The sequence below is a fragment of the Lepus europaeus genome, chromosome 20 (assembly GCF_033115175.1).
Source record: "Lepus europaeus isolate LE1 chromosome 20, mLepTim1.pri, whole genome shotgun sequence".
NCBI lineage: Eukaryota > Metazoa > Chordata > Mammalia > Lagomorpha > Leporidae > Lepus > Lepus europaeus.
Genome location: NC_084846.1, coordinates 60,342,836 through 60,487,014, shown reverse-complemented (window position 1 = coordinate 60,487,014; position 144,179 = coordinate 60,342,836). Strand labels below are relative to the sequence as shown.

The 144,179-nt window shown below is 38.8% G+C and overlaps 1 pseudogene; it reads left to right on the top strand.

The window, feature by feature from the left end:
- Positions 1 to 107,195: 107,195 nt before the first annotated feature.
- On the top strand, positions 107,196 to 107,328 carry LOC133750150 (U2 spliceosomal RNA; annotated as a pseudogene).
- The last annotated feature ends 36,851 nt before the right edge of the window (positions 107,329 to 144,179 follow it).

Below are 144,179 nucleotides of genomic sequence, written 5' to 3'. Positions count from 1 at the left end.
ATCATTTTTCTCTGCTGTATATTAGTAGTCATTAAGGAAAACAGTAAGGAGTTTCCTCAAAAAACTAAGAATGGAGCTGCCACATGGCTCCAGCAATCCCACATTTGGGTATATGCATACCCTAGAGAAATGGAATTGGTCTGTTAAAGAGACATCTTCACTCCCATGCTACTAAAGCAGTAGTTACCATGGACAAGAAATGGAAATAGCCTACATGTCCATCCATCAATGAGTACAGAAAATGTGGTACACATACACAATGAAATATTATTCAGGCATAAAAAGAATGAAATCTTGTCATTCATGACAATACAAATGGAACTGGAGGCCCTTACATTAAATAAGACATGCATAGAAGACTAAGTATTGCATGATCTCACTCATATGTAAAATCTAAAAATGAGTGACCTCATCTGTGTTAAAATGTAATAGTGGTTACCAGAGGCCAGGGAGGGAAGAGGGGAGGAGGAGATGGTAAAGGATGAATCATCAGTATTAGGTTATATCCAGACAGGTGTTAGAAGTTCTGGGTTCTACTGTATAATAGGTTGACTATAGATAATATGCAGTGTATTTCTCTGGAAAAAGAAAATCTAGAAGAAAGGATTTGGATGTTTTTATCATAAAGAAATGTTAAATACAGAGGAGATAGTATATTTTACCTGATAGGACATTATACAGTATATAGTTGTATCCGAACCATACATAGTATCCTACAAATATATGTAATTTATGTCTGTTAATTTTGTACAAAAAAATCAATGTTAAAAAAAGCCAACCTATTCACCATCATGGATGCACTTAAGACAACAAAATATAGATATTCTAGAACTTTCAGAGTGAAGAGTTTAGCTGTTTCTTTCATGAAACTATAACAGATGAGTTTGAAAAGTGGTATGAGTAACACTTAGCCCGAGGCATTATCTAACATGCCCCATTGATTACATGTATCATGTATCTCTTACCATTTAAAGATGCCATAAGGGCCAGCACCGTGGTGCAGTTAGTTAAGCAGCCTCTTGCTATACTGGCATCCATTATGGAGTGCTGCTCTGAGTTCTCACTGCTCTGCTTCTGCTCTAGGTTCCTGCTAACGAACCTGGAAAGGCAGTAGATAATGACTGAAGTGCTCAGGTCCCTACCACCTGCATGGGAGAACAGGAAGGAGCTCCGGGCTCCTGGATTTAGGTGGCACTGCCCTGATGTTGCAGGCATTTGGTGAGTGAACTAGCGGAAGTCCTCCCTCTCCCTCCTCTTCTACTTCTCTTCCCTCTCTCCCTCCTCCTCTTCTGCTCTTTTTCCTGTCCCTTCCCTCTCTGTTACTCTTCCACATAAGTAGATAAGTATCTCTTTTAAAAATAAATAAAAATATGTTAGTACTTGCAGCATCTAGTCCTAACAATAATGTTCTAAGACCAAATATTTAGTGTCTATCTTCTACGTTTTTGTAGTCCAGAAAACTGAGAACTGTAAAGTAATTTTCTAGTACCTTGGAAAGATGAAGAGATGGCTTATTTTTTATTATCATTATTTCATTGCTGGTGTTTATTATCTAAACATGTTTAAAGATTTATTAGGCATTTACTATATGATTCCTGGTTCATATTTGTATTAATCATTTAAAAGGTAGTGTAAGAATTTTTGTTTTTTAAAAAAAGAAACTGCAAAGAGCTAGAAGCAATCTAGGTTTGAGAAGACATTAAATCATTTAAGCACCAAACTATCTGTGGTCATAAAAGGTACATATATTTGCTTGATTCTAATAAAATATTGGCTACATCTGACTTCTGATTTGTGTATTAAGTGGCATTTGAGATATAAAGAAAGTACGAAAATCTCCATCTGTCTGCACTGCATATTCTAACACCTGACTTTATTTTCATTTGTTTTCATCTCCAAGATTTACATATCATCTGGTGTCCTTATAAAGATTATAATCTCCTTGAGGAAAGTTTATTATTTCTCTGTTATTACACCCACCATGTACTTAACAAAAGGTGTATGTCTTAAATTTTTTATTTAGTAAATGAGTAAAATAACAATTTATATCTTTAATTTCAAAATTAATTTGATTTACCTTTATTGAATGGAATTAATACAAAAGCTAATTTAAATCTATTTATATTTGTACACTTTTCTTCTGCTGAATACATGAAAATGAATAGCCCTTTCTGTAGTACATACTGACTCTTGGGAGATTTGACTAATTTATTTTACACACATATTCATGTTTATGTATATACACACATGTATGTATACAGATTACATATATAAACAGATTAAATATATAATCTAAGTACCAATTGTCTGAAGAGATAAAAGTAAAAATACAGACTTTAACCTCAAAGTTCTTACATTATAGAATGACATTTGGTAAATATTTGATGTATGGCAGTCATCATTATTAATAAGAATTTATACAGAAATGATAAAATGCATTAATTCCATGGAAAATATTCTTATTTTGCTTTATATTCATGAAAGTTAATTTCATGGTTAATCAAAAAGTTCAACACTGTCAGTGATGAAATATCATCACCTTAATTAACATCAAATTTTACAAAAATGCCATCTATGCTGTGAAAACTTTTATTTCCAGTTTAGAATAAAAAAATCTTAAGACTTGGTGGAACTTAAGAAACCATGGTGTCATCTATTTTACTCATGAAAGGCTTCTCCATAGTTGAAACGTGTGCATACATTTCCAGCTGCCTGTTGCTAGTCAAGTTCATGTACACGTCACTGTTCTCTGTACCCCAGAACTTAATAACTCACCTAAAGACGGCTGGGTCTCCGGACAGTTTACTCAGTGCAGTCCCCGAAGTGGCCATGCTTTTGACAGTATGACTACACATTTTATACATATGCAAGTAAATAGTTATTCTTAATGCTTCTACAGAATGCATAATGAACTGCATGTTTAGAAACAAGTTTTTATCTTAAAAGTAAGCATTATTATTTTAACTGTCAAAAGTATGTTCAACCCTGCTGAAACTTCTCTTCCTCCAGAGTATTTCTAAAATCACATAGTCTCCAAATTCTGTTCTGTGTTGACTTTTCCTATTTGATCCATTAAAAAAGCCTTCCTCTAGAATTTAGGAATGATTCATTTCCCTTTCAACTTAATTTTATTAGATTCAGAACTCATATACTGAGCCAGGAATTGTGCTGAGCTCCGATGATGTGTATGGTAGCTATGCCCTATAATAAATTATCTTGGGTTCAGAGGACAGGGATGGCATAGAAACAAATAATTGTTTATTTGGCAGTGGTACTGATTGTATAAGATAGAAAAATAATTGCTCCACTTTCATAAAAGATGTCACTACTGGCCGGCGCCGCGGCTCACTGGGCTAATCCTCCGCCTTGCGGCGCCGGCACACCGGGTTCTAGTCCCGGTTGGGGCGCCGGTTCTGTCCCGGCTGCCCTTCTTCCAGGCCAGCTCTCTGCTGTGGCCAGGGAGTGCAGTGGAGGATGGCTCAGGTGCTTGGGCCCTGCACCCCATGGGAGACCAGGATAGGCACCTGGCTCCTGCCATCGGATCAGCGTGGTGCGCCGGCCGCAGCACGCCAACCGCGGCGGCCATTGGAGGGTGAACCAATGGCAAGGGAGGACCTTTCTCTCTGTCTCTCTCTCTCACTGTCCACTCTGCCTGTCAAAAAAAAAAAAAAAAAAAAAAAAGATGTCACTACTAATTCTATATAAGGCTTTTATATCCATGTACTACCCATAACCACCTGAATGCCACATACAAAGTTGAGGTCTACAAAACTATCTACATAACAAGTCCAAACTTGCTTCATTACAGGTTAAATTATTTTTGTATTTTCCCCTTCAAACATGAAGCAATTTTTAATTCATTATTTGACTTCTTCAGCTATGTCTAGTAAGAGTACATCACATACTATCTAAAAAGTAAATTAAAAACTATTTTGTTGGTCATCTTCTGTTGAGGCCAAAAAAAGTTGTAACTACCCATGTTCAACTATTTTTGACGTTCAGAAGAATAGTTACAGATGAACTGAGTATCACCCATATGCACCGCAGTTTTCTGTTACTAAAGTAAGCACACTGAAATTTGAGATTAGTAGCACATTTAATTTTGGAAAATATAATATTGCCAAGGATATGGGTTTTGATACATGAGCAGCAAAAAAATAAGAGCTTTAAGTTTCTTTTCTCACATTGTTTGCTAATGCTACTCAGTTATCTTAATATCTTATTTTTTAACTCAGTCTGATTCCTTTTTGAATTTAACTTTAAAAATCTGAATGAGCTGTGTTCTTTGCTGTACAGTTCAATGAACATTGACAATGGATTCACTCAATGCAACTCACATAACTATCAAAACAGAATATTCCCATTATTCATGAAAGTTTCCTCATGACTTTTCCCACTGAATTCATTCTGACTATAAAAAGCATTCTCATCTGACTACAATCGCTGGGAGTGAATGAATTGTAATTAATTTTTTCCCTAAAAGGGAATTATATAGAGTATGTATTATGTGATGTTTAAATTTCCATTTCTTAAACTTATTTTTAAATTCTATTTTAATTTACAAATAATTATATTTTTACATTTACCCATATAGTTGTATATATCATTAGTTTGTTTTTATTGTCAAGGATTTTTAAAAATTAGATGAATAGCACATGTCTTTTCCACTATTCTGTTGTAGGATACCTAGACTGTTTCCAATCTGGGCTGTTACAAATAAATATTCTATGAGTACTACTGCACAAGGCTTCTTTGGACATATGTCTTCTTGCTCCGGAGTAAAATTGATGAATCATAGAAAGTATGTATGAATAGCACTCTAAGACACTACCTAACAATTTTCCAAAGCCTTTGCATATCTTTTGCTGTCAAAAGCTTTGTATGAGACACCAAAATTGCCCACATTCTCGCCCATATTTGGTATTTTTCATATTAGCATAGTGATAGTGACTGAGCAGGGCCATCAACTCTTGTAATTTTGAGTTCCTTAATACCTAAACCCATTGAGCAAACTTTGGGCTTAAAATGTCTTGCTTTGTAAAAAGTCTGCTCAAGGTTTTATCCATGCTTATTATACTGTTTATGTATCTAGATTGCAAATATATATACATATATTTAATCTATACTTACATATTTCATTTATTTTACTTTTGATGCTATAACATCTTAGAATTTAAATTTAGCTTCCAGTCATTCATGTCTAACATGCAGATATACAATTAAACTTTCTATTTTGATTATATACCTGCAATATTGTTAACTTCACTTATTAGAGATAACTGTTCTCCTGTCTTTAAGATTTCTTAAAATTTCTACATTTAAAATGACACCATCTGAAACAAAGGTATTTTTTTAGAGGGAATTTGTGACTTAACTGTGAAGACACTGGTTAAGATGCCTGTGTCCCTCGTCATAGCACCTGTGTCTGATGCCTGGCACCTGCTCCTGACTGTAACTTCCTTCAAATGAGACGCTGGAAACAGCAGTGAGGCTCCATCAGCTGGATCCCTGCCACTCCTGTGGAACACAGGGATTGAGTTCCAGGCTCCCATCTTCAAGCCTGGCCCAGTCCCAGCTCTTGTGGGTATTTGGGGAGTGAACCACTGAATGGGAACTCCATCTGTCTCTCTTTTTCTATCCGACTCAAAAATAGGTAAAAATTGTTAAAAATTATTTTTCTCTTCCTTCTATTCCATGCATCTTCTTTTCTTTTCTTTGCCTTAATCTATCACTTAGACCTTCAGTAAATAATTGTGTTGTCCTGGGAAGACTGGGACATATTATCTTCTTTTTGATCATTGAAGGAATACAGTCTATAATGCACCATTAAGTTTTGTATCAGCCATAGGGTTTTTTATTTAGTTTTGGATTTTTACTTTTAAATTTATTAGGCTGTGAAAATTCATTCCTATTTCTGGTTTATTAAGAGTTTTTTTTTTACCATAAATGGACATCTCAAATAATATTTCTGTATCTTTTGCAGTTACCATATAGTGTTCATCTACTTTTATTAATGGAGTAAATTAACTGCATTGAATGATTTGATTGTTTGGAAAACTTTGACTTACTCTGGATTTAATTTTTTCTAGGTCCTTAATGTGTAAGTTTATATTATTGATTTATATCTTTTTTCAATTTATTATATTTAATATAATAGAGCTAAACACTGATTAGCTCATGATGTAAATGTCAATATCATTTTATAATTATTCAATTTCAAATATTTTCTTAACTATGTTCAGAACCATATACAAAGATCAACTAAGGATGGATCAAAGATCCAAATGTAAGACCTATGTAAGAAACTATGAATTTTCTAGAAGAAAATATTGAAAAACCTCAAGATGTTGTGTAGGCAATAATTTCTTGGAAAAGTTCACAAAAATGCAGGCAAAAAAAGTAAAACTAGGCAAATGGGATTATATAAAACTCAGAAATCTGTGTACAGCCAAGGAAACAATAAAGAGATGTATAGCAGAAAAACTATTTTCAAGATACTTATCTGACAAAGAATTAACATCCAGAATATATCAGGAACTTAAAACATTTAACACCAAAACAACCAATCAAATTAACAATGGGCAAAGGATCTAAGCAGACATTTCTCAAAAGAAGAAACATAAATGGACAAGAAAATATAGGAAAATGCTTAATATTCCTAGCCATCAGAGAAATGCAAATCAAATCCTCCAGAAAATATCAGCTCACCTCTGTTGAAATGACTTTTACCAAAATGACAGAAAGTAATAAATGCTATTGAGGTCATAAAGAAAGGGGAACTCTTACACACTGTTGGTGGGAATGTAAATTAATGCAGTATCTGTGGAAAACAGGATGGAGATTTCTTTAAAAAAAAAAAACAAAGACTAGAAATATCAATGCCATATAAGCAGCAATATCTGGGTATAGATTCAAAAGATGTAAAATCCTTTTATGGTCCACCATGTTTACTATAATTTTGTTCATATTAGTCAAGATTTGGATTCAACCAAGGTGTCAATCACCAAATGAATGGATAAAGAAAATATCACATACACACACACACACACAGTGGAATAAAATTCAGCCACACAAAAAAAATTAATGAAATCCTGTTGTTTTCAACAAAATGTTTGGACCACAAGGGCCAACAGAGTAATACAAATATCACACGTTCTCCCTCATTTTTGGAAGCTAAAATAAATTCAATCTGAACAGATAATGTTGATTACTAGTGGCTGGGAGAGGTAGGTGGTATAGAAAACATTTGGAAAATGAATGCCAAATCATGGTGAGGTTGAAGCACTAAGTTCCCAGCGTTACACAGCAAGGTGAGGAGACAACACTTCAGAATAACTTATTTTATGAGCAAATCAAATCATAAAGTATCATCAAAAAACCAAAAAGTTGAACAACCTGTTTTGATAGGAATTGTCTGTATGCCAGCACTTAAATGTCACTACATAGCCCACAATACAATTACCTTAAAATAAAAAGGTAGAAAACTATTTTTTCTTTGATATGTATGCTATTTGGAGGTGTGTTTCATAATCTTCAAGCATATGGAAGTTTTCTAGATATATCACAGCTATTGATTTATAATGTAGTTGTTCAGTGTCAACCATTTAAAAACTATGACTTGTTCCATGGCTCACATGATTTATGCCACTGGATAGTTCATGTACATTTGAGAAAAATGTATATTCTGCCACTGTTGCATGTTACGTTAAAATAAATATCCATTAGGTCAAATCAGTCACTAGTGTTTTTCAAATCTATATCCTTGTTGACTTTTTTGCCTAATTCTTTTGTTACTTACTGAAAGAGGGCTATTAAAGGTCGTAATATCTATTTATAAATAATTTTTAAATAAAGGAATGTTTTACTCTTCCAGGCATTCTCCATCATTCCCTAAGAATCATTGCTCTCTTCAGTCTAAAGAATAAGCAACATTTTTTATTTGGAAGGTTTGCTTGAAATAAATTACTCAGATTTTGCCTAAAATGTCATTTTTTTAATTCCTCCTCTGCTGTTTCAGAATACATCCTCATGTCTCATGTGGAGTTTTGTTGTGAAAATTTATATCTCTGTGCTGGGAAGCACCAGCTATCACTGTGCTAAGCTCACCTCTGCTCTAACTCTTTAACATATGTGTCATCAGTCGGATCCACTCCCTATCATTTCGACAGCTGTAATTTCTGAGTCTGATGCCAGTATCTCTCTCTCGAGGTAATATGTTCTTATATTTCATAATGCTGCACTGAATGTCAGATACTGTGTGTAGAAGAAAACTGATGTGAATTATAGTATTTACCACAAAAAGGCAATTCTCTTCTTTTTGTCCGGTCGTTAGTTTAGGATTGAGGAGCAGTAGGCTCTGTATGGTGTTCCATGTGAGGCTAAGGTGGCCTGTTGGCTTTTTCATTGTTCTCCACCACATACCTCAGATTTTACGAGACCCACAGATGCCTGCTAGCAGCAAGTTTGTCTCAGTACTCCTGCCCTTCCGCTCATAGACCTTTGTTAAATTTTAGCTATTTTCTTCTTTCTGGAATATACCATACTTCTTTCTCCTCTCATTTCACTGTCAAAGATTAAATTCACCACAAATCTCATCTAGTAGGGGGCTTGTCACATTTTTGAAATTCACATTCCAACTTCAGCTTTTTAATGGCCTAATTTCACTATGATTTTGAGTATTGTTTATTTTATACTCATTACTATCTTTTAAGTGGCATTCTCTAATAATTTTTTTTTACCAGTTTAATAACATTTCAAGTGGCATTTGGGTATTAGAACTTAAATTAGTCTTTCTCATTGATCAAATCAAATATTTATGAAATTATGTGAATAAGAATCCAAAGCTGCACTTGAAACTGTGGTGAAAACCAATTTCTCAGCTCTTTTTGCTGCATTTTTTTTATTCACTTTTAGATGCTACTTATTGCAACCTGACATTTCTATATCCTTGGATAAAATATCAGAAATGGAAGTACAAACAGAAAGAGATTGTGCAGCATGCATATTGGACACTAAAGGCTTACGCTTTCCAGAAAACCACATAAAATGAGTTTCCAGCTGAGACCAGAGGCACCGGTAAGAGTAACGCGAAGAACAACTGGACTTGTGAACATGCAGTCCTGCTTCGGAAATGAAATGGGAAAGAATCAGCGTATCGGAGGTCACGTAATAGAAAATACTCAAATGCTGTCAAATGTGTATTACTCTAGCCTGTTTATTAGATATGTGTGTACAAGCAAGCAAAAACAGAACAGCATTGAGCCAAGCAGCGGGGATGCCTTGTACCCCACAGAAGAGCACCTTGGTTTGATTCTTAGCTACAGCTCTTGACTGCGGCACCTGCTAACGCCAAGCCTGGGAGACAGCAGAGATGGCTCAGGCAACTGCATCTCTGTCACCCACGTTGGAGACCTGTAATGAATTACCAGCTCCTGGCTTTGACCAGGTCCAGCCTTGGCCATTGAGGGGCAGTTACTGGTGAGTCACCAGTGACTAGTGTCCAATCAATCAATCAATCTCTCTCTCTCACTGGTTTTCAAATAAGTAAATAAAATTTACACAAAAATAAGAATGGTACATCACATATAAAACACCAAATTTTTGAGGAGCTAAGAACTATGCCATACATGACAAAAGACATTTGCTAAGAAAATCAGAAGATAACTCTAAACATTGATTCTGTTTGTAACACAATACAAATAAATTAAACGAGACAACTCAAGCAGAAATTCATGAGAAAATTAGACATAGAGAAAAAGAAAATGCCATAAATATGGGAGTTAAAGAATTCAAAAATATTTAGAAACAAATTTGTGTATTAAAATTTTTATTAGAGACAAAGCTGAATTATGGTTTTAGAAGATCAAGTCAAATATCACTGGGACCAGAGAGTGAGAAAAAAATTGTTGACATGGCAGTAATAAAATAAATATTTTAATTTCAGGATAAGAATTTTCTCAAAACTATAAGGTAAAAAAATTAGGATAAAAATGACGTCTATCATAATTTATTAAATAACTTTAGTCAAGTGAAATAATCACAGGTAAATTTATTTTTAAAAATTTATTTTATTTATTTGAAAGAGTTATAGAGAGAGGCAGAGACGGAGAGGGAGAGGTCTTCCATACATAGGTTCACGAGCCAAATGGCCGAAACGGCCAGAGCTGAGCCAATCTGAACCAGGAGTCAGGAGCTTCTTCCAGGTCTCCCACATGGGTACAGGGGCCCAATAACTTGGGCCATCCTCCACTGCTTTCCTAGGCACATTAGCAGGGAGCTGGATCAGAGTGGAGTAGCTGGAACTTGAACTCGCATCCACATCGGATGCCAGTGCTGCAGGCTGGGGCTTTAACACACTGTGCTACTGCAACAGTCCCAGAGGTAAATTTTTAAAGTTACTTTTTTGTATAATAAAGCCATTGCCTATCTTAGAAAATATTTATCATACAGAAAACAGAGAAAATAAGGATTATTACTGTTCCTATCAAGCAGAAATTATTATGGCAATTTTTTTTTTTTTTTGACAGGCAGAGTGGACAGTGAAATAGAGAGACAGAGAGAAAGGTCTTCCTTTTCCATTGGTTCACCCCCCAATGGCCGCTGCAGCCAGCGCACTGTGCTGATCTGAAGCCAGGAGCCAGGTGCTTCTCCTGGTCTCCCATGCGGGTGCAGGGCCCAAGGACCTGAGCCATCCTCCATTGCATTCCCGGGCCACAGCAGAGAGTTGGCCTGGAAGAGGGGCAACCGGGACAGAATCTGGTGCCCCGACTGGGACTAGAACCCGGTATGCCGGCGCCACAGGCAGAGGATTAGCCTAGTGAGCCGCAGCGCCAGCCAATTCTTTTCAAACATACCATTTCCTAAACTTGTGATTATATAAACATGAACTACTTTATTTTCAAATATAAAGTTACTGCTTTTCCAATTCTAAAATTCATAAGCTCCATGATAGTTATTGCTTTATCTACTTGCAGGACCAAACGCGTAATGCATTTTCATTGCTAGAAAACTATCAGAAATACATAAAAACAAAAAGAAAAGAAAAAAAAATTTCTATAGTCACAGTAAAGTGACAATCATTTCTAATTTAAATTTATATTTTTCTATTTATTCATGAGAAAGGCAAAGAGATACAGAGAAAGAGAGATCTTCCATCTTCTGGTTCACTCCCCGAATGCCCACAGCAAAGGCAAGAGCAGGCCAAAGCCAGGAACCAGAAACTCAACCCAGGTCCCCCAGATGGGTGGCAATGACCAATCCACCTGAGCCAGAACTACTGCCTCCCAAGGTGCCCAATACAGGAACCAGAGTCAGAAGCAGAGATGGGACTTGAACTCAGCAACTCTGATACAGGATGCATGGATCCAAGAGGTGATTTAACTGCCTCAATACATGCCTGTCCCTCAATATCTATCTATCTATCTATCTATCTATCTATCTATCTTCTTGGACATTGTTTATTATATATATAGATGTGTCTGTTTATGCATATATATATATATACATATACATGTGTATATACCAGAATGTATTTATAATATGTTCTCAACTTTTCCTCAATCTTTGTTTTATAAGCAGTATTCCCTATAAATTCTCAATGCCAGCCTGAATTTTACAGAAGGGATGTCTGCCGTGGAATTGTAGGACAGGTGGGGCCAAAAGTGTTTAGGAGCTGTGCAGACACCAATGCATCCCTTTACATCTTTCTCTGAGCTTGTACGTGATTGAAAAACATCTCTGATGCTTTATTAAGATTGTCTGTTTTTTTCAAAAAAAGCTATGAATAGGAAGATATCGCAACAACTTTGAGTTATGCATTAGTTTATTTCCTTTAAAAAATGCTTTAATTTCTGTTTAGAACATCTGGCATCATAAATTTTCTTGGATAAAATGTTTACTTTGTATGCCTCAAGTAACTGTATAAAAATATGATGAAATTCTTTACTTAAAATACATGAAAATTTAATCCCATCTTTAATGATTATTTCTGCACAGAGAAGATCTTTTTAAAGATGTTCTATAAGGAACAGCTTCTGCCAGTCAGGCACAGACGATTTAATGTCCTCTTTGTGCAATGATCTGTGCAGTGGCCATAAAATATGCTATTCTGTATACTAAGGAATGATTCTTGAGCCCCAGATCCATATAGCACCTAAGACACCTGGTAACAGTGACGGATTGGATGTGATCTGAATTATGGTGCCACGATCCAGCGCACTGCACATCTCTGACAGGTGCGTTAGCAACTGCATCGCCATCTGAGGCCAGAAGAGAGATTAAATCCTTGATTTACCTATGTAAAATTTACAGTCCCAGGATTCATATCCTAACTATACTTAAATAAAAATAGCCACATAGATGGTAGTAAAAGATGTCTCTTATATAGGTGCAAATCAGAAAAGACGGTAAAATGGACTGGTAACAAGATCTTCTGCTGATCTTCCTTACCTCACCCAGACAGATAACGCGGTAATATGAATCACACAAAGTACCACAGTGCTTTCCTTTGCAGTTTATCTACAACTGGAATTGCTTAACCCAATATGGCTAAATGAACCCTAATTTATATTTGCAACAGAATATTCATCAACAATATTTGCATGGATCAGTCTGTCTACATCTCTAAGCAAACTAATGAAAAGACCAAGTTGGAAAAGAATCAAGTTTCATTAAAATAAATTGTTTAGAATACAATTCCCATCTTTTTATGGATAGACAGGTATTAGAGCAAAAGTATAAAATATTTGCATAAGAATTGTAAACATCAGTTTATTTTTAAACAAAGTTTTTTTTTTGTTTTTTTTTTTTTGTGATGAGTACAGGGGAAAGGGGATATTTTCTCTAATAAATACAATGTTAGTACCAGGGAAAAGACCTCCCTTTTGATTTTCCTAAATTAATATCCAAGAAGTTATTTTATATATTTCTTACCTATCTTTATTTACTTTGATAGGAATATTAGCATTAAAAGGCAAATTTTAGTGAATCTTCTAGTTTAAGTATAATTTACTGTCAATTCTAAGTAATTTCATAAATAAGGTCATAATTGAATATATTCAATCTAGCATTCTGAAAACAGGTAACCTAATTAGCACATGTTAAAGATCCATCATTTTTGCCCACATAGAAGAAATGATCCTGATAGTACTATTTTTAGTAGATAACAGCTTCCGGTTTTAAAAAGAAAGCTGATGGAATCCAATAGCACTTACTCCAGCTTGCAAATCCAGCTCATACTGTGAAGTTCCATCACTCCCAAGGCATGCATGTCAACCTCAGGTCAAGAAAATCTAAATCTTCTTTCATAAGCGTTTATATTCATTATTTCTCATGTGTGTATGAGGACTATTTTTAAAATAAAAATTATGAAGATTTCTGGTGTTAACTAAGCGTATGACTACAATGACTGAGCTCACCAGGATGTGGAAGGTGAGAAGACTTTTCTATGCAAATATTTGTCGATTGACATGTCACAGGTCTGAGATTTCAGCATTAAAAATATTCTTGATTGGAGTTAAAGTTCTGGATCTCCCAAAATGCTTGTTAAAATATCATTGATTTTCTCTGTTTCTCTAAGCATTCCAATAAGATAGTATTACCTAGGGAAAATTAGCATGCGTTACCTCATTTTTTTTTTTTGGTTTAGCAGAAGACTGACCAATGGATGAGGGAATCTATGCAATCATTAGAGACCTGAAATATATTCCAAAAACCACAATTACAGAACAAGTGTTGCTTTATTGGTAAGAAAAAATATTGCACAGTAATAAGTGTCCATCGGGTAACATAATTTCTACCCTTGCTTTGTTTGGAGAAACAAGAATAAATAAATAGTTTTGTGTACAACATATATGTATGCTTTCTTGTATGAGAACATATACACATATGTACATATGTTCATTGACTTTTCTTAAAAATCAATAGTCCCCTACTTAAATTTATAAAATGCATGCCAGTATTACTCAACAGAAAATCCACTTCATATACTTATCAGTTAAAAAGGCTAAACTATATCCTTCTGTCAGAACTTTTTTTGAGTTTAATTCACCATAAAATTTTTCATCAACAATAAAACCTTAAAAAGCAAATACTTAGACATTATTCTATCATTAATTTATGTGTGAACATTTATACTTAAGAGTTCCAATAATGATTTTCAGTTTACACTCTGTTAAGAACTGTTTAAGAAACCTTATATGTATTTCTCTATTTCATGACTGTTCGGCTTCCTTAATTACGGCACTGTGTGTATGCATATCTATAATTTATCACCTCCCTCTACCCATAAAGATGCAAGTTTAATATCTGACAGAAACACCTTACTTTTTGTTTCCGTTGTATCCATAGACCTAAAAATATTCCTTGAAAAGGTATGCTGAACGAGTAAAAAACATATAGAAAATGGCTGATTTTCACCTGCAGTAGATATCTCAAATGTATCCCAACCATCTTGCAAGATAAAATGAATGATTCATACATAATTAAATATGGACCTTTCACAATTTTAGAAATATATATATTTGCAGGAAATCCAGTAAGATCTTGGTAATATGCTAGAAAATAATAATGTAGTAAAGTGTATTAAAATACATGTTTTATCTATCTAAAATACCACATGATAAATTTTTGACATTTTTCTAACATTAATAAAACTACAGCATTGAGCATGTATTTGAGTTCCCATCATCACAGCAAAAAGTGACCAAGTAATCTAGCCAACCTGGAAAGGTTTTGATAGTGCTTAACATCATGAAGGATTAGTCTTGCTATTTATGACACACAGAATTTTTGTAGCAAAATTACCAGAATGATAAATATTTTACATGAAAAATCAATACTCAAAGATCAAGGCCCTCTGGGACGGACGGATAGTGGCGTGAAGGCAGTGGCAATTTAAAACATGATTGCCCGCTCGTGCTGATGTTGAACATGTAGGAAATTTCCATCTCTCCCAGTAGCACAGTCAGCAACTCATTGAAGTATCTTTTAAAAAATAAATTAGGCAGGACTCCATAATCCTCAATCCTATGTCAAAGAACGCGTGAAAGGGTGCTGATAAGGCGCTCAGAACTGTGGGCTGGCTGAACAAAATCAGTAAGCTCCAGGTCAGTCTTCAGGGCCAGTGCTGCTGGCTCAGGGAAAACTCTCACGTCTCAGAGTCGTCCTCATCTCCTAAGTCTTCAGGTTAGTGGATGATCAGCATCACTAACAAAATAATCCCAGGTTTCCTAGTCTGTGCCGCACTACACGGATAGCAGATATGAGATGCCTCCACGAAATTGTGATACCCTATTCATTAGTTGTGTTTGACACCAACTTCCTTCCAAAGTAACAGAAAAGTAATCACCGTGCAAGACCACTAACTGATAACGCAAGAGGGCAAGTGTGTTGGTGAGAGAGAAGAAAGATGCGAAGGGCAGAAAGCGCTCCAGAGAGGAGTAGAGCTGGCAACATTTAAGACTATCTTACATTTGAGAGATCTTAAATGCCATTCAGAAGCAATAGCTATTACAGTGCAAATGCTTTTTGACAAAAGGGATCCTGTAGAATCACAGCTTAATTTATATAGGAGAAATGTAAACTTCTCTGTATTTGCTGTGGCCATCTTTGAGATATGTAGCATCTAAGGGGAAAACATGGAAGTGGAGAAGGAACAGAGGGTAAAAATTGGGGAAAAATAATGGAATATAACCAATATTTAAAAACTTATTCCCTGCTGTCATTCTAAAAATAAATGAAGAGCTGAATCTACAAGTTGAAAAGCAAACGGGATAAAATTAACCCTGAATGATTAGCTCTTAGAAATATCCTAGTGTAAAATTATTATACTTTGAAGATAGAGATTAAGAAAAATTGAAGTCCCTCGGTCAAAGAGATCAAATAAGTTACAAGGCAAAAATAATTAGACTGACATTCAAGTTTTTTAAAATGACATTCAAAGAAAGGCCATAATAGAGTAGTGTTTTCAATAAAATCCATAGACAAAAGTGTGAACCAACGATTTAGTATCTAGTTAAGTGTTACTTAATTATAAGAGTTTTTGAAAAAGTGTAAGCACACATAAATGGAAGGATTCTCTAATAATGAGACTTTCTTCAGGAAAGCACAAGTTTCCTCTAAACAAAATATACCTGATATTTAGCATTTTGATATGCACAATTAATGCTAAAAGAAAAGTGAGGATAAGGTCGTCCCACTGAGTACGATATCTTCCATCAGAGGACATAGAAGTATAGAGAAGAAAGTGAATGGGCTGATTCTTGTACAGGTAACAGCAGGAAAAGGATACCACTCACATCTGATGGGTTGTTTAAATGTTCAAGTATGAAACTTGTTCCTGAAGGTTTTATGAGAGCGTGAATATAAACGTAATAAATACAACAAAAGCTAAATAGCTGTTACTATCATAAATAGCTGTTACTATCATAGAGAAATGGTAATAAAACAAACACAAAATGCGTCTGTAAAATAAAACAGATCAAACCTATCAGGGATATTAATAAATGTAAAAGGATTTAGTTCACCTATTAAGACAAAAATGATTTTCAATTTACTCACAAAAGTACATACTTATATAGAGTATAGCCTTTTTTGTATATGCGCATGGAAGAAAGCAGGGGTAGTAATTATACAATGCGTCATGGTATAACTGAAGCCCATAATATTAATGGCTAAAAGGCAAGTTAAAGGCATCCCATGTGAGTACTGGTTCGAGTCCCAGCTGCTCCATCTCCAATCCAGCTCCCTGCTAATGTGCCTGGGAAAGCAGCAGAAGATGATGCTAGTGCTTGGGTCCCTGCCGTCCACATGGGAGTGCTGGTAGAGGTTCCTGACTCCTGGCTTCTGACTGGCCCAGCCCCGATTGTTGTGGCCGTTTCGAGAGTGAACCAGCTGACGGAAGCGCTATCTCGCGCGCGCGCGCTCTCTCTCTCTCTCTCTCTCTCTCTCTCTCTCTCTCTCTCTCTCTCCAGCTGATGGAAGCGCTATCTCGCTCTCTCTCTCTCTCTTTTCCCTTTTCATCTCGATGTGTAACTCGTTCAAATAAATACATCTAAAATAATACTTATTTTGGTTATGACAATTTACTTTGAAGTGAAAACAACTTAATATCGATATAAAGATCGAAAAAGAGATTAACAGAAAAGGGATCAGAAATATTAATAACGAGGTACCAGCATTGTAGCTTAGCAAGTTAAGCCACTGTCTGAGACGCCAGCACCCCATATAGGAACACAGGTTTGAGTCCCAGCTGCTCTACTTCTAACACAGCTAGGAAGGCAGGAGATGATGGCCCAAGTGCTTGAGCCCCTGTCACTCATGTGAGAGACCAGGCTGGAGTTCCTGGCTCCTGGTTTCACCCTGACCCAGACTTTGCTATTACAGGCATTTGGGGAGTGAACTAATGAATAAAAAAATCTCCCTGTCTCTCCCTCCCTGTCTCTGCAACTCTACCTTTTAACTACTTTTTTTTTGTAAAAAAAAAAAAAAAAAGAGAGAGAGAGAGAGAAATACTAACAAATCTACAATCACCTTCCACTCTTCTCCTATGACTATAGATAATGTCTTGCATATTTCTCTATAAAAAACTAGAAGGCAAGATTTTAAATGCTTTCATCCTAAGGAAATGTTAACTACTTGAGGAGACAGATAGCTTACCCTCACTGGCCACTGCTTGGGAAGCCCAAATCCCATACTGGAGTGTAGGCTTGCATCCAGCTGCCCTATTTCTGATTCTGCTCCTAGCTAATGTGCCTGGAAGCAGCAGACGACAGCTCAAGTATTTAGTTTCCTGCCAGCCATGTTGGAGACAGGGATGGAGTTCTGGCTTGAGGCTAGCTCTGCTCCAGCTGGTGCAGCCATTGGGGAGTGAACCCAAAGATCAAAGATCAATCTCTGTCTTTCAAATAAATCAATCTTAAAAATAAATCACATAGTGCCCCATAAATATATACAATTAAGGCTATGTTAATTTTTTCAAAAACTTTTAAATCAATATTTTCAAAATACATAGACCAAAGTGTTAAATATATTTTAGAGAATAGAAACTATGCCTTCTTGCCAAAATGTACAAAATAGAAAGCACCTAGTACTTATTGTAGTGATCTAAGTAATTTCTCTAACAGTGACTTGCATGGTACACAGTATGTACACAGTATGTGTACGTCATTACAATCCGTTGGGGAAAGTTCTTTAAATGAGAATGTATATAGGAAGTGCTATTAATTTAAATGTATGAAAGTAACTTATACTTCTCCCAATATAGCAGAAACAAAAGACCCCAAACCTTGCCTTTTACATACAAATGTACATACAAATGTACATTTTCTTGAGAACTACCTTTTAATGCCTGAGTCATTATTTTCATTCTGTTGTTTTTTTCTGATCACAAATACGCACAAATTTTAAAAGTTCTTTTTCACATCATGACACTTTTTCTTGGTAAGAATTAAGTTAAGCACAAAATCAGACACTCATGTATTATGACTTCTCCACTTAGAAACTGTTTTATATAACAGATATCGATTACTTATTTTTTCCCAGTCATCAAGATCTCTCAAGATCTCTGAAGCTGCTTGTTGTATTTCCCTGCCTTGGAATGCTTTTCTCATCCCACTTTGCCTGGCATCCTTGACTTATAATTAGAATTCAGTTTAGACATAAAATCCGTTGGAATGTGCTGGCTAAGTTTTGGTTGACTATACTCCCATGGTCCCCATACACAGAGCCTCAATGGGCCATTAAACATAGAATATAGCACACAGCCAGTCCAGCAGCATTCTGTGGCAATGCTCTGCTTTATGAATCTTTGTCATCCTAGCATCATGCTATAAGCATTCAATAAATAACAAGTTTACCAAACAGAAGAGAAGTGAGCCAACTGTGCTTATTATTCTTGATTCTTGAGCAAGACAATAGACAACTATCAATAAGCAAGACGGATAAGTTCACTATCCTTACTGAACATAAAATATACGTAACAAAGATTGAAAGTGCAAAAGAAACAGTGCTGAGATCCTAGAAATGTAGAGAGAATAGTGGTAACAGGAATGTAACAAGGATCTAAAGACTCCAAGATTATCTAATATAAAAGGAGGCTGCTAAACCGATGTGTTTATTGTTTGCACTAAAACTATCAAAAAGATTGTCTACAAGATCAATCTTGTTGAGTCTATTTTGTCTTCAATCCTAGTTTCTCATCTTCCATTTTCAAATTTCAGACTGAGTGGGTTTCTTTGTAGTCATGGTAACCCTGAAGCCATAACACACCAGACTGCACACTGCAAAGCACTATTTAGATACTTAGATGTTGTGTGTGCTGATACCAGCTTCATCCTCTTGTTGATGTTCCCTGATCTCTCCTTATGAGTCTCGCCCTCTTTCTCCATGTTGGTACCCAGTCACCACAGGATTAATATCACCTCCTTCCAAAGGGAAGGAAAGAGGTAACAGCTATATCTCAAGAATGACCTCAATGTAGCCATCACAAATCCAGGTCAAATTTTAAACTAATTAAAGACATGCTTTCCCATAAAGATTCTCTGATAATATTAACACATGATTAGAAATATAAAAATTTGAAATCATACATCAACATAAAATGTAAAAAATTTCAGCCTTAATGCTCCCATGTTGAGAGGTAGATAAAATTATGATAGTATACAAAGTATCTTGGTTACATAGAAGCTTTGTTGTGGAACTGTTATTCCAATGTACTACCAAGCAAAAACATAAGAAGTTATAAGTGCAATAGACGCTAAGATCATCTTGCCCAGTCCCTCAACCTTCATGTATTCTTAGCTTTATCATATAAATTTTTTCATACAAACAGCTGGATTATCTGCTCTCCAGATCTGACTTACCTTAATACACAAAGCACGCTGATTGCTTTACATTACTAGAGTATAATTTATATTGAGAAACTACACAATTGGAGTGATGATTTGGCCTAGAGGTTAATCGCTATTTAGGATGTCCATGTTCCCTATAAAAGAGTGTGGGTTCAATACCTACCCCCAGCTCCAGATGTCAGTTTCCTGCAAAATATGAGCACTGGGGAGTGGTGGTGGCCACCTATGTGGGAGACCTGGACTGAGCTCTGGCTGTGTTCTCCCCAACTGTTACAGGCAATTGTCAGGTGAAGCAGTGGGTTAGAGCCTTGCTCTCCCTTGCCCCCATTTCCCTTCTTAAAGAAATTTTGAAATCATTTTTGGTTATACAATCTGTTATCCTCTTCATTTATAAAATTAGCATGCTCTGTCCAGAAGTGATTTGAGAAAGAGAACAGTGTCTTGGAGAACATGCTCAATGGGAAATTTTTTTGGTCCCTTGTATTTACTATTTCTTGTTGTTCTGTATTCCTTACCCTTAAATGGATGTCTTGTGAATGATTTCAGTAATTTAATTGCACTGATTTTTCAATTAAGTGCTGTTCAGGTAGCTATAGAAAATTAGCTTTTGTGGCCGGCACTGCGGCTCACTAGGCTAATCCTCCACCTTGCGGCGCCGGCACACGGGGTTCTAGTCCCGATCGGGGCACCTATCCTGTCCCGGTTGCCCCTCTTCCAGGCCAGCTCTCTGCTGTGGCCAGGGAGTGCAGTGGAGGATGGCCCAAATCCTTGGGTCCTGCACCCTATGGGAGACCAGGAGAAGCACCTGGCTCCTGCCACCAGATCAGCGCGGTGCGCCGGCCGCAGTGCGCTACCGTGGCACGCCTACCGTGGCGGCCATTGTAGGGTGAACCAATGGCAAAAGGAAGACCTTTCTCTCTGTCTCTCTCTCACTGTCCACTCTGCCTGTCAAAAATAAAAAAAAAAATAAAGAAAACTAAAAAAAAAAAGAAAGAAAAGAAAATTAGCTTTTGCTTTATAAGTCATTTGCTGAAGACATGGCACAAATTTTCCATTATCAGGAAGAAAATATTTAGATACATAATGTACATTATTAACCTCCAACTGAAAATCTGTTAACAAGTTATAATCCCATGGAAGCAAAGTTCTTCCAAAATATAAATATCAAGAAAGAAAATTCTTATCTTTGAGTAACAGAAGCTATTCCACGTGAGTGACAGGCTAACAGAGGTTGAACTTGGCTCCATGTAAGCATTTGAGTAGTTAACTAATCAGAGAGCTCTGATCCTGGGAAAAACTTAGATAATATTGTATATCCTCAAATTCTAGTAATCACATTCATTTAAAGTATGAGTTTCTGTGTTGGTAATTTTTTCAGTGAAGTCCATGATCAAATACTTCATTGCTTTTTCCTGCCATTCTCAAAAAACAGCCATAAATGGGTAATTCTAACTTCTCTACCCTTTGGAGGACACAGAAAACTATCCCGTGCACATCCCCTGGCCTTTGATCCTGAAGCACTGGCAATAAATGAGTTTGGAGAAAGTATGCACCAGACAAACTAAGATTCTTCTTTTCTGAACATCAAAACAAAATACAGCAAATCAATTCTGATACCTTTAAAATCTAAAATTCAGTGGTAGCACATAACAAACCTATGATGAAATTTTTAAATTTCTTTGCAAAATCTAATTAGTACAGCTGGAAAAAATGCTTCAGTTTATAACCTCAAAGAAAAATATTTTTATGTGTATACATTAGACCCCATATCTATATTTATCTAAAGAGAATGCTTAATTCTCATTAAAATAACATAGGACAAACTACAAAATAGTAAAAACAAACTAGGAAAAATTTGAAACCTTTGTGTCATTTCCTTTTCTAAATTTGTTACTTTAGATATAAGATTACAAATGAAAGTCATTTTCCAGATTGTTTTTGCTTTAAGTCTCCTGAATCTAGGCACTAAAGATCACACACATACAAAAACTCACACAAAGCAATTAGAGAAAAGTCAAGTCTTCAGGAAGATAAAACCAATAATCCAAACTTTCTTCCAGAAACCTATGACTGGCCCATCTGCATAATTTTCAGGGTCCAGTACAAAATGAAAATGTGAGATCTAGCACTTTAAAATATTAACAGTTATTAGACAGCAACAACAGAATATTGAACTAAGCACAGGCATGCTGAGTGCCAGCCCTCTGCTACTGCATGTTCAAGAGAATGGCCCTGCTTCTACATTTTCCCCATGGTTGCTTCTCATTCTAACACTAATTTTCATTTCACTTCCAATTCCCATGCAAAATTATAGAGACTTATTAGAAAGTATATGAATATTTATGAAAATATTAAACGTATTCATAATTTTTGAGGCAGAAAACATATTACAATACACTTGGTATGTGAGGTATTGGTTGGAATATGTATTCAATAAAGTTCTCCTTGATTGATTCATTATAAATACTGGCCAAACAAAGCTAACAAAGACCTCTCTAACTGAATATCAACTGCTCTAGTATTTATTTTTAATGTCATTTGTTTTTATTTTACTTGAAAGTCAGAGAGAGAGACAGAGAAAGACAGAAACAGATTTCTTCTATCTACTGGTTTACTCCCCAAATGTTTGTATTAGCCAGAGCTGGGCCAGCCTACAGTCAGAAGCTTGGAATTTCATCCTGTTTCCTACATGTGTGGCAGGAACCTAAGTACTTGAAGATATGAATTAGCAGGAAGCTGAATCAGAGATGGAGTAGCAAGGATTCGAACCAGGCACTCTGATAGGGTATGCAAGCATCCCAATGGTGACCTAACCATTGCACTAAATGTCCATTCAGTGGTTAATTTATATAAAAGAATTTAGCATTTTTAGAAGTATTTATCTGTTATGTTTAAGGAATTGTTTGTATCTAGTATAAATAATATTGACTGTTTTGCTTAGTACTCATTGAGGAATTAGGGCAAATAAAATGGAATAAAGAATTGAACACTATTTTATAAATTTGGAAATGAGCTTGTAAATTTGGTTATACACAGACTATGCCAGCAATTTGCTATCTAATGCTGGTGATTGAACTTTAAATTTTAAAATTGTGAAATTAACATAGGAAAGTTATTACATTATATTAAGAAGAATTTAGTGCCTAGATTTAAATCCTATTTGCATTAAGTCTCATAATTAAAATTTCAAAAATGATGGATGTATAAAATACATTGATATATATTGTTATTTTTCAAATTTAAAAAGTAATGATGTGCATATACATGTTACAAAATAAAGCAGTACTGGAGAAATAACAATGGAAAACCACACTCACATTCCAGTCCCCAGTAACACTTGCCATCAATCTGATTACTATCACATAAATTACCCTGACTCACTACTGTGATTGACAAAACTTTAGATCAAATTCACTCTCCCTCACTCCTATGACGTATTAAACTTCTCTGTCTTCTGCTGTTTTAAGCAGTGTCTATCGCCTTCACTCTGAGCTAATTTCTCTGGAGTCCCTTCTTCCTACCTCCTTTTTTCTGGCAGTTATATCACTGCCTGTTACAGGGTTGAACAGTCGTCTTCAGCAACGGTGAAAAACCAGAAAACAGCTATTGCATTTTGTAGCTTTTACCCTTGTCACTTACATAGCTGATGACACACGTTTCCCCTCTGGGTCCACTGTTACAGCTCTGATATCATCTTGCATCTCATTGAAATGGATTCTATTTTCTTATACTTCAGTGAGCACATAAATATTGTTTGTTATAGATATTTACTATTTCAACCTATTCTGTTTTGTTTCTTCCTAGAATTTTCTTATCACCTGAAGTCTGCCCATATTACATGAGTGATATCAGCTTACGTTAGCATATCCCGACTCAACTGATTCTATGTCTTCTCTTTTAGAAGTCACTCAACTTAGATTCTAATTTTTAGCTTCTGTTTCTTTCTTAAGGGCCCACTTCCATTTTCTTGGAATCCTGGATGAATTTCACTATTGATGACATAGTCTCCCTTTATTTTTACTCTGAAACTATGCTTTCTTGTTTATCTTTTAACAACATCTTGAAAAAGAAGTGTATTAAGAAGTTTGTTGACTACCTCACTTCCTTGCCAGCTTCCTGCTAATGTCCCTAGGAAGGCAGCAGGTGATGTCCCAGCTGCTTACATCTCTGCCACCTATGTGGGAGACCCAGATGGAGGCTCTGGCTCCCGCCTTCTGCCTGGCCTAGCCCTGGCTGCTGCAAGTAGATCTCTGTCTCTTCTTCTCTCTTTGTCCTTCTGCCTTTCAAACAAATAAACACATTTTTTAAGAAAAAGAGAGAGAAGGAGGGAGGGAGGGAAAGAGGGAAGGGAGAAAAAAGGCAGGAAGGGAGATTCAGAAAATATGGAAGGGAAAAGAAGAACAGAACACTCATGTGGGAGAAAATTACTGAGTCTTGTGAGTGACTGCAATTAATGTTAGAATTCTAGACTCAACCCTACTCAATATTTGAAGTATTGAAGATACTACAAAGTTCCATTTGTATATGCTCTTATGATTGATCAAAGTCGATGTAGTTGACCTGTACTTTTCCTGCAAACTTTGCACCCCACATATCCAAAGTCCTGGATCATCAATAAAATCAGGCAAATCAGACAAACAACCTTGATGTAACCACCCTAGTATTCCCTAATAAGCTTTCCCCTTCACAACTCCCTTTCCAACAACAAAAAGTATATGATACATTTTAAGTAGTTTGAAGGTTATATTCTGAGCCCCATTTTTCCCTAATGGGAACACAGACATGAAAGGCAAACAGGAGATGTGAGAGAGGGAACCTGATGAGGCAGGATGCCAACATTTCTCTTGAATAATTCTAAAACCATGCCATGACATTTAAAATGCTTAAGGTCGACATAGGAAACAAAGCGCTTCCTCTCCCACTAATTTCAACTGCTAATTTTAACCTCTCATCAGCAAAACTACATATTTAATGTTGAACTCCTGAAGAATAAACCAAATTCCACCTTCTGGACATAGTCTATTATTGTCATCATTCATTGTCGGCTCCAAAAGTATAAAATTAGTGCAGCCTTACACTTACTTGTTGTATGGTATATAAACTTTTGGGGGTTTGGAGGCTGGATCAACTAGGCTAACACAGACTCGCTAATAAATGCAAGCATTTATTTCTGATTTTTAGCCCAAAGTTGGGTTTAAGGTATTAGAACTGCAATAAACTATTACTCACAGGCATTTCTTTTGGCTTAATCTATTTCTGAAAAGAAGGTAAATTATTAATGGTCCAATAATTTGTTTTGAGCCTTTGAAATGATTTATTTTTCTCTTCTACTTATTCTCAGAGTACTAATCATTAAGAATGCCAAGCAATACTTTGTAATCCTGTCTATTTGTAAATATACCTGGAAGTATTAAGTTATTAACTGAGAACAACGTGATATAAACATTGATAAGGTTTAAAAGTCTGTGTTGGTGGGCCAGCATTGTGGCGCACTGGGTTAAGCCACACTTGGAAAACCGGTATCTGATACTGGAGCACTAGTGAAGTTCAGCTGCTCTGCTTCTGACCTAGGTCCCTGCTAATGCACCTGGGGAAGCACCAGAAGACGCCCACGCACTTGGGCACCGGCCACCCACATGCAATACCCCGATGGATTTCAGGACCTGCTCTAGCCACGGTAGCCATCTAAGGAATTAACCAGTGGGTGGAAGTGCTCTCTCGCTCGCTCGCTCGCTCTCTCTCCCTCCATCTCTTCCTCTGTCACTCTGCCTTTCAAATAAATAAATCTTTTTAAAAATTTTAAAAACCAGATCTACCTTGGTGAATGGCCTATCAAAAACGTGTTCCATCACAATTTGAACATTACCATTTTCAAAAAGCAAAAAAAAAAAAAAAATACTTTAGCCAAGATATTCTAATAGATTTTCAGGATCTAATTCAGAGTGTTCTAAAAGCAAAAGGCAATTATTTTTACATTGAGACCATAAATATTCTGTCCTACAAATTGAAAAAAATAGAACTAAATCTGGAATCCTAGCTCTTCTGATTTCACCCAGTGGTACTTCTACAGTAATTTCAGCCAGATAGTTTGGACATTTAAAAACATTTTCTTCTTTTCATTTAATTATATTTATTGAATGTCACCACTAAGAGAAAAGAATCCATAAGCTATTACTAGCTAGAGATAATGATAGGGCTTTATTTTCAAAGAATAAAGTCAAAATTTAACTCAGTTTTGATTGAATCTTCATTTCATAAATTAGTAAAATGTGTACATAAATCTAAGGCATGAGTGTACAGACATTTATACACAGTAAACTGTTAAATACTGAGACACAGGATACATCTGAAATACACAGGAGGAAATAAAATCTGGCAGCTTTGAATTCCAAATTGCACCGACATCATTTATTTATAACATTTTATCAGAAGACAAACAAGGCCCACTCAGCTGGGGGACTGAGGACGCCATCAGACACAGGACAGCTGGTAACTGAGAGGCAGAGCCTCTTGTTAGGCCTAGACACAGGACAGCTGGTAACTGAGAGGCAGAGCCTCTTGTTAGGCCTGTGTACCACTTCACTGCCTTTGTAAACATGAAAATCAAGAGGGGCATAAATGCTAACTAAATTTTTGGTAGGGAAACAAATGCAAACTTACATATGAAGCATTTGTTTAGACTTCTATTCTGATGGTACACAATGTCCCCCTGATTAAAACTGTTAACCAGAGACCTGCACTGTGCTACCACAGATTAAGCCACCTCCTGTGGTGTCTGCATCCCAAACCAAGATCCATTTGAATCCTGGTTCTTTCATTTCCTATCCAGCTCCGTGCTAATGCTCCTGGGAAGATGGCCCAATTGCTTGGGTTCCACCTGCTACCTGGGAGACCTGGGTAGAATTCTAGGCCCCTGGCTTTGGCAGTCCAGACCGGCTCTGGCCCTTCAGCCATTTGGGGAATGAACCAGAAAATGGAAGGTTTCTTCTTTCTTTCTCTCTCTCTCCCTCCCGCCAACTCCACCATGCAAATTAATATATTCTCTAAAAAATAAAGCTATTCATTTCCTCTGTGTGTTAATGTTATCCAAAGATGATCTGGTGACTGATTATAAATTTCTTAACTCCTAAGAAAATGTATTACATTAGGGACCAGTGCTGTGGCACAGGAGGTCAATGCCCTGGCCTGAAATGCCAGCATCCCATATGGGCACTGGTTCAAGACCTGGCTGCTCCACTTCTGAGCCACTCTCTGCTATGGCCTGGGAGAGCAGTGGAAGATGGTCCAAGTCCTTGGGCCCCTGCACCTACATGGGAGATCTGAAAGAAGCTCAGGGCTCCTGGCTTCAGATTGGCGCAGGTCTGGCTGTTGCGGCCAATTGGAGAGTGAACCAGCAGATGGAAGACCTCTCTCTCTCTCTCTCCCTCTCCCTCTCTCTCTCTCTGCCTCTCCTCTCTCTGTGTAACTCTAACATTCAAATAAATTAAATCTTTAAAAAATGTATTACATTAATGTTTTCCTCTTAATCTGCATGTACTTCGTAGGTTTTGGAATGTGAAAAAGGCAGAGATCCACAGGGTGAGAACAGAAGAGTATTGCTATTTAGATACATTTGAAAAGATGTCAGTCAACCCCTCAGGAATTCATATTAAAACATACCCATTAAGAAGAAGGGAGTCCACCAAAAAGGAAGAAAGGAATTTAATTCAGCCACAAACTTCCATTCTTGTTCATTCATTTATCTACTCTTTAAATGATGTGAGTAATGTTATTTATTGCCTCCATAATGCTAAAATCAATTCCAGGAAGTGAACATTAATAGACAAAAAACTCTACCATCATAGTTCTTATATTCTAGTGGGAGCAATCAAAGAGGTCCTGGGGTAGAATATACAGCAGCCAAATGGTAGGTAGCATGTGCAGGGTGAGCAAGGGTACACAGAGAGGAGCCACACAGGTGTCAGAGAAAAGGTGATCAATAACAGAATGGCAATGCTGTTAATATCTCACCTTTTTCTTCCCTTCAGCTCTACTCCAGTAGAATTTTCATCTCCACTCCTCACCAGCACATTTCCAATCACCCTACTTACTGGGTGTCCTGCTCTCAGTTGTGACATTTTGTGTGTCACAGAGCTGTGCAGACTTTAAAAAGCATGCTATCTTCTAATTGCAAGTTAACAGTTTGTCTGCCACAGTTCTACAGATGCTAGCAGAAGTCACAATAGTCCTGGGTTAGACCCTTTCAAAGCTGTTTATTGTTAAAAAACAAACAAACAAAACCTGGGGCCTGCGCCTGCAGTGCTGGCATCCCATAGGGGTGCTGGTTTGAGTCCTGGCTGCTCCACTTCCGATTCAGCTCTCTGCTGTGGCCTGGGAAAGCAGTAGAAGACGGTCCAAGTCCTTGAGCCCCTGCACCCGCATGGGAGACCCAGAAGAAGCTCCTGGTTCCTGGCTTCTGATCAGCACAGCTCTGGCCATTGCAGCCAATTGGAGAGTGAACCAGCACATTGAAGACCTCTCTCTCTTTCTCTGCCTCTCCTTTCTGTGTGTAATTCTGACCTTCAAATAAATAAATAAATCTTTTTAAAAATCCCTAAGAATGTACCCAAGAACAAATGTTGTCAATGACTCTCTGCAAGACAGAATCACAAGAAATCCATAGAGAACTGGGTTCTCCATAGGGGCAGTTCACAACTGCCCACTAACTCCCCAACCCCAGATGCACACAAGTTACCAAGACTTTCTTTCTCTACATTCTCACTGGCAATCCTAACTCTTCTTCCCTGGTCAAAATGTCTAGATTCCTGAATCAAACTTCCTGCTTCTGAGGATCTTCCAAATCCAATACCCATTGGTTCATATTCCTATAATAAAATTTAATTAAAGTTGAATCAATATAAAAGATGACCTACATCTTACAGAAACTGCAAAGTACCTGAAACCTGATTTCAATATCCTAAAATAATCCGATAATACATTTCACTCCTTAATAATATATTTTCTTAACTCTAGGGAGGATTATGAAACACAATTTACCCTATGGTGTTAATAACTGATAACAGCCTGAATTAGTTACCACTTCAAGGGAATTCCCACTTTAACAAGTACATGGCCATCAGCAAAGAAATTGTCATTATTTAAACAAGCAAGAGGGGTTAACTGAAAATTTATATTGAGAGGGGGAAAGCCTTTTATGTCTCTACTTCAGGACAGGATTCTGTCCTGAGCGAACAATGTATGACCTCAAGTGTACGACACAGGCTCAAGAGACCCAGGTGTGTTTTATCCAAAACAGCTCTGCTTTTATCTATGTTATATATCGAATCATCAGCAAAGGTTTCATTGAATTAAAAGCTTTGCCACTAAGGAAAACAACAACAAAAAATATCTGAAGGTCACTGATGTAATTTATTTATGACTTGGAATGGTCCAAACTTTCAGATCTTTCATTTTCTTTCCTGTTGTCCACTTACACATTAATTAAGGAGGGTATGTTTGGGGCAGGCAGTCTCTGCCTGTGATTCCATTAACCATGGGGCTTTTTCCTAACCAAACTGGCTTCCGTAAACTCTAAAAACAGTGAGTAGTGATTTTATTTTCTAGAAAATCAATTTTTTTAAGTACAGCATTTAAATAGATCTTAAAATATTCAGATTACCTGAGGGAAACATTTCTTTCAATTCACTGTAGGAGCATTTGCTGCTAATTTCTAGTTAATTAGAGAAGAAACATTTTCTCTTCATTACATTTGGTGTAACAGAATATAATTTGATTGAGTACTGGAAACTTGTGACAATATGAGAATGTATCTTATGATTTGTAGGCTAGAGTTGAGTATCATGGGCATAACTGGTGGGAATTTGCATTGCGATTTTGCAGAAAAATTGCTGCTTCTTTATATAACTGTATTCCCAGAATACCCAATTACTTCAACTCAAGAAGAAATACCAAAGACTTCTGTCTTAGTGACTCAATCATTAAAACTGCATGACAGAAATTTTATAGTAATAGCCAACAGGGAATGAATAATTCTCAAAATTTAAAAATATGTCCATGTTGTTCTTAGGGTACTTTTTAATTTTTTTTAAAAAATGCATATAAAAAGAATAGGCATTTTTCTAAGTACTTATTTTTGCTAAAATTTAAAGATAATTTTAATTTGGTTACTATTATTAAAAAGGATAGCACTTTTGACAGGCAGAGTGGACAGTGAGAGAGAGAGACAGAGAGAAAAGTCTTCCTTTGCCATTGGTTCACCCTCCAATGGCCGCCACGGCTGGTGCCCTGCGGCCGGCACACCACGCTCATCCAAAGGCAGGAGCCAGGTGCATCTCCTGGTCTCCCATGCGGGTGCAGGGCCCAAGCACTTGGGCCATCCTCCACTGCACTCCTGGGCCACAGCAGAGAGCTGGCCTGGAAGAGGGGCAACCGGGACAGAATCCGGCGCCCCGACCAGGACTAGAACCTAGTGTGCCAGCGCCACAGGCAGAGGATTAGCCTATTGAGCCATGGCACTGGCCGAGGATAGCACTTTTAACAATTACTTCAAACATGTCAATGCTCTTGGTGTTCATAGACATAGAGACTCAAGTATTTAGCCTACAACAAATCCTTCCAAGTCAGGCTCATTCCACTGCCCCTCACCTTCAGGGCATGTTTGCCTTTCGTGTGCATCATCATCTACTAAACACATTGTGATCATCCATCCACCTTGGTTGGCAGCATTGAGTCCTGTCTAGGGCTAGGCTGCATCCCTCCAGGAATTTCATAAATAAATCACTGTCACTTTTTCCACCGCTTTTTAAATCTAGGAAATCAATATGCTTCTCTCTATGTGTGGTATCCATGAAAATTCCTTATAAAAACTGTCAAATAAGTACTGCTTAATAACTGAACTAGTACCAATCTCAAGTATGCAAGGTTTTCATTCTAGAATTTACCATTACTGCAAAATAGCAAATTTAACTTGGACATTTAAGTAACACCATATATTTTCATAGGAATTCCTGTACACTAAGGTCTATATGCTCTAAAAAGTTAATAGCATTCTGGATTTTGTCTCATGAATTTTCTATTTACTGTGTATATGTCTATGATTTATCTATTTATATATTTCATATCTATGCTTTAAGCTTTACTAGTATATTGATCTATGACCTAATGCCATCGAATTACTAGAGGAAAACATCATGGAAACTCTGCAATAAATTGGCATAGGCAAAGAATTCTTGGAAAAGACCCCAGAAGCACAGGCAATAAAAGTAAAAGTGGATAAATGCGATTATATCAAGCTAGGAAGCTTTTGTACTATAAAGAAAACACTCAACAAAGTAAAGAGGCAACCAACAGAATGGGAGGAAATATTTGTGAACTATGCAAGTGATAAAGGATTAATATCCAGAATCTATAAAGAGCTCAAGAAACTCAACAGTTAAAAAATAATCAGTTGAACCAAGAAATGGGCAAAGGACATGAACAGGTACTTTTCAAAGGATGAAATTCAAATGGCCAATAGATACATGAAAAAATGTTTAGGATCACTAGCCATCAGGGAAATGCAAATCAAAACCACAATGAGATTTCACCTCACCCCGTTTAGACTGACTCTCATCCAAATATAATTAAAAAAATAATAACTGCTGGTAAGGATGTTGGGGGGTGGGCAAGGTATGGTATGGAGATTCCTCAGAAATCTGAAAATAGACTTACTATATGATCCAGCCATCCCATTCCTGGGAATATACCCAAATGAAATATAATCAGTATATGAAAATGCTATCTGCACCCCCATGTTTATTGCAACTCAATTCACAACAGCTAAGATATTGAATCAACCCAGATGTCCATCAACTGAAGACTGCTTAAAGCAAATGTGGGATATATACACTGTGGAATATTACTCAGCCATATAAAAGAATAAAATGAAATCTGTACATATAAATTATATAAAATCCGTTCATCTTATATAAACATTGAAATAAAAACATTTACTGCTATCAAACGTATATGTGAGAATTGTCAATTTGAAAATAAGTCTCCTTAATTTGATTCTCGGGTTTATCACATTTTATCAAATATTTTTCAAATATTTGACCACTTAAGATGGATTGTTCAAAATATAAACTATTTAGTGCATTTTTCTCATTTATTAATTCTTTTAATTTTAAAAATTCTAAGGAATCATGGATTTCAACACATGTTAATGTAGCCAGCCTGAGAAGGAAATTTATAACTGTATACATTAAAAAAAGAAAACACTGGAACCTCTTAGGAAATGAAGCAAATGACATTATATAGTAAAACTTAAAATTTAAAGATATGAATACAAGTAATAATATCAAAACAAGTACACAAATAATGAAAAATATTCTTCAAAATCATTAGTAATTCTCATGAATAAAATAAAATTAGTAAAACAGGGTAGGTTTTTAACACAGTGTTTAAGATACTTCTGTCTTAGAACAGAGTGCGTGGGTTCAATGGCCAGTTCTGCCTCTGGATTCCAGCTTCCTGCCAGTATAGATTGGGAGGCAGCAATTACAGCTCAAATGATTGGGTTCTTGCTACCCATGTGGCAGAACTGGATTGAGTTCGTAGCTCTCAGCTTTGACATGGCCCAGCTCTGGCTGTTGCAGAAGCCTGCTGTCTCTTTCTCTTACTGCTTTTAATATCTTTCCCTATCAAATAAATAAATTTTAAATCTACTAGGACAGACTAAAATTATCAAGACTTTTAAAAAACTTCCTTCTATATGCTCTATATTTATTTCAAAATTTATGACATAATGATATGAATTTTGCCATAACTGTAAAAAAGTATGTTATGGTAGAAATTCCTAGAAAAATGCATCTTACCAGAACTGATTAAAGAAATTTTGAAATAGAGCACATCTACAACTGTGAGGGGCCAGCGCTGTGGCTCACTTGGCTAATCCTTTGCCTGCAGTGCCAACATCCCATATGGACACCGTGTTCTAGTCCTGGTTGCTCCTCTTCCAGTCCAGCTCTCTGCTGTGGCCCGGGAAGGCAGCAGAGGATGGCCCAAGTGCTTGGGCCCTGCACCTGCATGGGAGACCAGGAGAAGCACCTGGCTCCTGGCTTCGCATTGGCATAGCTCCGGCTGTGGCAGCCATTTGGAGGGTGAACCAACGGAACGAAGACCTTTCTCTCTGTCTCTCTCTCTCTCACTGCCTAACTCTATCTGTCAAATATACTTAAAAAAAAAAAAGTACGTTATGGTAGAAGTTCCTAGAAAAATGCATCTTACCAGAGCTGATTAAAGAAATTTTGAAATAGAGCACATCTACAACTGTGAAAGAAATGTAAACTAAAGGGGTTGGTGTTACGGCAGAGCAGATTCGGCTGCTGTGTGGGATGCTAGCATCCCACATGAGCGCCAGTTGGAAACCTGGCTGCTCTGCTTTCAATTCAGCTTACTGCCTATGTGCCTGAGAAAGCAGCAAAAGATAAATCAAGTGCTTAGGCCCCTGCCACCCATGTGAGAGACCAGGAAGAAGCTCCAGACTGTTAACTTTGGCCTGACACAGCCCCGTCGGTTTTGACTATTTGGGGAATGAGCCACTCATCTAGAACATTTTGGAAAATGTTTACTTTTTTTTATAATACTGAATAATGTCTATGCATCAAGTTTATGTTGCTCTTATCACAATTATTCTCTATAATAATCTCTACAATTTTTTTAAAAGATTGATTTATGTTTTTGAAAGTCAAAGTTACAGAGAGGCAGAGGCAGAGAGAGAGAATCTTCCATTCTCACTCCCTAGTTGGCTGCAAGGACTGGAGCTGCACCCATCTGAAGCCAGGAGCCTGGAGCTTCTTCTGGGCCTTCCACTTGGAAGCAGGGTCCAAGGACCTAGGCCATCTTCCACCACTTTCCCAGGCCACAGCAGAGAGCTGGATCAGAAGTAGAGCAGCCAGGACTCAAACTGGTGCCCATATGGGATGCCGGCACTGCAGGCAGTGGTCCTACCCACTATGTAATAGCACTGGCCCCAATTTATATAATAATAACATTATTTTACACCTGTGATATAACTTGTGTATATGTAACTTGGGTGTCTATACTAGGTATGGTGAGGTTTTTACATTTTAGCAATTCTAGGGTGTGTTACTTTTTGCATCTCACAGGTTCCTTTAAGGGAGGGTTTGATAACATGGTTTATACTACTCAGCTGTTAAAAAAATGGACACAATTGGAAACCATTATATTTACTGAAATAAGCCGGTCCCAAAAAGACAGATACCATATATTTTCCTAACTAATTGAATACCTAAAATGTAGTTTATTGGAGTGAAATGGAAATTTTGAGATTCAATGATGTTTATAGCCCTGTTCTACTGTTGAAGAACAGAGGTTTTTTTTTTTTTAAAAAAATACTATTTGTTGAACTCTTTTACTTAGTGTAGGGTTAATTTCATAATCATTAAGTAAATTGAAAGTAGATGTTTGTAAAAATTAAGAATGGGAAGAGGAAGAAGGATTGGAGCATGGGCAGGAGGGAGGTAGGGTGGCAATTATTACTATGTTCCTAAATTGGTGTATGTCATATACATGAAACTTGTATAACAGATAATTTAAAAAAAAAAACTTTTATTTTTATTTTGTTTAAAAGGTAGAGTTAGAGGGAGATCTATCCTCTAGCTCATTCTCCATACCAAGTGAAAACCACACTGTGTTGGCAAAGATATAGGGTATGGGAGCTCTCAAATATAGCTACTCAGCATGTTAAGTAGATTCAACTGTTTTGAAAGAAGTTCTTTTCTTGCTAAAACTGAACTTAACACACAGTAGTTGAACAAACATGAGACAGACAAGTTAAAAGTTATTCATAACTGCATTCTATAATAAAAAATTAGAAATAATCCCCTTAAGAGAATGGATAAGCAAACTGTACTTTATTTATAGAATGGAATAGAATGCACCATTAAAAATTAGGAAACTGCAGTTACAACCAGCATTGCGAATGAATCTCATCAACTCAGTTTGAATGAAAGAAGCCATACCCCAAATTACACATTCTGTTTGATTTCATTTACAAACCTAAAGCACCAACTAAACAATTGTATTTATGGGCTAGGAGTTATTATGGCCACCAAGACAAGAGTAATATTAAATGAGGATAACAATAGAGAGTCTGAGAGGGACTGTGATGTGCTAGAATTGTTTTTTTTTTTTTTTGACCTGAATGTTTCAGTAATCAATGTATTTCTTTTATATTAAGCTGTAAAATTTCCTGTTGACTTTTTTTCATAATCTATTGTGTATAGTATTCAATGGGTCAGTTCAGAAAGGGTTCCATGGGAGAGACAGAGGACAGAAAATGAAGCGAGAAAGACAGTGCCAGCATTGTACCACAGTGGGTTAAGCTACCACTTGCAATGCTGATACCTCGTATCAGAACACAAGTCTGAGTCCTAGCTGCTCTGCTTCTAATTCAGCTCCCTGATAATGCACATGGGAAGGCCTCAGATGATAGTCTCCCAGGATGATAGTCTAACTACTTGTCTCCATCCAGGGAGAACAGGATGGAGTTTATGACTACTGGCTTCAGTCTAGCTCAGTCCCTGCTAATACAACCATTTGGGAAGTGAACCAGCATATGGAAGATCTCGTTCTCGATCTCCTGCTGCCTTTCAAATAAATAAATATACAAATCTTTTGTTAGAAAAGAAGAGATAGGCCGGCGCCGCGGCTCAATAGGCTAATGGTTGCCCCTCGTCCAGGCCAGCTCTCTGCTGTGGCCAGGGAGTGCAGTGGAGGATGGCCCAAGTCCTTGGGCCCTGCACCCCATGGGAGACCAGGAGAAGCACCTGGCTCCTGCCATCAGATCAATGCGGTGTGCCGGCCGCGGCGGCCATTGGAGAGTGAACCAACGGCAAAAGGAAGACCTTTCTCTCTGTCTCTCTCTCTCTCTCACTGTCCACTCTGCATGTCAAAAAAAAAAAAAAAAAAAGAAGAAGAAGAAGAGATAAAAGTTAATATTCTACTATGGTAACCAGATGGTATTTCTGGTGCTTGGGCCCCTGCACCCACATGGGAAATTCAGAAGAAGTTCCTGGCTCCTGGCTTTTGGTTTGGCTCAGCTCTGGCAGTCGTGGCCATCTGGGGACTGAACCAGCAGATGGAAGATCTCTCTTTCTCTTTCAAATAAATAAATCTTTCAAAAAAACTATGCTTTCCAGGTTCTAACATAATCCTAATTCACCTTTAACAATAAAAAAAAGTTCTAAAATCCAACTTTTAGTGTTATAATAACTGATTGCCATCATTTGGGGAGGCATTGACAGCTTTCACTGATTTATATCATTTCTCACTCCATAAACATCCATGTTTCCTTGTTTGTTTACCAAGATAGTTCTGAAAATGAGTTACAATATGTCACACTATGTAATTTTTATTAAGTATAAATTTAAAAAGAGAAAGCATTTATTTGCTTTAATTACTGGGCCTTGTCACAGGACCAAATGAACCAACTGTCCTAATGACAATTTGCTACCATTTCAAGCCCATGTATTTTAATGAGAATTTTACATTTTTGAATCCAAAACCATCTATGTCAACTAAAAATCTGATGGTTCAAAGACTATTTGGAAATTCTAATTCCACAGTTTTTTAAATCTACTTCAGATTAGAAGAAAAAGGAAAAGGAAAACAACTCCATTTGTGCGTTACAAATGTTAATAGAAGTTCCAAAATTTAAGGGAAGCTTCAGCATAACCTTAGAACCAATATAAGTAAGCATTCATTCGGAAACTACAACTTTTAGTTCTGGGTGACACAGTCAGTATTCTGATGTTCTACGCATTCAAATTTTGGAATGACCCTCTGGGCTTTTCAATTGCTTTTAAGAACTAATGCCAAATTAGCAGTTTCACTCAAACTTTAAAAAGTGATTTAAAAAAAGCAGTGGAAAACCTGAGCTAATTAAAAGTTAATGACAAGGGGAAATTTCCTCGTTGGAAGGTGAAGTTTAATAGTCACTTATTTGAGTTAGGTATATCCAAGAGCTTGCAAAACATACTAATTTGTATTCAATTCACTGGAAAACTGGCAGTACAAAGTAAACAAATTCTGGCAGGGCATTTCAAAGATCATAAAAACCTTGCTTTTCATTGAAAATTATTTTTGTTTGGATTTTTTAAAAGCTGGCTTTGCTTTTTATTATTTATGTGTTTTTTCATGTGTTTGAGTGGCACAAGCTGTGCTGTACTGAGGAGTTTGGTCAGCATTCTTGGCAGCGTGCAGATATGAAATTCTTACTATGTTACTATTTCCACCCCCTAATCCTGCTTTCTCATTAGATTTAAAGCAATACTTTAAAGCAGTGATATAAAGGTGATGAACAATTAAACAGTGTGAAACCTAACTATAAACGTGCTTGAAACCAACACTACATACCACTTTTAGAAATGTAAAGATGTACCTCATATTCTTCCTAAATGCTTATCATTCTGCATAATATATCGTAAAATAATGTGACAAAAACAATGGAGATCACTATTTTGTGTCCATACTGATTGAAGTTTAAACAAAAGATCTCACCATCCTCAAGTTTTGCTTCTTTTTCCAATTCTCTAAATTTTTTTCCTCCCACTACAGTAACTACATTTTCCTTTTTTAAACATTTATTTATTTAAAAGGCAGAGTTGCAGGGAAAGAGAGGAAGTGACAGACAGACAGATCTGTTACTCGCTGGTTCACTCCCCAAATGACCTCAGTGGCCAGGGCTGGGCCAGGACAAAGCCAAGAACTTGGAACTCTGAGTCTCCCGCAATGGTAGTGGGGCCCAAACACTTGGACCATTGTCTGTTTCTTTTCCAGGTGCATTGGCAGGGAGCTGGATCAGAAGCAGAGCAGCCAGAACTCAAATAAGCACTCATGGGATGTCAGCATCACACAGTGGCTTAACCAGCTGTGCCACAAGTAACGCTGGCCGAAAACAACTACATTTTCAAGTTTGCAATGACATATTTAATCACAAATACTGAGATAAACAGATTTAATCATGATTATGGGTTTCAATTATTGGCAGCACATGATCATTGCCATATTAATCAACGTCTTGATAGGAAAGTGGTGTCATTTGTACAGCAATCAAGTTTCTATGATGTATACAAGCTCATGTACTCCATTCATGCCATGTTCATATACATCCTAGTACTTCCAGAAGTTTCCAAAGTTGAGAGTTTCAAACTTGAGAGAGACTGTAATCATGCAATTTACTTTTTTTCTACTTTAGTATGTACTAAAAAGAGGTTTTCCACTTTTTATGTCACAGCGAGCACCTAATGTCCTTTTATCTTTCTCAACTATATCTTTCCTGCTCCTTCTCTTCAAATTTAAAATTTATAAAAATAATTCTTTGGGGCCAGCATTGTGGTTGAGCACATAAAGCCAACACCTGTGATGCTGGCATCCCATATGGCTGCTGGTTCATGCCTCGCTGCCCCACCTCAGATCCAGTGCCCTGTTAATGGCCTGGGAAAAGCAGAAGATGGCCCAGGTGTTTGGACCCTACCACCTACATGGGAGACCTGGATGAAGCTCCTGGTTTCAGCGTGGCTCAGTCCTGGTTGTTGCAGCCACTTGGAGAGTAAACCAGTGGATGGAAATCTCTATCATTTCCTCTCTCTGTAACTCTGTCAAATAAATAAACAAATCTCTAAAAAGAAATTCCTTGAAGTATCACAAATAAAAGTAAAGATATCTCATATTCATTACATGGTAACAGTTTTCCTGTTTTCTTACAGTTCCAGGATTACTTCCTGGAAAACTTTCATAATTGAGCTAATATTCCACAGTTACAAAATATATCAAGTTCTGTATCTAAAAGCCAAAATGCCTGCAAGGGGTAACCTTTGAAACAAATTATGAAAACATTAAGCAAACAAAATTCTGTGATTATAATAACTCCCTGGGACTGAGGCCTCCAGCGAAAGTGAGCCACTAAACAATGCCCTGTGCTTAGGGTTACATCTGCCTGCCAGATGATTACAGGAGAAACGTGGATATTGAGGCCTCTGGACGTGAGCTTGAGACATTATTAAAAAACGCAGCTGCATGCACACATCACACATGTTTTTGTAGTGCGAATTATGTGGAACAACAGAAAAAGGAAACGCCTTCCCATCATTTATCATTTATTCATTTCTACTCTGAAAAGCTTGCAGAACATAGAACATCTTTAAAAACTTTCTTCAGTCAACTGAGGCAGCTCTGATCTGCGGAATGAGGTTCAAGCTTCCTGTCACCTACAAAAATCCCTTTTACTTCTATCAGTTTCAGGATGCTTCTCTGAGATTTACGGGCCACCAACAGGCTCCCTGTTGGCTAATTTTAACACCTGCAGATTGGGCTCATTAGAAATATAAAATTTGAGTAGTTTAGATGGATAAAATTTCGTACAGTTGTTCAAAAGATTCTGCCTCACTCCAAAGTGCTTTTCACAGCCAGAAACCTACATAGTACATTTCTGAACTACAAAATAATAAATAAAGTGAGTAATCATTCTAATGTTATCACTGTGAGGGACCACTGTCCCGGATCAAATACTTACTTCCATGTTTCTAGAATCGAGGGTCTCCATTTTTTAGTTTCTCCATTGTTCCGTTTTAAATGACCACATCATCTGAACACTCACTGAATACTGTTAGTGAACACGGCAAAGTCTTCTGTGCTGATGCGAGCTCACAGCATATTAAGAGAAGTAAAATGGAAATAGTATTCCAGATTGTTGGTAATGTGATGGATGTGATAACATGTATATGCACAAACACCATTAACAAGTGTGCAAGTATATCACAGTACTTCACAACCACTTAATTACACCCAGACTATAAAAGTCATTAAAGGTCAAACAAAATTAGTCAAACTAATTGGAATCACTTTGCTAGTGCCCCTGTAGCTCCTAATATTCCACCAAGAACACACAAAAAAGATTCGTTATAATAAATAAACTCTGCAAACTCTAGTAGGAGAACAAAGTATACATCTTTCATACTATTTCTAAATACTTAAATTAAAAACTGTATCAGACAGCCGGTGCCATTGCTCACTAGGCTAATCCTCCACCTGCGGCACTGGCACCCCGGGTTCTAGTCCCGGTCGGGGCACCGGATTCTGTCCCGGTTGCTCCTCTTCCAGTCCAGCTCTCTGTTGTGGCCCGGGAAGGCAGTGGAGGATGGCCCAAGTGCTTGGGCCCTGCACCCACATGGGAGATCAGGAAGAAGCTCCTGGCTTCGGTTCGGCACGGTGCGCCAGCCGCAGTGCACTGGCTGTAGTGGCCATTTGGGAGGTGAACCAACAGAAGGAAGACCTTTCTGTCTCTCTCTCACTGTCTAACTCTGCCTATTCAAAAAAAAAAAAAAACTGTATGAGACAAATGCAGATGCTTACTAAGTCTATTTCAATTAAACATTTTGCTTTTTCAGGATTGTGTGTTACTATACTGGTTAAGAAAATTAATTCTTTATCTGGAACTTGGAATTTTGCATCCAATCTGATATTCTGAGGTGAGACCACAGGTTTTTCTGTGCACACGGATTTCATCAAAAAACGACCACCTGAACTGAGCCATAAGGAGAAGGACTTAGAATCAGGTGTGGCTGAGGTCATCTGGGCCAAGGAGACACCAGGGAAGCATGCACTCTGAGCAAGGTGTTCATCCCCTATGATGTGAAGTACACATGGTTTCTTCAGAGGGCTTTGAAGAGGAATAAACGGGAAGGCAGAGAGTTTAGAACCAATGTTTCCAAACTGAATAAATCTGCCTAAATACCTTCCAAATCAAGCAGTGGAATATTACTCACACCTGAAAATCACGCCCCTGGCTCCTTTCTGTTCACTACCAAGAGAAGTGGTAACCAAAATCCTAACATGTAAAACACTTTGCCTTTCTTTATCATGAATAAGTGAAATCACACATAATGTACATTTTTGTGTTTAGCAGTTTTAATTCAACACTGAATTTGTAGGATTTACCCATACAGTGTCTAAATGTAGGTATTCCTTCTTATTGCCATATAGCTTGTGTGACTATAACACCATTCATTCATACATTCTACTTTTTATGGGAATTTGATTATTTTCTATATTCTTGACTATCTGAACATTTTACCATATACCTTTTGGTGAATTTTTGTGCATATAAATTACAGAAATGGCTCCATATCCTCTCCAACACCCGGTATTTGTCTTTATCATTCTGGTTGATTGTGGGGTATAACATAGTGAGTTTTAAATCTTTTTAAAAATTATTTTTATTTGAAAGAGAGAGGAAAGATAGAGACAGAGAGCTTTTCCATCCACCGGGTTCACTCCTCAAATGGCTGCAACAGCCACAGCGGGGCCAAGCTGCAGCCAAGGGCCAGGAACTCAATCCGGGTTTCTCACATGAGTAGCAGGGACACCACTTGGGTCATCACCTGCTGCCTCTGGAATGCACATGGTCAGAAGCTAGAATTGAGAGTGGAAACACAACTCCAGCCCAGGCACACTGGTATGGGAGCCGGCATGCCAAGCAGCAGCAAGCCAACTGCAGGCCAGAACACACAGCTTTCTAACAGCCTCTTTACTGTTCTTCAAGATGGATATTTTTCTACCAATTCATCTTGGACTCCACTGATTCTATCCAATCTGCTGTTAAACCTGTCCTGTGAAAACTGTCATGAGTACAGTTTGCATACTATCAGTACATGTGAGATGCAAATGTTTCAACAACTGTTCCTTTTGAAAATAAAAGATGCAGCAGTCATGAAATCAACAAGGCAATGGAACCAAAGCACCTTAAATCTACCAAAACCTGTCTTACATAAGTGAGGGGGGAAGCAGTAACTAAATGATGCAACTTGAAATCCATGACCAAAACTGAAGGCCTGAAATGGGAGAAGAAATGCAAAAACAATGTATTAAATAGGCAGAGACCCAAACATATATAGATTAGACAGTAATCCTAATGTCTAACTTTGGAATGATAAAAAGAATATACCTTGAGATGAGAAGCAGGAGTGCTCAGAGTTGTGATGGTAGAATATTGACATAACTTTTAAAATGTCGAGTAAGCACTTAAATATTTTGTAGAATAATAACCACTTAAAGATAGAAATAGTATAAAGAGTGTCTAAATTATAAAGGAAAAAAGCAAATTAGGAGAAATAACAATTATTGAACTAAAAGGATGTCCATAGGGAAAAATAGGAAAGAACAAGACAACAACTAAGACACAAAATGATAGACAATAATCCAACAATAGCTGCGACAAATCAGATACAAATAAACTGGATTATTTATATTGTTAAAGATCATTCAACTATATTAAAAAATAAAATCCACTGATGTGCTTTATAAAAGTAATACATTTCAAAACCATGGAGATGTCTTAAAGCAGAGACATCAATTTCAACAAAGAGGAAGCAAAAGAAGCAATTCCTCTAATCAATTAGAATCAAACTCTGTGCACAGAGGTATAGTAAAAAATCTAAAAACTATCAGAGGACTCTTAATGGCAAACAAGTCTCACCAGAACAGGGAGAGAAGTAAAACATCAAGAATGGCCAGTATTGCAATGAGTTCTCTGTTTTCTGCTTTTTGGTTTGTTTTTCATTTTCTTCCTTTATTTCTCAACATTTACCTAAAAGTAGCTCAAATCATGGAATTGCGTAATGAGTTCAAAAACTAAAAATTCTTAGTGAAACACTTTTATTTTTTCTGGGTAGTTGACTGTAAAATGAAGTCTGTGTAATCTGGAGAAGAGAAAGCTCAAAACTAATTCTTTAAAAAAAAATAAATCAAAAGCATAACCTCTACCCAGTTGGTCAAGGAAAAAAATGAAAGATATAAATTAACAATTCCATATATCAAAGAAAAAGCACCACTACAGACCCTAAAGCTCACGAAGGAATGCTATGAACAGTGTTATGCCCACACATTTAATGATTTAAATGAAATTTACCAATTTATGCAAAGACAGAAAATACAAAGTATCACTTAACAGAGAATGGATTATTATTCAAGTAGTAGTCATATCTACAAAGAAATTGATTGTGTAGTTAAATACCTTCAAGAGCCACCAAAAAATCATGCTGCTCAATGACAAATTACAGCAACTGTCAGGACTCAGCCGATCTGAGAGGGACAGAGCTGAGCCATTGTGGGCTGGAGAAGGCGATGACAGGGTGACGCTGAAAGCAGGTGTCTGACCCAGCCTAAGGGTCAGCTCCTGTGTTGTATTTTCCCCGTGGAGGGGAGCACTAAGTGAGGGTCAGATGGATCAGAGCGTAACACAGGGAGTTATCTCACTATCGATGGAGCTCCTAGCAAAAGGGTCTGGCAGTGCTGTGGCTCTTGGAATGGGAAACGGCGTGGAGCAGAGTGGGGATGAATTTCAGCAGTGGAAAGCACAAGGTACAGAATTAGAATGTAGAAGTCTTAAACCACCCTGCCACCCCCAGCACAAGGCTGAGAAACTGAGCCCGAGGAGGGAAGGAGCTGAGGTTAGGAATGCAGATATGGGAAGAGCATGACCTGCCAACAGAGATGAGTTCCTGACTTCACTCCCTTCAGAGAGAGCAAAGTCCTGGCCATGCAGCAACTCCCACGGCGAGGCGTTCCACTTGAACCTGGGCCCAAGCACTCCCCACCTGAGGCTTAACTCGAGGATAAAAGGTTTTGGGTTAGTTCTTTAAATGTCACTCTTCATTCTTTATGAATTCTACATTTGAAAATTCACCTGCTTGCTAAAATTTATTTGTAAGCTTCAAAAACAATACAGCACTTTCAGACACTCATGGACATTAAATAGATCATCAAGAAATGCAAGTTGCCAAATGTGTACATTTGCACCTGAAGGAAAATGAGGGGATAGTCTCCTGTCATTCCAACACTTATTAACATAGACAAATTTCCTTTTCGTGGTCTATTTAGTGCCACAGTTTTCACCTTTTTGTGCCTTTTGTTGATGTTTTTGCTGTGTGAAATGCATTGCCTTGCAAGCACAGTGCAGAAGCATTTCCCATTGTCTATACATGCAAGAAACTTTGACATGCTTCCAAGAGGAGCCTTGTTCAAGCAAGAGTTAAATATTAACAAATCAACAACATATATCACATAAGACATCTTTACACAGAAACACATAGCTAACTGGTTATGTGTTGATCAGCTGATGAGAATGTAATCACAAGAGCTCATGAACCTGATCCTACATTCTCCAAGGGGCAAGGAAGCAGACTACCCTAATGCAGCACCACTGGCTACTTTATAGACGGAAACTACCATAGTGAGCATCTACTGTGTATATAAACGTTCTGAGACTCGCTGATATCCACTTAGACATCTTCCTGGTTTCTAAACACAGCCGCACCCATGGAAAACAGGATTCATTTTCCAGGTATACCTCACACCAGAGAGTGAGGCTATGCTCGAGGAACAAGAGAGACCCATCAAAAGGATGAAAGAATCTGACTGATGGTTTTGTATTGTGCACATATGGGAAAAATTGAGCATCAAAATGAATGATAACAGAATCATGCCATTCTCCATTTAATAAAACAGAAAGCTAGGAGTCCTTACGGGTATAAATAGAGAAAGAAGAGAACTTCCTAAATAACTAACAATAAAGGGTAAAAATAATTTGGAACATCATAATGGAAGATGATGTTTTGCTAAGGAACAGTTTTTGGTTTATTACTGGATCATATATATCTCTACACAGTGATGGCTTCAACATGGAGAAATCTGGGGGCCAGTGTTGTAGCCCAGTGGTTTTAGGTCATTGCCTGAGACTTTGGCGTCCGATAGGTACCAGTTCAAGTTCTAGCTGCTCCACTTTGGATATGGCTCCCTGCTAATGTACCTCAGAAGGCAGTGGACGATGGCTCCAGTGCTTGGACCCCTGCCACCCTTGTCAGAGACCCAGATGGAGTTCCAGGCTCCTGACTTCAGACTGGCCCAGCCTTGGCCATCATAGCCATCTGAGGAGTGAACCAGCAGACAGGAGATCTTTCTCAGTCTTCCTCTCCCTATCTCTCTGTAACTATTTCAAATAAATAAATAAATCTTAAAAAAAATTAATATAGCAGGAATCTCTTCCAGAACTATGTCATGTGCAGAGTGAAAAACCTGCACTATTTCATGACAACTAAGGACCAAAAACCAACCAACCAAAGGACTATTAAGGACAAAAGAAATGGATAGGTTAAAGAAGTGCCCCCAGGAGAGGGAGGCTGATGAGACATGAACATTAAAAGTCACACTGCTTACTGGACAGCATCACTGAGCCCGATATAGGAAATATACACTGGGATAATGGCTGGTGAAAGTCAAGTCAAGCCTGGCAACTGGATACCAGCTTTGTATCTGTTAATTTCCCAAACAGAAGTGTTGTATAATAGTCGAGGAGGAGGGTGCTGGTTTTTAGATGGAACATACTGGAGTATTGGAGTGATGTACTGCAGTCAGAGGCACCTTATCTGAACAAGATTATTGCCACAGTCTTACTTATCTAGATTTCTAACTGTTTATGTATTTATGTACTCTGTAAGACACAATAATATTGATTAGTCTCTTCTCCCCAGGGAAATTTTGAAATATTTTAGGTTCCTCACACACACACACACACACACATGCACGCACACTATCCAAAGCTCTTAGTAACTTAAAGGGGGTCAGGGAGTTTAAATACAACATTACCATAACAACTTTCAGTGCTATTTTAAGCAGAGGGTATTTTCCATGGGCTGTGCTTGTTTGGCCAGCTCATTATCCTACTCTTTGTGCTGTTCCACCTCTCTGTAAATTACATTCAATTTATTGTATGTTGGTAGGCAAAGAAAAGAATTGATAGTTTTCTTATTTAAAAATCTCCTTGTTTTGCACTGCCCAAGTAAGTCTGATATTCATATCACAGATTGCCTCTGTACAAGATGCTAGCAAAATAGATATATGGTATTCAATTAAGTGTCAATTTTGAGTTGTCCTTCCTTCATAAATATAAATGCAACATTTCCTTAAATAAAGAAAAAGAAAATATCATCAGGCATAGCTTATCTTTCTGAAATTTAATTATGTTTCTTTGTATAAATTTTAAAAATTCTTAAGGACTTAAGTTGTTAAATTACTGATTTCAGATAAAATTTTCAAATCTTTAGAGGTAACTATATATAGCTAAATGAAGGTTATAAGTTGATATTCATCAACATTATTTCTACTACTGAATAGCAAATTTATTTAACCATACTCTGAAGCAGTATTATTTCAAATTAGTCTCAGGAGCCGCCGCTGTGGCGAAGCAGGTTAAGCTGCTGCCTGCAGTGCCAGCATCCTATACAAGTGCCAATTTGAGTCCTGGCTACTCCAGTTCCAATCCAGCTCTCTGCTGTGGCCTGGGAAAGCAGTGGAAGATGACCCAGGTTCTTGGGTCCCTGCACCTATGTGGGAGACCTGGTAGAAGCTCCTGGTTCCTGGCTTAGGTTCGACATAGCTCCGGCCATTGCAGCCAATTGGGGAGTGAACCAGCAAATGGAAGACCTCGCTCTGTCTCTCCTTTTCTCTCTGTGTAACTCTGACCTCCAAATAAATAAATAAATCTTTTTAAAAAATTAGTCTCAGATATGTATTTTTTAACTTTTATTTAGTAAATATAAATTTCCAAAGTACAGTTTATGGCCGGTGCCGTGGCTTAACAGGCTAATCCTCCGCCTCACGGCGCCGGCACACCGGGTTCTAGTCCCGGTTGGGGCGCCGGATTCTATCCCGGTTGCCCCTCTTCCAGGCCAGCTCTCTGCTATGGCCCGGGAAGGCAGTGGAGGATGGCCCAAGTGCTTGGGCCCTGCACCCCATGGGAGACCAGGAGAAGCACCTGGCTCCTGGCTTTGGATCAGCGAGATGCGCTGGCCGCAGCGGCCATTGGAGGGTGAACCAACGGCAAAGGAAGACCTTTCTCTCTGTCTCTCTCTCACTATCCACTCTGCCTGTCAAAAAATAAAAATAATAAAAAAAAACAAAAAAAACAAAGTACAGTTTATGGATTACAATGGCTCCCCCCCCCATAATTTCCCTCCCACTTGCATCCCTCCCATCCCCTGCTCCCTCTCCCATCCCATTCACATCAAGATTCATTTTCAATTATCTTTATATACAGAAGATCAGTTCAGTATATATTAAGTAAAGATTTCATCAGTTGCACCTACACAGTACATAAAGTGTAAAATACTGTTTCAGTACTAGTTATAGCATTACTTCACATTGGACAACACATTAAGGACAGAGATCCTACGTGAGGAGTAAGTACACAGTGACTCCTGTTGTTGACTTAACAATTTGACACTCTTGTTTATGGCATCAGTAATCTCCCTAGGCTCTTGTCGTGAGTTGCCAGGGCTATGGAAGCCTTTTGAGTTCACCGACTTCAATCTTATTCCGACAGGGTCATAGTCAAAGTGGAAGTTCTCTCCTCCCTTCAGAGAAAGGTACCTCCTTCTTTGATGGCCCGTTCTTTCTACTGGGATCTCACTCGCAGAGATCTTTCATTTAGGTCTTTTTTTTTTTCCAGAGTGTCTTGGCTTTCCATGCCTACAAAACTCTCATGGGCTCTTCAGCCGGATCCAAATGCCTCCAGGGCTGATTCTGATATATATTTATAAAAGACTTAGAAAACATTTTTATACTAAGACTGAAACAGGCTATTATAGAGATGTAGTCATTACAAAATTATTATATAAATTTTGGTTCCTTGATCTCTTTTTATATTATAGGCCAATGCACATATAAAACATGTTCTTTTGATACTAATGATAAAGTATGAAATTTCTTTAATATAAACCTATGCTTGGCTTTTGCCACACAAAATACTAAATTCATCAAAATTGAAATAACCACAAAGGAATTTTTTTCCAATTGAAATTCTCAAGATACTTGTTAAAAAAAAAAACACTTGCCCACATATGTAAAGAGGTGAAAGCAGTAGTATAAAAACATCGCTGAAAACTGTTCTCTTATGAATGGCAGGTTATCTCTTCCTTTATAAAAATTGTGAAAGAACAGTAAGCCTCAACTTAAATATAATCCAACTGCAGCTCACAGACATCTTCAGTTCTCAAAGTCAAGTTCTCCAACTGAGCAGGAGGTTCAGAAGAGGGTCAGACGCACACCGTGTCTTCAAGAGGGAGTACATGCTGCTCAATTTTGTTGTAAAGTTCTGCCAGGAAGTTCTAGTAAGCTTTAAAACTTGCTGATTTCTTTCATTATTCTCAAACCCAAGAAGTGATGGATATTCATGATTTTTTCAGCATGGTTTTCCTAAAGATTTAGTTTTCTTTCTTTTTAAAAGATTTATTTATTTGAAAGGCAGAGTTAGGGAGAGAGAATTAAAAAGAATGAGAGAGAGAGAGAGAGAGAGAGAGAGAAAGAAAGAAAGAAATACCCCATATGCTGTTTCACTTCCCAAATGGATCCAATGGTTAGGCTTAAGCCAGGAGCCTTTTATTCCACCCAGGTCTCCCATGTGGATGGCAGGGGTCCAAGCACTTGGTCATGATCCATTGCCTTCCCAGGTGCATTAGCAGGGAACTGGATTGGAAGTGGATCAACTGAGACCCTGCCCAGCACTTACATGGGACACTGGATTCCTAGCCGCAGTTTAACCTGCTGTGCCACAACTCTGGCCCCTTGGTTTTCTTATAAATCCAAGAATCTTCTCACTTAATGTCAAAACATTTTCTCTAGAGCTTTGCAGAGATTTGTTCGGCTGAGTTCTGTGGTGAAACATCTCTCTTAAGTAGAATACTTTTGCACTCATCATCTTTAAAGCAACAACACAATCTGGTCTACTATTCTGAAAGAGTTCCTGCCATGGGAGAACAAGGACAGGGGATTTAATGTACATCATGGTGACTGGCTCATAAAGCTGACTCATTCACACAAAATTGGCTAGGAGTAGATCTCAAGAGTCATCACTCACACACACACACAGACACACAAAATGGCAATCCTGTGTGTGTGTGTGTCATGGGCATGTTAATTCGTTTGTGGTAGTTATTACACAACATACAAGGGGTCATCAAAAAGTCCACGTGAAGTGTGCATTATAAAAGACAATGCATGGATCTCATGTTGACACTGGGTGTCACTGTGAAGGGAGCAGGTCTGCATTGCAACACCAGATATCTCTTTCCATCTTTTCTTTTGAACAGCTGAAAATTATTAAAACCAAATTATTGACAAGTCACCGTAAATACAGATGCCAGTGTTGGCCATATATAATATACCTTCTGTTTTTGGTAAAGAATAATTCAGACCATCATAATATGAAATCTAGTAAGTCCTAAGTTACTCGTTCTGCCTGCACCAAACTTTGCACTATTTCCAAAAGGGTAGGGTTGATCGTTTTGGTTCAAAAAGCAAGCTGATCACATATTTTCTTCTATTTTTTTTCTGAAGATACAATTAAAGTGTAATTAAATGAAGTAAAAGGACATAATTCTACAACACAAAGACCAACACGGACGCCAACAGGAGACAAAACACCGCAGCACATTCCAAGTACCACTTCAGCCTGGTGAGCCCTCTCCAAAGGTTGAAGGCAAAAGAAGGAGCAATTTAAATTCTCACAGTGAAAGGAAGCCAAGAGCAAGATATTTATCTATGAATAACCTCTGAGATCAGGATTCAGGAAAGGCCAGGTGTAAGTCAGGATGAATAGTAGACAGCAAATACACAAATCTGAATGAGAAGGCACTAGAAGTGTGGATCCCACCCTTCCAACCTTAATGCAAAGCATTTCCCATAACAAAAAAATCAAATTCTATCACTCAAGTAAAGAGAAGTAAATGGTGCTGGGGGAAAGAAGAACCCTTCACATATTGCATTTAAACATCCCATCTGTAACAGTCACATCTGCCTTCCAATCAGACATTGAAGTATTTGTTTCTCTGATTGATAAGCCACACCCTAGCTCGTCCTACTCTCAGATCACTCTTTCACTGTCTCATTGTTAATTATGAACATCAAGTCATGTGCACCTCCCATTTCAGGAAAGTCTACAAAGGGGCTACATATGAACAAGGTGTATAAACAAATAAAAGCTTCCTTAGTGTGTCGTGTCTGTAAAGAGATCACTCATCTACAAAGACTCAAGTTGTTTGAAAGAAAAGAAAGGGAGGAGGAGAGGGACAAAGGAGAGGCATTGGAAAGTGAAAATAAATTCACACATGATAGCTGAAGGTGAGTTAGTAAGCAAAAATGGAGAAGAGAAATCAGTAAGCAGAAATGGCTAACAGATGGGAAATATAAGGAGGAAGATAAAGGAAACAGAAAACCATTCGAGGATGTCCAACATATGCCTAATAGGGGTTGTGTACAGAACAAAATGCAAGGGTATACCTGCATACTGAATGAGCATTGCAGAGGCCACAAAAATATGAATCCAACACAGCAATGGATAATTGTGAAACTGTAAAGACCAGCACAACATTTTAAATTTCTTTTCCCTTAGCAGAGAGAGGAAAAAAGTAAAGAAATATAAGGTTTGAGGGAAGTGTTACTTGAAGTAATTAATATTAATATTCTCCTCAGAAACACTAGATAGTGGGTATTTACGATTTATTTAAAAAATTATAAGATATTATTTGTAATCAGATGTTTAATAATCAATATCTCAATTAAGTTTGAGAATAGCTAACAACAGATTTCTTTCATACATCCCTTTCTTAGGAAACTATTTAAGGCTATGCTTCGTGGTATAAAGACATGAACCATGAAAGAGAAAACACAATGGGATGGTATCACAGTTCCAGTCCCTCAGAGTAGTGAACAAAAAAGAAGACAAGAAAGGAAGAAATCAGAGAGATGGCTAGACAGAAAATAAGCAACAGCTATATAACACCATCTAAGTAGCAAAAGAAAATTTTGCACTTCGTATCTTTATAAAGTATATATTATGTCCTGGTTTAGCTAAAAATAGTGACAATTAAATTTGGAAGGTTAGTGAAGGAGTTGGGGATTTGAAAAATAAATTCTTAAATAGTTGAGAAAACTGATGACTCAAAAATTAGTAGCTTGAAAGAGGATGGAGCAGGGAATTTTGCTGTTTGGTGAAAACTCTTGCCTTTTGGATGCATTTGTAAGGTTACCGTGAAATCTCTTCACATGCAATTTTAACATATAGCAATGATTAACATAATAAATTTGTATTTTCTCATTTCATTACAAAATTTTGACATTTCTATTTACAGTGTTGAAAAGTGGCAAACATCATCTGCAGTTATAAAATCAGCAAACACAACTCATAGAGCAGATCCTTAAATCAGGTCTTCTTGTATGCTTCTGAAAACCCAAGATGCGGTGGCGCAGCAGGTTAACACCCTGGCCTGATGCACCAGCATCCCATATGGGCGCCTGTTCGAGACCCAGCTGCTCCATTTCTGATCCAGCTCCCTGCTATGGGAAAGCAGTAGAAGATGTCCCAAGTCCTTGGCCCCCTGCACTCAGGTGGGAGTCCCAGAAGAAGCTCCTGGCTCCTGGCTTCAGATCGGTGCAGCTCCAGCCATTGCAGCCAATTGGAGGGTGAGCCATCAGATGGAGGACCTCTGTCTCTCTGCCTCTCCTCTTTCTGTGTAACTCTGACTTTCAAATAAATTAATAAATCTTAAAAAAACAATACATTATTTTGCTTTATCTAAAATATTCCTGTCGTGTCTGAGTCTTCAGTACACAAATCCCAGCTCTTGGGATATTTCCATTTATTATTATTTAAGTTTCTTATAAAACATTTTATGTTATTCTAACTTAATGGCAACAGGCATGAACAGTCCTCAAAGTACAGAAACACAGAATTTTCTTCTGGAATATTCAGAATTTCCTTGGAAAATAAAGGCAATTGCTTTTTTGAAATTTATTTTTTGGAAGGCAAAACCACGACGGCAATATTTTATGTGCATCAGTCTCACAAAGCTTCTGGCACGAATCTCATCTCATGTGTATTCATCAAATTCAGGCATCCACTGATAGCCCAAGAAGACTACATTTAACAATTAAGTTATCAGAATCCTACACTGCGGTCAGTTTGAATGAGTTCTGAAGTCCTTTATAACCTATGCTACCTGGAGCAGGCACTTGGTCTGTGCGTTTCCAGTTTTCCTGTGCAGTAAACAATATTAATCATCCCTGTTTTCTGTGTCCATTGTAAAGACTGCATGCAAATATTCTGCATGGTGCCTAGCACAGACTGTGTGATTCATGGCAGGCCCGTGGTACTGCGGGTGCTGTTACCGATAAACTTCATCACCATCACAGCAAACCCAAAGCTTCCCAATAGAGCTTGTTGTTTTTCCTGACTGTTAGTTGACAGATGGGATAGCACTAATTCTCCCTTCAAGCTAAAAATATGCACGCTGCAGAAACAAGTAGATAAACAGTTATGTTGAATGAAAGGACACTGGGAGAAGTTCAAGGTATCGCCAAAGCAGGATGGAACTGTGCCCCTTGTGACAGCTACAAAATGCCCTTACAGACAAATCCAAGTAAGTTGCTGCTCTGCAGAGATGTCAGCCCTTGATTATTTAAGTTCTGGCGTGTCTTGGAAAATGTTTATTTTATACTTGCATTTTTATTATGTTCACATAGTCAAAAGGTATTTACATACTGAAGCAAAAAACATAGCAGCAGTCCAAATGGACTCATACTATTACTTTTACATGTATAAAGTTTAATTCTTGTTTTAAGTAATTCTAATTTAATCATAATTTTTCACCTTGCTGGGCTTTAAGGGGCAATGTTAAGCACAGTTTAAATTGCAATATATGATATCATCTTCTCTACAAATATAAAAATCTGTTTGCAAAGATTTAGTCACTTTCAGGTAACCTTCTGACTTTGAAGCACTCTCATCTACCCTAATTCTCATCAAGATGGTGTCACAGCTGAGGCTGGTGCTGTGGCAGAGTGGATAAAACTGCCACCTACAGGCATCCCATATGGGTGCCCGTTCATGATCTGGTACTTCACTTCTGCTCCAGCTCTCTGCTATGGCCTGGGAAAGTAGTGGAAGACGGCCAAGTGCTTGGGCCCCTGCACCCACATGAGAGACCAGGATGAAGCTCCAGGCTCCTGACTTTGGATCAGACCAGCTCTGGCCATTGCAGCCATCTAGGGAGTGAACCAGCGGATCAAAGATTGATTCATTCCCTCTCCCCCCACCCCCCCCCTCTGTAACTCTGCCTTTCAAATAAAATATTTTTTAACAAGAAGATCGTGTCATAGCGAAATCTTCAATGTTCTCACAGCAGCAGGAGATGGGTGGCCCAGGATGCTCTAGATTTTCAGTCCCCTCTCTGATTGTGAGGAAGGCGGTGCTGTCTATATCACACGCTGGTAACTGCGGAAATTTGACTTCCTGGATCGTCTTTGGGGGGCAGTGTTCTGGCATCTACTTGCAGATGCCTTGGTGTAAACCGTGTTTGTTCCCAGACATAATGTCCTTCTCTAAACTTGTTCCAGTCTGTCTGCAGGCCTTCTGGTCTCTCCATTCCCACTCCAACTACTGGATCCCCAGTCTCTCCTCCTATCCATTTTTCAGAAATTCAGGACAGAGGCCTACATAGCACTTGCTCAACTACTACTACTAGTATTGCTGCACTTTTGTCTTGCATCTTCCTGGACATCAAGCCAATGAAACTTTGTTAGAAGATTTTAAATTAAAATTCCCTAAGGGAAGTCACCATGTTTACAGAAACATTTGTTTCTCTCTCTGATTACAATAACCTAGTACAGTACCCATCAGCAACAGTTAATTGACTGAATCAATCAACCAAGCAATCAATCAACTAACATGGCCAAGCTAATTAACTGAGGAATGCAATGAGATTTGATGGGAATAGTAACGAAAATAAATAACAGATTCAATAAGTGCATGATTCTGGCCAGCGCCATGGCTCAACAGGCTAATCTTCCACCTTGCGGCGCCGGCACAGCGGGTTCTAGTCCCAGTTGGGGCACCGGATTCTGTTCCGGTTGCCCCTCTTCCAGGCCAGCTCTCTGCTGTGGCCAGGGAGTGCAGTTGAAGATGGCCCAAGTGCTTGGCCCTGCATCCCATGGGAAACCAGGAGAAGCACCTGGCTCCTGGTTTCGGATTAGCGCGGTGTGCCGGCTGCAGCGGCCATTGGGGGGTGAACCAATGGCAAAGGAAGACCTTTCTCTCTGTCTCTCTCACTGTCCACTCTGCCTGTCAACAACAATAATAATAATAAGCACGTGATTCTGTTATGCTCCAAGTATGATCTCACTGAGATGGTTTGCTTCCAAACATGGTGAAATGCACGGTCCCCCTCCAGAGAAGGGTGAACAAGGTGTACAAGGATAGTTAGAATACGTTGGTATCTCCAGGGTCATTGCTGCTAGTAGTTAAATTGCTGAGAATCTTGACAAAAGATGACATTGAAGGCTTAGAACCTGCTGATGAAGTCAACAGAGGGCCAGGATTTTATCTTGAGTTTGTTGCTGACACTAAATGTAAAGAAACTAAAATTAAGGTACAGTGAGGATTTTCAGAAAGTGACTGCTGGTGGACAGCAGCAGAAGCGTGGTCTTTAATGAGCATGGAAGTCTCCTGAGTGTTCTAATAGATAAGAAACACAAGAGAACACCCTGCCAGAGCTGGAGGAGAAAACTTCAGTGAAAGCTAACAGGCCGAAGTGTTGCCCTTGGAAATATTCAATGAAATAAGACAATATTCATTAATGGTTTACTGTCACCTTGTGGCTCAGTGGAAAAGCCTAGTGTGGGTCATGAAAATAAGAACAACTGGGGTGATCAGCTTAATGGAATAGTAGGATGAATACTGGAATAAGGTATTGGGAAAGCTGAGTTTTCCTATGGCAAAAAAGATGAAGGAAGCAAGAGTATGGGGGGGAAATGATAGCTACGTGAGAAAGAACATAAATGTTATAACAAACTGTTAGAACCCTGGAAGGTGATCACACTTGGACTGGTGGGGGGATTTCCCGGCTTCTTCATGGTAGAAATGCTCATAACTCAAGATAAATTATCTCAAATATGCTATGAAAACTGTCATTGGTTAAAGCTTTGCTTTCAGATAATCACTCAAACACCCGCTGCTGTGATCAATGCTGCCTTTTTCATTCGCTTCTATAAATGGAACTAACGCATTAAATGGAGGCAGCTGTCAACTTTTAACTATACACCTTTTTTCAGACCAATGAAAAATGTTGATTACTGCTCTTTGAATAAACTGTCACAATACACCTTAGAAAATATAAGTAAATTTAAAATATATTTAGATGTAAAACACTGTCACAGGTTGGTCTTACCCACCTACAGTACCCCAACCACTGGTAAAACAGCGATGCACAAACACGTAATACCCAGACAATCATAAAATACCTGATATACACAAAAGACAATCTGGCAAGTTCCATTATTCTGATAATTTTTTTAAGACTCTCAGGTACCAAAATAAAATTGTGCCTTCCAAAACTCTGAACTGAAACCTGATGCAGTTCGGGAGAAGGTAACTTCTAAGATTCTTTTAGACAAATCTTACTTTCCTTCTATGTCTTTTTGGTTCAGATTCAGGGCGATTGCTCTCTGCCCTGTCCTTCATTCAAGTTCTCCTCATCCCTTTAAATGTATTATTTGTATAATACTTTCTGTTAAGAAACGTTCCCAGCATATATCTTTTAGAGCCCCACAATTTCCCTGTGAGTCAAGATTATCATTTCCTTCCTTTAGAGATTAAAATATTGTAAAATAAGTACACATGGTTTGTTCATGTAGATTAATGCAGTCAAGTTAGGAAACTATGTTTTCTCTTCCAAATCATAAGATTATATATAAAACTTTTACCGCTCCTCATTTCCTCCCCCTCATGTCTGAAATCTGACATGGTCAAACTGAAATCTACCTCTGATGTAAAGTACTTTGTTTTTCATACCAACTTCTCAGTGACTTTCTCAGAGTAGCTTTCACTGACAACTCATTCTTTTCTTCACATTTCTAGTTCATAAGATGAAATTATTCTTCAGGCCTGATTTTGCACAACATGCTGTAATTACTTCATCCTAGAATTACAAGATCAAATGCAAATTACAGGTTATGCTCTGAAAAGTCTTTTCCAACTCAAGGACTGACCATGAATTTGCCTTGCATACTATTTTGCACTACAATAAAATACTGTCACTTAACACACTCAAAATGCAATCATTTTCTAAGACCATTACACATGAGTAACTTAACTATATTTTTTTAAGCTCTCATAAATTGCAGTCAGTTTTTGGGGACTTCATTGGCAAATAAAGAATTTAAGTATGTCACGATCAGATATTTATCTTTCTCTGAAAGACAAGTGAGAGAAGACACCACGCACTATAACTTGACCAAGTGTAGAGATAATGATTACAACACTGAGATACCAGCTTCAGTTTCTACAGCAGTAGAAACCTAACCAAACCACTTAATCCAATAGTTGTAAAGGAGGTCAAAGAAGATGACAAAAATAAAATGGCCGCATCTCTGTTCTCTTTTGCTATTTCATCTCTCACCACGCCAAGACAAACAATGAAACAAAACAAAACAAAAATAACCTCTCAAAGTTTGACTCGTTTCAAGTCTTTAAATTCTCCAGTAGGCCCTAGGCTATTTTACATGACATATCTTTCTCCAGCAGACACTGCAAACAAGAATCCTTCTTTATATCACCATCAATAAATCACCACCACTTGGAAGCCTCCCTTTCTTTCCCACTTCACCTATTTCTTTTATTTATTTATTTATTTATTTATTTGACAGGCAGAGTGGACAGTGAGAGAGAGAGACAGTGAGAAAGGTCTTCCTTTGCTGTTGGTTCACCCTCCAATGGCCGCCGTGGCCGGCATGCTGCGGCCAGCGCACTGCGCTGATCCGAAGGCAGGAGCCAGGTGCTTCTCCTGGTCTCCCATGCAGGTGCAGGGCCTAAGCACTTGGGCCATCCTCCACTGCACTCCCGGGCCACAGCAGAGAGCTGGCCTGGAAGAGGGGCAACCAGGACAGAATCCGGTGCCCTGACCGGGACTAGAACCCTGTGTGCCGGCGCCGCTAGGCGGAGGATTAGCCTGTTGAGCCGTGGTGCCAGCTCCACTTCACCTATTTCTAGGTCAGTTCCCACTCCCCTGGGCCCTGCTCTCTCCTCCATGTTTAATTCCCCACACAGAACACTTAAAAACTGCATGATGCAGTTATATATTCAAATTCCTATATTCTGCAATAGATTGAAAGTTCTAGATAAGCTGGAAAGTTCTCTGTTCTATTTAGCGCTCTTTTCCCATAGTCCAAAACATAGGAGTGTTTCTTAAAGATATTCGAACCATGGAGCAGGCATTGGCCTACTGGTTAAGATGCTGATTGGGATGCCCACATTTCACATCTGAGTACCTGGGTTTGAGTCCTGGTTTACACCCAATTCCAGCTTCTGGCCAATGGGCCCTCTAAGAAGCAGAGGTGATGGCTCAAGGAATGGGGTCCCCAACCCACATGTGAGAATTGGATTCTGGCTCCCTGCTTTAGCCTGGCCTCACTCCCAATATTTTGGGACTGGAACAGCGGGAGGGTGCTTCCTCGTCTCCACCCATCTCTGTCTCCTTCTTTCTAAAACAAACAAACAAAAATCACAAAGCAAATCTGTAACTGCAACTAGAACTAAATCCATAGGATTTCCTTATCAGCTTCAAGTGGAAGCTACAGTCATTTAGAAGGTAGAGTTTACATGGCTAAGACTTGTTGAAAACTTACCACAGCCTATATTATGAATGCTGGAGATTTGCTCGGAAATGCAAAACACAAGATCTTGCCCAAGAGAGGTCTCGAGTCTGTCACAAATGTAGGACTCCATATACAATCACCAAAAACAGTTTTCAAAATTCCTACTTAGACTAACGAGCCATATCAAAGGCTCCTTTCTATCCATTTACGGTGGGATATCTGGTTAGGCAGTTCCAATCAGCTTAATACACACCCTTCAGGGATGTCTCCATGGCCTCAGACCACCTTCCCAAATGCACTAGAGTGAGGCTCTATATTCTACGTGAAACTGCTCTGGGGAGTAGAACCTAGGCAGCACTCCAGTGATCAATGCTTCATCACCAGAATTTCATTTTCAAGATCCAGATATTACCAGCTGTGATAACATTTAAGGATAAGAACACAATTTGTTTTCCTCAGTAACGTATCAGCGTCTCTGTAGCCTGAGTTCAACTGGTGGCAGTGGTGCCTTGTATGGAACACACTGATCTTCATGAACTCTTCAGCATCTTTCCCATTTTCCGAGCTCCTTCCCGCTGGGCACATGCATTTTTAATCATGTTTTGGACCTGCTATTTTCTGCTGTGCTCTGAATTATCATGTGGATACAACCCCTTGCTGTTCTATTCCCTCTTGTCTGTTTGAGAAGACAAAGTCTCCTGGTTTGGGCTGTTGTTTTGCTCCTGTTTGTACCTTGTTCTGAGTACTTGCCATCTGGCCTCTCTGATCTACTGTACACCCATCACTCTGCAGTCCAAAACTCAGCATTTCCATTCTAGGGCAAGAATATAAAACCTGTTACAAGAAAGCACCATGCAGGTCACAGTGGTTACATGTATTTTCCTGGTTCATGACCATTCCAATCTGAGCTGCATCTTCCTGATCTACTGTACACCCATCACTCTGCAGTCCAAAACTCAGCATTTCCATTCTAGGGCAAGAATATAAAACCTGTTACAAGAAAGCACCATGCAGGTCACAGCTGTTACATGTATTTTCCTGGTTCATGACCATTCCACTCTGAGCTGCTTCTTCCTTCTTTCTAGAAATAGTGGATATTTCTGTTTACTAATATTTTTGAGATTACTCTAGAGTTAAATAGCATGTGGTGTCAAGGCAGGAGCTTTTTAAAATTTATTTATTTATGAAAGGTAGAGTTACAGGGGATGAGAGGGAGAAAGATAGAGGGAAAATGGGGGAGAGAGAGAGGAGGAGGAGGAGACAGGAAGGGGGGAGAAAGAGAGAAGTAAAGAGAGGGGGGCCAGTGCTGCGGCTCAATAGGCTAATCCTCTGCCTAGTGGCGCTGGCACACCGGGTTCTAGTCCCGGTGGGGGCGCTGGATTCTGTCCTGGTTGCCCCTCTTCCAGTCCAGCTCTCTGCTGTGGCCCAGGATGGCAGTGGAGGATGGCCCAAGTCCATGGGCCCTGCGCTTGCATGGAAGACCAGGAGAAGCACCTGACTCCTGGCTTCAGATCAGCGTGGTGCGCTACCCGCAGTGGCCATTGGGGGGTGAACCAAGAGAAAAGGAAGACCTTTCTCTCTCTCTCTCTCTCTCACTGTCTACTCTGCCTATCAAAAAAAAAAAAAAGAAGAAGAAGAAGAAAAGAAAGAAAGAGAGGGAGAGGAGAAAGAGAGAAGGAAGGGGGGGTAGGGGAAGGGAGAAGAGGGGAAGGGAAGATAGGGGAGGGGAGGGGAGGGGAGGGGAGGAGAGGGGAGAGAGAGAGAGAAAGAGAAAGAGAGAGAGAGAGAGAAATCCTCCATCTGGCCACAACTGCCAGAGCTTGGCCAATCCAAAGCCAGGAGATAGGAACTTCCTCCAGGTCTCCCACATGGGTACAGGGGACCAAGTACTTGGGCAATATTCCACTGCTTTCTTAGGTACATAAGCAGGGAGCTGACTTGGAGGTGGAGAATGGGGATTCAAACTGACGTCCATGTGGGATGCTGGCACTGCAGGAAGCAGCTTTTACATGCGATGCCATAGCACTGGGCCCAGGTTAAAGTTGCACTGCAGATACAGGACTGCAGTATTAGCTTCCCTTCACAGTAGTTACAAATATGATTTTATGATGTACAGAATGAAAGATGACTCATTGTTCACTTCTGTGCATTTCCATTTTTCTCGAAAGTCATCCACTCATTTAGCTTTTGTGCCTTGTTAGAAAATCAGGTATGCTTTTTGACTCGATCTTTTAGTAAAGCCATAGCATAATAATGGTATTTCAAAAGTAAAATGAATTTGAAAACCTGAAAATATGAAGCTGGAGAACATAAAATGTAAGATTTTAAATTTTTACATAATTTATTTTACTAAAAATGATTGAGAGGCGAGATACATTTTCTGATTCCACTTTCTACTTCCCTTTCCTTCAACACACACACACACACATACACACAAATTCTCTTGTTTTTATTCTTCATTGTCCATAGACTGTGTACTCCTGCTGTTAAAATCCTCCTCCATCCTACTTAAATTGAACCACGAAGACACAGAAAACCTAAACAGACCCATAACTGAGACAGAATTGAAACAATAATAAAGGCCCTCCCAACAAAGCAAAGGCCAGGTCCAGATGGATTCACTGCAGAATTCTGCCAGACATTTAAAGAAGAACTAACTACTAACTCCAATTCTCAAACTATTCAGAACAACCAAAAAAGAGGGAATCCTCCCAAATTCTTTCTATGAACCCATCATCACCTTAATTCCTAAACCTGAAAAAGATGCAGCAGAGAAAGAGAATTACAGACCAATATCCTTGATGAACATAGAAACAAAAGTCCATAATGAAATTCTGGCCAATGGAATGCAACAACACATCAGAAAGATCTCCCACCCATACCAAGTGGTACTTATCCCCGGTATGCAGGGATGGTTCAACGTTCGCAAATCAATGTTTTACATCACATTAACAGACTGCAGAAGAAAAACCATATGATTATCTCAATAGACGCAGAGAAAGCATTTGATAAAATACAACACCCTTTCATGACGAAAACTCTAAGCAAATTGGGTTTAGAAGGAACATTCCTCAATACAATCAAAGCAATTTATGAAAAACCCATGGCCAACATCCTATTGAATAGGGAAATGTTGGAAGCATTTCCACTGAGATCTGCTACCAGACAGGGATGCCCACTCTCACCACTTCTATTCAATATATTTATGGAAGTTTTAGCCAGAGCCATTAGGCAAGAAAAAGAAATTAAAAGGATACAAATTGGGAAGGAAGAAGTCAAACTATCCCTCTTTGCACATGATATGATTATTTACTTAGGCGGTCCAAAGAACTCTACTAAGAGACTATGGGAACTCATAGAAGAGTGTGGCAAAGTAGCAGGATATAAAATCAATGCACAGAATTCAACAGCCTTTGTATACACAGGTAATGCCATGGCTTCGAAAGAACTTCTAAGATCAATCCCATTTACAATAGCTACAAAAACAATCAAATACCTTGGATTAAACTTAACCAACAATGTTAAAGATCTCTAAAATGAGAAATACAAAATCTTAAAGAAAGCAATAGAAGAGGATAACAAAAAATGAAAAAATCTTCCACGCTCATGGATTGGAAGAATCAATATCAAAATGCCCATTCTCCAGAAATCAATTTATAGATTCAATCCAATACCAATCCAAATACCAAGACATTCTTCTCAGATCTGGAAAAAATAATGCTGAAATTCATATGGAGACACAGGAGACCTCGAATAGCTAAAGCAATCTTGTACAACAAAAACAAAGCTGGAGGCATCACAATACCAGATTTTAGGACACACTACAGGGCAGTTGTAATCAAAACAGCATGGTAGTGGTACAGAAACAGATGGATACACCAATGGAACAGAATAGAAACACCAGAAATCAACCCAAACATCTACAGCCAACTTATATTTGATCAAGGATCTAAAACCAATTCCTGGAGCAAGGACAGTCTACTCAACAAATGGTGCTGGGAAAACTGGATTTCCACATGCAGAAGCATGAAACAAGACCCCTACCTTACACCTTACACAAAAATCCACTCAATATGGATTAAAGACCTAAATCTATGACCGGACACCATCAAATTATTAGAGGACATTGGAGAAACCCTGCAAGATATAGGCACAGGAAAAGACTTCTTGGAAAAGACCCAAGAGGCACAGGCAGTCAAAGCCAAAATTAACATTTGGGATTACATCAAATTGAGAAGTTTCTGTACTTCAAAAGCAACAGTCAGGAAAGTGAAGAGGCAACTGACAGAACTGGAAAAAATATTTGCAAACTATGCAATGGATAAAGGGTTAATAACCAGAATGTACAAAGAAATCAAGAAACTCCACAACATCAAAACAAACAACCCACTTAAGAGATGGGCCAAGGACCTCAATAGACATTTTTCAAAAGAGAAAATCCAAATGGCCAACAAACACATGAAAAAATGTTCAGGATCACTAGGCATCAGGGAAATGCAAATCAAAACCACATGAGGTTTCACCTCACCCCGGTGAGAATGGCTCACATTCAGAAATCTAACAACAATAAATGCTGGAGAGGATGTGGGGAAAAAGGGACACTGACCCACTGTTGGTGGGAATGCAAACTGGTAAAGCTACTATGGAAGTCAGTTTGGAGACTGCTCAGAAACCTGAATATAGTCCTACCAAACAACCCAGCCATCCCACTCCTTGGAATTTACCCAAAGGGAATTAAATTGCAAATAAAAGAGCCATCTGCACCTTAATGTTTATTACAGCTCAATTCACAATAGCTAAGACCTGGAATCAACCTAAATGTCCATCAACAGAAGACTGGATAAAGTAATTATGGGACATGTACTATATAGAATACTATACAGCAGTAAAAAAAAATGAAATCTGGTCAAAGATAAGTGAAAATGAATCATAATGATGGGAGAGGGAGTGGGAGATGGGATGGTTGTGGGTGGGAGGGAGGTTATGGAGGGAAAAACTGCAATAATTCAAAAGTTGTACTTTGGAAATTTATATTTATTAAATAAAAGTTTAAAAGTTAAAAAATAATATCCTCCTCTATACTCAGCAGATAAAAACATTGAGATTGTTAACCTTGCAAACCCCAAAGTGTTTAGTAGAAGGTCTGTGGGCGTAGCTTTTGGAAGGAGTGGAATTTCCACGAGGCAGCTGGGTGATAATGAGACATTCTCCTCGCAAACAGCACCCGCAGTGCCACACCACCCTGTCTTCACATTTTATATTGACATCTAACAACGTTTCATTAAAGGCAGCCATTGCTATCAGAGCTTGAGTCCTTTAGTGTGGTTTCCTTCCCCTTCCTCACACCCTAAAAAGACACCTCTAAAGTTTCAGAGCGGCATGGTTTCCTATAGTCCATTGCACTCTGCTATGATGAGGTAGAGGTTTTTTTGTTTTCTGTTTCTCCTCATTAACTAAATGTCTATGTTATCACCAGCTGGAGGAGAAGAGATAGTAAATGCTTCTATAATGTCTTCTTGTTACCTAACACATGCACTTTCTCCATGGAATCATAAAACACTGAAGTATTAAGGTGTCTAAAGATTAGGACTTACACTCTATATTATTCTGAATCCAACTGATAATTTTAACTAATTGACAAGTCTATTCATTCATTATTTTGGCAAAACAGAACTCACAATATTCATTCATTGAATATTTATTCAGTGGTATACTCTGAAGACAGAACAGAGAAATACTGTGAAAAACCTCAGCTCACACAAATTTTATATTCTCATGAAGAACAATGACAAAAAAATAAGTAAAATATACGATGTTAAATATCAACAGGTGCCATAGAGGAAACCAAGCCGAAATGGGGGAAAACAGTAATGAAGGGGAACCGTGGAGCTGGAGCCTGAGTAAGGTGCTGAGGAGAGGTTTCCCTGAGAGAGCACCGAGGGCAGAAATGCCTGGGAAGCTGACAGTAGACCAGGGGTACTAGTGAGAGAATTTTCTAGGCAAACAAAGAACAAGGCAAACAAACAAAACCCAGTCGATGTAAAGGCTTTGGGTAGATATTGTCTGGTGTGATTGAAGAGCAAAGGACTGGTGGAGCCGGAGGAAGATAAAAAGACATGAGGTGAGAGGTAAAGCCATGGAAGGAGAGCTGGGCAATAGATTTGAGACTGTACTGTAGGCTGAACCTGTGATTTTTGCTTCCTCTTTGAGTGACATGGAAAGCCATTACTGGTTTTTGTAGCATACGAGTGACATGTTACTATTTAGTAGATATCTACATATTGACAGCAATAGACACTTTTCCCACAGATATCATACACAGAGGGACAATAAAAATGAATTGCAAAAGACAAAATTAGGAGGCGATCACAATTATCCAGACTCTGAGTGATGATGGCTAGGGCCACATTGCTGGGATGGAGGTAGTAAACTATGATTTGAAATCTGAATATTTTTTAAAGTAGAGCTGATAGAATTTACTGCCAAAGAGAAGGTTACTCACAAAAGAAGAAGAGTCAGAAATGGCAAGAAGATGTTTAGACTAAGGAGCTTAGAGGAGAATATAGCTGTAATCAAGATGGAGAAATTTTGCAAACCACAAATGGATAAGAGATTAATATTCAAAATATATAAGAATATCAGCCAACTCAATAACAAAAGTATAAGTTACTTGATTAAAAAATGGCAAAGGACCAGGATAAACATTTTTCAAAAGACGACATAAAAAGGTCAACAGGTCTAAGAAAAGATGCTGATTATTATTAACCATTGGGGAAATGCAAATTAAAAACACAATGACATAGCATTTAACACTTTTCAAAATGGCCATTATCAAAATAATTATAAAAACATAAAAATGTTAAGTTTTGGCAAGGATGTGAAGAAATGGGAACCTTTCCCCGCTGCTGGTAGAATTTTAAATTAATACAGTTTGCATGGAAAACAGTATGAAGATATCTCAAAAAAGTAAACCTATGGAATGAGCATTTGGTCCAGTGGTTAAGATGCCTGAATCCCATACTGCAGTGCCAGAATTCAACTCCTGTTCCAGCTCCTGACTCCATGTCCTGCTAATGCAGACCCGGCAGGCAAAGGAGCAGTAATAGTTCAAGTGATTTGGTTCCTACTGCTCACGTGGGACACTTACAGTGAGTTTCCGCTTCTGATTTAGCCATCCTCATCACTGTAAGCATCTGGGGAGTGAATATGCAGATGGGAGTCCTCTGAGTATATGTCTGTCTCCTTGCTTCTCGCATAGCTAAAGAAGAAAAAATTAAGATTTATTTATTTGAAAGGCAGAGTTACAGAGAGATTTTCTATCCACTGGTGGACTCTACAGATGGCCTCAAATGCCACAGTTGGGCCAGGCCAAAGCCAGGAGCCAGGAGCTTCATCTGGATCTCCCACTCGGGTGGCAGGGACTTGGGTCATCTTTTGCTGCTTTCCCAGGCCATCAGTAGGGAGCTGGATTGGAAGTGGAGGAGACAGGACACAAACTGATGCCCATATGGGATGCCAGCACCATAGCTGGCAGCTTTACCCAATATGACACAAGGCCAGTTCCTAAATAAAAGTTTTTAAAAATTAAAGCTAGAACTACCATATGTTCCAGCTGTCCCACTACTAGGTATATGTCTAAAGGAAATGAAATCATTATGTTAAAGAGATAGCTATACCACCATGTTTATTTCACTTTTATTTACAATATCTAAGATAGTGAACCTACCCAAGTCCTTCTAGCTGATGAACAAAGATGGTACATATGTACAAGAGAATACTTGAGTTGTATGACAAAGGAAATTTTGTCATCTGTGACAGGAGGATAAACCTGAGTGATGCCACATTATGTGAAATAAGACAGGCACAGAAAGACAAACACTGTATGATCTCACTCATGTGTACAACCTAAAAAGTTGATCTTGTCGAGATGAAGTAGAATGGTGGTTATGAGAGTCTGTAGTGGTTACAGGAGATAGGGAGATAAAGGCCAAAGGAGGCAAAATTTCAGCCAGGTGAGATGAATAGGCTGAAGGGAACTACTGTTCAAATGACACCTCTAGGGCAAAAAATGATCACTCCATGAGCTAAGAATATTATGTGCTAACTAGCTTGATTTAGTCAGACTCCAGTGTGCATATACATCTAAATATCATGTAATACATGATACATACATACAATTTTGCATGTCTCTTCTTTTTTTAAGTGAGAAGACCTGAAGAGAAGTTCTTGGGGGACACGGTAAGTCTGTTTAAGGCATGTGAAGTTGAAATGACTTTTGAATACTTAGGGAGAGGTATCGAGTAGGTTATATAGTACTCATATGGACTTCAGAGATCAAGGGGAAAAGTTCATGCTGGAGAAATACTTTAGTTGGCCCTTAATATTTATCTAATATTTAATAAGATTCATAATTATCAAGGAGTTTCAGTTTCTGTACCCACATGGAAGACCTAGATGGAGTTCCAGGCTCCTGGCTTTGGCCTGGCCCAGCCCTGGCTCTTTTGTCCACTTAGAGAGGGAACCAGCAGACAGAAGATCTCTCTCCCTGTCTCTAGCCCCTTAGCTTGATTAATCACATGTCCATCGGAAAATATATCATCTGCTTATTTTTCACTGCATTCATGGTAGTTTGGACTTTATGAATGTGTGTACACATTTCTTACCTGCTGCTTATGGTCAATTGAAAGCTCCCCACAGACATGAACCACATTTACCACTTAATAGGGATTCAATAAGTACAAGTTAAATAGAAAAAGAAAGTTATGAATGAGGATTTCCTGGTGAGAGGAAGAGGAGTGAGAAACAGAAAAGGAGACCTGAAGTCATCATTCTAGTGTGACCATCTCAGAGGAAGACCCCAGAAGAGGTAGTCATCGTATCCTGATCATGCCACAGATGGGATGGTTGTGCTAATACTTTAAGAGGCATGAGATTCAATGCATATAATTTAAACAAGGAATTTACATAAACATATTCCCTCTTTTTAAAAAATGTACCAGAAAGTTCTGGGAAGATGTGGCTTGATTACAAATCCATTCAGGCCCACACCATTCTTCTACCTCCCTTCCTGCATCAAGCAGTTCAGGCAACACGGCAGGTCTCCATAGAGAGCTGATAATTAGCTTTTTTCCCATAGTCCCACAAGGGGCCTGGATAGAGCTGCTGAAGTGAAGTGAACACAGGACGAGGATGGGCATGTCTGTCTGCCTGGCTCTCTGGAGCTGAGAAGTGACCAGGTGCCTGGGCTGGGTGCGTCGTGAGGAATCTGTTGAGCAGAGTTCCATATGATGCCCCAGGACAGCCACCACGCAATGTCCTATCTGCCTGTGGGAAAGGTGGTGTATCCATCTGCTCCAGTACACATTCTGGAACTGAAAACTGCCGTTTTCCTAAACTAATGTGAATGGATACTTGGAAGCAAGACCTCTTGTCAGAGAGAATCATGTAAGAACATATTTCAAAGTCGCAAGCAAAAATATAAAAGTCAGGAGGGAAAACAAGTGGCTTGACAAAGACTCAGAATACCTAGCCTGGTGATATGAGAGCTCTCAGAGTAGCGAAGGACTGGGTGACACATGGGCCAGCATCTCCGGGAGGCAATTTCTTGAGCTGACTCAATGTGAAGACTCAAAGGGCAGGATTGTAAATCTCAAGCAGACGTGTTTGCTGTCTTGCTCACCACAGAATCCCCTGGGCAAGCCCAGTGCCCAGCACAGCATCGGTGTTCCATGGATCCTTATGGTATTTAGTGAACCTAAAATCTTACTTCTGGCCACATTTTATAAAATCCTTATATGGTCTAGTTATAAAATGACAATTGACTTACAGGTAAGAAGATTGGGACATAACTGTAGGCAAATAGGAAACACAGGTGTAATGCTGGTGTTGTATTTAACATTCTTCAACATTTTATTGTTAATATAAAAGGTGACAAAATGTCATGGATAATTCATCCACACTGGAAGCACTAAGTGGCAGTCGTGGTGATTTTATACCAGTGTACTAATGCTCAAAAGTGACCAAAATGAATGTGCAAAGTATCAAAGAGCTTAAACAAAACTTGGTAACATGTTTGTGTTATATGAAAAAACAGAGAAACAGAGTGCCTCTAGTAGCTTATTTCTTTTTTTTTTTTTTATTTAATTTATTTGAAAGGCAGAATTACAGAGAGATGAAGAAATAGAGAGAGAGGTATTGCACCTGCTGGTTCATTCCCCATATGGCCACAATGTTTGGGGCTGGGCCAGGCCAAAGCCAGGAGCCAGGGAGCTTCATCCAGGTCTCCCTCATGGGTACAGGGATCCAGGACTTGGGCCATCTGCTGCTGCTTTCCCAGGCACATTAGCAGGGAGCTGGATCAGAAGTAGAGCAGCTGGGTCTCAAACCAGTACCCATGTGGGATGCCAGCATCTCAGGTGGTGGCCGAACCCATTAAGCCACAACACCGGCCCCATAGAAATCTCTTATTTCCCTTCTATGACTCTCAAATGCTTGATAAGCTATAAGAAAGGTGCTTTACACTGGCATATAACCCTTGGCGACAATGAGGATGGGGAGGGATCCAGGGAAGGTAAGTACACTGCTGTGGGTTTACATTGACTTGAAGACCCTCTATGTCCAGTTGAGCGACTAAGAAAGTTGAAATTAGTGATCTCCAGGTTAAAATAAATCACTCTTTGTAAAGTCTTAGGACTTTCTATTGATTATTAGTATACATAAAAGTGATTGCTGTTCTCAGATTTTTGGAAAATTTTGCAAGGCAGTTTTTTTGTTTTTTTGTTTTTTTGTTTTTTTTTTTTTTTTTTTTTTTTTACAGATAGAGAGAGACAGAAAGGTCTTCTGTTGGTTCACCCCCCAAATGGCTGCCATGGCTGGCACTGTGCCGATCTGAAGCCAGGAGCCAGGTGCTTCCTCCTGGTCTCCCATGCGGGTACAGGCACCCAAGCACTCGGCCATCCTCCACTGCCTTCCCAGGCCACAGCAGAGAGCCAGGCTGGTTGAGGAACAACCGGGACTAGGACCTGGTGCCCATATGGGATGCCGGTGCCGCAGGCGGAGGATTAACCACGTGAGCCACAGCACCGGCCCCGAAAAATTTTGCAAGGCAGTATCTTTCTTAAAAAGTGATTTCAGTGTTGTGGATTTTAAAAATGTTTAGACTGGTTAAAAAATGGAGATTCCTTTTTAAACTCTTTCTAAAAATGAGCTGGTTTTAGGATGAAAATACACCAATTACACATTACAAACTGTACAGAGTATTGTGTTCTCTGCTGAATACTGCAGCCAATCATCCCAAATAAGTGCACGTGCCTCTCGTTCTCCTTGAATATATGGGAGTATATTAAAGAAAATTTCAGCCACTTTTCAAAGGTCTCCTTAGTACTGTAAACATCTCTGTTATGGCTTTTATGAGGCAGAATCACTCATGTCATATTGTTAATGTCATTCTAATATAAAATGTTTATTGATGTGTTCTGCCCGGGCCGATTGTCTCTATATCGCCCGTCATCATGTGCGACATTCATTTCATCACAATGATGGAAAACCCCCTTGGAAGCATAAATGTGCAATCCTGCCAAACCAGGAAGGCAAAGCCATCACGTTTATGGGTACCATGTGTCCACATGGTAAAAGGTTACTAAATTGACATTAAACATTCTTTATGAAAATCAATTGATCATATTGATTGGAACATAGATTTAACATCTTTGATGTCGCTTATGAAAATGCATAATGTAGTATCATGAAACAAAATGATTACAAGAAAATGACTACAAGGGAATGACTGCAGGAAAAATGAATTTTTTTTTTCTGTTTGGAAAAACATTCCACTACAACTAAATAGAAAAGCAAGTGTAATACCTTTATCAAAATGGAAAATTATTGAACTGTGACTGCAGGAACATGTCTGTAGCAGAGGTCACTGCATGTAACTTCTGCAAAGTGCTATCGCAGCTGATTCTGCTGATTACATACCAGGCTTTTGGTAGGAAATGACTATTTTGTGGAGGATCACATTGTTCTTATAATAATCAGAGTGACATGAGTGCTTCTCTCACACTAACACATTTATTTTTAGCATTTCCATCTAGTTTAATTTTCTGGTTAAATGATAAGGAACTCCCTACAAACCTCCATCTTCAGCACCTAAAGCCTTTGTAATCTTACCCCCCACTGAGCTTACTCCAGCAGTGCAGGGTGAATCCCAAAGCCAGAGAGCCACATGGGGGAAGGGCTTGTCATTTCATGTTTTATTTTTTTTTTCTTTTCATAGAAACACTGTGCCAATAGACCAAGAATCCTGAAACATTCAGAGATTTTAATTCAAACAAATGCACCCTTTCCAAAAAGCAAACCTTGGACTACTTTTCTCCATCTACTTTCAGGGAATTCTAGTTATTGCTCTTCTTTTCTTAGATTTTTAAATTTTTCACTTCAAGTCCCTGGGCAAATGCCAGAGCCCCGGGAAAATCCAAAATTAGCATTTCTCATGTTCATGTTCCTCTGTTTTTCCCCTATCAAATGATTTTTTTTTTTTTAAAGATAGGCATTGGACATACATGAAGGCTTTGGTAGCTTCCTTTCCCACTACCACCAGCCTTACCATTCAGTTCCTTTCTGGGCACCAGAATAATTTTGGTTCACTACGCTGGGTATATTCTTGATAAAATTAGACTGTACCTACTCGAATGGGAAGTAAATATTTGTATTTTAGATAATGTGACACATGACAAAAATGCCTCTCTGGACTATCCTAAAATGTATGTTCACTCTAAAATCATTCTTGTCTTAAAAATATAAACTCAGACAGGATTAATTGAAGGCAGATGTTAGGAAGTAGGCAAACTTTTGGCCATAACTTAAATCAGAGTATGGATGGAGCCCCATCTCTACCTCTTCACAATGCAATTTCTGGTTTTTTTGTTTTTGTTTTTGTTTTTTGTTTTTTTTTTTTTTGCTTGCCACTCAAAAGGCTAATGAAAAGATCATTTAGCAAGAGTGAATTTGAGAAGTAGAGAGTGCTGATCTGAGCCCTAATGAAGTGAAATCACAAGTTCCTAAGGTATTAATAAGAGTACATCATGGCTGCATGTACTACTTTAATCACAATGTGTCCTTGTGAATTTCTGCCTAGCATGTTGATCTGTCAGCAAGAAGAGTTCAGAAATACGGGGATTTATTAATGCAAAACTCTACAAAGTTTCAGGGTATTGTGGTTTCAACAGGATTCGGCTCCCCAAATACATTCAGGCATTTAAACTCCAAAGTCTTATGTTAATGATTAATGGATTAATGATTGACCAAGAAGGGTAGAGACTAGATACAATCATGGTATAAGGCGGCTGAGTCTTTGGGAAGTGACCAGAATGCATTAGGTTGCTAGAGCAGAGCCTTGTGATCAAACCATGAGGTTTTCTATGGAGAGACCTCCTCTTGCTTGCTGCATCACTCTGCTTCTTGGCTCACCAGATTCCTGAACAAATAGGGCTATCCAGTCTTGGACTGGGGATCTTCAACTTGTGAGCTGAAATAAGCCTTCTTCCCTCAGCAGCCGCTCCTCTCAGGAATTTTAGTTAAAGTGGATGTATAGTTTCTCACTAGGAAATGAAATCTATTCACTCATTCCACAAATCTTATCAATTTACTGTATTTACTGGTGGATAATAAGTGTTTCACATATATTTATATGCACACACATTTATTTATATTTTAGCATACAGAATTTTTAACGTGAACTTTTTGTGTACTATGAACACATCTTCATAATAAAGATCATATATAATAGTGATAAAATGAAACACTCAATGATTATACAATCAGTATTCTTGATATATGTTCTACACACACACACATCTAGCACACAAACTCAAACAGATCTGGGGGAATAATTTAGAAGACAGAGCTACGCCTCATTCTACCCTGATTGGTTGCTACATCTTCACTATAGTCAGCTTGTATCGCTTTCAGATCCTGCTGACCTGTTGAGTACTGGTTTAGGAAGCACCAAGAGCTTTCACAACATGAATGTCACCTAACCATATTTACACCAAAACTCTTTCTCAAGAAATCGAAAATCAGCCAATTATGAGAACACTGCCAAAAATATACATTCAAGAACAGGATAACTCATATCAAATATTAGAAAAATACAAGTTATATTTAGGTACCGGTAACAGTCCAACATTCTTAAATCAATATAATGACTTATTTCAGATGAAATGTACTAGCATTGGGAGATCTATCGTGAATTAATTTAATAGCTGTATAGTATCATTATGGTGCTCCACCTGATCTCTTGTGCTCCTGTCCTCAAATAATGACCGTCAAGAATAATGCTAGTAGGGTGATGGATTAGACAAAGATTCAGGCTTCTATCTGAAAATGTACTTAAGAATATGTTGGCAAGTATCATGGTAGGTATCCGTGCCACCAAAATTACTAAATGGAAGTTTGATATTCCATATATGACAGTAGAGGAAAGATGGCTGAATGACCCGACTGTGCAGGACTTTGGGATAATTAACTTTCACTTCCCCCATGCCATACAGTATTCCCAGTATTTGGCTTGGGATGTCTTATGCCCAGAACCTTAACAGATAGCCAGATTGTGGGCCCAAGTTTCCAGAGAAGTTAAAACAGAGTCAGACCAGGCTAAAACAGGATGAGGCTCAGAGAACTAGAGTTTAAAGTGGGAAAGGTGAGCTTCTAAAATTTGTCCAAATCCTCAGGATGCATAAATGAAATAACCTGAACTTCCCATGTCTGTGAGGTAATTTGGGGACCTAGAAATCAGCCCATGGACAAATGCAAGCTTCCATAACTTCTTCCATGAAAGAACGTTCTTCCTCTTGCCCTTCAGTGCCTTTCTATCAATGATATCGCCATCCTTGGTGACAGTCCCACAGCGGCTGTGGTATGCAACTGCAGCAGTAGTCGGAAGAAAACCACAGAATGCTTACGATCAACTTTAAGAACAGAAAGTTTTGTTTCTATTAGGTTGTTTTGTTTTTGTTTTTGTTTTTGTTTTTTTACAAAATGATGAATGCTATGTTCTAAATTAATGGGAATGGCTGAGAAAGAGCAATATTCAATTGACTAAGAACTTCAGATAAGCAGTTGCTGGTGAGTGTATCAGAGGGGCAAACATATATAGGTCTGTGTAAATTCAAAGAGTTTTTGAAATTTATGTGAATTCGAGAAACTCTTTGGAAAATTCTACAGAATTCAAAGGGAACCAAAATCAATACTTGCAGAAGAAAATTTGAAATTTATTCTTTGGTATAAGGATATACTACAAATGATTTTTAAAAAATAAAACATTGGCACATACCTACTTAACCTCATTCATTGACTGACCCTTTTGCTGTCAAAGAATAAATTTGAGAGCTTTAAAGTTCATTTTTTAAAATGCAAATGATGACAGTGTTGTTGAGATAATAAAATTAATTAAGAGGCAGATAAATCTAGAATATTTAATTCAAGAATAATAGGTAAAGCATAGTCAATATCTGTGACTAGCCATAGGTCACTCCAAGTAGTTTGATTTCAGCACATCACAAATTAAAGAATTTTCATGAAAAAATTCTCTACTTCATCCTTAGAATTTCAAATTTTATAATTTTTAAGTAAAAGCAAAAAAATAAGCTCAGTCTAGTTCTCAATATGTAATAGTGTAATATCATTCTTCCTTCTCATCTTGTACAGCAAACTCTGTCCAATACCTGTTATTCTAACAGGTTACCTAAGATTCATGAATTTTTAAGAACCCAGAGTAGAATAAAACTCTATACAAGGTGGGTTACATAGGTGAGATCCTTTCTCCTTTAAAAAAAAAATCATTTATATGTCCAAATCTCCTATTACCTAAAGCTAGTAGACACATTAATAGCTGAGTGCAAAGTCATGAGAGACCATTGGCCTGGATTTGAAATGCATTTAAAATGGGTATTCAGTTTTGTTATGATTCTGGTTAAGTTTCTTAAGATTTATGTTATTTACTTGAAAAGAAAACTGAGAGACAGACACAGAAGAAGAACTTCCATGTACTGATTCACTCCCCGAGTGGCTGCAAGAACCAGGGGTGGGCCAGACCAAAGCAGGAGCCAGGAACTCCATGTAAGTCTCTCACATGGGTGGCAGGGGCCCAAGTACATGGGCCATCTTCTGCTTCTTTCTAAGCACATTCACAGACAACTGGATTGGAAGCAGAGCAGCCAGAACTTGAACTGGTGCTCTGCTATGGGATGCCAGCACTGCAACCAACATCTTCACCCTCTCTGCCAACATGCTGCCCCTCATCTAGTTATTTAAAAAGTCTAAGCCTCCACTTTCTTCTCTATCAATCTGTATTCATATCCTCATTGTGAGAAGCAAATCAAATAAGGTTCATTAAAATGATGTAAAGTGTTTTGATAACCGAAGCAGAAGGACCTGGCATGGACCACAGAAGTCATTGCTAAGTCAGTATAAAAAAATCAGGATCTGCCCAACTGAAAGAAACTGGCAAGAGGGAATTACCAGATTTTTCATTTTTAAAAAATCTAACTGATGCATAAAACTTATAGATTTATTGGGATGCCATGGATTGTTGCAATACATATATACATTGTGTAATGTCTGCATCAGGAGAAACAAAACTATTTTCCCAGATACTTATTTCTTTATGGTGAAAACATTCGAGTTTTTCCAGTTTTTTTACAAAAATATACAGTACATTATCATTTTTATAGCAAACCTGCTGTGCAACAGAACACCAGAACTTACTTCTATCTAGCTATAACTTTGTAGCCATGAAATAACCTTTCCCCATCTCTCTCTCACCCCTGTACTCCCTGTCCTCTGGGAACCACTATTCTGCTCTTAGTCTATGAGGAGAACGTTTTCATAGTCCACATTTAAGTGTGATCATGCACTAAATTTAGTATTTAGTCAAATGCTGGAAAAAGAAAAACCTTAAAACCTTAAAGCAGAGAACTCCAAATAACTTGGGTGGCTCCCAGGCATCAAAGGGGGGCAGCTACTAGATTAGAGGTTTGGTTTTTGAGAGAAATGTGGAAAGACGTGGTGTGGCTTTCAGGGATGCAAAGTGAACCGTGACAAAAACCCCACTGAGCCCATTGAGAAAGCTAGGGATCTTGCAGTGATGTCTAATCTTTGGCGAGGAAAGAGCAAAACTGCAGAATCAAACGTTTCCTTGGGCTATGGGTGAGGGCCAGGACACGCTACCCTCAAATACTTCAAGCTAAAGGAATCTGATAAAACTCAAACAGCAGGAAGATCACTCTCAGCTTCTGATGCAGGTTGGAGAACCAAGGGCAGATGTCTCACCCTCGGCTGGAGCAGACCACATGACCCGGGTGTGGAAGCCACACTCCCCAGAGGTGGAGGAAAGCAATGCCCTCGTGTTTGAAGATGTCCGTCCTACACGAGAACCTGAACACACACTCCTTTTCTCCATCATATTTCCCCAGGAATGACCTCTCTTCATCTACCTAACAAATAACAAGGTAGGCATAGCAGTTTGTACCTTTAAGTCTTCATTTCTTTATGAAGCATCCCTTGTCAGGAGAAACTTGCATTAATTGACTTCAATGTTGATTCTTTTGTTACAAGGGCCTCATCCAGGAAACCAGGATGGGTAAGGAAGGATTCTCTCTCTCTCTCTCCCCCTCTCCCCCTCTCCCTCTCTCTCCCTCCCCCTCCCTCCTTCCCTCCCTCCAACTATAGATAGAAAATATGTGAACATTGAAATCTCTGCTGTTTCAAATAGAAGGGCTCATAGGTCCACAAGGAAAGAAAATGCTAAGACTTCACATAAAATCTCATAAGGAAAACCAAGAAATGAAAAATGGAGAAGCTGATGTTTTAACAACTAGTCTAAGAGGAAGATTAAGAACAGCTGCAGGAAATTAGAGTCCTGTTGGAGGTGAGGAATCCATGGGAGTGGGTGGCATGGCATCTCAGGTTAAGCCACTAGTGGGGATGCCCAAGGCCCATATATCGGAGTGCTGGAATCAAGTCCTGCCTCCACCTCCTGTCCAGCTTCCTGCTAATGTGCTGTGGAGGCAGCAGATGATAGTTCAAGTGCTTGGGTTCCTGCTACCCACACAGGAGACACAGGCAGAGTTTCTGGCTCTTGGCTTCAGCCTGGCCCAGCCAATGCTCTTGAGAGTGAACCCGCAGATGGAAGCGCTCTCTCTCTCTTCCCTCTCCGTACTCCCTCTCCACTTATCTCTCCCTTTTTTCTGTGTCATGCTGCCTTTCAAATAAATAAAATTTAAGAAAAGTAAAACTATGAAAACATGGTTTTGTTAGACACTGGATGTCACAAAATAAAGAACAAGATGTCCTTTCGAAATGAGATAAAACATGAACACGGGAATAACAAGGCCAACCCCAGGGACACCCTGAGGCAGAGAGCACAGAGCCCCAGAGAGAACTCCTTGGGGCACGGAGGGAGCCTTGGCAGCTGAGAGCTTCTTCAGGCATGCATAAGAAACCAGCGCTTCCCAGGGGACAAACACCTGAAAAAATACAAGGAACAGGATCCCAGGCTCACATACGGCTGTCAATAGTGTGTCTGCTCATGCCAGTGACACTGGAGACCTCCAGATTCACAGGACACAGGATAAAGTCTATGCAAGGGCCTGACCCCAATAACGGAGAAAAGAATTAGTCACGGACTCCCCAGGGCTCCGTTCTCACCTAACGAATCTTAAAAGCTAGACCTGAAATGACCACAGTGTTTCTTTATCATTTAATGAGCCACGGAAAAATGCTGAGAGGTATAACAGAAATTCAGAAATACCTGGCACCCAACAATGTAAAAAATTCACGTATGTCATTCAATAAAAAATATCCAAGCAAGAAAGGAAGCAGGAAAATACATCCTTTTGTAAAGAAAGCATTACTCAATCTAAATTACCCATAACTGACACAAAAATTGGAAATCAACAGAGAGTACATTACATAAGTCGTTATAACTTCAGTACGTATGTTTAAGAAGCTGGGTAGAAACATAAGACTTAGAACAAAGACCCAACTGCAGGAACGCTTGTATCACACATCATTCTGCAGAGAAGTGTGGTGGCTCCTGTGACCCAGCACCTAATGCATCCTTGTCTTGAGGCTTCCTGTGCTCATAGTGCCTTTGTACAATGTATTTTATTCATTTTTAATTTCTATTTATTGACCTTTTTTAAATTTCAGAGGCAGAGAGAGTGAGGCAGAGACAGATCACTCATCCTCTAGTTCACTCCATAGATGACCATAACAGCCAGGTCTGAGCCAGGCTGAAGCCAGGAGCCAGGAATGCCCTCCATCCAGGTCTCTGTCTAGGGCACCAGGGACTCAAATTCTTACTCCATCATTTGCTACTTCCCAGGCATGTTAGCAAGGAGCTCTATCAGATGTGGGGTATTCAGGACTCAAACTGGCACTATGATATAGGACTTAGACATCCCAAGCTGTGGCTTAACTGCTGTATCACAATGCCCGCACACCAAGTGGTGTTTTATCTGCTAAACCAAATACGTGTCCTGCACAGTGCATTTTCTTATTTAAGCAATAGCTTTTGCATGCCCCTTCTCTGTACCACTCGTGTTTCTATTTCCCATCAAGACATAAGACTTTTGGGGTCCAGCATTGTGGAACAGAGGGTTAAACCACCATTTGCAATGCTGCCATCCCGTATCAGAGCACTGGTTCAAATCTCAGTTGCTCCACCTCTGCTGTAGCTCGCTGCTAATGTACCTACAAGGGAAGCCCAAGATAGTCCAAGAACTTGTGTACCTGCCACCCGTGTGGAAGACGCAGATGGAGTTTCAGGTTCCTGGTTTTGGCATAGACCAGCCCAGCCCTTTGTAGGCATTTTGAATGAACCCACAGATGGAAGCTCGGTCACTCGCTCACTCTCTCTCTCTTTCTCCTCCTCTCCCCCTCATTTTCCCCCTCTCCCTCTCTGGCTCTGTAACCCTACATTTCAAGTAAATAAGATAAATATTTCTTTTTAAGATAGAAGCATTTGTTCTGAACACAGTGTACATTAGGACCCTTTCAATACTGAGGAATGAATTGGTTTCTCGGGCTTCCTTTCATTTGTATCATCAGATTGCCTATCCAGGAAGTTTTATTTGTCCTAGAGAACAAGACCCGACTCCTCCCTTCTAGAACTCAAAACAACAATGTGTGAGATGAAAAACAGCAAAGGAAAATAAACAAAATGAAGCACTACAAAAATAATTTAAACAATATCCAGGGAAAAATTAACTGTGGGACAACTTCAAGTACCCTCTCCATCTCCCAAAAGGGGGAAGAGTCAGGACAGAAACAGACATGAAGAAATAATAATATCCCCAAAGTTAAAATTGGATGAAAAGAATAAACAGCAAAAATACAAATGAAATTGCAAGGCACACCTTGGTCAACCCTTCAAAATTAGACATAAATCTGAGAAAAGCAGTTATGGAAAGAGAAACATCATACAGAGGTAAGGATGACAGCAGGATTTTTGCTTATTAAAAGGGAATTTGAAAAAAACATCATTCGTGTAGAAAGACCTTGCCCATCTTGAATCCTCTAATAACAAATAATCATTTGTGTCACTCATCTTATCTCTGCTTTTACTAAAATAAATGAGAGGGGCTTCTTCAGAAGGCCTTTATCTAGCACAAAAACTAATCAACTGATAACATTCCAAACAGGAAAACAGAAAGCCAGGGTGTGTTCACCAATGAATTGTATCACAAGTTCCACCTGTATTAAAGTGAAACTAAAGGAATATTTTGAGCAGGCACAAATAAATTTGACAATTTAGATGAAATGGAAAAAAAACTCCTTGAAAACACAACCAACCAATGCTCATTCGAGAGGAGATATGCAATCTGGAACTCCCTACACCTATTGAATGAATCCAATTTATAGTTTAAAATCTTGTACAACAACAACAACAACAAAAAATAGCATCACTGAGGTATCCTCCCAAGCACTGAAGGAAAAATCACAACAACTCTACAGAAACACCTTCCAAGAACTGAAGAGAACACTTCTCAAGTCATTCACTAAAGCTGGCATTCCTTTACGTGGCAGACACACATTCACAAATTCAGCATGCAAAGTGCACTATAGCCCCGTTGTGGTACCTTGTGCAATGACACCTTGACTCATCCATCCGTCCTTATCTGGGAGAAACCATTAGGATATGTGCAACATAGCCACATGGTGGCTCTGAATTCTGATAAGCAGAATAAACTAGTCTCTACTCAAGAAAAACTATCCTTGGCCAGTACCGTGGCTTAACAGGCTAATCCTCCACCTTGCAGCGCCGGCACCCCGGGTTCTAGTCCCGGTCTGGGCACCGATCCTGTCCCGGTTGCCCCTCTTCCAGGCCAGCTCTCTGCTGTGGCCAGGGAGTGCAGTGGAGGATGGCCCAAGTCCTTGGGCCCTGCACCCCATGGGAGACCAGGAGAAGCACCTGGCTCCTGCCATCGGAACAGCGCAGTGCGCCGGCAGCAGCGCGCCTACTGCAGCGGCCATTGGAGGGTGGACCAACGGCAAAGGAAGACCTTTCTCTCTGTCTCTCTCTCACTGTCTGCTCTGCCTGTCAAAAATAAAAATAAAAAATAAAAATAAATTAAAAAACTATCCCAAATTCATTCTAATGAGTTTGCTTTGCTCACCGGGCTTTCCTCTTAACAGTGGTCTTCAACCTAGATCTTCATGTCTATGACTTTCAAAGATCTGGGATGCTGACTACATGTGCCCATGCGTTTGTGGTAGGAATGTTCTTCGGCACTTATGTCAAATACATAGAAATACATACATTTATGTTGAATACATAGAAATACATACATTTATGCTAAATACATTTTCTATGTTAAATACATAGCAAAACAAGGCTTCTATCAATTTTACTTGCCCAAAATAAGCACTTAGCTTAAGAAAACATTATTTTTCCCATTGTGGAGTTCTTCAATCATGAATCGGTGTTAAATGACAAGGTAAAAAAATAAAACTCTATTTCAGAGAAAATATTGCTTTTAATATACAGAGAACAGATTAGCATACATATTAGTTTGAAGACATAAATCATTTCCTCATTCTAACAAATCTGAAGGAAGAAAAATTTTATGTGGGTTATATCAATAACTGATCCATATGTTTATGCACTAAGCACAACAAAACCCTAACTAGATGAGCAGAGATGATGGGAAAACCAGCACAGCAATGCCATCATGAATCAAACTGACGCACACACAGCACAGAAATAAGTTTTAAAGTTTCTACCTTTTCTGTTCACTTACCCTTCCCGAGTTTGAAAGTTTTTCCCCTTTTTCTCCCGATTTCTCTAACTTTGAAACAGATGGAATCCTCACATACAAAGAGGTAGAAAAGCATCAGGGACCAGGGAAACATCAAGGCCTCTCAGGAAATGATGGAGCCAGGAGGACCAGTGGCCTTTTCCCTTGGTAACGTCAGAATCCATTCCCTTGTCTAAATCAAAGCATCACATCAAATCATGGCTTCCAAACCAACAAAGACTCTTTGGGCTTTCTGAGAAACATCTCCAACCATGTTCTTCTGGGGAGACCCAGGGGAAAACAAGAGTAAATGGAACCCTATTTCATTAGACCAGTTTTGTTTTTAAATTTTCATATGACTTAATCAGTAGTGGCGGAGTGGGGAGCATATGATCAATAATCCAAGTGATCCCAAAGGTCTTTTCTATCCCCATAATGTCTGAGATTTTATTTTAGTACAGCCTAAGTCAAGAGAAAAGCAAGGGGGAATAAATGGCTTTTTCTTACAACATATCATCTTCACTATCTGACATTCCTTTTAATACTCTTGTTACTTCTTGCACCCACATAAAATAATTGCAGACTTCTAAAGAAAATACAAATTCTGTACTAGCCCTGAAAACCCTTTCAATTATGGTCTACTGCAATATAATATTTCAAGCTACCTTCATAATCCTCTGTGTTCTTAGAAGTAATTGGATCAATACTGTTTCTCTAATGGAAATATGGACCTTTACAGATTGACCTTTTCAAACCTTGCTGGAGCACTACAATGACTCAGACTAGGCTACACCAATATAATTTACTGTCATTTATTCTGTACTCAAGGAAATAAAATACAAGTAGGACTTCTTTTGCTGTTCTCCTCCTTAGTGTTTTGTGATGCACCTTCAAGCACATATCAACATACTGGTAATAATCTGGAACAAGAATTTCATCTTCATGCCACTGTGCTGTGTACGCTTCTGATCTATGTCAGTAAGACGGCTAAACAATTGTGCCTACACTTAGGGCTGCCACCGATGTTCCCATTTTGTCTTGGGGAAGAAGACACTCTTCTCCCTAAATTCCCCATGTAGCAACAGGTCTAGGAGTTGATGTTTCACAGGTTTTGCTGACGCCCCGAGAGATGAGGAGAGCCCTGGTTTCTGGCCATGAAGCCTATCTTGCCCGTCTCAATAGCTGACAGGACATAAGTGAGAACCAACTTATTTGATTCTATAAAACTCCAGAGAGCAGATCATTCTACCTCGTCTCATTCATTTCCTTGTCATGACTTTCAGTATGAGAGAAGGAAAGGCATGCCCCATGCTCCCCACACCAGCCTTCCGTTTTCTGCTTCTGAGAACTTGTGAGAACTTACCAGCCTTAGAATTTTTAGCCCACACTACTTCCTTTTTAATTATTTATTTTTTTGACAGGCAGAGTTAGACAGTGAGGGAGAGAGAGAGACAGAGAGAAAGGTCTTCCTTCTGTTGGTTCACCCTCCAAATGGTCGCTATGGCCCGCACGCTGTGCCGATCCGAAGCCAGGAGCCAGGTGCTTCTCCTGGTCTCCCATGCAGGTGCAGGGCCCAAGGACTTGGGCCATCCCCCACTGCACTCCTGGGCCAGAGCAGAGAGCTGGCCTGGAAGAGGAGCAACTGAAACAAAATCCAGCACCCCAACCGGGACTAGAACCTGGGATGCCGGCGCCACAGGTGGAGGATTAGCCTAGTGAGCCACGGCGCCAGCACCCCACACTACTTCCATTATGTGGAAAGCAATGGGAGTTAGTTAAGCCTAACTTGGTGCAGTTATAGCCCTGAACTCTACTTTTACTACTAATAGGTCAAGGACAGCTCAGAGTGATCTCATCAGTGTCACTAAATAGAATTCTCAGCACCTCCGTTTGGATCATCTTTTTTGAGTTACCCATCTAAATCCAAGGCTTCACCAACCCCCACCAAATAGTCAAGTGTGTTTTCTTGTTTTTGCATGAATACAACGACCAATGAAAGTGGCATCTCAGAAAACACAAGGGGCCAGTCTCAAATCTCAGAACTCTGCAACATGCAGCTCCCTTCCCCAAATGAGCATCTTTGGAATCACAGAAGCATAAATTCCAAATAGTACACTCAGCAATTACAGACATTTTAATTGAGAATTACATACAGGAGAGATGCCGTTCCAGGAGTTGTGCACGCAGCACTTCAATCAATTTTACACCAACACATTAACAAGTATTATCACCCTCATTTTAGAGATAAAGAAGAGAGGCATGGAGAGCTGCTGAAAATTAACGAGGTAATAAAGAGGGTGTGAGGACTCCAGCCGTGCCTGTGAAACAGGCAATCTTCAACAAATTGTGAAATTACCATTGCATGTGGGAGCTGGAGTTGGAAATTTAAAATGCTTCCATGAACACAGAGCAAGGGAAGAAGAAATACATGCACAGTTCCCCGATGCAATGCAAACCAGTCTACAGCATCCTGCCATAAGTTTGTATAGGGTGTTTTCTCTGTTTCCTCATCCACACACAGGAAAATTAATTTCTACATCACAGGGCTGTTCTGAGCAAGAACGATATTAATGTATGTCATGTAAGAAACACCTGATAACTTAGCACCCATCACTATTATCTCCCTGACAGATTCTGCATAACTTCCAGAATTACTGCTCTGGGCAGGGTGATGTCATGAGATGTCAGGGAATGGCCATGCAGGTCTCTGGTTATGAAAGATTGCAAGTGGGGAAGGACAAAACATGAAAGCAATGAACATTTTTAACTTATTTGTTCTTGAATAGTTGATGTCTTTAAAAAAGGGAATGGCGTTAGCCTTCTAGCAAATAATGATTGAGAAAACACTTTGCAAATCCAGGCAGTAAAGTCATTTTAAATAGAAGCAAAAAGAAAAAAAAAGTAAACACAAATTCTAAAAATAAAGAGCTAAACTGAAGTAGTCATGAAAAATTCTCTTCAAAATCACTGGAATAAGATTGGGGTGTGCACCTGTGGGGGTCATTTTAAATAATATCTCTTTTTTGAACACTCTTTGCCTTTGAGATTTTCTTATATTAAATTTAATATAGCTATCTGATCAGCTAGCACCTTAAGACCCAGGCATTTGCATTTTATTGAACACAAAGAAAGCTGATCTAGTAATGACATTGAAAGGATTAAGCTTTTTTTTTTAGTAACTGTCACATAAATCAAGCAAAGCAAGGATCAAAAGTCTTTGAGACTTCAAATTTAGTGGACTACTCAAGGCCACAGACAGAAATGACCTGCAGGGGTCGGTTCACACTTCCGCAAGCTATTTGTTCAATCAGTGTTCTAAAGGATGTCAAGGTTAGTACCCTTTTCCATCGTCTTTATCAGCACAACCAACCACTTTGTTAATCGTGTCTTTGAAAATGATGGATAATAGGCCATTTTGCTGAAAACTGAAAGACAAAATTCATTAGCAAAATTGGTAACCTAAAGCAAGAGTTTTATCCAGTGACTTAGGGAGAGGCAGCTGGACATGGGAAAAACCAATTCCAATCCGGGATGGTGCGTGGGTCCAGAATCCACTAAGACACATAAAAGTTTTTAGCACAGACAGGCAAAGGGCATTATTACACTTGAATGTTTTTCCTAAGCTAAGCTGATAAAAGAGAGCTGCACTAGACAATTACAGGGTGCTTTCACATTGCATCTGGTCAAAGGCTTTTCTTTTTAACCGAGCCTGGTGGTGACTCGGGTGTCCGTACCCCGTAGCAGGAGCATCTGAATCCCTCCTCTCCCACACTGACGGTGCGTGCAGGATTTCCAGTTTCTCTCCGGACAGGGAGACAGAGGCCCATTTCTAAAGTCAACCCCACCCTTCCTTACTCTTAACTGATAACGCCTTTAAAAGTTTATCTCCTCTTAGGTGATATCCTTTTCTTCTAAGTATCAATGACACTGTGCAGTACCATACTATTCCTTTGTTTTGTGATGAAATTAAATTAATTTGATCTGAGATTATTTATGTAACCCACATGTACTCTATAGTACCATTAAACTCGCTTTTTAGCTTTTTAATTAATACTATAAATGGCTTCCTTCCAGTGGAGCTTAATGTCAGTTAAGTATATCTCTCATCCCCATATTTAGCACTGAAGCAAGAACCAAATAAGGTTTCACCATAAACATGTTAATGGTTAACAAAAATTCTTGAATAACTCTAGTTTATACTGAACCATTTTTGTTATTTTCTTGGCTAACAGCTCATGGCAGAAAGTACAATGATCTTTTGTAAGTTCTACACATGAAAGATTCCTACAAAACAGTTGCTTCCTTTGTCTATTAGAGAATGTTATTCAAGTTAAAATGAGGAATATGTACATCATCATTGTCACAATATCGTGTTTTCAAAATGTGTGATGATTTTCATCTCTCTTTCCTATTTGTTATTAAGCCCTTCAAAAACAGTCGGTTAAGTAATCAATTAGGTGTGAGACTGCTGGATTATTACTTCACACATCTCATGTAAAAGGAGCACCACTCACAGTATCACAGAAAGGAAAAAAATATTACTGGTTTTGAAATTTTTATATCTTTCAAGTTGGTTCATTTGAAAAGTATTTTTAAAATCACATTTAAGATCTAATAAGCAGTATCTGTACTTGAGAAATAGGCCCATACATTAAAAATGTTAATAATAGACCTTTTAGTTAAAAACATACCATGTTCCAACTTCTTTGGTGAGCACTTCCATGTCTTTTGTCCTTTATTTCTCATAGCACTATGGGAATCAAACAATACAGCTCAATTTTATCTATGAGAGTATCTATGTCTCTGTCATATTATCTACCTACAGTTTCCAGTCTTAACAACTTATCCAGATCATAAAACAGGAAGTGAAAACGTAACAATACGTCCACATTCTCTTAGACCAGTGCTATAGATTCACAATCCTATATGCTATATATTTGACAGTTCCAAAAGATTGCAGTACTAATGCAAAATCTACTCTAAAGCTAAAAAAGCTAATCTATTTTCCTGATTTATTTTATAAGGCAAATTGAAAATAGAACGTTGTTTGTATGAAAGATTTTTATTATGAAATGATTTGCTTGTGGAAAATATTATCTAGAGTCACTAGACACAGTAACAATTTTATATAATACAATTATTTTGTGTACCTGATAACTAGTAATCTGAGTAGAGTGTTATTTTTTTTTTTCCTTCTACGCAAGTTTTAAGAAACAAACTCTAGGGGCAGGAGCTGTGGCTCACCTGGTTAAGCCTCCGCCTGCAGTGCTGGGATTCCATATGGGCCCCGGGTTCTAGTCCCGGTTGTTCCTCTTCCAATCCAGCTCTCTGCTGTGGCCTGGGAGGGCAGTGGAGGATGGCCCAAGTGCTTGGGCCACTGCACCCACATGGGAGACCAGGAGGAAGCAACTGGCTACTGGCTTTGGATCAGCATAGCTCCGGGCATAGTGGCCATTTGGGGGGGTGAACCAACGGAAGGAAGACCTTTCTGTCTCTCTCTCTCTCTCACTAACTCTGTCAAATAAAATAAATTAAAAACAAAAACAAACTCTAAGAACACTGCTATCTCAAACATATATCCTTTACCTCTGTATAAGAGGCATTTACAGAAACACAAGGCTTCAAAATATTTTTGTTATCAAGTGGTAATACTGTTGTTTTAATCCACTGGGTACTTCAATTATTTTTCTCCTTAAAATGAGACACTATATTTTAATAACACTAATTTTTATTAATTATGAATTGTTTCTTCAATTATATTTCTTATTGGGCCTTACAGTTCTCCTCATGCAAATGACAAGATTCAACTTTTGGAAACATTTGCTATTTCTCACAAATAAAATAAATACAAAAAGTAGACCTACACACAATACACACAGATTTGTCCTGCAATACCAGTGTCTCCTGCAGTGACCCTCACAGTTTAATTCTTTCCAAAATCCAAATCCAGGAGCAAAGTTTGTCAGGGAATGCAAACATGATCTACTAGGCCAACTGACTACTGGACTCCTAATATGAGCAGAGATGCAGTGTGACTTGAATATGGATGTTTTCAATGCTTTTTTGAGAACTCATAAAAATAATTTGGAAGCCTTGTTTGACTTACACATAAAATATTTGCTAATTAGGTTTGAAGACATCCTGGTATTTAGCTTTAGAATTTCTATTTAGAAGAAAATGTTTTTTCCAGCTTATGTGGAGTCTCATGTCTGACCTAAGGCCTTGAGTCAAGAAAACAGATGAGGCTAATTACTGCACATTTTAGCACATTTATCTTCATGCAAAACAGAAAATGTGGACAAATAGGAGTGATAACTATTAAGACCTAAAACTATATAATTAAGAACATCTTTGTTTAGGTTGATTCCTCAAATAGATATTAAGAACTCAATTTGTTTTTTAGCATAAATATTCCTAAACATTGATTGTATATTAAACTAAAAAGAACATCACAAAGAAATACCATTGCCTAGAAATATTGTTCAAATAAATTGTTTTACCAGAACAACAAGACATTTGACAAAGTGTCAAAGGAAAGTGTCAAAGGAAAATAAAAAGTTTTCAGAATTTTTTAAGAGGATGGCAATTAAATATTAATATATAGAATTATATTAATTAAATATATGGAAAATAGCCAAAGCAATCTTCAGAGTAAATCTTACATAATTGACTATATACATATACACCAAAAATGTTTCATATGTGAGGGTGATATTTTAGCCTAGTGGTTAAGTACCAGTAAAGACACCCATTTCCATGTAGGAATGCCAGCATTGAATCCTAGCTCCAGCTTCTGACTCCAGCTCCCTGCCTATGCAGACCACAAGAGGCAACAGGTGATAAGTTAACTAGTTGGGTTTCTGGAAAAACCCAATAGGAGACCTGGATTGAGTTACTAGTTCCCTGCTTCACCAGGCTCATTGTGGGCATTTAGGGGGTGGACCAGTGGATTGGATATATATCTATCTACCTACCGACCTTTCTTTCATCCTTTCTTTCCTTCTTTCTCTCTCTCTCTTTCTCCTTCTCTCTCCCTATCCCTCTTCCCCCTCCCTATTTCTTGAAATTAAAAAAAAAAAAAACTTCCAAAACAACAACCAGTTAGGTACCCATATTAAAAAGATAGAAATGCAAAGGAAAAAGAAGCCAGGATGTAGAGGTCTGTAGACTTTGAGGTAAAGATTCAATGTAATTACATTTGAAAGTGCAGCACTTTGTATTTCACAGAAACTAAGTCTTAAATTTATTACAGAAGAGTTGGAAAGTGAGGCAAAAGAATCAAGACAAATCTTTTAGAAAATAAATGACCCCAGGGGCCAGCGCTCTGGCACAGTGGGTTAGTGCCCTGGCCTGAGGCGCCAGCATCCCATATGAGCACCGGTTCAAGACCCAGCTGCTCCACTTCCAATCCAGCTCCCTGCTATGGACTGGGAAAGCAGCAGAGGATGGCCCAAGTCTTTGGGCCTCTGCACCCTCGTGGGAGACACTGAGGAAGCTCCTGGCTTCAGGTCAGCTCAGCTCTGGCCATTGCAACCAATTGGGGAGTGAACCAGCAGAGGAAGACCTCTCTCTCTCTCTGCCTCTCCTCTGACTTCCAAATAAAAATAAATAAACCTTAAAAAAAAAAAGAAATGAACCCAGAGAATTTATGCAACTGTATGTTAATACTGTAACACTGCAAAGTTGCAAAAATAGAAAAATAGAAGCAAAGAATAATCTAGAAACACAATTACACACGAATATTCTCTAGTTTTACAACAAAGTAGAAAGGATGTCCATTTGGGAAAGAACCATCTTTTCAATAATGGCATTGGACCTATCAAATACCCATACATAAAAGGGGACCCTTATTTTACATGAAAATAATTCTCAATATAATATGAGGACTCTAACAAGAGATTTGAGGATGAAAGTATGAGGGATTATTTTTCCTTATACTTCAGATAGGCCAATCTTTCTTAATTTATCAAAATAAGTACATAAATTCATAATTAAGTGCCTAGTCTAAAGACATTTTGGAAATTTTAGGGTAAATTAACATAAAGCCTGCTTAAGAAATATGCTTCCTAAGAGATCTCATCTAAAATGTGACAAGTCTCCATTGAATGGGAGAAATAATGGACAACTCATGTATTTGACAAAGGCTAGGAACCGTAACCAAAAAATTAAATACAAATTAATTTTAAAATGATAGGATAAATATTCAAAGGTCTTGAACAAGTTTTACCAAATGAGTATGCAGAAAACCAATACAAAGATGAATAACTGCTATAATTCATCAGTTATCAGTGATGCACTACTTAAAAATTCAATAAGGTATCAGCACACATAATCAAAAAGCTAAATTTTAAAAATAAACAGTAATATCAAGTATGGCAAGGATGTAGAACAGCAGTAGAAATATACAGCACAAACACACAGTGGCGCGTCCAGTGTAGAATGTTGCTGAAGTGTTTGGCAGTATTCACCAGAGCTGAACAAACATAGACCTCATGTCCACAATCCTGTTCTCAGGTACTGACCAAAGTGAATACATACACATATTCACCAAAATCAAATAATAAATGTGTACTATTTATTAATACATGAGACAGGAAACAAGCTAGACTCTCACTAACAATGGAACAGGTAATCTCATTTTGGAAGTTTTACGCGATGGAACATTACGCCAGAGTCCGTATAATAATGAAGGAGCATTGCTAATGTAACAGAATGAATAAACATCACAACAACAACGCTGAAGAAAGTAAAACGTGCTTTCTGTGTATTGCTTTTTATTTAAAATTGGAAGCCACCTGTAACTAAAATTGGCAGTAATAGCTACTTTTGGGAGATGTAATTGCTAAAAATCTAGTAACATTATATTTCTATCTGTAGGTGGTTGGTATCAGTGTTCATTTTGTAAAACTTTTTGTGGATGACATGTTCACTTCTCTCTCTGTCTTCTAGTCTGTTATAATTTTTAGCAAGAGACCTTCATTCACAGGCAGCATTAATAAAGAATTTTTAATTTCTTAATGAAAAAACATATTTGTGCTATACCATGAGCAGAATAAATTAGTTGGATTAAGTATCCCATTGATAAAATTATTGTAAGAAGTTGGGAAACTCCACATTTCATTCCTCCTTAGGGAGAAACAATATAGAATGACTCATAAAATGCCTTACACTAAGTCTGCGATATCTGGAATGTTGGCAGGAGCCAACCACTGTCTAAGTGGCAGTACTTACCCTTAGGCAAAGTATCTAAAAGGATTATGTTGTTAAGTCTTCAATTAACATAGCAAATGCTAATTTGATGAAATATTGATTTCAGTAGATTGATATAAATATATTACCATTATTTCAACTATTGAAATTAAAACACACAGTGACCTTTGCTGTGTATTGCTTTTGTCAGAACATACATAGATCTCTTTGCCTCGATTATTTCTTTCTTTCTTTCTTTTTTTAATTTTTGACAGGCAGAGTGGACAGGGAGAGAGAGAGAGACAGAGAGAAAGGTCTTCCTTTTGCCGTTGGTTCACCCTCCAATGGCCGCTGCGGCTGGCGCACTGCGGCCAGCGCACCACACTGATCCAAAGCCAGGAGCTTCTCCTGGTCTCCCATGCGGGTGCAGGGCCCAAGCACATGGGCCATCCTCCACTGCACTCTCAGGCCATAGCAGAGAGCTGGCCTGGAAGAGGGGCAACTGGGACAGAATCCGGTGCCCCGACTGGGACTAGAACCTGGTGTGCCGGCGCTGCAAGGCGGAGGATTAGCCTGTTGAGCCACAGCGTGGGCCTCAATTATTTATTTCTTTCAGTTTATGGAAGGCTTCAGTTTTAGCCTTCTCTCATTTCCAGACGTGGCAAGACTTTAGCTTTCAACAATGCCCTTACTCCCAGGAAGCCTTCCTACATCCTTCTCCATCCACTCCATGTCTACAGAGTGACTTAGACGGCAAAGTGTCACAATCTGTTATTGACACAAATTTCATTTTCACAGTCATCTATCTTCACCAAGTAAGGCTATGATAAAATACAAGCCTTCAAGACAAATGGATTTATGTAAGAAAAAGTATAAAAAGAGGTTGAAGCAGTTCAAAGGATGACACAGATAGGGCATGGCATTTGGTCAACATCTAAAACAGGAACATTGAGGATACTATCAGTTATATGGGATCAGCACGATTTTCCATGGCAAGTATGATTTATTCACGCCAGGGAGAAATATCGTGCCAGAGCCAACAGCATCCATCATTGTAAGAAAGTGCTGTTTTCAGGCCAACTAACAGCCATGAAATTATATTCTTAGCACAATACTCTGCTTCCATTTACTTAAAAAGTTGGAAATCAAGCCTAACTAGAAGTGGCAATAATAGTTACTTTTCACGGAATATAAGAACACTTTCTAGGATGTGAGTGACACTCTATCACTTGATCCAGAGGCTTTAAAACTGACAACTCTCCATTTATCCTTCTTTAATAAATAAAACTTCTCACTCGATATGTCACTGCTTATAACCACAGACCAGGCCTCTGCTTTCCTGGAACTCAAGGAAACATCAGCACAAAACCACGTGTGCTTTGTTTCTTCAGAGCTTTTTTCCTTTTCTCCTGTTAGCATTTGTGGAGAATGCAGTGTGTTTGAAAACATTCTGTTTGGCTACAGGAAGAGAAAAGAAATTAAATCTTAACTGACTTTTAGCCCCAAGGAAAAGTAAGATTGTCCAAATTGCTCTTATTCTTCAAAATTGATTATTAAAATCAAACAGCTTAAGGCAAAGATGGCGTTGATCAAAGACAATGATTATGAAAACCAAGGATTTGTCTACATGGGAAAAGCAAACTCCTTTGCCTGGTCATTAAAAATGAAAATGACACTAAAATTCTCTGAGTATGGACTAAGTGGATGTGACAAAGGTCACTCACTCGGGTGGGCAGATGCTCAGCAGAAATCACCAGAATATTTTTACAAGGAGAAAAAGAAGGCACAGGAGATATCAGCAAATCACACTCATAAATTTCTCTCCACATCTTAATCCTACTGACTATAAATTTGTACACAAGATTGGGAAGAGACTTTTATTCTTTTACTTTTTTCTTCACCTTTGCTAAGTTTCTCGTAGATGTCAGGGTCAGTTGTATTAAATTGGAAAACTTGCTAGGATTGTCCCATCTATAAAAATTCAAGTGTCTTTTATTTCAGAGCTAAGGGAAGATTAATACCATCACTCAAAAGACATAATAAATCTTTACTAAGAGCTTGTTGTGCTCAGAAATGCCCAAACGTAATACACGTTACAAGAATTTCAAAGTGTGATCTCAATGCTCCTTAAGCTTAAAAAAAATGCTAGAAAGAAAATGGTTTTTCACATCATGAAAATATAATTTCCAAACAAAATTAACAACCTATTTTTTGTAAGAACAAATGAGTAGTGTTTAGAGCACAGCTAATAAAAATTACATAACATCTGTGGCATCAATTCGATATCTGTGTAGGTTGATCCTAGGAATATCAATTGGGTTGGAAAGTGTAAAGCCAGAGGCTAGCAAACTATCATTGAGATTCAGGTACACAGTAAATTCATTTATTGATTATAAATTCACAATGTGGAAAGCACTGTTCTAGGCTCTGGAGAAAAAAAACGGTAAAGTGGAAAAAGACCAGACAAAATGGTTTTCCTCACATGGGGCAGATATTCTAAAAAATGAACTATAAAAGGATAATATATAAAAACACTGAATGCAGATGTCTTTAAATGCCACAAAAATAATAAAAGAACCAAAAGGAATAAGTAATTTGTGTGCTTTTAGTAGATTTATTTTTTCATATAATGTGGCCAGGAAGATCTGACTTGCTAATAAAATGGAATTTAATCAGAGACAAAGAAAATAAGGAAAACTCACAAAATTTTATGATACAAATAATGATTTTACTACAAGTACATTTTAAAATAAATTTTAGGAGGAGGTATTTGGTGTAGCAGTAAAGGTACCACTTGGAACGTTGCATGCCATATTGGTGTGCCTGGGTTTGAGTCTCGGCTCTGCTTCTAATGAGACTTCCTGTTAACTGCACACCCCAGGAGGCAGTAGATGATGACCCAAGTATATAGACCTCTGTTACCCACATGGGCATTCTAGGCGCTTGGCTTCAGCCCAGCCCAGACTCTACTGTTGCAGGCCTTTGTGGAGCAAACCAATCGATCCAAGTTATTCATATATTTTCTTTCTTTCTTTCTCTCTCTCTCTCTCCTCTCTCTCTCTCTCCCCAAATGTAAACAAATAATAAATAAATATTTAAATAAGAAAAGCTAGAGAATGAGTTGTGCTTTGGGTCAAATGTTGCCAGATAACTTGAGTATTAGTACTCCCTCCCTTGAGATGCATATGTGTGTGCATTAGGATGATCAAGGTCCCCACTACATGTGGGAAAAGTAAGTAAGGGAAAGCAGTAAAAGTGAAGATAGGAAATTAATGAGGGGACAGATTATGAAAAGCTATGTAGGCACTTGGAAGGACTTAGGGTTTTCCAGGGAAGGTGTCTAAGGTTTGGGGATTTTGAACCAAGGGATGATGGTATTTAACTCATATTTTAAAGGATTCATACAGATTGGTAAGATGAGTGCAGACCAGGGGAAAAGTAAGAAAAGAAACATGGTAACTGGAGAGATAATTACAATCTGCAAAAAACTGATGTCTTAGGAGTAGTGATACCAGAGATATGAAAAGTAGGCAGATGATAGATATGCTGAGTTAGAACTAATGGAATTCTCTAAATACTGGGCATGACAGAATGATAGGAATCAATGGTGACTCCAGAGTTTTTGGCTTGAGCAACTTAGAGGATGCAACTGCTATCACCTAGCACATGGAAAGTTTAAGTGGAGTAAGATCGAAAAGCAAAATCAAGATTTTTATTTTGAATATATTAATTTGATTCAAATATCGGACTCCCAAAAGATGTTGAGTAGGTAGGTCAAATAGGCAAGTCCATCAGTGATTCTAGTGTTCATGGGAAAAGTCCTCACTGAAGTTATAAATGTGGCAGTCGTTTGTGTTTCTGCGGTTAGGTATAAGACTACCTAGTAAATGAATGAAGATAGAAGAGGCTTAAAGAAAAAGTCAAATACATTTCTATATTTACAGATTCAGTTAATGAAGAGGAAACAGCAAAGATAATGTAGGTAGGAGTAGCAGTAAGAAAGACAGGACTATGAGAAAGCTAACTGAATAAAGTATTTTAAGACACAGAAAGTGGTCCACTGAATCAAATGATGCTTTTCAGTTCAAATGAACTGGCCCTCCGTCAAAACCCACTGCATGTACAAATACAAGTGGAAGTAGCACCTCTCTCCCTCAACACTGAGTACTTCAGAGCTACAGGAATAAAGTGACCTCAAATAGGCCACACTCCTCTCTACATCATTGGGAGCAGGGAATATAGAACATGGAGCAAAGCCCTGTGACTAAGTCAACTGGGAAGTAACAAAAAATTCGCAGCATTTTTTATATTCCCAATATGGAAAGGAGGGAGAACTAAAGAGAGGGGAAAGGTGAATAGATTCTTTTTATCAGTGCACAAATTGTAGAAACACACCCAAGTAGTCCTTGTATGAAACCAGCCACAATCCACACTGCAAAAGCCTTGAGAACTGAACTATATTGTGGAATACCAGCCAGGTTTCTGATGACATTTTAGGTAGTACAGAAGCAGGGCAGATCAGAACAGCTCTACAAAACTTTAAAAACAAAAATAACATTTTAAGCACAGTGACCCAAATTTGGCTAGTGCATGTGTCCTGAACCTAAATATATTGACTGCCTGTTAAAATAGAAGAATTATTTACAAAACAGAGTCCCTTGACAGTATACAAAATATCCAGTATGCAATATAAAGTCATGATAAAAATCAGAAAAATCACAATGAGAAATTTGGCATAGGTACTACAATATCTGGCAAAGATTTTAAAGCAGTTATTGTAAAAATGTTCTAGCTAGCAATTTCAAACACTCTTGAAATAAGTGGCAAAATTGGATGTTTCAGAAAAAATAATATACAATAAAAATAGTAATTTGGAAAGAAAAACACACAATAAATTCCAAGATGAGCTCAGCAGTGGAATGGATATGACAGAGCGACAAACCAGAGAATATGAAGTCAGATAAATAGAAGTTATCCAATGTCAACAACAGAGGAAATGAAGATTGGAAATGAAAAAACAATTGGAAAACACCAAGGACCTGTGGGACAATATCAAAAGATGAAGTGCTGACACCATGGGAGGAGGACGTGGAATGAAACTGAACAAGTATTTGAAAAATAATGGCTACAATCTTCCCAAATGTGGCAAAAGACACAAATCTGTATTTTCAAGAATTATCTTAAATATTAAAATGAAAATATCAAAGAAATCCATTCTTAAGCATGTTTTACCCAAAGTTCTGACAACTAAATATAAAAAAAATTACAAAAACCTAAAATCACCAGAAAATATGTGCATATTCAAGAACAATGAATAGAATTACAGGGAATTTATATCATCAGACCCAAAGGAAGTGGCATTCTATCTTCAAGTACAGAAAGGAAAAACGTTTCAACTCTGAATTCAAAATCAATTTTAAAATATCATTCAGGAATGAAATTGATACAAAGGACTTCTCAGATGAAGAAAATGTGTGACCATCTCTCTTACAAAAGAATTGTCAAAAATCAGAGCAGTACTTCACACACAAAAAAATAAAATTATGAACATGAGTACAGATAAAAAAGCAACACAGTGTTTAATATGTTGGTAAATACAATATACTATTGGTTTTTGAATATTTACCATTATATTTTATAATTGCAAGCAAACATTAAAACGTTGTACAATGTGATTCTCAATATATGTATGGCTAACAATGGAAATTACACCATCATGTGGAGTGTGAATGATCTAAGGTTCTAATATTCTATTGAAATGGTGAAATACTGACGCTACTGGACTGTGATAAGTTAAATATGTATTTCCTAGAGCAGGATGTCTCATTTAGCCATAGCAACATTTTGTACCAGACCAGGTTTTGCAGCGTGGCGATAAACTGCAAAACATAGGATGCTTGCACAATAAACCCAGCCTCTAGCAACTCCATGCCACCTGCAACCCCTCTCCTAGAATGAAACTTCTTTTGAAAGTCTCCAGAAACTATCAGATGTCTCCTGGGGTTATGACTGGTTGGGGGTCATGTTGGTTGCAAATATCTGTTCAAAAGCAACAGTCAACAATTTATACAAAGCAGGGCAAGCTTTTGGCACAGCCACCTGGAAGACACACGTCCCACTTTCAACGTCTCAGTGAGACCCAACTCCATTTCCAGTTCCAGCTTCCCGCTAATGTGCACTCTGGCTGCCAACAGGTACAGTCTTACATACTGGAACCATCCTTGTGAAGACACAGATGTGGCTCCTGGCTGCTGGCTTCATCCTGGCCAAGCCTTAGCTATTGGAGGTATTTGGAGTACCAACCAACGGATGAAGGGATGTCTGCCTGTCTCTATTTTCTCCTCCCTCTCTCCTTCTCGCAAGAAGAAATTCAAAAGGAATTACACAAAGACATAAATATAATTACAAAACAACCCATGTAACTCATGGAATCGCAGTTAAATGGAAAAATAAAAGAACAGCATGAATTGGGCTGTCAGTTATCAGAGAAACAATTGGCTGAAAAATGAAAACCAATGTAAAATAACTGAACAATGCCGTTACTCCACTAAACCACAGAAGGTGTGTTTTCCCAAGCATAAATAGAACACTAAGACAGAAATACTATTTTCTTCATAAATCAAACTTACACTGATGTTTTCTTTAATAAACAAAGTTATACAAAGTATGATATGTACTGACCAAATGGAATTAAACTAAATAACAATAACAGGAAGATAAGACAAATCTTCAAACACCAAACAACATAAGTCCAAGTAAATCATGAGCCAAAAACTTCAAGTGAAATTAGCACAGGTATTCTGAACTAAAATAAAAATATATCAACATATGTAGGACGTAGTTAAAGTAGAGCATAGACAGAAAGTTATAGCACTAAACACTTACATTGGAAAAGTATCTATGTTATGTTATCAGCTTCCACCTAAAGAATGTAGACAAATAAGAGCAAAATAAAGCCAAAGCAAGAAAGAAAAAAATTGAAAACAGAGCTGAAATTAAAAAGTACTGAGAATGAATGTAAAAACTACAGATAATCAATTAAGCCCAAATATACTTTCCAAATATCAATGCAAATTTCTAGAAAACTGACAAAGAATAAAAAAGAGATACAAATTATCAAGCCCAGAAAAGAACAATCATATATCACAATAGATATCAAAGGGTAACAAGATGATACTATAAAATATTCTATACACAGTTTCAACAGCCCAGATAAAATGGGCCAGTTACTTAAAAATCACTAATTATCACAATTCATCCAAGAAGAAATAACTTAAATTCCACGTAAGTGTTAAAAAAGAAGTTTTAACTATTTTTTTCCAAAAAACAATTCTCCAACCATAGATGATTTCATTGTTAAATTCTATCAATTTAAATGAGATATAACATCAATTCTATTATGCCTCCTTGGAAAAAAAAAAAGGTGGGGGGGGGGGAGAACTTCCTTGCCAAATTATGGTTCCAGAATTATCCTGATAGCAAAACTAGACAAAGACAACAGAAAACATCAAAATAGCAGGAAAAAATTCTCTCATGAACATAAAGGCAAATAAACACCTTCAAAAACACATCAAATTAATCTTCAAAAACATCTAGCAGCTAGAATCCTTCAATATATACAAAGGATACTATATTATAGCCTAGCAGGTTCATTTCAGAAAGGTAAGATGAACTGGAAGACATAATATTAAAATACCCATATTGCCCAAAGTGATCTATAGATTCAGTGCAAGCACTATCAAAATCCCGTACTCTTCACAAAACTAGAAAAATATCTAGGGGCCGACACTGTGGCATAGCAGGTAAAGCCAATGCCTGCAGTGCTGGCATCCCATATGGATGCCGGTTCGAGTCCCGGTTGCTCCACTTCCGATCCAGCTCTCTGCCACTTCCTGGGAAAGCAGTAAAACATGGCCCAAGTCTTTGGGTCCCTGCACCCTCGTGAGAAAACCGCAAGAAGTACCTGGCTCCTGGCTTCAGATGGGCGCAGCTCTCGCTGTTGGGGCCATTTGAGGAATGAACCAGCGGATGGAAGACCTCTCTGTCTCTGACTGTCCTTCTCTGTATAACTCTGATTTCCAATAAATTTTTTTTAGAAAATCTAAAAATTCATTTGTGTGTGTGTTAAAGATACTAAAGATTTGTTCGCTTATTTGAAAGAAAGAGTGAAAGAGGGAGAGGGGGAGAGAGGGAGAGAGAGAGGGAGAGAGAGGCCCTCTACCTGCTGATTCAACCCTTAAATGCTTGTCACAGTCAGGGTTGGGCCAGGCCCAAGCCAGAAGCCAGGTCTCCCACATGAGCAGCAGGGATGCAAGTATTTGAATTATCATCCACTGCTTCCCTTGGTGCACTAGCAGGAAACTGGCTAAGCAGCAAAGCAGCCAGGACCTGAGCCACAGGACCAGCCCCACGCGTTTATCCTTGAGAGGGAATCATTATGCAACTTTACATTATCATGCAAATTATCCAGTAGAAGGTTACACTTAATAATTGAAGAGACAACACAATTTCTATAGCTCTATCTCTAAGGAGAGGAGAGGAGTTGCAATTCAGACCACATGAATGGGCCTTGGTGTTAGTTAGGGCCCCATGCAGTTTATCTTTCAAAACACAAAATGAGACCCGGAGTAATGGGACGGGTGCAGCAAATGGATGCAGTGACTGGTGCGGTACAGGTGTCTTCCCACGACTTATTCTCCCAGTGAACCAGAAACTAAGGAGCCAGCTAAGGCAAGGGTGAGGGGGAGTGATGACATGTCTAACAGAACAGAGGAGACTTTACATACACAGTTCCTATTGATTTTGTTTTCTATTTCTTCAGAAGAGAGTTTCTTTCTTCAGAAGAGAATTGGACAAGCGAGATTATCTTCTAGGATTCAAAGAGAGCATAAAATTCCCACTCAGAACGGCTGATCATGAATTTTGAGTAAGGTAAGCCTTCTCTGTTGGGCTTTCCTTGACCCATATTCAGTAGTGAGGATTTATCATGGCCAAGGTTGTGCAAAAGCAGCAGACAAGAGAGAGAGAGAGGGAGGGTGACCAAAGTACTGAACCATATCTTTCAGAGAGTAAATATAATGATGGATGTTGGAGTCCCAGCCGGTAAGGAAGAAACCAGGAACTTTTCGCTGTTTTTGCTGGTAAACAAGCTTTGTCACACTGTTTGCACTTAAATTATCTATGATACTTCTTAATACATTCCCTGTGAGTTCATTTCAGAATCACATTAGGATCCTGCCTATATAATCCACACAAAATTTCTCATGTTTATGTATTTCAGTGTCTGTGAGGCTGGACAATTGTGAAGCAATTTCTCTTTATATTTGAACGAATTAAAATCTTAAAATTCTATCTTTTAGGGGCCGGTACTGTGGCATAGCTGGTAAAGCAACTGCCTGCAGAGCCAGCATCCCATATGGGAGCCAGTCTGAAACCTGGCCACTCCACTTCCAATCCAGCTCTCTGCAATGACCTGGGAAAGCAGTAGAAGATGGCCCAAGTCCTTGGGCACCTGCACCCACATGGGAGACCCAGAAGCTCCTGGCTCCTGGCTTCAGATCGGCACAGCTCTGGCCATTGCAGCCATCTGGGGAATGAACCAGCGGATGGAAGACCATTCTTTCTCTGCCTCTAACTTTCTGTAACTCTGCCTTTCAAACAAACAAATAAATCTTTGGTACAATTCTATCTGGCGTAATAACCTAAGTTAAAACTGGGTGTCTTGCACTAAAATATCATCACTTACATTCAGGTGCTCTTTGAACAAAACAGTTTGCTATATGTGTAAATTTACAGCCTTATAAATAATGATTTCCTATCTTTACTTAATATATACTAAACTGATCTTCTGTATATAAAGAGAATTGAAAATGAATCTTGATGTGAATGGAAGGGGAGAGGGAGCGGGAAAGGGGAGTGTTGGGGGTGGGAGGGAAGTTATGGGGGGCGGGAAGCCATTGTAATCCATAAACTGTACTTTGGAAATTTATATTCATTAAATAAAAGTTTAAAAAAATAATTATTTCCTTAGCTTGACAGTATATGGCATTTTATAATGCAAAAAGAATCAAATTATCCTTAAGTATCAATTCATTTCCTGCAGAAGAAGAAATTAACTTTAAACACATATCAACAATATTAAAATATATTTATTATTACTTACAACATATGGGCATTTTTTCTCTTTTTGGAAACAAATCCTCAACTCCTCAACACTTTTGTGCCAATGTTTTCATTTCAAACACATCTAATTATCTTGTATCTTTATTAATCAGTTAGTAGGGATTTACAGTACTACTGTGTGGTCCAGTACTACACCTTAGGGTTCAATGGGACAGCTGTGGTACATTATAATCCCAAGTAGAATAGAAAATGAATAGATCATGTACATTGATTTCCTCCTTTTAATTAGAATGAATTTCATAGAGCTGGCATATTTCAGTTTTTCTTTATCGATCAAGTGATGCAATAGTGCCGACAGCACCACTGCGGTTCTCTGTGTGATGTCTCCCTTTCCTATCTTTCCTTTCCACAGCATCAATGCTGCCTTCGAATTTGCAACATGGTCAGAAAGAGTCTAAACATAGGCATCAGATTTGTGCTTGCACAGCATGCATGCTTGCAAATCCCATATATGAGCTGTGGACGTTTGGAGCCGATGTGGTAATTGCTACCTCCCAGAAGCCAAAGAGAAACCCTTATCTGAAAAGTACAGTAAATCACATTTTGATGTAAGTAGTTCTTAATACAGTCAGATCTCTAATTACTGCCTGCCTATCTGCATACCCACAGAGAAAAATTTTATCTAGGTCAGTAAGAAGCATTGGTAGTAGAAGGAGAGAAACTACAACTCAACAAGCTCCACCAAACAAAACAAAAAACAGAAAAGCAACCAAAAGTAAAAAGAAAAAAAAATAGCTTACATCTCAGAATTCAAGGTTAGGTAATGTCCGATTTTTTGTAAGAAGAAATCTCCCTAACTTGGGCAAGCCAAGAAATTGCCTACAATTTAAATACGCGCCTTGATAATTATGTGCTTCCAAACAAGAGAAAAGGTTTGTGCAGATGGATTTCCTGAATTTAAGACCAAGCACCTCACCTTACACTGCATTCCTGGGCGCACCAAGCACGGATTCTGAGCACACACACAAAGAATTCGGCCTCTGCACTGGAAACAGTTCCTGCTTCTTCCCCAAACGCCAGCTGTAAGCCCTCGAGGCTGCGACTGGGGACTGGGACAGGGCTGTTCACTCAGAGCTGGTCACTTCCTTATCCGTGAACTTGATTTGACCTAAAGTGTGCTAGCACCTTCGGAAGACTGAGGAAAGCAAAGGACAAGAATCAGTCACATTCACTTAGGGAGTGCTGACCTTGTGCCCCTACTGTTCCAGTACCTTACACGTGCTAACTTATGTAATCTTCACCATAACTACCTGCAGTAGGTATCTTCAGAGAGTCCAGTTTTCAGAGGAGACAACAAAACCCAGAAAGGGGTGGTAACTGCTGCAAGCCATGCAAATATTAAGTAGCAGAGAGCCAGGGTCAGACTCAGACCATCTGACCTTATAGTAATAGAAACCGATTTATAAGTCACAAGAATCTATGCGAAGTCCTATGACTTTCTCATTACATTAGCTCACAGAAATTATGATGTTGACCAGAATGATATCAATCACTCCAAATCCCTTCATTATTTAAAAAAAAAAAAAGACATATGAAGGAGGATTTCAGATATTGTCCCAGTACCCTGGAGGTGCCAGTCAAGGAAAAAGGGGAAAAAAAATTCTGTTCTAGGTCATCCGATGCCTCCAACGACTTTGCAAACATTGAAAAATCTGACAAAACCAAACCCCAAATGGCCCCAGCAATTTTTATCCATTTATTCTTTAAAGTGTGTGTACTTCTAGGGAACTGAAATCTTCACTTGTCTAATTCAACTTATCAAAATGTTTCTAAGGGCTATGTACTGCTTTGAAATATTTCTGATAATTCTTTGAAGAAATAGAAGTGTTGTTGTCAAGAAAAACTGAAATAACAGAAGCGTTGATATAAACGCTTTTATTGAGAAAGCCTATTTCACAAGTTGATCTCATATCAAATTCATTTTGTTTCATTTACTAAATATCAACTGATCAATAATTAAATTATAATATTATTAATTGAATGATTATTTGTCAGGACCCCTCATCAATGACTTTAAGATTCTTAAGACTATATTTTTCTCAAATCCCCTTCCTTTCAGATTATGGTAGCCCCTTCAATTTTTTATGCTAATCTCAACAAAATTCAGGGTAACAAATTTACTGGATCAATGATTTGCAAACCAAAAGTTATTAGGATTGGCTGGCACCATGGCTCACTAGGCTAATCCTCTGCCTGCGGCGCCGGCACTACAGGTTCTAGTCCCGGTTGGGGTGCTGGATTCTGTCCTGGTTGCTCCTCTTTCAGTCCAGCTCTCTGCTGTGGCTCGGGAAGGCAGTGGAGGATGACCCAAGTGTTTGGGCCCTGCACCTGCATGGGAGACCAGGAGGAAGCACCTGGCTCCTGGCTTTGGATGGGCGCGATGTGCTGGCCGCAGCACGCCGGCTGTAGCAGCCATTTGGGGGGTGCAGCAACGGAAGGAAGACCTTTCTCTCTGTCTCTGTCTAACTCTGCCTGTCCAAAAATATAAAAAAAAGTTATTAGAATAAATAATCAAAGAAAAAATAATGCAAACTTTCCACAGTATAACTATGCAGATAAACAATATAGTTCCTTAGTCAGAGTTCATCCTATGATGTCAGTGTGAAACTATGAAAAAATGGCACTTAATTGATCATTCTCTGTTTAGTTACCCTGATCTCTAGGCCACTAGTATGATGGATGCATGATTCAGTAAATTAAATGCGCATGCTCTTCCAAGTCCAACAGGCCTGGGTTAACTAAAGGATTTATTAATTCACCTGGTAGCTTATGAATTTACTTTATCAACAACTGCTATGTGCAAGCGTTGTAATGAGCACTGGGGAAAGAGAAGATGGCATCAGAGACTTCAAAAGATTTACTCTGTCCTGGAAAAGTAGATCGTGTGGAAGGAAACAAGCAATGAAGGGAACTCCACTTCTGAGTCGACACACTAATGTGCAGTTTCAGTTAGAGTGTAGTAGCTGGTCTCCAGGAACGCAGCTCTCTCTCCTTCCCCACTCACTCTCTATACCCCCATCCCCAGCCCATGCATCTCCCTTTTTTATTTCTACTTTGGGTGATTCCCTCCTTTTATATATGGTGTGGTCCTATGACTAAACTTTAGCCTATGAAATATAAAGTGAGGCTGTGAGACTTTGAGAACAAATTCTAAGAAACAGTATGGTTTCTGAGTCTCTTAAAATAATTGTATTTGAACCTAGCCTTCATGCTGTAAGCAGCTCAAGCCACACAAGACTCAGTTAGGAAGACCCACATGAGCTCCAAGATCCAAAGCAAGCACTGACTTCTAGCCACGTGAGTCAGCCATCTTGGAAGTCGAGCCCAGTGCAAATGCCCAGAGACCCTAAATAGAACCACCAGGCGAGGGCAGCTTGCCCCTGGAATCACACAGTTGTGCTTTTCATGTCTAACTTAATTCTTTCCTGAGTACCCCTGGGCTATTCTGTTGTTCCCAATTCTTGTAGATAACCTTTGCTTCCTTTATTGGCTAGGAATCTTTCCACGATGAGTGTGCAGAATAAAATGCAAATTTGTATGAGCTTAAAAGAGAACTTAATGGCTCCTATAAATGAAAAGGTCAGCCGTATATCAAATCCAGTCAGCTGTCTTCAGGGACTCAGAGCATTCTGGGAAGATGAAATCTTGTCTTTCTCTCTCTCAGATCTTTGCTATGATTTCTCTCTTCGGCAGCTTCTGGGTGACAGTCTAAAAACATTTTTTTTAAACTTTTATTTAATAAATATAAATTTCCACAGTACAGCTTTTGGATTACAATGGCTTTCCACCCCATAACCTCCCTCCCACCTGCAACACTCCCATCTCCTGCTCCCTCCCCATCCCATTCACGTCAAGATTCATTTTTGATTATCTTTATATACAGAAGATCAATTTAGTATATATTAAGTAAAGATTTCAAAAAACCTTTTAAGCCTCAGGTTAAAGACACAAGATTCTCTTTTCCAGAGCTTTCTGAAGAAGTCCCTGATTGTTCTGTTCGACTTGGTTTGAGAAATAGTATTATACCTCATTCTGCGACTTCCCAGTGAGACTTACTCCTCATGACTCAGTGTTGGTCAAAGTGTCCCTAGTCATAACAGCTGGCTGACATGGAAAATCCCATCTCAAGCCAGGTCAATGTGGAACAATTTGGGGCAATTCTGTAACTACAGGGAAACAGAGTGGGCTGAAAATCTACTGGACTATTACATAGGCATGCGTAAAATACTTGGGACAGGCGTGCACTAACTATATTTTCATCATTTATTTGAAGTTCAAATTTTGCTTCATGCCCTGCATTTTCACTGGCTAAATTTGGCAACTTGGGGATTCTTTACCTATATGATGATTTAAACTCCCAAGCATGTTCATATGCTTGTCTTAAAGGGATACTCATAAAGAAAACTATAATAAAACAAATAATATATAGCACCTATGGTATTTTCTACATGCCAAGAATTACCCATGTATGCCTTTAATACATTTTGAGCTAATTTAAAAAAAAAACCTGGTGTAAGATAAGGGTCCAACTCATCCACCTGTGGAATTTAAAGTAACTCTGTCTCATAGAACTAGAGAGCAGAATGGTGGTTACCAGAACCTGTTACTTAGGCAAACAGTAGCAGAAGGTGAGGAAAACTGGCCTCCACTGCCTGCTTTCACCACAGGAAGCAACAGAAGAAAAGTAACATTCAATTCTGGCAACCATTTTTGGTTAGACATTCCAATAGTTAGGCTTTCCCCCATCCCTCTTCAAAATCCGGGTGCTCTATGAATGTTCCCGATGAGAACCTTTTCATTTAAATTTCATTGGAACAACTCCGGTCTAATTCCAGGTTCACAGAGAAACATATTTTCATGAAAGCCGCTGCTGCAGCTCAGTGGCCAACGAAATTATCGTTGAAGGTTTTGCACTAGATTTATGAAGATGTTTTTAAATTTTCCAAATAGAAGTTGACATTTCTTTGGCTGCTGAAGTACTACCAAAATATACATAACTTCCTGGTTGATCTCCAATGTGTGTACTGAAAGGTAACACATTTTAGCATAAATGTATTATAGTTAACAACGTCTGAATAAAATATGTGCAATCAAAGTGGTCTCTGAGGGTCATTTTATATGCAGAATTCCCCTGCATACTTACACATAAAGAGAAAAAAAATGTGATCCATTCTAAAAACAAATCCTCAATACTATATAGCAAGAGAAATTTTAGAAAAAAATTCATCTACTGCGCTGGGTTATATATGCTTGGTTTGTTGAGTCTCCTCCAAACCCAATATTACCTTTCCAACACAGAGAGTCACCATAATTTCATGAAAAATAACTTTCCACAAAGATGTTCCCAGGGTAAGCAGAAGGCATCTGTGCTTGCCAGCGCAGGCAAGGGTTTAAAATACATTCGCAACCGGTTCCTTGTAAGGCACATCCGTGTGCCTCATTGCCAGTCCTTCCCGTGTTCCTCAGCACCACAGTCACCTCCTAGGTGAGGGGAGAACGCACAGGACGCAGCAGCGTTATGTGGGAAACACAAGGCAGGAGCTGAGCTGATAGACGGACAGAAGACATCCTGCAAGCACAGCTTTTCTGAAGCTGTTGGTCTTGACCTCTGCATTGTGGCATTGTGATCAGGGATTCTCTGCTAGCACAAAGCCACACGGGATCCCCTGTTCCAAGTCATGCCAGGTATGGCAGAGGAACTGACAATTTACTGTCTAAAAATGAAACGTGGGATATTTTTCCATGGCTGTGATCTACAGAGTGCAAATTGCTATTTTATAAACTTGGTGGATCATTCTGAAGGGTAACGTGTCAGGACAGCGTGTGGAGCCAGATAGCCTGGGTTCAAATCCTACCCCATCACTCACGACACGTTCTGAGAATACCGAAGCAGCAAATGTGAGTAAAACATCTACGTGGCATCTGGCACATACTGAACACTCAATGAACGAAAACCATTGTCACGAAACAAGGATATCAAATAAATGATACAGAACACGTACTAGGCTTGAATTTCTATTAGGAAGCAGGAGATTTTGGAAAATGTGCTATTTGTAGCTGGTCCTTTCTGACTGTGCCTCCATCTGCTCCGCCTGTAGTCACACTTCCTTGGAAAGTTCCAGAAGCTCTGATCTAACAGAAGAGTGACTTTTTCTATTTTTTCCTTTGAAGCAGTTCCATTGGCCAACACTTTCTTGGCAGTTTTGTTTTCATCAGTGCTTACTATTATCTACTCCTTTCTTTGAATTCCTGCTTTTGTAAAAGCTCAGGACAGGACAGGCTGAGAAAACGAGTAGCACTAACTAAAACTCACTAGAGATTAAGTTATGCACCTGCATGCTGAAGCATTACTCTTAAACACAAAAGAAATAAAAATAAAGGTCAGAGTTACACATGCTTGTATTAGCATAACCAGCATATTTTTACCATAGTTAAGCTGCAGTGAAAGAAAAATATTAAAAGGCAACATTTTTATTTAAAATAAAAAAAACTTGCATAAGAGTAAAAATAAAGAACTTGCAACAAAGTCTGTTCTGTAATCTGAATACACACAAGAATCAGGTCGCTTAAAAAGAGCGTTAACTAGAAACAGAAGGACTTCCGAGCTCAAATGTTGATGGCAGTGGGTTAGAGTACTCTTTGCCAAACATTCTGGAACCTGTACAGGTTACTGCCAACCATCACCTACATCTGTTTCTACTGGGGATTCAGCTTTGTTGTCCACAATGGCAAGCTTGAAAGCCAGTAGCCAACACTTCCTTCCGTGTGGACAGCAAAGACAGAGTCTCCTCCAACGTTGTCCACTTTGTTAACATCTTTCTTCCTTCAAGACCATAAAAAATACTGAACTTAACAAGGAGACTTTTAGATATGTTAATAAACTAAAGAGACTGGGCCCTGTTTACCAGTCCTTCTTCAACTGAAAAACAGCCACCCAGTCAGCCAGCTGTTTTTCTCTAACAATTAAACAGAGGACAATGGTGTTTCTTTGGTTCCAGAGTGGATGCACCTTGCTGTAGCCCTAAATTAAGCCTTCAGCAAAAGTACAGATGCTATGCTCATAGCTTGATGAACTCTACTCCCTGGAGTTACAGGTTGCCAATCTTCCTGAAGCTCCACGGATAAACTGAATCCAGGCTTGTCACACATGTTTCAATCAATTATGTATTTTTATATAGAAGTTATTTTACTAAAATCAAATGAGTATTACTCGAATTTTAACTAGAGTTACATAATAATTTTAATAAAAGAGGCCAGTACTGTGGAGTAGTGGGTAAAGTTGCTGCCTGGAATGTTGGCACACCACATGGCCACTGGTTCATGACTTGGCTGCTCCACTTCTGATCCAGCACCTTGGTAAGAGCCTGGGGAAAAAGCAGAGGAAGATGGCCCAAGTACCTTGACTCCTGCTATCCATGTGGAGATCTGGAGGAAGCTCTTGGCTCCTGGCTTCAGCCTGGCCCAGCCCCAGCCATTGTAGTCATCTGGGGAGCGAACCAGCCAATGGAATCTGTGTGTGTGTGTGTGTGTGTCTCCCTATCTGTAATTCTGCCTTTGAAATAAACAAGTGGATCTTGAAAAAAAAAATAAACTGTCTTGAGTCTCACTGTTCCATAAACACTAATTACATAGCACGTTGTGGCCATCTGGGGAGTGAACCAGCAGATGCAAAATCCTCCTGTGTATCTTCATATCTATCTGTAACTCTTTCTAATAAATAAATATTTTTAAAAAGATAACTTTAATGACAAATTTTATCTCAAGAATTATATGGCAAAACTCTGAATGATTTGTTGTTTCTAATGACAAATGCAATTAGGGTTTTTCACATTTTCCTACCGTTATGGTTATTAACCAGCCAAGTAGTAATTATTTATCAAGTCACATTGAACATTTTCATCAAGTCAGAATCTTTGTCATCGCTTCTCGGCCTTTTGGCTAAGATCAAGTGTAGAATCTTTGTCTTTCTCTTTGTGCCAGTCATATCACTGAAGTTTCATGGTGTGGGCTGGTTTCATATAACTGCCTATTGTTTGTTATATCAAATATTAATTTATTCAGTATATAAGAAGCATTTGCTGTGCATCTAGCACCTTATCAGATCCTAGGAGTGAAATGTTATATACCTTGTCTGTATCCATAAGTATGTTTTCTTAGGAATTGGACAGAAAGCCATAGAAATAATATGCTTAGGTACATCAAGTATTCTGACTGATACATGCTGTAGGATTTTAAAATGCCAGTTCTGGAATTCTAGCTCCCTCACTTCCTCAATGTTAAGCCTTGTACAAATTATGTAATTTTCATAAGAATCAATGTTATAAAATATGCTTTAATATGTTAAAATACATTATGTAAAAACAAATATGTTAAAATATAAACTATATAACAATATATAAAGTATATTATGTTACAATAAATATGTTAAAATCTGTTATAAAATAATGTCCTCATCCATGTGATTGTGGGAAGGATGAAACAAAATATTGTGTATTAAATGTTTGACAGGTTACCTATTAAGTAACATTAGCTTTGAGACACAATGTTGGCCATCATTTTCTTGTCAATGTACTTAATTAAACATGGTAGCAAAGTCACAGAGTAACATACTGTTTAAGATTGTGCACTCTGGGACAAATTTCAGCTTAAACATATGTAACAAGGAGACATAGGCAATATAATTACCCTATACCTCTAAAAATAGCACATTTTTAGGATATGGAGAAAATAATGCATCTGTTATTGTATATTATATACACATAAGCAATATTTGTCATATGTTAAGCTGTCAATACATGTTACATGTTGTCACCATCATTCTATCTCAGTGCAATTGCCAGTGATTTTAGCTATGGAATGCAAAGTGCAATGTGCAGACAGCAGCATCAAGATCACCTGCAAGTGTGTGAGAAATAGGAACTCCTGGGCTCTTCTCTGTTCTACTCAAGCAAATGCCTGGAAATAGTGCCCCCACATTTGCTTTATAGTAAACTGATTTTTTTCATGCACATCGATGGTTGGGAATACAATTAATAACTAACTGTCCTGAATGTGTTGTGGTACGGAGGCTTAAGCTGCCACTTCTGATGCCTGCGTCACATACAGGAATGCCATTTCAATCCTAGGCTACACCACTTCTGATCCAGCTTCCTGCTTCTGCATCCTGAGAGGGAGCAGATCATCATCTGTACTTGGTCATCATCTGTACTTGGTCTCCTGCCACTCACACAGGAGACAGGGAAGGAATCTGAGGCTCTTGGCTTTGGCCTAGCCCAGACCTGACTGCTTGCAGGCATCTGAGGAGTGAACCCATGGATGGGAGATATTTTGCTCTCTCCCTGCTCCACCGTGCCTTTCAAGTAGATGAAAATACACATTTTTTAAAAAGTAAACTTGAGGTCAAGGTCGTGGCATAGCAGGTAAAACCACCACCTGTGATGCTGGCATTCCATATAGGCACCAGTTCATGTCCTGGTTGTTCCACTTCTGATCTAGTTCCCTGCTAATGGCCTGAGAAAGCAGTGGAGGATAGCCCAACTGCTTGGGCACCTATACCCATATAGGAGACCTGATGAAGTTTCTGGCTTTGGCCTAAGCCAGACCCAGCCATTGCAGCCATCTGAGGAGTGAACCAGCCAATGGAATCTGTGGGGTGTGCGTGTGTGTGTGTGTGTATGTGTCTCTATCTGTAACTCTTTCAGATAAACAGGTAGAAAAAAGTTAAGTGTCCTGAGTCTCACTGTTCCATAAATACTGATCACATAGCATCTTTTTGTACTAAACCACTTTAACAATTCATGAGAATTTCCTTTGGTCATTTTTCCATCAACTATTTCACACATATTTATTCACATAAGCAAACTATAGTTTCACAAGATTCTATTACAGAAGCCTCCAAATCTAATAAAGAAATTTTAAATTTATAATCAATTCAGTCACTTTCAACTTACTCAACAAATGGACAGAGCCACTTACATGCTAGGCAGCCTTGTAAGTGTTGGGGACACAGCTTGCGGGTGGAGAGCAGAGAAAATAGTGACACAGAGGGATTAATAAGGTTAGAGTGATGAGAATCAGGTAGCGTATTAGGGATTTTAATCATGATAAAGAGTTAACTTATGGGGCCAGCGCCGTGGCTCACTTGGTTAATCCTCCGCCTGCGGCGCCGGCATCCCATATGGGTGCTGGGTTCTAGTCCCGGTTACTCCTCTTCCAGTCCAGCTCTCTGCTGTGGCCCGGGAAGGCAGTGAGGATGGCCCAAGTGCTTGGGCACCTGCACCCACATGGGAGACCAGGAGGAAGCACCTGGCTCCTGGCTTCAGATCGGCGCAGCACTGGCCGTGGTGGCTATTTGGGGACTGAACCAACGGAAGGAAGACCTCTCTCTCTCTCACTGTCTAACTCTGCCAAATAAAAAAAAAAAAAAAGTGGAGTAGTTTAACTCGAACTGGGATTCCAGTATAGGATGACATCATTAAAAAAAAAAGTTAATTTATAGCCATAAGAAGGCAGTTTGACATATGCTGATAAATACCTTACTGTGAAATGATTCTCATGTCACTAAAAAGAATAGCTTTCCTGTCTCTCATTGTGAGTCATGCAACAATGCAAAGGAATTGGAGCATTTTTAGCAGAGCCCTTGGCTTCAGAGTCTAAATCAATAAAATTTACCAAGTAATTATTAATCTGTATATTAGTGGGAGAGGGAGAGGCAGAGGGAGAGGGAAAGGGGAAGAGAGAATTTAGAAAGACAGCAAGAGACAAAGAAAACGTGCCCCAGATGTTCAGAAAAATGTTTTTACCTTAAAAATAACCAAAGTCGTTCTGTACCATCCTTTATAGTTCTCCCCACTGTTCAGAATAAAATGATCAAGTAACTATAAAGTAATCATTTATTTGGGAAACAGTACTAAGTTAAGTATCTCAGGTTGATCTTATTTGAAGATCTGACAATGAAGGACACAAACACATTCAGCCTTGTTTCACGGAATTCTTTCTTCACACAATCTATACACAACATTGCATAACAACTGGAAAGTGTATTAAACAAGAAGATTCCAGGGATGTTTAGACCTCTATAAACTCTATAATATCTACTATATGCACACTTCCATATCTTTACCCTGAGGCTTCTGATTGCCAGAGAAAATACAAACTCTAAATCTAGGAAGCAGTCGATCTGATGTTTGCTGATTCCCATTACTGAATAGGGAGATCGAGTAAAAATGAATGTTTTATTTCTCAAATTGGAGTGTTCCAGCTCACAATTTTCAGGTATTTCCAAAAGCACAAGACAATTGTTCATTGAATATGCATTGCTAGAGACTCCACCCAAGTCAACTCCTTCTTGTTTACAATATCCCCTTCTCCGATTACAATATCCTCACAACTGAGGAACGTGGCGCCCTTTAAGGGACCTACTTAGTGCCTGGTGAGACGTACGTGCCACGTGCCTCCAATGTGGCGTGGAGATCACAGGAAGTTGGGATGTTCATCCTGGTGTTACTGCACTTGCCAAACAGCTTCTCAGCTCTTAGGAAATCTCCATTTAGAGATATTTTTCCTCAAGGTGATTTCTACTCCTAATTCCTAAAATCAAGTACAGTTTGCTAAGTACATAAAGTAGAAATTTTTTGTTTTTAGGTCTTAGGAGTTGACTCAGGGTGGTTGGGAGCTATAGTGGAGAATAATTACAAAACAGGGATAGCAAGCATCTTCGCAGAATCCATAGGCAGGAAAAACTTCCGTCAGAAACTGGATGGCAAAGAACCACTGGGACTCTCCCCACTTCCTCCTCTATTCTTCTCGCAGGATATATAAACTCTTCTTCCATTAGCCCAGCCTTTTGTGCTTTTCTCTCCACATGGGCCCCAACAGTTTTCAGATTACTACCATCTTTTAGCACAAAGAGACACACATTGATTTCTTGTGTCCCAGTTCTCAAGTACTTACTAGTGTCAATTTAACACTTAACCCTCTAACCTGGAGCTCTCCCACTGTGTGCTCAGCGAGAGCTGGGATTGGGAGCAGATGGTGTTGCAGAGGCCTAGGTTGTCAATGATGGAGCAGATTTTCAACACAGAGAAAGGGCCACTGGCTCATGAGCAAATAAACCATAAGAACTTTGTTGTTACCATGTTCGTTATTTTTTGTTTATTGTTTGGGGTCGGCACTGTGGTGTAGCGGGTAAAGCCACCAGCTGCATTGCCAACATCCTATATGGGCACCGTTTTGAGTCCTGGCTGCTCAAGCCCTTGGGCTCCTGCCCCGATATGGGAGATGTGGAAGAAGCTCCAGGCTCCTGGCTTCGGATCAGCCCAGCTCCTGCCCTTACGGCCATTTGGGATGTGAACCAGCAGGTGAAGACCTCTCACTCTGCTTCTGTCTCCACCTCTCTGTAACTCTTCCTTTCGAATAATTAATTAATTAAAAAAAAACCACCAAGCTACATTTTATAATTTTGTAATTCACTGGGTATCAACATCTAGAACATGAGAGATTTTTATGAACTATAGAAATGAAAATTGAAATGAATCAATTTTACTTTCATGCCATATAATTATGTCCTTGATCATTTGATCATAATATATTAATTCCTTTATCTCTAATTCCAAATTATTAATGTACTTAAAATAGGGTATGTTAGGTTCAAAACAGTAAGTATCATAATATGTAGCATATACTAACTTTATAAACAGGAGAAAGAGTAAACATAGGTACTGTAGAAGGAAATTCTAGAATAAACATAAAAGTTTTTTATTGTAAAAGAAGAAAGGAAAATGATGTCAAAATTAGTTCTTGGAGCAACAGATGTTGGGGCACAGGTTACTTGATTGCTCACAGCACCAAGGCTGGCATCACATATCCAAGGACTGACAGCTTCCTATCCAGCTCTCATAATGAGCTTGGGAAAGCAGCAGAAGATGGCCCAAGTAATTGGGCTATTCATCCCCACATGGAGGACCTGGATGGAGTTCCAGGCTCCTGGGTTCTGTCTGGCTCATTCCTGGTCTTTGTAGCCATCTTTGGAGTGAACCAGTGGTTGGAAGATTCTCTATCTCTGTCTCTCTTCTCTCCATCACTTTCCTTTCAGATAAATAAAACAAGTAAATCTATAAAATCCTGCTTGTTGCCGTGGCTTAACAGGCTAATCCTCCGCCTTGCGGTGCCGGCACCCTGGGTTCTAGTCCTGGTTGGGGTGCCGGACTCTATTCCGGTTGCCCCTCTTCCAGGCCAGCTCTCTGCTATGGCCCGGGGAAGGCAGTGGAGGATGGCCCAAGTCCTTGGGCCCTGCACCCGCATGGGAGACCAGGAGAAGCACCTGGCTCCTGGCTTCAGATCAGCGAGATGCACCGTCTGCAGCGGCCATTGGAGGGTGAACCAACGGCAAAAAGGAAGACCTTTCCCTCTGTCTCTCTCTCTGACTATCCACTCTGCCTGTCAAAAAAAATAAATTAAAAAAATTAATAAAAAAAATCCTGCTTGTGCCTGATTATATATTTTGACTTTGGGATCATGTAAATTACTTACATATTTTAAGTAAAATTAGTTAGAAAATAGGTACAATGGCTAAATTTGAAATCAAATTTATATATTCAAACTGAAATGATTGCATGCTTAGAAACCACAGTTCTGAGTGGTCATGAATTACTATCGTAAATGGATATCTGAAACTGAATGCAGTCTAAAAACAAAGCAAAGCCACGAAGAAATCTCCAGTGACTCAGTTTTGATTTCAGGTAACAAAATTGGTGTTATTATTTTGAATCTAATATATGTACATGTAGCAAGTAAGTTAATCATGTTCGGTTCAAGATCTTAGGTATAAAACAAAAAATACATATATAATAATAAGAAAATATCTATATCAACTCTTATTTTCTCCATATAACATGTATATATAACTTTTTCCATTTGGAAAAAATGTCTAGAAACAATGGAAGCAAATACAATTAAGGCACTTCTATTTCTAAACTACAAACTCTGAAATTAGCATCTAAGTGTTGGCTGATTCCAGATCTGGTATAAGAGGTGTTCAAGGTGAGCTTCTGTTATCTGTATGAGGGAGCAAAAAGACCACTAAGATTTGATGGTGCTAAATTAACAGGACATTGGAAGAATATCTGGCTAAACAAATATGGAAAAGAATTGTGCAGAAAACATACCAGGTACTTTGATTAATACACACAGATGTTTTAAAGACAAGAAGTTAATCAGGGTACCTGAGGAAAGCTACAAACATCAGCATAAGCAAAACCTTTATCGACCACCATGGAGTCATCTCCAGTAGACTTCCTCAGCCCGAAAGCAGTAGCAATGGCAAAGTTTCATACCTTCCCTGGGATTCCTATATAAACTGTATTTTGTATCATGTGAAGTCCTAGTTAATAGTACAAACTGCTTTGCAGAGAAGAATTTAGCTACGTAAGAAGTGAGGAAGAATTACCAGGAAAAAAAATCCACTGTGTAGTTTGTAGTGAATAAAGGTTTGGGGAAGAAGGAAGAACAGTTAGAAGAACACTGATGGGGAGCATCACAAAGGAGGGATTGGGCTGTTGCTTCCAGAGCCCATGGTCAACCTTACTATTGTTAAGAGTGAATAAACTTGGAGCCAGCGCTGTGGCATAACAGGTGAAGCCACCACCTGTGGATACAACTTTATGTCCCTGTTGCTCAGCTTACAGTCCAGCTCCCTACTGATGGCCTAGGAAAAGAAGCAGAAGATGGCTCAACTATCTGGGTCCCTGCAACCCATGTGGGAGATCCAGAAGATGCTCCTGGCTTCTACCTGGTCCAGCACTGGTTATTGCAGCCATCTGGGAAGTGAAACAGTGGATGGAACATTTCTCTGTGTCTCTCCATCTCTCTCCATAACTCTGACTTTCAAAATAAATAAATAGGGACCACAGCTGTTGCATAGAGGGTAAAGCCACCACCTCTAGTGCCAACATCCCATATGGGCATCAATTTGAGTCCTGGCTCCTCCACTTCTGATGCAGCTATCTGCTAATACGCCTGGGAAAGCAACAGAAGATGGTCTAAGTGCTTGGGCCCCTGTACCCATGTGGGAGACCTGGATGAAGCTCCTGGCTCCAGGCTTCAGCTAGCACAGTCTAGTCATTGGAGCCAGTAGGGGATGGATTGAACCAGCAAATGTATTCTCATTCTCATTGTCTCTGTTTTTTTTTTTTTCTCTATCTCTCTCTCTCTCCTTCTCCCTCTCCCTCTCCGCTCTGTAACTCCTCCTTTCAAATAAATATTTTTTTAAAAATAAAGTATCAACAAAAGTGAACCTGACTCAAAGCAAACTTCTAGATAACATTTTACCTTGAACAAAGATTTGTTCTACAATTTAAATGGCCTCTCAAGCACTGAGACAGGAAAATAAGAATTCAGTTTCTACCAGTGCACAACTGACCCAGTTCTTGCAACCTGGTAAGGGCATCAAACAAATGAACGTGATGGTGAGAGAGATAGAGAAATCACACAGCTCTTCAAATTTGAACCAAGGGTGTGGCTCCAAGACTCCATTCTTAACTATGAAGTTATATTGTCTTCGCAAAGAGTTCCTTCATGTAAAAATTTATAACAGCTCTTATTTCTCTTCACAGGTATAAAATAGAACACATTTGCCAGTAGTACACAGATTTTACAAGGAAAAAAAAAAAAAACTAAAGTTTCATTTACATTTCTAAAAGGCAAACTAAAAACAGCCAAACGAAATATAGAACCAACATTTCCAGTCTCCCAAAATGAGCAGCTTATTAACATTTTTTATAAGTGTTCCTAAGTTTTCTAAGTGTTCCTTGTTTTCTTATGCATTGTCCACAAATCAACATTTTGGGAATAACAGATTGAAACTGACCAATATTCTAATGGTTAGGTCAATACCTAAGAAATTTCTGAGTTTGTAGTAGCTCTGAAAAAGTAAACAATGCTTTGATCACAATTTTTTTTTGACAGAGTGGACAGTGAGAGAGACAGACAGAGAGAAAGGTCTTCCTTCCATTGGTTCACCCCAATGGCTGCTGTGGCCGGCGTGCTGCGGCCAGTGCATTGCGCTGATCCGAAGCCAGGAGTCAGGTGCTTCTACTGGTCTCCCATGGAGTGCAGGGCCCAAGCACTTGGGCCATCCTCCACTGCACTCCTGGGCCACAGCCGAGAGCTGGCCTCGAAGAGGGGCAACCGGGACAGAATCCAGCACCCCAACCGGAACTAGAACCCAGGGTGCCAGCACCACAGGCGGAGGATTAGCCTGTGGAGCTGTGGCACCGGTCTGATCATAAATATTTTTATAAATAAATTCTGGTTTATGAAAAAGGGAAGAAACTTCTGGATTCAATCCTGACATGTCAAGAATATGGATGCTGGCACTCTCATCATTATAAGAAAAAAAGGCCTGAAAATCAGTGACTTTCCTTGGAGCAATTAGAGAACTGATAGGCAAACCACAGCCCCAAGATCTGCAGAGACATTAATTCAAAGAGTCACAACTGAGATTGGCTCACCTGAGTCGTAGCCACCGTAGATTTAAAGTTAGGAACACTTACAAAGTGAGTTAGCCAAATTTCTGCATGCTCAATGTCAACTGGCACAAGAATGAGAAATACCTGGGGCATGAAGACTTATGGGAAAGGAAGAGTAATCATGAAATGAGTCCAGAGTTTTCATCATAACAATCATCCAGTGTAAATCAAAGATCAGAATCCTTACAAACCATAACCCCTAAAGTTGTAGGAGCCAAAAACAACAACCTGAAGGATTAAAATCCTGAATGTTAAAGCCCTCAACGACTCACTTCCTGTTCTTTAATAAAAAGTCTGTGTAAGAATCCTAGAAGCTGAATTCTGAGAGAGGGACTGTGCATCACCAAGTTGCAGAAAGAACCCTTGCCCCACGTTAGGCGGAACGACCACTTAGAAACCAGGTGGCGCATGGGTGAGTGTGGGTGCTTCCAGAGGGGATGAGTCTGAGTGGACAGGTGGGGAAGGGCCCAGGAGCAGGGGACCAGGGAACCCCCCTACTTCCAGGGGCAAAATTACAGGTGAATCTGTCTGTCTCTGAGAGGGTAAAGGGTTTCTCCTGCTGCCTTGGCCATCAGAACCCCAGGCCTCTGGACTCCCAGACTGCAGCTCCACAGGTCCCCAGCCTTTTGGCCTCACATAGACAGATACACCCTCGGCGTCCCTGGTCTGAGACTCTGGGACTTGGCCTCAGCCACACTATTTCCAGTATGCAGATGACCTGCCACAGAACTTCCTGTTCATTGCAAGTCACTGGAGCCCATTTCCCTAATGAGTTTCCAACCATAAACACACAATTGGTTTTTCCTTCTCTGAAGAACGCTGATAGAGAGCGATATGGGATTGGGGAAGCCGAGTGTCACTCCTTCTTAATGTATTCCTTACCAAAAAAAAAAAAGGAAACTATCTGAGAAATTAATTCTTCACAAAAAGTATATGACAGATATACATGACTGCTTCATGCTGGAAAAGTTTACCTTCAATGCCCAAGCAGTAACCACCCTTTGAAATGCACAGCACGCACTTGAATATCCTGTAAGGGTCACAACTCTCCAAATACAGGTGCAATGAATGGATGAAAGAACACAGAAGTGAAAATGCAGAGAAAGATACAAGAAACCTCTCCTGGTGAATTACTCAATTGTGTACTACTTCTGCCCCTTTCTACACAGCACCCTGCTTGCCTTCAGAAAATGCCCTTTGGTGGAGATTGAAAAGAATTCAACAAGTTCAGTGATCTGAACCAGGACCACTTGCTGACAGTTTCCATCAGTGTTACAAAACAATTTAAGTGGTCATCTATTGTTGGGTAGAAGATGGATTTAATGGTAAATAAAAAAACAAAACAAGACAAAAAAAAAAAAAAAACAGAAAAACCAGTGTATGCTTCACTCTTGCTGACGGATGCCAGTTTCAAAATTGCCCTACTGCTTTTTTTTTATTGAATATATACAGTTCAGGCCTCTGTTAGATCCAAAAATTCCAAAACTTACCCCTCCATTTATGTGTTAATGAAAGGAAAAAAGCAAAGTGCTTCATAATCACTTATTAGATTTTTGGTGGACTCTGCAGAAAAAACTGGATTTCCATTGAAGCTTTGAACAATAAGGACATTTGGAATTAGGTTGATCCAAACTTCTAAAAGTGAATTATAAGATGTTAGCAATACAGTTTGTTTTTCTCACTCAACTCAAGGCATAAAGTAGAAAACTCAGAAGAGCCAACTGGCTACAGCAATAATGACCTATTTCTTTGTTAATACAGTTTGTCTACTCTTAAATGTTAATCCACACAACTGTAACTGGTATTACCTAAGTGTGTGCTTGCAAAAAATGTGTAATCCTCACTGCCTATTTCATTGTATATAGCTGCTTACAAGTGCTGTTGTGATTTATATGTTTCTCAAATAAATATCTCGTTAAAATTTTAAATAAATGTCTTCTAAGGTATTTTAGCAATTTTTCTGGAGATTTTTTTTCAGTATTTTGATCTTTTAGTATAATAGACTGTAGAGGTTTTCCTTTTGGGATTTCAACATTAGAAATTTGAAATTTGGCATTACATCATTCAGGATCGTGGTCCAAACCCCAAATGCCTACTCTCTGCTAGAAGAGTCTTTACCCAAATCTTGCCCCAGAGGGGTCGGAATGGGGCATTCTCTCACTTCAGGCGTCTCTGATCCTGTGGGCTCTCCTATAGGAGAGAGAGGACTCCACATTTGTGAATATGCCAAGCCACAATCACAGGCCCACTGAAAGGTTTACATTTGACTGGAAGGTTACAGAATGCTCCCTTACCCTACGCTCCACTGTCACATACCCGGCCCTAGGATAAGAGGCGTGAGCTACAGTTGAAGAAAGGCAGGACAGAGAATCACCATCAGGAAGAATACTTACAGAAGTCCAAATACACAAGGGGACACAAAAGCAAGGACACTAGAGGAACGTGGAGACTCCAATACTTACAGCTCTATAAGTTCAATAACGTCCATTTCTTGCCACATAAACATAATCCTCACATCAGAGTTCTAATTACCTCCATTTCGATTACTCACACAACTTAAGTTCATAATATAATGAAACATCCAAGAACTGGGGGACAGTTTAAAAAGATGGAACTTACGTGTAATTGGATAGCAGAGTAAAAGAAAGAGTGGATGAGAGGAATATTTGAAGAAATAATGACTGAAACATTCCAAAATTAAATATAGGTGTCAAACCATAGATATCACAAAACTCTGAGAACACCAAACAGAATAATACACAAGAATAAATATAAATCTCCAAAGTACAGTTTATGGATTACAATGGCTTCCCCCCCCCACAATAATTTCCCTTCCACTCACACCCCTCCCATCTCCTGCTCCCTCTCTCATTTCATTCACATCAAGATTCATTCGCAATTATCTTTATATACAGAAGATCGATTCAGTATATATTAAGTAAAGATTTCATCAGTTTGCAACCACACAGAAACACAAGTGTAAAATACTGTTTCAGTACTAGTTATAGCATTACTTCACATTGGACAACACATTAAGGACAGATCCCACGTGAGAAGTAAGTACACAGTGACTCCTGTTGTTGACTTAACAATTTGACACTCTTGTTTATGGCATCAGTAATCTCCCTAGGCTCTAGTCATGAGTTGGCAAGGCTATGGAAGCCTTTTGAGTTCACCGACTTTGATCTTACTCCGACAGGGTCATAGTCAAAGTGGAAGTTCTCTCCTCCCTTCAGAGAAAGGTACCTCCTTCTTTGATGGCCCCCTTCTTTCCACTGGGATCTCACTTGCAGAGATCTTTCATTTAGGTCTTCTTTTTTTTTTCCAGAGTGTCTTGGCTTTCCATGCCTAAAATACTCTCATGGGCTCTTGAGCCAGATCCGAATGCCTTAAGGGCTGATTCTGAGGCCAGAGTGCTGTTTAGGACATCTGCCATTCTATGAGTCTGCTGTGTATCCCGCTTTCCATGATGGATCGTTCTCTCCATTTTTGATTCTATCAGTTAGTATTAGCAGACACTAGTCTTGTTTGTGTGATCCCTTTGACTCTTAGACCTATCAGAGCCATCAATTGTGAACTGAAATTGATCACTTGGACTAGTGAGATGGCATTGGTACATGCCACCTTGATGGGATTGTATTGGAATCCCCTGGCACGTTTCTAACTCACTAGCATATGCATGTTCTCATGAACAAATGTTTATATCCTTCCAAGTGTGTCCATCAAAGCTCTCTCCTCCAGTGAGATAGTATTTGGAGACAGGGCTTTTGCAGGTGACAAAGACTAGTTCAGGTCATGAAGGTATGGCCCTTATAATGGGATTAGTGCCCCCATAAGAAACAGACTGTTCAAAGAAGTCTTGTGTGCGCACACAGATGGGAGCTGCCTACAAACCAAGAAAAGAGGTTCCAGGATGAGATTCATTTTCACAGAACCTTGATCTTTGTCTTCCCTGCCTCAAGCAATATGAAAACACAGATGTGTTCAGTTTGAGAAGTGCATGTTCAGCATTTGACAAAATCTGACACCTTTCATGGAACCTTCCTTAACTTGATAAGAGTACATATAGAAAATGTATATCAAATACCACATTTCATGAGGAAAAACTAGATACTTTTCCTGTGAAAACTTGAGCAAAATAAAGATAACTCCTCTTACTATTCCTATCCCACACTGTAATAAAAGTCCTACATACCACAATAAGGAATAAATGAGGAAATAATAATAATAAATAAATAAATAAATAAATAATAAATAAGGAAAAAAAAAGTACACAGATAGGCAATGAAGAAATAAAACTGTTTTTGGTCATGGATCACATGATTGTTTATGTGGAAAATCCAAAAGAATCAACAGCAAACAACCTCTGGCACGAGTAAGCAATTATAACAAGCCATCAGAATACAAGTGAGTTACTTCCTGTTCTCATTTACCAGCATTGGATGAGTGGAATTTGAAATTAAATAAACAATGGCATTTATAGTAGTACCAATAAAAATATTTATGTATAAATTTAACAAAATATATGGAAGATCTATCTAAAGAAAACTGCAAAATCCTGATGAAATAAATCAAAGAACTAAGTAAATCCAAAGCAATCCTCTGTTCGTAGACAGAAAGACTCATTGTTGTGAAGATGTCATTTCTTTCCTACTAAGAGACTGCTGGAACTCATCGAAGAGTTTGGCAAAGTAGCAGGATATAAAATCAATGCACAAAAATCAACAGCCTTTGTATACACAGGCAATGCCACGGCTGAGGAAGAACTTCTAAGATCAATCCCATTCACAATAGCTACAAAAACAATCAAATACCTTGGAATAAACTTAACCAAAGACGTTAAAGATCTCTACGATGAAAACTACAAAACCTTACAGAAAGAAATAGGATACCAAAAAATGGAGAAATCTTCCATGCTCATGGATTGGAAGAATCAATATCATCAAAATGTCTATTCTCCCAAAAGCAATTTATACATTCAATGCAATACCCATCAAGATCCCGAAGACCTTCTTCTCAGATCTGGAAAAAATGATGCTGAAATTCATATGGAGACACAGAAGACCTCGAATAGCCAAAGCAATCCTGTACAACAAAAACAAAGCCGGAGGCATCACAATACCTGATTTTAGGACATACTACAGGGCAGTTGTTATCAAAACAGCATGGTACTGGTACAGAAACAGATGGATAGACCAATGGAACAGAATAGAAACACCAGAAATCAATCCAAACATCTACAGCCAACTTATATTTGACCAAAGATCCAAATCTAATCCCTGGAATAAGGACAGTCTATTCAATAAATGGTGCTGGGAAAATTGGATTTCCACGTGCAGAAGCTTGAAGCAAGACCCATACCTATCACCTTACACAAAAATTCACTCAACATGGATTAAAGACTTAAATCTACGACCCGAAACCATCAAATTATTAGAGAGCATTGGAGAAACCCTGCAAGATATAGGCACAGGCAAAGACTTCTTTCCTACCTAAGCTACAGCTTCTATACATCCCAATGAAGATTTCATGAAATGACTTTACAAATGAAAAGCAGGTCTGTAAGTTTAAATGGACAATGAAATACCCAAAAACATGGTAAAGAAGAATGAAGTTGGAAGACTGACACAGTCAGCTTCAATGATTGTAATAAAACTATAGTAACTGGAAAGTGGCATTGGTGAGAAAATAGACAAATCCATTAATGGAAGAGAATATAGAGCCCATACAGAGACCTATTCAAACACGGTCACTACTATCTCAGAAAGGAGCAAAAACACTCAAGGGAGACAGAGAAGTGTTTCAACAGATCTTATTGGAGCTGGACTACCAAGACCAAAAAGAGAAAAGAAACATTAGACATGGACCTCACACCATTAGTAAATTAACTAAAATATACATAAATATAAAATGCAAAGCTATAAAACGTATAGGCTATAATATAGAAGAAAATGTAGGTGACCTTCAGTTGTCTGTTTAGGTACTATGACAAAAACACAATCCACAAGTAATTTGATGTAAGATTTTATTTAAATTAAAATCTACTGATCTGCAAATAATGCTTTTAAAATAATGAACAGCTGAAGCCCAGAGTAAGATAAAGTATCTGCAAAATGTAGGATCTCTGTCCTTAATGTGTGGTACAATGTGAAGTAATGCTATAACTAGTACTCAAATGTACTTTACACTTTGTGTTTCTGTGTGGGTGCAAACTGTTGAAATCTTTACTTAGTATATACTAAATTGATATTCTGTATATAAAGATAATTGAAAATGAATCTTGATGTGAATGGGACGGGAGAGGGAGCAGGAGATGGGGTGGTTGCAGGTGGGAGAGAAGTTATGGAGGGGGAAAGCCACTGTAATCCAAAAGCTCTATTTTGGAAATTTATATTTAATAAAGTTAAAAAAAATTTAAAAAAACTTGTCTGATAAAACACTGGTTCCCAAAATATAAAAATTAAGACAATGAAAAGAAAGCAACCAAATTTTAAAAACAGCAAATGGTATGAACAGATTCCATACCAAAGAAGTTCTATAAATGGAAAATAATCATGTAACTGGATACTCAACATTGTATGTCATTAGAGAATTGTAAATTAAGTCAATAACTTTTAATTAAGTCAAAAATTAGCCTAATTATTGACTTAATTTAGACTATTAGAATGTCTAAAATACAAAACACTAATAACAAATATTGGAGAAGATGTGGATCAATGGGAACTATTGTTCAGTATTAGTGGGAATTCAAAATGGTATGGCACTTCGGAAGAGAGTGAAGTAATTCCATTCAAAGCTCAACTTGGAAAACCAGTGATCCAGTAACCACGCCAGAGACTAGGAGTGAGAAAAATGGAAGTGATGTGTGGGTGGTGGAAAGAGGATTTTTAGAGCCTTCCAATAGCCAAAGTGGAATAATTGGATAATTATTATAGTATAAAATGTGACTATCTGTGAGTCCATATTGACACAAAACATTGAGTAAGTGAGTAATGTTGCAGAATAAGCAACTTTCCTATGCAGAAGAATTACAAACATCCTTTGTAGATACTTCTTGAATAGGTCAGGCATGGTCTCACTGTCCTGATTAGTGTTTGGGAATATCTGATAATATGCTTGTAATAATGATTGTCTTAGGCAGGCGCTGTGGCTCACTAGGCTAATCCTCCACCTTGTGGCGCCGGCACACCAGGTTCTAGTCCGGTCGGGGCGCCAGATTCTGTCCTGGTTGCCCCTCTTCCAGGCCAGCTCTCTGCTGTGGCCCGGGAGTGCAGTGGAGGATGGCCCAAGTGCTTGGGCCCTGCTCCCCATGGGAGACCAGGAGAAGCACCTGGCTCCTGCCTTCGGATCAACGTGGTGCACCGGCCGCAGGGCGCCAGCCGCGGCGGCCATTGGAGGGTGAACCAAAGGAAGACCTTTCTCTCTGTCTCTCTCTCTCTCTCCCTGTCCACTCTGCCTGTCAAAATAAATAAATAAAATAATGATTGTCTTACTGGAAATTATTATCACTAAACTTTGAGAGAAAAATCTAGAAAATACAATGCTGAGATAATGCAAATTGTGAAACACTTGGACAGCCCATTCTGTGAAATGGCATTTTCCTCAGCTATTTAGCCACATTTAACAGTGAACAACACTGAAGAACGTATCTTAAGAGGGCTTTAAAGATACCATTTGAACACCTGTTCAGACATGGATATGGAGACAAGTTTGATAAAGTGATCAAGCCTACAGCCCAGATTAGAGAGGAGATCAAGCATTTTGAGAAGGTGGGTCTACTGACTCTCTTTTAATATCTACAGGGATAAAAGAAACCATATTTTTATCATAACTGAAGCTTCACGTCACATGCAGAAGAAATATGAAGGATTTCAAAACACATAAAAGTAACCACTAATTTGGCCGGTGCTGTGGCTCAATAGGCTAATCCTCTGCCTTGTGGCGCCAGCACACCAGGTTCTAGTCCCGGTCGGGGCACCGGATTCTGTCCCAGTTGCCCCTCTTCCAGGCCAGCTCTCTGCTGTGGCCAGGGAGTGCAGTGGAGGATGGCCCAAGTGCTTGGGCCCTGCACCCCATGGGAGACCAGGAGAAGCACCTGGCTCCTGGCTTCTGATCAGTATGGTGCACCGGCTGCAGCGGCTATTGGAGGGTGAACCAATGGCAAAAGGAGGACCTTTCTCTCTTCCTCTCTCTCTCACTGTCCACTCTGTCTGTCAAAAAAAAAGTAATCACTAATGAATACTAAAATGCATAATTAGTGATTAATCCACTAAGGTTTATATAGCATCAAAATGCCAACCTTCAAATGCTTCATCAAGTATGGTATCAATATGATATTGCATTTAAGAGTCTATATAACAACTGCACTCATTTGTAAAGCTATTTTAAATATTGCCATCACCAAAACTGTCTGGAATTCACAACTTTTTACATAGTTACATGAGTGATTTTCTAACTTCACTCAGATCTCTAAAAATTTTCATGTGCTCAAAAAAGCTTTACATATCCTACATTATACTCCTTTTATTGCTCTCTATCCTTGTTTTATTTTTCTTTTTAGGATTTTTTAATTTTTTAACAACCCAATACAGTATATATTTATTTAAATATTTATTTTTAACCTCCTCTATTAGATGGTAAAAAGCTGTAATCAGTGCAGGAGTTTAAAAGTTTGTGTTTAACTGTCTGCATCTATCGACTATAACATTGAAAATGACCAGTTTAAAGTCACATAGATCCATTAAAAGACTGTATCATCAAAATTAATGACATGATAATATGCTATAATGATATATAATATTGAAACCTTCAAGGATTATATCTATGATATGATACTATCAAATTACTAGAAACATTGGGGAAACTCTGTAAGACACTGACACAGGCAAAGACTTCTTGGAAAAGATCCCAGAAGTACAAGTAATAAAAGCAAAAAAAGAAAAGTGGGAAAACAGCAAGCTAAGAAGATTCTGTACTGCAAAGGAAAGACTCAACAAAGTGAAAAGGCAACTGACAGAATGAGAGAAAATATTTGCAAACTATGCAACTGATAAGAAATTAATATCCAAAAAATATCGAAAGCTCAAGAAACTTAGAAAACAAACAATCTAGGCAAACAATGAGCAGGCATTTTTGAAAGGATGGATACAAATGGCCAACACTGAAAAGAGTGGTGCTGCTGGCACTCACAGTGGCGATTTCCAGGCTGCAACCTGGATTTAGCGGAGGTCAGGAGGTGTTCTAACAGATGATTCAGAAGAGCTATTGATGTGGAGCTGTGAAAGATGGAGCCAGAGTTTCCTGCATCATAATGGCATACACAGATCTCGGGATCTTTACCACCCCCACAAGTTTTTAAATCCTCAAGACAACAAATAAAATTACCCAAAAACAAAATCATTTTTACAGTATTACTAGGTGACAGGATATATTAAAAACAATTTTGGCCAGCGCTGCGGCTCAATAGGCTAATCCTCCGCCTTGCAGCACCAGCACACCGGGTTCTAGTCCCGGTGGGGGCGCCAGATTCAGTCCCTGGTGCTCCTCTTCCAGGCCAGCTCTCTGCTGTGGCCCAGGAGTGCAGTGGAGGATGGCCCAAGTGCTTGGGCCCTGCACCCCATGGGAGACCAGGAGAAGCACCTGGCTCCTGGCTTTAGATTAACGCGGTGCACCGGCCGCAGCAGGCCGGCCACGGCAACCATTGGAGGGTGAACCAACGGCAAAGGAAGACCTTTCTCTCTCTCTCTCTCTCTCTCTCTCTCTCTCTCTCTCACTGTCCACTCTGCCTGTCAAAAAACCCCAATTTTTTTTAGTTTTCAATTTATATATAAGTGGGTCAGCAAAATCCTTTCTGAATTTCTTTGTGGTCCACACAACTAGAGAGAGAGTCATGAAAGCTCCTTCTCGAGGTGTAAATCTGGGCATTTCAGAATACAAAATGAATCTTGTCCATGTTCAGGTAAACTTACACATCAATTTGTCAGTTTCTACAAAAATCCAGGTGGAATTCTGGTAACAATTGCAATGAATCTACACACCAATTTGGGAGATATGCAAATTTAACAATGTTACCTTTCTAGTCCATGAACATGGAATATCTTTCTACTTTGTTAGCCCTTTCCAATTTCTGCTAAGCTTTGCAACCTTCAATGTACAAGTCTTCCACTACTTTTATTAATTTATACTTAAAGCTTTCACTACTTTGGGAGCTATTGTGAATAGAATCATAATTTCCTTAATTCCATAGTGTTCATAGTAAATTTATAGAAACAAAAGCATTATTTTTATGTTGCTCCTGTATCCTGTCACTTTGCTAAATTCATTTGTTAGTGTTAATAGTTTTTTAAGTAGATTCACTAGTATTTCTTACATAAAAGATTATATGATCTGCCTATCATTATTAATTACTTCTGTTGTCATCAAATGATTATTTCCTTCCATGCCTAGTTGACCAAGATAGAACCATGAGGACAACATTAGAAGTACAGAGTGGATAAACATGTTAGGGAGAAGCACTGCATCTTTTCCAACCAACATGTTAGCTGCACATTGTTCATAGGTATCTCCTGATAGTGTGAGGATGTTCCCTTCAGATTCTCATTTGTTGAGTAATAGATCTTGTCAAATGCTTTTTTCTTCAAGTATTAAATGATCATTCAGGTTTTTCTTTTACTATGTTTATGTGGCATATTAACTTATTTTCAGGTTTATACCCATCTAAATTCCTAAAATAAGTTCTAATTGCCCATTATATATTACAGAATTAAATTTGCTAATAATTTTAAGGAGATTTTACATTTATAACTAATAGTTATGAATAGCTTCCTCTGCTTATGACATCGTTATTGTGATGTCAAGGTAATACTAACCTTGATTTGGATGATGTACCTTTTTATCTTTATTTTCCTTGAAATGAGTTTGTAGGAATTTATATTAATTATTCATTGAAAGTTTGACAGAGTTATAAATCAAGTCATTTGAGCCCATCAATTTATTTTAGAAAGATTTTACTTACTAATCTGAACTTGTCATAAATCTATTTGGATTTTCTATTTCTTCTATGAAAGACTTTCTATAGTTTGTGCTTTTCTAACAGTTTTTAAATTTCACCTGTTAGACATAATTCTTTCATGTACAATAGTTCATTGTGTCCTTTTTAATGTTATTTTATTCTTTAAGTTCAGCAGAAATAAATTCTCTTAAATTCTTAATTTGTAATTTGAGTCAGTACTCTTTCCTTGTGTTTGCTAAAGTTTTATACATTGTGCTGATCTGTTCAAATAACCAACCACTGATTTTATTCTCTGTGTTACTTTGCTATTTCCATTTCATTCATGTTTTCTCAAGTACTTATTACTTCATTTATTTTGCTTGATTTGAGTTTGCTGTAATTTTTATATATTCCACAAGTATAAATTTAAGTTATTCATTTGATGCCTTTCTTTTTAATATAGACATCCATATCTATCACTGTATTCTCTGTTAGCTTCATCCTATGACTTTGGCAATTGTAGAATGTCACTCTCTGAAGATGACTCATAACCTCAAGGATTCCTGATGCTCATTTCTGAAGAGTGGTAATTATTTTCTTTAAAGACTTATTTATTTATTTGTAAGGCAGAGTTTCAGAGAGACAGACAAAGAGACAAACAGCTCATGCTTCAGTGAGAGCTTCCCATCTGCTTTTTACTCCTCAAATTGCTGCCATACCTGGATCTGGGGTCAAGGTGCTGCCAAGAGCCAAGAATTTTTCCCATGTCTCCTATGGGGATTCAAGGGCCCAATTACTTGAGCCATTTTCCACTGCTTTCCCAGGTGCATTCTCATGAAGCTGAATTGGACATAAAGCACCCAGGATTCAAATTATTGCCTGTATGGGATGCTGGCACAGCAGGCAGGGGCTTACCTGGGGCACCTGTCCTAGAGGAAATTCTTAACCTCCAAATGAATCATTGTCAGTTCAAGGGATGGTTTTGATGGGAGGATGGTCTGCCTTGGGATCAAGGGGAAAAGCAGTTGAGAATCACTGTTCTAAGTTAACAGAGAAAGGCCACACTATTTGAGTTACCAGGAAATGCAAACAACTACAAAGTACTGAGTGGACATGGTAGCAAAAAAACCTATTATAAAAATGAAAATTGTATGAACAGAAATTCACCATAATATGTAATATATAGGACATATAAGACATATAAACCTAATAGATATACATGTGTATATATAAGCATATAAAGGAATATAGATTTATATATACACATAAATGTGTGCATATTTATGTATAATTGTGTGTATATTTTTTACATAAGTAATTGAGCCATTAAATCCAATTCCTTGAAAAAAAGAATCCTATGTTTTCTTATTTTTCAGTACATGAGATTCTTTATCCAAATTTTGAACACAAGATAAATCAGTTTTCCAATAAAAGTCACAAAGAGAACGTGTTTACTTGTTTTTGAGATTTAGAGAAACTGGAAAGGCTCTGATAAGCAATTAAAGCATAAAGCAAACATTCAGGGTACCTGAATTCAGAGCATTCCCATATTTGCTCTGAAAAATCCTCCACGGCCTTTTCAGCAGGAGGCCCAACACACACTGCAGTCTGTGCGTGAGGAACCATGGTTAAAAGCATGCCTCCTGGCCGATGTCGCGGCTCAATAGGCTAATCCTCCGCCTGTGGCACCGGCACACCGGGTTCTAGTCCCGGTCGGGGCACCGGGTTCTATCCCGGTTGCCCCTCTTCCAGGCCAGCTCTCTGCTGTGGCCAGGGAGTGCAGTGGAGGATGGCCCAAGTGCTTGGGCCCTGCACCCCATGGGAGACCAGGATAAGCACCTAATTCCTGCTATCGGATCAGCGCGAACGCCAGCTGCAGCGGCCATTGGAGGGTGAACCAACGGAAAAGGAAGACCTTTCTCTCTTTCACTGTCCACTCTGTAAAAAAAAAAAAAAAAGAAGAAGAAAAGAAAAAAAGAAAAACAAAAAGCATGTCTCCTTGCATTTCTAAGTTCGTGGCTGATTCTGTAAGTCATCTTAGACCATACGTGGATGTGAATGGTTGTATAAATTCTAGGAAAATCTTTCCACCTGAGTCTGTGTCCCACTAAACAAATCCTCTTCTCATCAACAGCCCTGCTCAGAATTCGCAGAACTTGCATTAGATAGTATATTTTTCAATGGTATCTTGAACTTTCCCTTTAACTTTGGTGCAGTTATGTCTATGAGCTGACCTTGGGTTCCTGGTTCTTGACTATACACTGTTTTGAAGGAGCAGGCATCGCTGTCTGTCACCATCATTACTCTATTTGCTGTCAGAGTTTCCTCCATGCCTTTCTAAAGGACAGGTGGCTGATTCAACACTAAATATTAAACTTCAAATTCTGTTGACAGACAATGCAATTGACCAATTAAGACATAAAGAGATAATCAAAATTTCAAGCAGAAGATTAGACATTTGCTTTTGGAGTAAACATTTCCCATTTTGAAATGAACAGATAGATGACTGCTGTTGGCTTAAAATAATTGCTCTTAATGTTCCAATGGAGAAAACACTATGTATTGAGAGTTGACACTAAATATTTGTTATGTGGCACAAGGGGCGTCATTCTCTGAAAATGAACATCTCTTGGTCATCGTCAAAATAAACTTTCAATTCATTTTTTAATAAACATTTTACCCTTTCTAGACAATGCTTTGGAATAATGGTAAGCTTTCCCATAGAACAGAACATGTTTTTACTTAAAAATTTTCAGTTTGTAACTTACAAACACCTAAAAGACTGATTTAAATGCCATCACTAAGAAAAATAATCTTTTCACTTTGTAATTGGCTTTCATATAATATGTCTCAAAAATTATACTAGATCAAGATTTTCAAAATTTATCAGAATTGGAATATGTAATTCAATTGTGGACTTAACGCTCTTTTGGCAAGCTCTCATGGAAAAGTTAAATAAAGAAATTACTATTAAATTTTTTAAAGACAGAGCTGCTAAGATAATTTAAGTCTGAATCCATTTTCCTTGGAATGAAACACAATACAAGACAGTGAATGTGTTGAAGAAATATGCAAAATAACCACTGTATATACAGGCTCATCACATGGAGATCAAAACAACTTCTGAATTCTGATTGTTTTTAAAAAGTGTTCCACGGGACTGTCTTATTGGAATGCTGGAGGCCGAGTATTTGAGTACAGTGGGGGTGTGGTGCAAACATGGCAGAGGGCAGAGGTATTGGAAGGCAATGAAGCATATTGTGTTTCCCATTCCATCTCCAAGAGCAACCCTGAAATAAGAGGGACTTCACTTGGCAGGGAAGATAACCAGGCCCCTGGCAGTCCCCCATTCATGCCACAGACACCTGAGGCCTCTCAGAAGCCCTCACAGGCCCCAAGTCCAGTTTGGCGAGCTGCTAGGTTAACAAACTGCTTTATTGTCCTGGTGAGAGAGACCAGCTCACGGGGTGCTCTCCCTGACCATGGGTCTTGAAACATGGGACTGCCTTAAGATGTCATCGCCTGGAGTCCTGTACAGAGGTTGGCACCTGACCCAGCAGCTACAATGACTCAACCCTGTCAATCAGCCACAAGGCCCTACCCACCCACCTATAGCCCCGGGAAGCTGTAGGTAGAAATCCTACCTTGAATGGCTCAACCTGCAGAGGGTCCTGGAAAAGTCAACTGGTGCCCATCGTCTGTTAACCCAGAGGAGTGGGGTGAGCTCACCCACTGACTATCAGTCCCAGGAAGCAGTCAGGAGGTCCTGATTACCCATACTCACTGCCCACAGAATTCCCTCAGTGGGCTTGCCCAAATACCTGCAGCCCTGGAAATATAAAAAAAACAAAAACAAAAACAAAAACAAAAACAGCCATGAGAGGCTCAGCCCACTGAGGCTTCCATGAAGCCACCAGACAACCCTATCTTCTTCCTTGGAGGGCCCTCCCTACCCACTTTCTGCCCCAGAGTGCATCTGGGAAGCTTGTCCTCCCAGCTGCAGATCATGGAGGCCCCGAGAAGCAGGCAGGGACTTTATCCACCTGCCCACGACCTGAAGGGGCAGCCAAACAGCCTTTCCAGAGTGACTCAGGACGCCCCAGCTCTCAATAGACCCAGGTGGTCTGACCCACCCTTCTGCAGCCCCAAGAAGCAGTAGAGCAGCCCCTTTGTAGAAGCTCTGCTCATCAAGGCTCAGAGAAGCTGCTGTCAGCCCCACTCACCCATCATCATCGGTCCCAGGAAGTAACCGGGAAGAACTTCCTGAGCAGGTCATCGCCCAGAGCACCACACAGTCACCTGCGTAGGACTTGGACACTACCAAGTGCTGCCCACAGGTGCCGCCTGGCCCCTGGGTGGCTCTAAGAAAATGACAGCTACCTATTCCCTGAGAAACACTACACCCCTGCAGCCAGGTGCACCACACCTAGAGCTACATGCAAACATGCCCTGCAGAAGGGAGCTGCATCCCAGTCTGCAGTACAACCCACCATCCCTGAAGCCTCGGCCACTAAAACACCTACAGACATCAACAGTGTCCGTTACAGCTGAGAAAACCGTACAGAACTAAAAATAATCACCGACCTGGAAGCAAACACAACACAGCATATCCAGTCAACACCCTAGGACCACGAAATGCAAAGGATCATTGGGGCTGTTGTGGACAACTACAAAACAAACTGAAGAGCCTAGTAGAACAAGGGGGCGGGGAAGACTGGTTCTACTAGAGCATTCAATGATTTTATTTTGACGATTAGACTCAATTTCATTTGCTGTTACCACAAATGTGGTAGCTTAGAATAACCAATGATCTGGGGTGGGGGTAGAGATCAAGTCCAAAACCAGGATCAGTGGGCCCACATTTGGGAGTCACAGCAGCTTTGCACCCATCCTTTTTTAAGCTTTCGCAGTTTCTTACAGCAGTAGGGCCTCGAGTCTCTGGTTTGACTCAAAGATAATTTCTCCTCCATAATGACCTTGGGAAGCTTCTGAAGCTCAGTTTTCTCTTCTTTAAAACAGAGCTAATCCGAATGGTTTGACAACTGAATAAAATGAAAACCTAGGAAAATGCCTAAAGCAACAGAAAACTAATGAATTAACATTGTCATATCATCATGGTAACATTTTGTAATTTACATTTGTCATTTGACATTTGGTTTAATATAAAACTTCTTGACAGTTTATATAATTACAGTATTTCAACAGAAAGTGTTATTTTAAAAAAAAACAAAAAACCTTAATTTTCCTTCTCTTTCTATGACTTCATGTAATTGCTATATGCTATTTCACTAATTTTTTCCAGTTTGGTATTTTGGATTACTCAGTTTTAAAATATCAAGAAATACAGTCAGGTCCCTGATTGCTTGGGTATAAAAACACAAAGGCAAATGCCAATAAAGCTATTTAATTTTCCAAAAAATTCATTCTGAGTAGATTTATGAGATTATTTGAACTTTGCATTAGGATACCTTGTTCTACATTAAATTTATTAGGTAAGTCATCACACTTCCATTATATGTAAAGTCAGGCTTAATGACAATAACACTGGCAGACTAAGTTTTAGGGAAATCTCTCTTGAAAACTAGTCCAAATTGTGTATCTCAAGGTCTAAATTTTTAAGACAACTAAAGATTTTTCAGAATACCTGAAGCAAGGAAAGCTGTCAAACTGGTCAAAAACTTGAAGGAAAGGTTTTTTGGTAGAAAGCAGGGGACACTGATTATTAGATACCAGTTTAATCTTATCAGCGACCTAAACCAGAGTTGGGAAAAATAGATTCACACATCACAAGCATAGCTCAGGAGCATAAATAGCACCAACTATCCCACACTGGTATCTATTTAGATCATTTCATTATAATACAATATTTCAAAAGAGATTAGACTGTTGGAACTATAAGATTTTTTCCCTCACACTGTTTTCATATGAACAATGTTGATACCTGAAGTAGAATTTTTTTTTTTTTTGACAGGCAGAGTGGATAGTGAGAGAGAGAGAGACAGAGAGAAAGTTCTTCCTTTTTGCCATTGGTTCACCCTCCAATGGCCACTGCGGCTGGCGCATCTCGCTGATCCGAAGCCAGGAGCCAGGTACTTTTCCTGGTCTCCCATGCGGGTGCAGGGCCCAAGCACTTGGGCCATCTTCCACTGCACTCACTGGCCATAGCAGAGAGCTGGCCTGGAAGAGGGGCAACTGGGATAGAATCCGGCGCCCCGACTGGGACTAGAACCCGGTGTGCCGGCGCTGCAAGGCAGAGGATTAGCCTGTTAAGCCACGGCGCCGGCTGATACCTGAAGTAGAAATCAAACAATATATTTATATTGCCAATTCCCTAGGCATGATATTTATTGTGAAATATATTCTGGGATATTTAACTCCCAGATTTTACATGGCTAACTACTGTTGATTATTTAAATCTTTGCTGAGGTGTCAGTTGCCAGGAGAAGACTTTTATGAATATCTATTTTAAATTAGTATTTCCTACCCAGTTACCCTCTGTACCATCACTCTATTTTACTTTGTTCATGGCATTTGTCTTTCTGAAATTATGCACTTGTTTTTGTCTGTCTTCTCAGAGCGTGGAAGACATACAGCATGGAAGCTCCATGAATTTAGGCATCTCCATTTCTCAAGTGCTAATAAAAGCAATAATCCCTTTAAGCACTAAATAAACAGCAGTTCAGTAAACGAAAGACTAACAATATTTTCACAGAAGTAAAACCACTCTTTGGGCCGTGGAACTTTTTGCTGGCACGTTGACAGACTTTGTAATGTCTTTAGAATTGCCAAACACTCAAATGACTTTCACTACTCAAGAGTTTCACTGGAGCTTGGCAATTGCAGACAGCATTAAAGGATCCATCTTGAAATGAAATGTGGAGATCATGGTGTTTATCTTTCTGCAGAAATATTACACAACCAACAAGAAACCCTACTGTAAACAAATGTTCCTTTTCTTTGATACTGGGACAAGGTCAAAGGAAAACACAACATTTTTCCTTTGAAAAGGCATCAGCTGACAGAGCCAGCTACTGGAAGGTAACCAGCCTGAAAGATTTTTCATACTTGAGTTGTGATGCTCCGTTATGCCTCCTCCTAAACAACACTGCAGGAAGTTGCCAACATTTTTCTAGAACTTAAGCAAGTAGGAAGATTTGGCAATGTTACCTAAATGAATACGCATACTCTCTTCAGTGCCAGCAGAGCTGTGAATTGATAAAGCCTTGGCCAATGTCAAAGGGGATACAAGTGGGAAATCATGGTTCCCGTTTGTGAATTTACACATACTTGTATGTGGATTGAGACTGTCCAGGAGTAGCAACAGCAACAATCAAAAGAAAACTATTCTAGTAGCTGTATTCAACTTTATTTAAAATTGCATTCATTGTTCTATTAATCTGGCCTGTTATTCTGTTAACTTACAAGAAGAACAAGTAGAGGAGCTGCCGGGCGGGTGCAGGAATGAGACACCATTTTATCTGCTACTATCCAAGATCCACACCTTTCTTGCTAAAGCCAATACAGAACCATTTGTCTCTGACTTGCTTTCTTTGTGGTCTTGAGGGGTTGAGTCCATTCTCAGAATCAAAATCAGAGCTTGATAACTTAAGCCCCCATCCCAAGTTAGAACAAAGACGACAACAGAAATGACGTCGCTTGGACCCTGAATCAAGCTTCATTTGAAACCAGTCTTATCCCTAGATTTTCAATGATGTGAGTCAATAAATGACTGTAATTAAGCAATTATGGGTGGCTTCTGTTCTACATGCAACTAAAGCATTATTTTTAAAGCTGTATTAATAATTCACTCCATATGCTTTACATGTAATAAATTAACCCACCCAAGTGAATTATGTTTCAGTCAAGTATGATATGCAAATTTAAGACAACTGTATCTCAGGGTTTTCGAAGGTTCACTTCAATGAATGCTAAGTGTGAATTTCCTTGTTTATGGCTAAGTTCAAACACAGAATTGCCCATTCCCTCAAGAAGTTACATGCATTCAAAATATTTAATCATGAAAAACTCCAAACCTATATATGCATTTTGTAAATAGATAGCAGATAATAAGATATACACCCAGGTGCACAGACACCTAGATAGTAGTAAGGAGAAAATGATGAAAGAAATTTGCAAGGTGAAACAATTTTCACTAAAGATAAGGCAAAACCATTACACAAATATTCTTGACTAATATCGACTATTAGGAACCTGCATATCCAAACTCACAGAATTGTGTTTTGTTCAGGTTTTTAGGTCATATAATCATTTAAAGACATATTTGGAAAGTTTGCAGATACTGATCTTTGGCACTGGCTCTCTAAGATGACACTAACACATTTTGCCTGGAGGAAGGCCATGCAATTTGTGAAGGGAAGGTCTCCTGATCTTGGGATGCAGCCAAGCCTGAGCAAGGAGATGGACTAAGAATCCCTGCTGTGTCTATGTCTTCCCTTCTCTCTACATTCCACGTGAGTCAGAGTATAGTCCGGAGCATCTTCGTATCCTCAGCACCATTCTCAGGAATGGGCACAGACAAGATTCAGAATGAAGTCCAGGAGGCCTGAATTAATGTGTATATGGATACATGAATGAGTGAATGGGTTATTCAGCACCTACAAAATGTAACAGAGTGTCCCTCTGAGCTTACTCATATCTTTAGAATTTTAGGTCACCAAAATGCCCTTTAGATACCCACTTGAAAAAGTCAGACTCAATGGCAGAGATGCATATTTTATCTCTTCACAAAAATATCCGTTGTCATCTAGAGCTTACCCGTTTATGGTAACTCTGCTATTTGAACCTCATCCCAGAAACAGTGTGGCTGCCTATTAAAATAGTCCTCTAATCTGCACCCAACATTCCTGAAATATGCCAATTCAACAAATAAATGAAAATCCTGTGACCGCCTATTACAAACAAAACTCACCTTGACATAACATTTAAACATTTTAATATTCATTAGTTTCTCATGCAACTTAGTGTTTTTTTTTCTTTTTCCATTTGGAAAAATGTCTAAACTATGTGTATTTTCTAAAAGATATAATGTATTCTTAGAAGCATTTTTTTTTACCAAGAAGTTAGCTCTTTTTACAACTCTCTTTTGGGAAATGAAATAAGCTAAAAGAGTACATTACTGAAATCTATAAAAGTGTCATCCCATGGTTGTGAATATTTTTAAGACCTAAGAGGAAGGTTGTTTAGAATTCTGAAAGCAGGATTAAATTGAGCATAGTAGCATCCAGAATGCCCTTTGAACCTCATGCTTTTATCCTCAGGATCTAGCCAAGGCCACGGTAGTATACTAAAATTGCAAAAGAATGATTTCCCTTAAAATGAAAAAGAAAAATCTTTTGCACTGCTTCTAAAGAACCCAGGAGTCTTGCTGCAGCCTAGACCCAATGCACTTAAACTTCTCTAATTCTCTCACCTTTGCCTTTTTAAGGAACAGAGTAAAAACTAAGATTAATAGAGTAACTTAACAGTTGTTTTAATTTTAACAGACTCTTCAAGTCTGAAATCAGAAAGAGGTTTCCTATACCTTATCCAGTTTGAAATTCGGAACCCCTCTATGAAAATCCAACAAGCGATCTCCTTTGACCATATAATGACCTACCGAGTGCTTCACGGTCTGTAAGAACAGATTTTAAGCAGGCACCTTTCAGCACAAAACACCATACAAAGGGAAACATAGCTATCAGAGGGAAGAGCTGCTGCCAACTCTCATGGCATTCCACATGAAGAAAAAATTGTCAATTTCCGAATCATTCCAGAACTAAGTATACCTACAAGGACAGTAGGTACTTATGAAAATACTGTTTTTGCTCCAATTAATATTTGGTTTAAACCTCTATTGACTATTAGATCAGTTATCTATTGCTGCATAACAACTGACCACAAAGCTTACAGGCTTAAAGTAATAGCATTCACTTTTAATGCTCATCAATGTGCAATTTGGTCAGCTGATGATGTAGCTAGATTTTCACAGCTTCACCACTTTGAGATGAGACCCAACTGGGGATCATAGAATTTATTCTTAAATTGATTTACTCATACAGTCACCAGTTTGTGGCTGGCTGTTGGCTTAGGAATTCAGGGAGAAAACTAAGGTATGTGTTCCTTTCCCAGTGGACTTCTGTCTGGGCTTAAGGATTGATCACAGTTTCAAAGAGCAAGAGTTCCAAGAAAGCTTTGCAAAAGCTGTATTAGTTTTAAAAATATTTATTTATTTATATGCTTATTTATGTATTTGAAAGGCAGAGAGACCTTCTATATACTGGTTCACTCCTCAAATGACTACAATAGTCATTGCTAGGCCAAGCTGAAGCCAGGAGTCAGGAACCCCATCTGGGTCACCCAACTGAGTGGAAGGCCCAACTACTTGGGTTATCTTCTGCTGCCTTCCAAGGTGCATTAGCAGGGAACTGGAATCAGAAGCAGAGAAGCCAGGACTTGAACCAACACTGGTATCTCAAGCTGCAGCTTAACCTGCCGTGCCACAATGCAGCCCCACAATCAATTAACCTTCAGTATGATTATTCAAACCACAGAATTTGAATGTATCATGTTACTATTGTTCAACCTTATTTCTTCTAATCATTTAAATGATCTTGGGAGGTCAACTTATTTTATCTCTTTGATTCTTAATCATACAACTTTGCAAATTGTTCAGGTATTGCACTAGGAATTATAAAATATTCTGTTACCTTTTCAAAGCATATACATTCATATTTTCCTAATTCTCTGTGAGTCAGTAATTTTGAATTTTTCCTGGTTACTGTTGTTATATTATAGAGATTCTCTTATGTTCTAAGTTGGTTAGACTCTAAATTTCGTCTTTGAGACAGCAGCTCAAGTCTCAATCCAATCAATTTGTTTCTAATTGCGATGTTCACAGGGTGCTTCACACAGACATGGTTCACAGGGCGGGAGAAGATGTTGGCAGTCATTAGACAAAGCACCAGCAGTTCCTGTCTCAGACTCTCCCTTTCCCAGAGTTTCCAACCCACTCACCTGGTGGCAGTTGTGGCCAACATCACACTCTGTTCTCCATCTGCTCATGCGAGATTCACTGTAGACAACCACAGCTCTGCCCCCTCAGACCACCATGAGCCAGGGTCCACCTTGGGTTACAGTGACACAAACGGCTCACTCACCCAACCTGTTCCAGTTTCCAGATTTTATCCATTCCTCCAAATCTCTAGAAACTTCAGATGGTTAATTTCAGACCTTATCATTTTTACTGAGGAAAATACTTTTTAGTGGATTATTCTGATATTAACTTTCTGAAATGTACAAGGTTTTGTCTATCACACACTTTTTTTTTTTTTTTTTGTCTCACACACTTGGTTTTGCTAATTGTACACTCGCAGTGTTTATTTCTCTGTTGTTAGATGGCTGGGTCCAGGTACTTTTAAGAAAAATTCTGATGTAATAAAAATTTGGGAATGAGATGTAAGTAAATGTTAGTAGAGGAATAATATTTGTTATTAGCAAAGTTAAAGTACACACTCAGTATTATAGGCGTGCTCAAGATGTGCGCAGTGATTTTCGGGGTTAGCTGTTGTACATGATCTCAATGGAGTGGTGGGATCGAAAGTCATAGGAGATAGTGTCTGAGGCTGGGTTTTCTAGTAATACATGTCCTAAGAAGCTCAGTACAGCTTATGTCCTCAGCTGTTCAGGACGTCTCAGAAGTGTCACAGCATCGGGCACATGATGGGAATGTCAGCCATGGCAGTTTTATTATAATATTTTCAAAATCAGCTACGGGGTACCACAAGGACATGGTCATCAGGTATGTTGGACATTTGCAGCCAGCTCCAGTTCTGGGCGATGGTGTCGCAGCAATAGTAATTTTGGACTAGCTAAGCCACAGCACAAAAGGGGGTCAGGAGATATGGATTGTGTAGCTGGGGTCACAGAGAAGGGCTGGTAACACATAGCCCTCACCTCTCTCCTTGCCTAGATCACATTCCTTGTGTTTCCTTAAACATGAATACATGTTTAGAGATTTCATTAGGTAAAGATTAAACTCTCTTTGATAAGAATCATTTTCATATTCTACTATGTACTTCAGATTGTATCCTATGGTGAGTGACCTCAGGAATCTCACTGTAAGTGAAACTACAATGATTAAGTCCATTACTGCCAGCTCCCTCCATTGTAAAGACATCATTTTCTCTTTGCAAGAAGTAATTTGAGATATTATGCTTTGGCACTGCGCAAAATATATGATTTCCACAATGTTTTCTGAAAATCATTTCCTACCTCAGTTATTACAGTGAAGATTTCCAAATGGTGATTTTCCTAATTCTGTCACTCCTTTACTTACTAATTGATGTTTACAGAGATAGATTTTGATTCATTCAAAATGTGAAAACTAACTAGTTACTAGTTATAGAGAACAGGGCCAGGAGATTGCTTCTGGAAATATTGCTAAGCACACTAAAAATGAATACAAGGAATCTTTCTGGACATGTCCATGTTCTGAGGGCAAAACCCTAACCTAGACATTTGAACTAAAACACTTACAGGCTATTCAAACCCCAAAAGCCATCTCGCATCTACATATCTATGCCCACAATTATACAAAAAATCAGAAGCCACTTACATTGTTTGAAAATTGTGACTTGACAACATTAAACACTCATAAAAGCTAAAACTACCGACCTTCCTTCACTTTTATTTGCGTCTGTCTTTCTTATCTAGATAACCAAATGCTAACTATAAAATAAGCAGGATTGCTATTAATGATTAGCTAACTTAATCATCTAACAGTAAAACAAAGCGAAAAGATGTCCCTCGTCTAGTACTGTCATCTTGGTCACCGAAAGCAGCCCCCTGCTCTCTTTTAACCAGTTTTTCCTTCAGTGATTAGCGGTAGCTCCAGGTCAACCATTACAAAGGCCTTTTTTCATCTTCTAGAAATGGCTTTTAGTCACTCAAATCAAAGAGAATGCCTTCAATCAGGGAAACAAACAAAAAAGATCATTAGAGATACAGACTACTTTCTGTAACTGTCGGTTCTGAGAGCTGTAACAAGTGTTTAATTTAGAAAGCTATCTGCGGGGTTGAAAAGCCCCAGCACGAGTTTACTGAGCCAGGCGCTATGCTCAGTGCTAGAGACACAAACATTCCGGGGTGCTCTGTGCTTACTGAGGCTGATCCACCCACCCCAGCCCTGCACAGGTACGTGTGGAGCTCGTCTCCTCCCTCCGGTCACGGGAGCATCACCTGCCCTCGCTTCTGTTTTAGGCCTGTCTGTCCAGACCAGACACCCAACACCTACGAGCTCTGAACGCCTTTCCTACTATTCCAGAGACCACCACAGGCGTCAGCAGGATACAGATGAGAATCTACATTTTCTGTACAGCTGCTGGCAGTGTTTCTGGCAAGCACTGCTGCTCCGGAGTGAGTGTTGTCTCAAAGTGAAATAATCGAGGTGAAGGATACAAAAACTTCGAGTAGGACATAGTGATTTCAAATTGTCATATTTCTTTAAATCGCCAATGACAGTGAGCTTCCTGGCACACAGAGATAGAGCCCACACAGGCATACTTATGACAAGCACAGTTAATTGTCTGACTTCGCGGAAATAAAGCATAATACAATTCTTGCCTAATCTTTCATTACTGTTGCTTTTGTATAAGTATTTCAGTTGAGGTAGGCAGTAATATCAACAGGTATGTATTTTCCATTTGAATATGTGAGTGCTAAATTTTAGTACCTTTTTCTTATTCAGTGAAAGACATTTTCTGGCCTACTTTGTTCAGCTAGGATATTTCCCACTTGTTATCCATTTCTGAATAGGAGTTATTGTTGAGGGAAAATGGATGTTAGTTAATTAATCATATCCTAGCAAGTTTTTACTGCGTAGCTCAATTTCATTTGAAAAGCACAAATGGGTTGAGATAGGGCAAGAGTGAACATTGCTAACAAAGCTTACTGTTTATGACAATATTGAATACTTTGGAAAAACCATGTGAAGGTTTCATTTTGTTTTCTGCTGGTAACATTTTACAGTTGATTAAAGCTGTCAGAAAAACTTTCAAATTAAATGCAGTGGGAGGTCATTCAGCCATCGAGAGGCAGGTGCAGCCAACCAGCATTCAGTGATGTGCAGAGGCAGGCGAGCTAATTATTCTGGTTCTTCCTGAAACTTCAGAATGGGGTTTTATTTTAAAAATGTCAATATTCAATGACTGAATGTATACATTTTAATAACAAATTAACATCACAGCATTAGTTTACCCTTTAACTGTTATTCAAATAATCCAGTGTATACAGAATTATTTCTACTTACTTATTCCTAAATTGTAAGAAGAACATAATCTAAGTTGTGATGATGGACAGTTTTAAATCAATTCAACTGAGGTTCGCAAATCATAGTCAACATGAACATTATAAATTATTAATAAATGCATACATTTTATTTTCCCTTGAAAACTAAGTGAATCTCAATGAAGACATCCATGGGACCTTTTTTCCAAGTTGACTCTGCACTAAAATCCTCATTTATCAACTCAAATGTTTAAAGGATGATCATACATAAAAGGAACTTATGCTTCTATGTAGAAACTCATACTTGAAAAAATACATGAACATTTAATAGAAGCTCAATATTTGTTTGAAACTAGGGTTAACGCATGAATGCTACAGAACAACAGATTTGATAACTATAATGCAAGGAAGTAGAACTGTCTAAATGTGAGAGATTGCCCCCAGGGATCAGAGTATCTTTGGGAAAAGTCAGTCACAGCCTAACGCCTCCATCAGATGTGCAATGCGTCACTGATCTGGTGGACTTCTGGAGTCTCTTTCATTTTTCAGTTGTTTTAAAGAGATGCATGCATACACATAAACTAAGTTATTTAACGAATTGCCTAAATATTTTATCAATTTACTATATCACATGCAATTTTTTTTTACTCCAAAGGCAGAGCATCAAAGAGAGCAGCAGAGACAAGGAGAAGTAATTCCTGCATCTGCTACAACAGCCAAGAATGGGCAAGGCTGAAGCCACGAGTCAGAAATTCCATCTGCACCTCCCAAATGGGTAGCAGAAGCTGAAGCACTTGGACCATCTTTGCCTGCCTTCCCAGGCACAACAGCTGGGAGCTGGATTGGAAACAGAGCAGCCAGGTCTCGAACTGGCATTCTGCATTGCAAGCAGCATAACCAACTGTGCCACAGCACCAGCCCTCCAGCCCCAAACTGCCATTGCTGAACAACAGTGAGAATACGTTTCTTCCTTCCCTCTCTTCATGTATACATTTTCCCTTTGATAAATGGTATCTTTGATATCCCTATTTCCTTGATAACCATCCACAGAACGTTTGTTCTCAAGACTAGCCTGATATCCATGGCATTATTGGAAAACTCAGAAAGTCTATGGTCAATGTATGTCACAGAAAAACTATGCATGTATTTCAAAGTTTTTGCACTGCAATAAACTTTTACTTATTGTAACATACCTGAACAGGATACAATTTGAGTGTCAAAGAAAGGTAAGAAATCATTTGAAAGAGCCCCTGTCAGAGCAGATTAAATTTTGCTGTTTGAAGCAAAAACAAACATTAAATTTTGAGTAGAAGAATGGTGACCATGATGACGCTTTATGCAAAGTCCACGGAAATAATGCATGAAGACATCAGCAGTGTGCAAATGGACAGCATGTTTTAGAAGAAATGAGACCATGTTAAAGGTGAAGGCTAGAGCAGCAGACAATTCATACCAACCCGTGAGGGAAAAACCTCATCTTATTTTGCCCTGATGAATAATGACGAATAACATCAGAAACAGTCACCAACATCACAGACATCTCCATGGTTGTGCTATGCAACATTGACTAGAAATTGAACTGGACACTATGAGAAACAGTGACTTGATCAGCTCTTGTCCTGTTAATATACAATGCAATACTTTATCCATTTTAGTATTTTTTTTTGTTCTAGTACTATTGATTGAACTCTGTAATTATTAACACACAATTATTCTTAGGTGTTTAAATTTTAACTGAAAAGTGATCCTGGTTAAATATGAGAGTGGGAATAAGAGAGGGAGGAGATGTACAATTTGGGACATGCTCAATCGGACTTGCCCCAAATGGTGGAGTTAGAAATGTGCCAGGGGATTCCAATACAATCCCATCAAGGTGGCATGCACCAATGCCATCTCACTAGTCCAAGTGATCAATTTCAGTTCACAATTGATCACACTCATAGGTCTAAGAGTCAAAGGGATCACACAAACAAGATTAGTGTCTGCTAATACTAACTGATAGAATCAAAAAGGGAGAGAACGATCCAACGTGGGAAGTGGGAGACACAGCAGACTCATAGAATGGCAGATGTCCTCTAAATAACACTCTGGCCTCAGAATCAGCCCTTTAGGCATTTGGATCTGGCTCAAGAGCCCATGAGAGTATTTTAGGCATGGAAAGCCTAGACACTCTGGAGAAAAAAAAAAAAAAAAGAAGAAGAAGAAGAAGACAACGACCTAAATGAAAGATCTCTGTGAGTGAGATCCCAGTGGAAAGAATGGGGCCATTAAAGAAGGAGGTACCTTTCTCTGAAGGGAGGAGAGAACTTCCACTTTGGCTTCCATAGCCTTGGCAACTCATGACTAGAGCCTAGGGAGATTACTGACGCCATAAACAAGAGTGTCAAATTGTTAAGTCAACAACAGGAGTCACTGTGTACTTACATCTCATGTGGGATCTGTCCTTAATGTGTTGTCCAATGTGAAGTAATGCTATAACTAGTACTGAAACAGTATTTTTTTACACTTTGTGTTTCTGTGTGGGTGCAAACTGATGAAATCTTTACTTAGTATATACTAAATCGATCTTCTGTATATAAAGATAATTGAAAATGAATCTTGATGTGAATGGAATGGGAGAGGGAGCGGGAGATGGGAGGGGTGCGAGTGGAAGGGAAATTATTGGGGGGGGGGAGCCATTGTAATCCATAAACTGTACTTTGGAAATTTATATTTACTAAATAAAAAAAGTAGAAAAGAAAGAAATTGAGAGATACAAAAAAAAAAAAAAGAAAGAAAGAAAGAAGAAAAAGGAAATTGAATTGGAGCAACCTTGCCAAAGTGGAGCAAGCTGTTGCCAGCCAGATCAGCTACAGAGGAGAGCAGAACCAACAGTGGGGATTTTAAACAAGTAGGATCAAGATCCTGAACTCAAAGGATTAGAATAGATTAACCATAGCTTTTCCAGTATGTTCCTGAAGACAAAGAAATGGCTATCAAGAGGAGATAGCCCAGTGGAAGCCAAAGTCAAAAGCACAGGTTATGGCAACAGCTTTTGGGGATACTCAAGATATTTCTCTTGTTGGCATTCTGAAGGGCAAAGGAATAATAAAATATTCTGATA